Source organism: Diadema setosum, chromosome 22 (assembly GCF_964275005.1).
Source record: "Diadema setosum chromosome 22, eeDiaSeto1, whole genome shotgun sequence".
Classification (NCBI taxonomy): Eukaryota; Metazoa; Echinodermata; class Echinoidea; order Diadematoida; family Diadematidae; genus Diadema; species Diadema setosum.
The window spans coordinates 9,036,144-9,159,520 of record NC_092706.1 but is presented as its reverse complement, the minus strand read 5'-3'; the positions used below and the strand labels follow the sequence as shown (position 1 = coordinate 9,159,520).

Below are 123,377 nucleotides of genomic sequence, written 5' to 3'. Positions count from 1 at the left end.
GCGGCCGCTGGGTCGGCGACCGCCGCGCTAAAATTGTGATTGTTTTACTCACTGTGGAAAAGTCATTCAGCGGCATTTAATGCCTTTCTTTTGGACATATTGAGTAATTCAGACATATCGATCTAAAATTAATGAAAGCTTCAAAGGATCAGAAAAAACAACACATATTGTGCAGTTGTTTGGGTGCACAAAATAAAATAACAGGCAAAAAAACGGAAATGGAAGCTGCACGTCAGTGTGTGAAATTCAGACACTAATATACTGACGCATGATGAATATAATACACACTTAAGTGAAACACAGCGGTATAAAAAATGCACAAATTTTTGAAACAAACTTTGGCCTATGCCTAATAGATTCTCTATTTGATTAGGCTAAATCACTGCATATTCATATTCGTGAAATAAAGTTGTTCATTTTAGAAAACAGGTTCAGATCAAAGATTTTGAGAATCATTGTTAAATGCTTGGTGCAATACTTACAAAAGTTAGAATACACTTCCTGGCTACTACATTCTATATGACAAACATTTTAAAGCCTATCACTACAGCCAAATGTATGTTTCAAGATGTGTAAAAAAAAAAATCTTATATTGTAAATTTTTACTTCTTCACTAAGCGTTCAGCATTAAATTGACCATATTCAATTTGGGCCTGGAACTCTGAATTTGAATTAATTTTTGATAAAGTGATACTTATAGATATTAAACTGCCATGAATGGTGGCAAACATCCGCTTCATAAGCATAATTCATATTAAGAAAGTTTGATTTGAAAATCACTTTTGTAGATTATAATTTTAGGCGTTTAATAGCGCGATGTTAAATGCAAGGTTACTTAGACCTTAAACAGTAGAATATTTGGTTGTTGACATCAGGCGACGTAAATTAACTTCTTAAGTTTGTACGGCTTAGAAACGCCTAGATTTGCCTTCAGTTTGGTTTACTTAGACTTGCCGGAAGTTAGTGACAACCGAAAATGATATAGGATGTAGCTAACGTTCCTTAGAGGGTTCTAGGTAGAAGTCAATAGGTCTAGACGGGTCTTAGAGATCTAGTCTGGACTGTTGCCTAGAATTCTAGACAAGATCTAAAAAAACGTTAGACAGACTTTACCCCACTGGTCCGAGAAAAGGCAAAAGCCTAAAAAGGTTTAAGTTAACTGATCTTATTAGTTGCTTTGATAGCGCCATATCTACTATCTAGCTCAAAACTGATTCATTATTTGTATTTAATTATATCAGTTAACTGCTCAACAGTCTAGGCTTGCTATCTAGACGTCTGTCTGCGCCTAGCCATAGTTCTCCCCAGGTGTTTTTTATCCTCTTACACAAATGTGAATAGATCTAATGTTAAGGGGCTTACACGCGAGTACCCAGGTCATCGCAAAAGAAATAGAGTCTAACGTGTTACAATAACGATTCCACTCACGGATCGTACCGATATTTACCTTGAAGTTCAAGTTTTGGCTACAGCCGTATATGCCATCTACCCATTCGCTCATAGCCGGTATAAGTTGTTTAATTTTATTAATTAGCTAACGAAAAAAAAAAAACAAAAGTAGACGTTAGAGTTGTTACAAATCCAGATGCGTCGATCGCTGCCAGCGCCAGAGATAGCTAGCTGGCCGGCTGGCGCCGGCCGGGTGGTAAAAGCACTGGCTGCCGCTGGCACCCATGCCACGCACGCACGGCGCTTGCCGACCCGGCCTGGTTGGCCCCCAGTAATGGCGTCGCCTTAAGAGGGCGCACTTCCATGAACAGTCACTTGAATCGGTCTATAGTAGACCAGCCAAACCTCAAAAAAGGCTCTAGATAAGGATTCGACGGCATTTTTTGTTAATGCTCCGTTCTCATACTGAAAGTCTTGCAAAAATACTAAGGAATGGCGTACGGCCGGATGTCACGCGCGTTTTTGCCGAAAAATGTCATTTTTAGCACAAAATTCAGAAGCATGTCAAAAATCACGATTTTTATTTTTTGCTTGCATTCAATTGATATTTGAAAGATCATGAGTTTCAATTGTCCCTTTTAATGAAATTGCAATTTAAATGTGTTTCCTTAGCAATTTAAAAAGTCATTTTGTACAGCCATATATGGGGCTCTCAAATGTTTGGGTGTTGTTTTCTCGAAATAATATTCACAGATTACTTAACGTTCTGCAAAGTTTGCTTTTCCAAGCTAATTAGATGATCTTCCAAAATTAAATTAATTTTTATAAAACTACAAGTGCTTCTTTAATTGAATGTGTCAATATTATTTCTAGTTTTCTTGAAAAAATCTTTACTTTTAATCAAAACTCTGAACTTGCAGGAACTCAGAAAATGCATTTTCCGAGCATTTTCCAGTAGCCCCGCGCAGCTTGTGTGCGCGCGAATACTTAATACGTGTGCGTACGTCTACCCCTACGATCTAGCTACACATACAGGTAAAATCTCTCGCGCGATCAATCTTTCGAGCTGGATGTTTCGGTCGTTGAGTTGGAAACGTGGTGACTGGAAAAGGGACTATTTCCTTCGAATGTAAGTAACTTAGTAAATAAATACATAGTTCCTTATTGCACTGCATAACGGAACTTAAAAATCTGTTTTGATCTATTAGTTAGATATACAACTTTGATCTGAGACTTGGTTAATATCAAGGTTCAAGTAGTACTACGTTAGGCCGATGTCTTTAATTACTGTATTTCGCACCGATCCCGTGGGCGCGGGCATGCCTACCAACCCCTGGGCCGCCACCCGACCGTGCCGGCGGTGCTTGTTAGTGGAACAGCGATTATTCCGTAAAGCACGTCTTGACACGGTGCGAAAAGAGGCCTAACAAACATTAGGTCTACGTCTAGATTTAGGTGTCTTGTTAGTTCGATCTAGGTTTGTAATCTATGGCCTCATCACATGCAGTTGGACTGAATCCTCGTCTACTGTTAGGTCTAAATCTATCTAACGGTAATACACTCTCTCTAACTGTTAATACTAACGTTAGTGTTAGACATTCTAGCCAGTAGGGGTAGTGTTACTCTATTAAACGACGAACGTTGGTGTTAGTGCTAGAATGTACGGCTACGCCTGTTACTGTAGTATTATGCCAAAACAATTCAACCGGGCTAGGCCCTATGATACTAGTAGTATAATCACAATGAACTTAACACCTAACGTTAGCACATTAGCAGTTGTATAACGTGGACAGTACAGATCCACTACTACTAACGTTACTGCGCTGGTTAGATGTATTTCTATTTGTAGGGCTAGAGCCAGGTCCAGGGCAAGGGGCTGTAGACTATACAGAAGATGTAGATGTAGATCTACCAACGTTTAGAGTCTAATAGTAATATACTAGACCTACAATATAAAATCTAGGGCCGGGGTCTGAAGCATAAATAGCTGGCGTCTGGAATTAGGATCTAGGTCTAACCTTAGTCAAGATCTGGGCCACTGATTCTACCTAACGTTAGAGGTTTCTAGTAATCTACTACTCATATCTAGGCAGTTTTGTTGTAAAGACCCAGCTTACTAGGCCTAGCTAGACCTAAGTTTAGGCATCTAGAGGTTCTAAAATTTATGCATAATAATTATACTATATATGTAGGCTAACTTTGATCAAAAAGTTCATGTTAGATCTAACATTAGAAGATCCTAACATTAGCTCTAACGTGAATTATCTAGACTAATATTAGTCTCTAGAGCAGAGGTCTAAGGTTGTTTCCACTCTTTCTGGTATTTGTAGACCTGTGGGTTCAGAAAAAGAGTCTAGCATTTAGGCCTAGGTGTTTTATATAAAAGCGAGTCTACAACCAAGTGATCTTGCCATTCAAATATGCCTGAAAGAGAGAGAGAGAAAGTGTTCAGTCCTGACTGCCAACTTCTCCTAATCTGTGAATCATTTACATGTACTCTTCTATTTTACAAATAGATCTAGTCAAAGAGAAACTATTTAGAAATGTCTTTACTCATAAGTACCAAGTTCTTATGTTAATGTCTCAAAGAATAAAGGTTCATTTGAAAAAAAAAATGTAAATATTACATTTTTAATGGATCATTTATACCGACTCACTGAAACCTAAATATCTTCTTCTTTTTAAACTTTTTAAAAAGCTAAAAAAAATATCATCTTAATGAAAAATATATATTTTTAGTAATAATTGATTTGCATGGGGAACAAAGAAAATTATGTCAATGTCAAGATGCCTTTTCAAGACAATCAAATTTCAAATTGATTTTATTTTTTGTTCACTATTAGCTTATAATGCTTTGCTTTAAAGATGAAAAAAAAAACATTATTTGAGTCATGTTGATTTCTGTTTTCAGCTAGATGTACCAACAAGTGGACAGACTGAGTCTTGTCTTCAAACTTCACCAAAGAGAGAGACATATGCCTATCCTGACTTGCCAAAATCTAATTGTAAAGACTGAGCTCTTTCTACCTGCAACAAAGTGCAGAACAACCAGAAGGTAAGAAACGGTAAATGTCTTAAATAGCGGTCTAATTTGAAATATCTTTTAAATACTAACTTACTAAGTGTTTGATTATCAAATGTATCACTTCAGTGCCCAGTTGAAAATAATGCCAAATCTAAATACATTGAGTATCAAATATTCCTATTCCATTTGAATAAATTGTAACAAGCATGTTTTCACTTTGACAGTTGCATTACAATGCAGTGTACAAATACTTTGCAAACAAAGAGAGGAGAATAATCTTATACATGTGTATCTCCACTTATATAATAAGGGGAGCAAATGTATGATCGGATGTGTATTCTTGTTTTCTTGTAAATTCATTGCATGTTCTATTGTAGAGGATCATATGAAAGAACGGTATTCTATCTACTGAAGATGAGATCATATAAAAATCAAACATAAATGTAATCAAGTAAGATATTATATGTAATGAAATATTTCTCAACCATGTCAATTGGCACAAGTGTTTAATGTGTGCACAAATGAACATACGTCTGTAGTCACAGATCAATTAACTTTCCATTGTTATTATGTTGCGTTAAGTATGACGTAAGGGTGATATGCTGTGATGTATTCTTTATTTTTATCAAGGTGTCACCAACAAATGGACATGCTGAGTTTGAGATCACATCCACTAGAGTGAGGGGGAGATAGAAAGATGTCTTGACTGCGATGTGAATGCCCTTTCCAGCTCAGAAGTAAGTGTCATCGATTTGAAATTAGGAATATCATCTCATGAATACAAATCGATTTATGCAAGGAAATCATATCCTAATCCACATACAAATGAGAGCATGATACAATCAAATATTTGTGTACATGAATTACAGGTGTCAAGATGACTTCTATCCTACATAATTCATTTTCAGTAAGATATGGCTTTAGAGCATCAAAGATGATAATAACAATGACATGATTTTTGTATTACATGTAAGACAAATTAATGTTGACAGTGACCTGAAGATCTAAAATCTCATACTAAGGGATTCATGAGATCGTGATGATTAATTCTAATTCATGATGAATGTGTTTGTTTATGTTGCAGTATGATTATCCTGTTTCACTCATAAAAATGATAACTTATTTAAGTTTTTGTTAATTGTATTTTCGACCAGAATTAGCACAAAGTGGACAAAATGGACCCTGCAAACCACAGCCAACTACGGACAAGAGAGAGAGAGAAAAAAAAGAAAGAGAGAGATGTCCTGACTACCAACTTCTAATCTGTGCATCCTGCACTCTATTTTGAAAGGAAATGTGGGAGGTAAGCAATAATACATGTACATGTAAAATGTAAACCCCAAATATGTTGGAATATTTTGTCAAGCCTTTGACATCTTGACCAAATTTTTGACTGTCGATCGTTCATTGGGCAGAAAATTAACGCATGTTTTGCTAAATGAATGCAGTACTGCATATGCATGTAGTCAATCACTCCAACAACGAAGATTTACATGAATTAACGCTGATTATTTTTTTTAGCCTCTGTCAAAGATGGTTGCAGGAGTTTTTATGTTGTTGCAGTCATCATTCACACGCACATCTATCCTATTCTCATCTTGCAATAACTTAACATTTACTCAGCAGATCATCTTCAACTTTGGTTTTATACAGAAGAGATGATTTCCTGCTGAGCCTTGTACAAGTAGCATTTTAGTTATTGTTGTGATTTTACTGCTGATTGTAAATTACAGGGAAACCCTGATTTTTATTGACTGTAAAGCATTGCTACCATGACATTATATTTACCTTCGGATGGCAAAGTTACCATAACCTCTAAGCAATTTGACTTTGATTAGTTATGAGGGTATTGATGTGAAAGGTCACAGGGACATTATATGCACGAAAGTGTTGAATGTATCCAGTTGCAGTATCAGGCAAGCACTACCTTGAAATTCTTCTGAATGGAATAAAAAGCTTAATGGAAAGAATTGGATATATGGATCATGAAAGTTTCCTACATTTTATATTTCATCGTGTACTCACGGTTAAATTGCTACAATTAGGATCTACTGTATAAAATAATATTATTATACTTTACAGTTTCAAGGAAACACTACATATAGAGGAAATCAAGTAACCGTATGTCTTTATTAGCCTATATGTCACTGTGTCTTCACCAAAGATTAAAATGCCCATGTCACTTTCCTCATCAAGTAAAGACAGATACACCATTCTTTCTCTCTCTCTCTCTGTCTCTCTCCAGAAACAACCCTGCCAGGCTATCCGGTCCGCATCCAGATTCCGTATGAAGGATGTCATCAGAACCTGAACTTACATGTGGAATGCATCCATCTAAACTTCTCAAATATAATCACAATGTGCTTTCAGAACTATTATAGAAGTTGAATATATAAAAGACATGTGTATATATTAGACATTTCTACTAATCCAGATTAAATGCTTCTTTTCTAATCTTTTTTTTTCTTTTTTTTCCCTTAGTGATGAAGTAAAGCAAGACCTGATATCAAAATGTGCACAACACTACTTGGCAAAGAGCATTTACAATATGATTTGATGTAGATCTACTTCCAATTTTGATGGCAGCATTAAAGGGATGAGGGATGGCCTACTTTTGGTTGAGATGGGGGCTGAGATGGAGATTTTGTAAAATAATGAGAACCCTGTTATGAAATATTAAAGAGTAAACAATACCAAGAGGAATTCCAAATTTATTTGTTAAAAATTGGTTTTGAAAAGGCTGAGATGTACAAAAACAAAGAGGTCCTAATAAAGGTGGCACCCACTTCTAATTATTATCATTCTGTGTCACTTTTTAAAAAAATTTCTCGGCCGTTTCAAAACCAAGAACTTTAATCAAACAAACTTCAAATTACTCTAAGAATTTGATGCTCTTTCATATTTCATAAGCTGTTTTTATTTGCTTGCAAAAAGTTAAAGTCTGAATCTCCATCTCAACCAAAACTATACCATGCCTTTGAGACTCACAGTTACAAGCCGCATACTAGTAGTTCATGGAAATTGATCCTGTTATTTCCTTTGAAGCCCAAACGCCAACATTTTAATCCTGTCAGATTGGAATGTCTTTTGTTTTTGTTTTTATGGGGGGGGGGGAGGGGCAACAAAAGGGAAGTGAACTTTGCTTTTCGTCATCAGATGGAGGAAAATATGTGACATGTTAGAAAAAAAAAGAAAACTGCACGTTGAAGTGCTTAAAAAGAGAAAATTTCACAAAGTACATGTAACAGTTGGTGAATCTGAAGGGAAATAGCATAGAGCATATTTTTTCTTTTCTAGTTTAAGATATAAAAGAATAGTATGTAGCTTAAAGGAACGAACATAAGTAAAATGTTTCAATCCAAACGCCAAGTACAAGAAGTAGTGAAAAGAAAATGTACTGGTCAAGATGTATGTTTTGCCAGGTTTTCTTTCACATGTGCCATAATTGTCATGATGTTGGTAATACTGTAATATATGTTAGCTATTCAGGGCCCCAGCAATGTATTCTGGAAAGTATTAGAGGGAAATACCGGTACCATGCATTTTGGAGAGGTGATTTTTTTTTTTTTTTCTTCATTGAGAGACGAGTATTCAGTACAGATACCTTATCACACTGGTCTGCAGAACACAAAAATAATACACCACTTGTGTCAGACTAAAAGTAGATTTTTAAAAATTTGGCAGTCACCATTCTAATTTAGTTGTACATTGACGAAAGTTCAATGCAACAGCGTACAGTCATAATTAGCTAGGATATGTAACCACAAATTTTTAAAAAGATAGAGATATTGAAATATTGCTTAAAGAGAACATTTTGTTTTTCTAACTGGTGTAACGTTTGTGATGCTGGACACATTATAGTATATGTCACATTAAAAAAAATTGAGGCTGTCAATGCAGTTAATGTAGTCAGCGCAATTTGTATTGTTTTTCAAACTCTTTTGATGTATATCACAGAGATTTGTTCATGAAAGACATTTTCACTGAGGACTCATTCTTTTCTAAAGCTTTTAATCATTTAAGAAGATTGCTTTCAGATGGATTTTTTTGTTTGTTTTTAGATGTCCACAAATGGAGACTGAGGTTCTTTACCTTTCAAAACGAAATACTGTTGAAGAGAAATAATTATATATATTTTGCAGGATTCAAGCATGTTCTTACTGTTTATGGTATTCTAATCAGCATTTTGGTAACCAGCAACATAGATGTCAAGTGCTGCTATAGTAAATGTACGCTAATGGCAAATCATTGCTTTAAAAAAGAGAAATTGCCTCGTTTACTGTTTAATGTATTTCATTCGTGAACGCTGTTTGAGACGGTGGTTGCGGGCGTGTGCACATTGTGTAGTACGTTTTGTTGGTTGACTGGGAATTTAGAGTGTTGGTGATAACTGAAATGATTTTTTTTTCACAAATTTGTGATAATATAGAAAAAAAATCGAATTGCAAACAAACAAGTTGTTACATGTCTGCTCCAAGGACATAGAACTTGGCCAAGGATTAATATAATCTGCAATATAGACTCGATGATATAACCGACTTAATGATGGGAAGGGGAAATAAAGCTGTTATTGCATTGTACGCATTTCACTTCTACTTCCTTTTCGCTTCTTATTTTCTCTTTTGAGGGTGATATTTGCCTTACTTTTTCACACAAATCCGGGATACATAATAACATTTATATGTCGCCGACTAAGTGTGCGTTCCAAACAACGTTCATGTCAACAATCAACCATCATAAAAGAAACATTTAGTATAAGTCTTCTGCGGGAGAATAAATCAAAATAAAATGCAAACACCTCGCCTTAGAACATTACAAAAGTAAAAGTGATTTCGTGCCTATCCCTTGCAGGGCTCCGTTTCAGGGCCTGAGAATGCAAACTATATAGCATTACGAATTCCAAAGCATTCTCGGGGGAAGGAGTGAGTATGCAGGATGGGAGATTTGGTATCGTAATTTTTCCCAGTAACACATGATTTGTTATCACGGTTTCCATGACAACCATTTCCGAACATAGTAAACAATTTTTATATAACTCTTAGGTTTGCATTGTTAAACATAGATTAGTTAGATTGACACATATTTCACACACACACAAAATGTTTCAACACTTTCGTACGTTTTACAATTATGAATATTTGAAATTTTCAAGGAGTGACCTAATGATGATCAGTTGCCATGGTAACAACACTACTGATTTCATTTTTTTTTTTTTGGGGGGGGGGGGGTGGGGAAGAAGCACATTTCAGTCATATCAAGGTGCCACAAAGGGTTTTGCAGTCAGCTATCCAACCTGTCCATTGACTTCGCCAATTATGTAAGATAAATACCTACACGGCATATATATGGGCTTACGCTATACATTCGATTTTTCATTCAAAATGCGCGTCCGGTAAAAATACATCGTCCCATTTAGGATAACATAAAACGAGTTATCTTTCGCTTTATCTTGTAATTTCTTTGCTGCATAAGATATCAGAATATATATCATATTTCGGAAACATAAAAACTTTTGAATAGATTGATTTAGGTAGTTTAAAAAAACTTTGAAATATTGGTAGATTTTACAAAGTACAATTTTGAGTAAATCAAGTTTTTATGTTTCATTGCGCCATATATGTGCGTGTAAAAATTCTACATTCAAATGCATATTAGTCAGGTTCTAAACTTGAAATGGAAGATAACACATTTCTAGTTTGAAAGGTACTTATCAACCATTACTTATTTCGGTAAAAAAATAAAAATCGTGATTTTTTACATTCTTTCAAATTTTGTGCTAAAAAAGGCATTTTTCGGCAAAAACGCGCTTGACATCCGGCCGTACGCTAAACTTGAGTATTTTTGCAAGACTTTCAGCTGGAAAACTTAGCATTAACAAATTTTGCCGTCCAAAGTAAAAAAAATCGTCTTGGCTGGCCTACTATTAGGGTTGATCCACAGGTCTGGAAGTGAAGTGCCAGAGGAGTTAGGAATCTACCTGTTTAACTCAAGATGTCTAAAATGTAAGGGAGGGAAAGAATAAATAGACCCCAAAATGCGCTTTCGACACTTAAGAAGGAACTGCAAACGCATAGATTTTCGTGGTGCATTTATTATTATTTTCGCGTATTTCGCGCTGTACTTTTGTTAACCCGCGAATGATAATTATATATGTATATATATATATATATATATATAAAATTATCATTATATATGAAGAGTTTGTTCGCAAAAACCGATAAGTCCATTTTTGAAGATTTTAAAGTACGGTCTCTGTCACAAAGTACAAAATAATACCTTTTAAAAGATATATTGGTCACTACATGAAAGGTACATTTTTTGAAGACATGGTCAAAAGAAACAAAAATTTTCTTATTATTCTCTTTATTTTTCTTGACCTTTAATCGCACATATCTCAATTTGGCAAATATGGACTTATCGGTTTTTGCAAACGAACTCTTCATATATATATATATATATATATATATATATATATATTTATATATACATATATATACATAATTAATATATTTATATATACATATATATATATACATATATATATATATATATTTATATATACATATATATATATATATTTCGCCGCCTTGCGCGAAAAGTTAATTGCGCGAAAATATCGACATTTAGAGTATAGACCTATTAGAATAAATTGTCTGATTGTAAGAAACAGGAAATTTATTTTGAGAACCCTCAAATGTGAAAGTGCCATCTTTGTCGGATTAAAAGGTCATTGCACTGTGCATTCGAAACAAAAAGTCTCTACGCCTAGTACATCTCTGCCAGCTATCCTTTTCTTTTTAACAATTAATGTAGTTTGTACTGTGCGCTATCAGTAAAGATCATAAAGACTACTTAGAAAGAATATGATTCGGAACTTTTACAAATAATTCTTTTTCGTGTCGATATTTTTCAATTCATTCACATTTTCCCAAGAGTTGCAGGAGCAGCTGTATATCAGCCTGCAGACCGCCATGTGACGGTCCTTTGTGATAACCTGATGCCTTGATATCTTATCATTAAACTTTTGTGTATTGATTAATTTATTGGTTATCAGTTGTCAATTTATTTTTCATGTATTCATCTGTTCACATGATTTATTATCTTTTAATGTCGATTTGTCTACCTATCAACATAATCATCATGCAATACTAATTACTGAGCATGCATCACAAAACCAACAAAAATCGCACTCACTGATTTTGTGTGAGGATCAGAACAGGTACCTAGTCAATGCTGAATTTTTCATTTTTGTTTTCTAAAAGACCCCCTCTGGATCCGCCACTGCAGTGTAAAGTCAAAGAGTAAATCAAAGTTTATCAGACGAAAATCACTTCTGGAATGGCTGAGACATCAAAGAGCAAAGTAAAACCAAGTTATCATGAATAGTGAAGGGTGGGTCCCACCTTTTAATTAGGATCGCTCTGTTTTGGATACCTCAAGTGCCTTTACTAAACCAATCTTAATCAGAGAACGTTGCATTCCTCTTGGAATTACATGCTCTTTCATATTTCATGAAAGGTTTCTCATTATCTCACCAAAGAATGTTAGAAACCTGAAGTAAGGTCTCAACAAAAACGATACGATACCTTTGATTTATAACATTCTTTTCTCTTTATATTTATATTTCATTATTAGGCCCTATATATCAAAATACAAACCTCAATCTCGTCCAGTATTCGCTTCCTGCCGATGTTTGGCTATGAGAATCATTTTTTCTGTTGCTTTGTTGTTTAAATTTTCGTTTGGTCTGGGTCAATAATTCTCCTGCATATAACTGTACCTTGAGTATTCATCTTGAACGTCTTGTCCTGGACAATGTATAGCTGTGGTAATTGCTATTTTCTGTCTTGTGCTCTCTACGTTATTCGTGTTTTCCATTGTTGTTCGACAAAAAAAAAAAAAATGATTTCAAAGAAGCGAGTACTTATTGCTGCCCTCAACGTTACTTCTCTGCACACGTTCGCCCACCGCACCGGGCAGGCTTGTAATGGGTGCATCGTCAGCAGCGGCAGCGGGAGCGCGGCGGGCGATCGCGTAGGGCTGTGCGCGGTGCGGGACGGTACGGTGTTATGGCGTTTAGGAGCTTGTGTAAGTCCGTCGTTTGTAGGTGAACGAAGAACGCTGACCTCGCAGAACTGAACGACTTCAAGTAATCTGAGTGATAACGTTGTTTCCGAAAGATGCAGAGAACACACGTATTGAGGACCTACTTTGCGTCATCGAATGCTGCATTTGTAGATGTGAAACCATGTGGAAGAAGAACATTTTCTGTCTTTGTGGCGAAACCACAGAAACAAGGACAACACAGAACTGAACGCGTGGGACCGTGGGGAAATCTCTCCAATCCTGTAGATGCTGTATCATCGACAGTCACAGGAATAAACGTTAACGTTAGAGCTTGCTTCGGCTGTGATTTAAGACTGCATCAAAATCGAAGGCACTTCAGTACCGGCCAGAATGATGGCGACAGTAGCGCGGGAAAAGTCAAACCGGTTTTTGTGGCGATACCCAATCCAATTAAGGTTATTAGGAACAAAATATTCTTCTGGATGATTCGTTCATATTTTGATCCCGATTTCACGATAGACGAATTCACAAGAGGTGCTTCACAGGTAATTTATGAACCCTTTCCTGTTGGCAGTTAAAAGTTTGGAAAAGTCTCCAATATAATCAGTGTATATGCTATCATTATGACATTAGGATTGTTCCCTAATTTACAGAAAATTTCAGCCCAACCCACCTCCTTTTATTAGAGTTCACAGATTGTAACAGTTGGATGGAGTACTACTAGACTCTACTAGCTTCTTTTCCAACGTTACTAGTCTACCTTAATAACCCCAGCGCGGGGCGCTGTAACTAGTAACTTGGTATGTGTAGTGTGTTGGGGTGACCTCTAGCTAGCCTAGATAGATTCTATCTAGATAGCATATAATTTACAATGTAGCTGTAGTGACGTACAATTATTACATTTGTCTCATTTACATATACATGTAAATTTATAATGTGATTTGGAAACTATAACCAGCAACCCAGCAGGACTCTCTGATCTTAATTTGATAGTATCCATGGCATAACACCTTAAATCCACCCCATCTCCAACCCTTGCCCCATCCATATCCCAGTGTACTAGACTCTAGTCTCTACCCTACAATTTCAGATAGTTTTGTGAATCAATCGTTCTGGGTGTTCAAAAGCAAGGTCCAAGGATCTCGGTCTTACCTTAGTTTCACAGATGCCAAATGATAAAATATTTATTCTTTTACAAATGCATGAGTATTATTTTCCTCTAACAAAATTACAAAATTAATGAAGGACAAGGATCCTGCAAAAGAAGTGCAGAGTGGGCTATTTGGAATTTCACAATTGAAAGCAAGCAGTGATGATACAGAAAGAATCTTCAGACACAGGGGGACAGGTATTGAATTGAAATAGCAATAGATTTGAATTTATAAATAATGTGGAACATTGGTTGCAAAATACATGTACATGTACATGTTACGTTTTCACCAGGATGTAATAAACAGTGATGCCAAACAATACTAACAGTACACTGTAACATTAACACTTCCGGGTTGCTGTTAGTGGTTGGTAGGAAGCCTTGCATTGCTCTTCTTTGCATGCTTAAGATGTGTTTTCATACCTTCCACACCTTTTTTTTTTTTTCCTTTGCATCTTACAATACGAACAAATGGGGTGATGTTCATCATTTTTTTTTTTTTTTTTTTTTTTTTGCATGCGTGTACATGGTGTCTGATTTATTTCTTCTCTATTCAGGCTCTGGTGACAATCTCACAGCAGATAGCAGAGGGAGCTCTGCAAAACCTTGAAGGACTTCTATCTCCAAAGGTGAAAGACCGGGAACTAAAACAGCTTTTAAACAGGCCTGGGGAGAATCCCTTTTTTAAATTTGGGGTTTCCCCACTTACCAGGGGCCAGTACTGATATTAAATGATTTGGTGCAAATTATTTCACAGTTTTTGTGCTTTATTTTGACCCCTTGTCTCAGGGAGGTGGAATAAAGTAGTTCCACCTCCCTGCTTGTCTGATGATTATACAAACGTGCACATATTTTTTTCTATCCTTCATGTTCTATAGTCATCCTCATGTTGTCTTCTCAGTTTTTTTTTTGTATAACTTTTATTTTTTTGGTCATAAATCTGTAAATGTGATTGTCTAGATTGTTGTACCTGTACTTTTCAATGAGTAAATGAATGCACGATAGCAGAAAAAGCAAGCCTGCTGATCATTGACATGGAAACTGCATCCAAATTGTTTAAACAACATCTGTAAGGGTAATTGTGACAACTTTAACAGCTCGGTCTTCTAACTTGGAAGTGGCTGTCCTCAGCATGAAAATCAAACCTTTGTGATTACATAAAGTATCAAATGTATGCAATAATACATGTGGATGCCATCACCCGATTGAGATAATACATTGTATTTAGGAGAGAAATTAGCATGCACATGTTACTTACAAACTGTACATTTTGTGTCTGTCCTGGGAAGGTACGTGTATCTGGTCATGTGGTACATTGCATAAATTTTTGTGTGTAGAGGTATATAAATACAAAATGGGTATGAAGCAATATAAATTGGTATACTCTGGTTGCAATTGCAATGCAAGCGAGGCTGTCAAACAGTTATTTGTATAGTGCAGTAGACTCTTTTCATTAAATGCTATTTCTTTTACTGGTACAATGTATGTCTTTCCTCTGAACAGCTCCTTCGAGAACTGGAGTCAACGTGCCAGAATTTCAGTCTGAAAGAAATGAGTTCCATATCAGTCAACATGGAGGACATCCTCCATAGTTTTCCTCATGACATCACAATCCACTATGACGACAAAGGTGAGATCCCATGTGTCACTCAGCACACTTAAGTGCATGTGCATTGTCTTAGGCGAGTGTATTTTTCTGTTTCCATAGTTGGACCTTAATTTTGTTGTAACCCTTTGCCTGTGTGATACAGATACAGTACTTTAGTTTGTGGTGTTTGAGCTTTATAGGAAGGTACAATATTTTTAAGGCTATGAGCCAAACTGAAGACTCTTGAACCCTCTTCATAATTATGCTTGGGTACCTACACAACTAGCCAAGCATTTTTTTTTTTTTTTTTCAATTGAGCATATACAGTTTTATTGCATTTGATAGTTGTACAACTTAATTTTGTGTGACAGTGTCTCAATCTCACAAATGTAAGTTCAAACTGTAGGATTAAAGGGATCGAGTAGTCTGTATTCACTGGCAGTTAGTTTTTCAGACATTTTGTGGAAATCAGGGAAGTGTGCATGAAGCCCAGTAAGTGTAGAAGTACATAACATTATAATTATTGAAAGTTTTGGTAATGTGGCTGTTGTTAAATTTTGCTACAATGCTGTGACATAGGGGAGATATAATTATTATGTTTTGGATTGAATGCATTTTTCAAGGAGATCATATATTGATCTTGATGTAAACTGTTTATAATGTCAGAGATTTTTTTAATTTGTTTTTTATTCCACATTAAAGAAGGATGAAGGCAAAACTTGTATATATAGCATTTCTTCTATCACACTTGTATGTGAGTGATTTTGAGAGTGATACAGTCAGACCATTAAGTTATGTTACTCCCGCACGCACTGCGCACGGGGCTGCTTCGTGCGGCTGCGTGCGGTTTCGCACGGGTGCGTGCTGCTCCGTACCATTTCATACGGCCTCGTGCGGGTGCGTGCGCTTCTGTACGCCCCCGTGCGACCCCGTGCGACCTCGTGCGCCTCCGTGCGGCTGCGTGCCAGTCAGTGCGCCTCCGTGCGGCTGCGTGCCACCGTCGAGTGCGGACCATCTGGCACGCTACCGTGCGAGGTGTTGGCACGGTACCGTGCGTGGTGCTGGCACGCTACCGTGCGAGTCCGTGCGAATCTAGCATCCTGCTAGTCCCGACACGGGACTCCTATCTTTTTTTTTTCACTCTCTCATACGCCCTCATTGGCGGTATACGAAGGCAGTCTAGGCAGTGGACTAGCATCCTGCGTGCGAATCCATTGGAGGCCGTGCGTGCATGCATTGTAAATAATAATATCCCCTTTGTAAGTGTGTGCTCATGACTATGTGTGCGCCTGCGTGTCCATGTCTGTGGATCCGTGCCCATGCCTGTGTGCCTGCAAGCGATCGCGAGAAGACGAAACGATGTACACACTGTACAATGTTCAATGAAAGCCCTTACAAGTCTGTGCAACTGCGTATTACATGTAAACACTCATGCCTGTCCAAAAATGGACGATTTTCTACATTGCAGAGATCACTTGCAATCTTTCTAAGAATATGGAGTACCATCACCGTGTGTACATGTATCTCTCCTTGCAAAGAAATTAGAAAAATTGTGTGGTTGTATGTGTGTCTTTATCACTCGATAACTTGAACAGTGTAGAAATAATTATGGTAATAATGACAATTAACAACAACAGAGAAAAGCTATTGTATATATAATTACATCAAGGGAACCATTTGTTGTTGATGATGATGATGATGTTGATGATCACTCAAAAGGTAATAATAAATGTACATTGTAGATGTTCCATATTGTTACATTATCAGTATGGTGTATTAGTATTTTTACTATTTTTGCCTCTCTTAAAAAAAAAAACACACACACCCACACATTCTTTGTTCTTTCTGATATTCCCCGAAAGCTTTGAAATATATGTAGAGCTTACACATTGTCGTAAGCAGGAGATTAAAAAAAAAAAAAACATCGTCGCTGCAGGATAGGTCGGTATATTAACAGTTTCCGTCTCGATAGGTTTGTAATCTTGGCAAAATATATTATATACATATACATAGATTAAGAAATATAAACATACATTTATATATATATATATTATATATATATATATATATATACATATACATAAATTAGATATTGATTGAATCGTTTCTTTATTCAAGAAAATGTTTTACATTACACCACCGGTCTAGTTATCCCAAGGTTTCTTTGAAAATGCTGCAAGCATCAAAATATCAAACATCGTAATTTTTATACACAATTTCCCGTGAATGCTAAGCGTATGAGAGAAAGAGATAGAAAAGAACAAAAAACTTCTGCCATATGTCTTGCTTCTCGCTTTATTGCAGCGTATGTCATTGTCGAAGTATAAATGCTATGATAAATGTTGGTAACAACCACATGAGAACTTGCACATTCGATTCCCAACAACCATTAAATCATTGGGGTCCGTAAAAAAGGTTACATAATACATACGAAGCACCTCATTATAATGTATTCGATGGACCGGTGCAGAAAAAACTGGCTGTCTGTAATCGGCCTTTGAACATCTCTATTATGTCATAATCCCCGACTTTTCAGATGGCGGCTACGAGCGCGTCCAGGGATGTTTTTGTATCAACATTCTGACTATTCATGGAGGTACAATGTAACCTGATACTCTGGCCACCTGGTCTATTCAAAGTATTCTTGCGTAATACACGCGCGTAATTATGTTAGGCTGTGTTTCACCATGATGAATATATAGGACCCCATAGTAGCAATAATTATCGGCTCTTGCGTTGTATGAATGCTATACAGGGATCCTCCATTTGGTTCGTTGGTCAAGTACATGTATATAGATTCTTTTAACGATCTTATAAGCAGGCTGTCATTCATAAGTATGACAGAAAAACAATCAACAACTTCAAGCAACATCGAAGTTGAGTTTCGCGAACTAATCTTCCATTTGAGTTGGTTTCTCGGTTTTGTTTCAACAATTTTTATAATGTTGACAAAAGCCTGATGGGATGTTCAATATTCAATTAAATCATTGCACCTTTCTCGCACTCTTTGACAACTAATGATGACTAAACCTGTGAAATCCACGATTTATTTATTTATTTATCTTTTTTTTGTATATAAAGACGTTTTCTTTTTGAATTTATCTATCATGACTGCCTCCAGATTTCGACCATAATTATATGACTTAGGTTTCCATGGGATCAATAAAGGAGATCAACGAGCGCATTTGTAGGTTTCCTGTCGGGTTTAATGTTGCAAAGTTTATGTGCAATCACGATTCACTTACAACCCTATATACACCGTAATGTCGGGATGAGATATTGTTCGCTACACATCAAGTGAGATTAAATCTTACACAGTGTACTGTGATATGATATACATGATAAATGTCATCCGCAAACGGGATAGATTATTGTTTTGTCTATGTGTGTGTGTGTGTGTGTGTGTGTGTGCGTGTGTGTGTGTGTGAGAGAGAGAGAGAGACATGAGAAAGGGTGGATATATATATATATATATATATATATTCACTTACAACTATATGATCTTATAAAACACATGTTCAAGTCAGTTGACGGAACATTTATAAGCTCTTCTGGTCTGCCTATGAAACAACGGAGTCTATGCGATAAGAAGAAAGATTGAGAGATAGAGAGAGAAAAATAAAATAGGCTGGTCTTCTAAATTTTGTTCGATGAATGGTAATCTTAACACACTTTTGCAAACAAAATGAAATATTATACACGGCTAGGTTTGCCTATAATCTGTGTTATGGTGATATCTTATTAGACTATACATAATAATACGGGCAAAGTATCTTGGATAAGTGATCGCCACCATCGATGAGGATATTCAATCTAGACGACTAATTGAAGATGATGAGAATAAAGAAGACATAGTGGATAGCTGGAAAGGAAAGTAATGTGATGCAATGAGATAAAAATGAAGGAGCACGAATCGAGGCAAATGTATTACAAAGGAAGAGAAAATGGCATATTCGAGTGTTCAAAATGGTTTAACATTATGCGAAGATTTCATAGTCATTTTTTTTTCTGTGTGTGTGTGTGTACGTTTGTTTTCTAATTTTACAGTTATGTAATTCAAACTCGTCGACAAAATAAAAGAAAAAAAAAGATAGCGCCATGAATATGTTCATAATTCAATCTCAGTTTCCTCTCACTATATCCTATCACTTCAAAAAAAAAACGCATTCAAATTAGAATGCCCGTAGACAATTCAAATTCGTCTCCATGTGAGAGAGCGTCTTTTCAAACAGGGTCGCAGGTGACCATTCCCGAATTCGACGCAGAAGTTAATTCAATTTAGCAACAACAAAAAATGGCTGGCCATCGCGTATACTCCAGCAGCTGTAGAAGAAGCCGACATGATCATAGAAGTATGACAAGCACAAGCCACACAGGCTTGAAGGCCTAAAATTATTACATCACTTGAGAAAATAAGGAAAAGACAATATCTTTGTTGAAATAAACAACATTTCTCCTGGCATTCTTCAATCTCTCATAACAGACGGCTAATTTTGCTGAATTGTTCTTCTCTTATGTCATGAGTGTAAATCAATATTTGTTTCATTGTTTATACAGTACCAGACAGTACCAGTCATCCCCCGATAAAAGACAAGAAAGAAATGAAGAACTAATCTCATTCAATAAGCATAATGTATAAAGGAAATGAGCATTTGCTGCAATCGTTTATGAATATGAAAATGCTGCAATGTGCATGAGTGCGCGAAGTCTAATGGAATGAAAAAATGTAGTCCTACCTAAATGCATATATATCCTTATATATATATATATATATATATATATATATATATATATATATTTTATATATATATATATATATATTACGCTGGCACGATAAGTGAATAAACCACTTCAATAGCAGCATGAAAACATTTGATTTCATCGATACACATGAGATAAGACAAGAACATTTCATGCTTTTATTGCCCAAAATACCTTGCTCCTAAACAAAGTGTTCAATTGAAGCGATGGGTTATCACAGGTCCATCTCTCACAAAATTGAATCACTCTTCACAAATTTGGAGCGCTTTCTACGAAGGCAAATGCATTCTATGGACCGGTGCAGAAAAAAAGAGACCGTCTGTAATCGGCCTTTGAACTTCTCTATTATGCTCATAATCCCCGACTTTTCTACGAGCGCGTCCAGGAATGTCTTTATATCAACATCCTGTCTATTCAATAAGGTACAATGTAACCTGATACTCTGGCCACCTGGTCTATTCAAAGTATTCTTGCGTAAAACATTCGCATATGTTAGGCTGTGTTTCACCATGATGAATATATAGGACCCCATAAAGGCAATAACCATCGGCTCTTAGTGCATGAATGTTATACAGAATATCCTCTATGCGGTTTGCTGGCCAAGTAGATTATTTGAACGACCTGTAAATGACATAATCAGACTGTCATTCATAGGTATGAGAGAAAGAAAAAAAAACAACTTCAAGCAACATCGAAGTTGAGTTTCGCAGACCAATCTTTCATTTGAGTTAGTTTCTCGGTTTTGTTTCAGCAATTATCCCTTTCATAATGTTGACAAGAGCCTGATGGGATTTTCAATATTCAAATAAATCATTGCATCTTTCTTGCTTTCTTTGACAACTTATGATAACTAAATCTGAAAAAAAAATCCATGCTATTGCGGTACCTGCCATCCACACAGAAGTTTCTTCTTTTTTTTTGTATAAGAAGTTTGCTTTCTGGAATTATCCATTATGTCTGCCTACAGATATGACTTAAGGTTTCCATGGGATAAATAAAAGAGATCAACGAGCACATTTGTGATTCAACAGTAGGGGTTAAATGCTGCCAATTGTATGTACAATGTTCTAATTGACTTAAGACTCTACTGCCAAGAAGTATTGCTCATTACGAATCACATGAAATAAGATTTCACATAGTGATAAGACAGAAGTTATTTTTTATAATATTATTATAATGAAAACTCATCACTAACCGGAAAGACTATTGTTTTGTGGAATTTGTATATTTATGAGGTCTTCCGGTCTTCAGGCGAAACAATGGAATCTATGCGATGAGAAGAAAGATTGAAAGGGAGAGAAAGAGAGAGGGAGAAAAATAGGCTGGTCTTCTAAATGTTGTTTGATGAATGTACATATATTAGATATTGTTGTATAATATATATATATATAATACAGGCAAAGCATCATCGAGAAGTGATCTTCACTAATGATATTATTCAATCAAAGAATTGGATAACTGGAAAGAGATGGAGAGAGATCAAAGAGGGTGGGGGGAGAGAAATGTGATGGTCTTCTAAATTCTTTTTGATGGATGGTAATCCGATCACACTTTAGCAATCGAAATGTAATGTTACATCCGGTCAGGTTTGCCTATCTATGTTATGGCAATATCTTTTGAGATTGTATATACGGGCAAAATATCTGTATACGTTTGTAGGCGGGAATGAAGTGGATAGCCGGAAAGGAAAGTGATGAAATGTAATGGGAAAGAATAAAGGAGCACTAATCGAAGGAATTGTATCATAAAAGAAAAGTAATGGAAACTTGATTATAAATAATGGCACATTATGCAAAGATTTTGCAGTCGTTTTTCTGTATGTTTTTATTTCAATTTCATAGTTAAGTAATTCATAATCGCCAACAAAAAATAGCTTCCTGAAGATGGCCATTCAGGTTTGTTTTCCCTTCGCTATATGCTATCCCTTCAAATGTAGCATGAACACACTTCAATTTATAGTCCATGGGCCAAGACCCGAAAAATGGGTTGTTGGTACCACCTGAGGTGGCAAAACCTTTTTGGTGTCAGTTTGTTTGTCGGGCAGAGATATGCTTATCAAGCTATGATAGCATTTCCAAATGAGTAGCTTAGTCATAAAAAATGATTTTTTTTTAACCAATTTGTTCTCGTTTTTATATCCCTTTACTTCTGAATCGAAACTAACCGCTATAAAAAGAAGAGCATTGTCTTCCGTACGTCCACAGGTGTTCTGTTGTAAACGCGATGCGCTTAGTCTTTATTCAAGGCAGCGAAGGGAATATCCAAAGGGTTATGATGTCCACAGCTGTCACGCGGTGCGCTTAGTCTTTATCTGGACCAATGTACCGTTATCATATCTAAAGTTCCTCATATAAGGGATTATCTGTACTATTTTATACTACCCTCTAAACAAATAAATCAATTTTAAACAAAAATCACTCTGTTTATCTACAATATTATTCATTATAATGTATTGTAGTGTACCGGTCCATTGTTTTTGCATTATCCTTTTTTGTTGGATGAAAATAAAGCGACATCGGCGTGGTGTTAGCGTTTTCACACTAGCGTTTTTGCCGGAAAATGATAGATAATTGCAAAATACGGTAAAATTCAAGAGGAATCTTTTTTTTTTTGGTTGTTGTTGTTGTTGTTGTTTTTAGATAAAAGGATATACACTGTATCATAAGCTTTGGATATTCCCTTCGCCGTCTAGAATAAAGACTAAGCGCACCGCGTTTACAACAGAATACCTGTGCACATCAGAGCTGCATTTTACAGCTCTACGGAACATACAGAAAACAGTACTCCTGTGCTTATTTTTAAGGATGTGCCTCTCTTAATGATTGCGATTGATGTTCAACTATTTTCTTTCACGCAAGCTTGAACAGGAAGAAGCTAAAATTCAGGCAAGGAGACGAGTTTTCTTCCATGAGATACAATCATTAAGACATACATCTATTCCCGAAAGTTGTGTGATTGCTTATGTGCTAAAGAATTGTGTCCATTACATGAATCAGGCACTTTACAAAACGGTTGAAATCTACTGAAAGTCGAACTTGTGTTTTTTTTTTTTTTTCATTTCCATTTAAAGCGGGGATAGACTAGAAATTTGTTTGTCTATACTGACAGGAGACATTACATTCTTCCAGTACATGCTCCGCATTTAAACAGTCACCATATTTTCGTGGTCAGAATCAGATAATGGACAAATGATATATTATAAAAATGAAAATACGAAACTACGAACACGCCATATGTACAAACATTATGAACTTCAATGAATTAAACTTACTTGTGATATTCTGCATAAAAAACAAGCACGCCGATTAAATAATTTAATAGAATTAATAGAACACACAGCAATATCATGCATGGCGGATCAAATCAAGTTCAATTGGTGAGAAAGCTACATGAAGTTAAAAAGTTGACTTCTTTTCGTTTCTCTTTCAATTCATGAAGACAGAATTACATTGTATATCTAATGAAGAGGATTGTCTCTGTTGCGAACGATCGCTATATATAGCACTGTTAGTCGTCTGCGCAAATCCTAATCCCTAAATACTTAAATTTTTGCTTGATAATGTAATAACCCTGATAGCTCTAGAAAACTTGTTGAGGCTAGTAAAGATTGCCGTATGCAATCTTTGTAGAAAGTTTTGACTTAGGCCATCTTTCGAGTATTTTGAGAAATTATATAAAGAAAATTATTTGTTTTGATTATGTCAAGAATTAGTTTGAACTATATGAGAACAAAAAGGCGCGGTTACCCAAACAATGTCGTAGTTCGAAAAGACATGATGGGTAAAGTGAATTCATGACTTGACTAATCCTTACTGAATTGATGATCACTACTGTAAACTATCAGTTATGTCTTGTAGATGATACCTCTGTAATCGTAGTCAAAATTCTTTTGAGCGATGAGACGAAAACCAACAAACAAAATGCCGTGTATCATCGCTCGAGATTCCAAATCAAATTCCGAATCAAATGGAATATCATGTTGTGGGTTAGCAGACTGTGTTACGATTTTTAAATGTTTCGAGCAGTTGTTTAAAAAAAAAAAGAGAAAATGAGGCAAAGTTCAAAAAGTTAGAAAAAAGCACGTAAATGCCGGCGATCATGTTTGATAATCAAAGTAAGAGATTATAATCGGCCGTGCGGATGTATATGATTGCCTTATTTACATGTCTGATTTCTGTAAACTATGTTATATTTAAATGTAAGTTCCCTTTCCTCCTTGATAAAAGTTGTGTTGGGTTTTCGCTATAGGCATTTCTTAGGAAACACTGTAAAAACGACAACAAATGCGTACTATACATCAAGAGATGACCTATACATACATGAAACACAAAAATTTGTATACGTTCTGATATAATGCAACTGCTTGTTTGTTAGTTAGTTAGTTAGTTTGTTTGTTTGTTTTGAATTACCATGGTCTTTGTTGAGGGAAAGATGAAGAAAAGTAGTAGAGTGTATTACTCTCAAATCCGGATAATTGCGATAAGTGTGTATCCCCGCCCTTTCTATACAGGTAAACGATTTAAGCTTGGTATGCTATTATAAAAGCCTGCATGTGTCACGCAGAAGAACTGATTCCGCGATCACTTTTAACCTTTCATAAAATTCACGTTTTAAGATAGTAACGACAGCTTGTAGGAGCTTGTAGGCGTCCCTGACTGTGGTTCTGAAGACAAAAGGGAACTGAAAAATTCTTTTACAAATTAGCAGACATGCCGATCCTCCAACACTGATTCTGCTATCAATGGCGAAGAAAGAATACTGGTTGCGTCTTTATCCACCCCTTGATAGCAGGAAGTTTACCTTTCATTGTTTAAGGCTTCGTTGATGCAGGGTTTACTCGGATACAAGGCGTGAACAGTGTCGTCCGAGTTCTTTCATTTGAAATTCCTCAGAATACGCAATTCAATGGGCAATTAGCGCTGCTACTTCGCAAAGCTGTTAGCCAAATTCTTTGCAGACTTGACCTCTCACATGTCAGCTACACGCAATACACGACAAACAGCTATCATTACAAACATTCTGATTAAAAAACAAAACAAAATGAAGAAGCACACTTTTCAGTAGCGACACAGCTTTCTGTCCCTTTCTCAGATAGGTCCTACCTCTAAAAAAAATACACAGATGACAAGAGTCAGAATATCCTCAAAAGGGAACACGACCTACACTGTATTTGGGCATTAATAATGTTTATCTTCCGATTTCTCTCCATGCCGTCGCGGCCCAAACCATCATAAGAAATAGGGCAATAAGTTTTATTAACCAGGGAAACAATAGTATGCATTACATAAATTTGGCGAATTATCACACGAATTGTCGACTTAATAAAAACGAGAATACATTTAATTGACAACTTATAGGCCCTACTATATCTCCAGAGATGAACTTTAAACAGCAAGGCACATTCCAGGGAAAGAAAGTTATGATTATTTGAATGAATTCATTAATGAGGCCAATTAGTAACCGTTGTAAAAGTACACACTCGCATACAGAGGTTTCAAGTTCGATTATTATGATCATTGTATTAGCTCATAGATAAAGTATTATAAATTCTGCGTGATCGTTCGTTGGAATTATTTTTTTCAGCGCGATTTGTGCGTCACATCAATCACCACTTCATGAAATATGGAGGGCATGTATCAAACGAAACTCGCTGGTCATGCAATCGATAGCCTTGGTCAGCTCACTATTATTGCGTAATTCTAAAGCCCTCACCGCTTGACCGCCGCGCGCACCATGCTTTGTTTTGTCTTCAATGGGGTCAAGAGCATTAACATACACCCTAGAAACGGAGGTGGAGTCTCAATCGGGCAAGAACAATAGGTGCGAAACGCAACGCAAAGGCGAGGGTTCGAAAAAAATGTAACCGAAAAAAAATTGTCTCAGAAAAACTGTGATTTGGGACACTTGTACTCATTTTTACACGCTGAAATTTTCTGTACAAACAGATAAAACATCAAGGAATCAAAATCCGTATAAAAAAAATTTCGACCCGAGCACTGCTTCCCCTTCATTTGCGGCTCATTACGGGAAAACTCGCCGTGCGACTTATGACTCATTTTGTCGGAGCGCCACACACGTGATGCGCTCCGTCGGAATGAGTCAAAAGTCGCAAAAAAATGAGATCGTAGTTATGCCTATATGTGAATTCTACAGACACTAAGCTTTACACTGATATGTAATACAACTCATTTGGACATCCCTATGGATCATAGAAACGAATATCATCTACGCTTATATGATGTCAGTCCATTTTCTAAATAACGGAGAAAATCGCTCTTAAAGTTCGGGCTATGTTCAAGCTAACAACCTGTTTCTTTCACTATAGACGAAACAATACAACAGTCCTGCTTAGCGACGGCGTTTACGCTCAATCGCACGCACTACCGTATACGGCATAGCTTGGATGTGTAAGATAATGACCCAATCGCAGGACAGGTCTATCATTAACTATTCTAACCAATACGGCAGCCCGAATGTAAACTGAAGTGCGTTTGTGTCCGTGCCGCTGCCGCCGCATGAATGAGTCGGTAAGCGTTGTGTGTCGGCTGCGGTGACTTAGTTGCCGCAAGTTTTTAACTCACAAACAATAGGAAACAGTAGAAAGAAAGAAAGAAAGGCACGCAATGCGTATTACAACAAGCGTCTTTTAGCGAGGGCCTTGATCGCTTCCATTCTCCTCCCATATTGTTGTCAATGGAAACTAAAGGAGATTCGTTTAGCAAGTACCAATACCTATAGTCCATGGGCCAAGACCCGAAAAATGGGTTGTTGGTACCACTCGAGGTGGCAAAACCTTTTTGGTGTCATTTTGTTTGTCGGACATAGATACGCTTATCAAGCTATGATAGCATTTCCAAATATAGCTTAGTCATAATAAATGAATTTTTAACCAATTTGGTTTCGTTTTTATATCCCTATACTTCTGAATCGAAACTAACCGCTATACAAAGAAGAGCACTGCCTTCTGTATGTCCATAGGTGTTCTGTTGTAAACGCGATGCGCTTAGTCTTTATTCAAGGCAGCGAAGGGAATATCCAAAGGGTTATGATGTCCACAGCTGTCACGCGGTGCAATGCGCTTAGTCTTTATCTAGAACAATGTACCGTTATCATATCTAAAGTTCCTAATAAAAGGGATTATCTATACTGTTTTTATACCACCCTCTCAACAAATACATCAATTATCCCGTTCCTTCCGCAATTCTCTGAGTGCCTTTTTATGCCCTCAAACGAGATTCTTTTTGCCCGTCGCCAAAGGGGCAGACAGGTTGGTAATCCACCTGTGTGAAGGCAGTCAAGCGGTTCATTGTGTCCCCCTTTCCACGGTCAACTACATGTGCCAGTAAACAATGGAAATATCGATCGGGTGCGAGGTATGAATAGAGCGTGCGCTGATGAGCTCTCAGAATCTTTTGCTCTACACAAAACCAGGTACCTGAATGAGGTGACTGGGGTCAGCGAATCCGCATTTCTAATTGATCTCAGTCTTAACCTCTATGTACATGTTCGTACGAGTTTACAGCAGAACAAGCAAAAAACTAAATTACGAAAAGGTACATAATACTGTAAAACACGCTTTTTCCAAACAGAAGGAGAACAAATCCTGATAGAGTAAACTCCGATCTTTTAATCAAACCCACTTTTCTGAGCATTTTAACACAAAGAAACATGAATTTAGGCCACTGAAACAGGCACCCTTGTCTTCATTTTGGCCGTAGATCAGTTGCTCCCACGGGAACCTGGTAAACCAGGTTCCCGTAAGGAACGGGTTATAAACAAAAATCACTCTGTTCATTTACAACTTTATCAATTATAATGTATTGTAGTGTACCGGTACATTGTTTTTGCATAATATTTCATTGTTTGAATGGAAATAAAGCGACATTGGCATGGTATTAGCGTTTTCACCGTAGCGTTTTCAGCGGAAAATGATAAATAATTGCTTTGTTGTTGTTGTTGTTTTTAGATAAAGGGATATACACTGTTTTATAAGCTTTGGATATTCCCTTCGCCGTCTTGAATATTAGACTAAGCGCCGTGGATATCATAACCCTTGGATATTCCCTTCGCTGCCTTGAATAAAGACTAAGCGCACCGCGTTTACAACAGAACACCTGTGAACATACAGAAGACAGTACTCTTCTTTGTATAGCGGTTGGTCTCGATTCAGAAGTAGAGGGATATAACAACGAGACCAAATTGGTTTAAAATTAGTTTACTATGACTAAGCTACTCATTTGGAAATGCTATCATAGCTTGATAGGCATATCTATGCCCGACAAACAAAATGACACCAAAAAGGTATTGCCACCTCAGATGGTACCAATATCTGGCCTGGCCCATGGACTACTAGAGTGAATAGAACCTGAGAACCCTTTGTAGGCGGGGATTCAAAAGACAGCATCAATAGAGGAAGTTAATGAAGTTAATTAACGATAGTCGTCTTTTCAGATCGTTTTCTTTGCGTGTACTAAAAACCCTCTAATAATGCACATGGTCGTAATGTTGCAGAGCATCAACGACTGCTTTCGTGCCTGCTCTGCTGCAGCTGTATACAGCCGTAACATTCTGAATTCCCGCCATATTAGGCACATTTCCCTTATAGGCGTTGCGTCCACATTATCTATCGCTTTTATCGCGCTTGCCAAAGCTGCACATAATTTATACTATACGTATCAGAAGCAAATGTTGATGTATAGGCCTAACAGCTTCATGTTTTTTTTTTTTTATAATTATGATTGTATCATATTAATTTAAAATTATAGTGCTTCTTATTCTCGGTCACTTTTATGATACCATAGCATATAAAGAACCATTAACTTGTAGCTTAAACCTATTTTTATTTTTGTTTATTATGTTTTTTTTAACAGAACACCACATTTACAGTTGCAATCTTTCTGCATTTGAGAAGTTGAGTATAGACCGATAGTCATATTTACAATTATATTCGGAATTAATGCTTTAAAGGCCGTCGTCGTATCGTTTTGTATTCACAAATCTTATACTGAAATAAGTGATTGCTTGATTACTTTCGGGTAAAGGAACCACCGGAAAAGGAACGCATTTATCTGTTTATTTTTTTTTTCTTAACGAACCTAAGCTAATAGCGAACCATATGAATTGTGTGATCTATGAACCTTCAGAATAATCAATAACCCCCCCCCCCCCAACGAAAGGAAGCATTTCGTAGTGCGTCTCAGTACTCCTGTGTTTGTTTTTAAGGATGTGGCTTCTCTTTATGATTGCGATTGATGTTCAACTATTTCTTTCCCGCAAGCTTGAAAAAGAAGAAGCTAAAATTCTGGCAAGGAGACGAGTTTTCTTCCATAAGATACAATCATTAAGACATACATTTATTCCCAAAAGTTGTGTGATTGCTTATGCGCTAAAGAATTTTGCCCATTATATGTATCAGGCACTAAACAAAACAGTTGAAATCTACTGAAAATTGAACTTCGTTTCCTTTCTTCTTTTTTTTTTTTTTTTTTTTTGGTGTGTAATTTCATTTCCATTTCAAGCGGGAATAGACGACTAGAAATTAGTTTGTCTATACTGGTGGGAGACATTAGTGTTCCAGTACATACTCCGCATTTAAACAGTTGTCATATTTTCGTAGTCATAATCAGATAATGGACACGTGATATATTATAAAAATGAAAATACAAAACAACGAACACGTCATATTGTATTATGTACAAACATTATTAGCTTCAATGAATTATACTTACCTGAAATATTCTGCATAAAAAAAAACACGCGTGCCAATTAAACAATATCAAATCAAACAATATCATAGAATTAATAGAACACACAGCGATATCATGCACGGCAGATCAAATCAAGTTCAGTTGGTGAGAAAGCTCATTAAAGTTATAAAGTTGACTTATTTACGTTTTCCTTTCTATTTATGAAAACAGAATTACATTGTATATCTATTGAAGCGGATTGTCTCTGTTGCAAACTATTGCCAAAGATAGCATTGTTAATCTTCTGAGCAAATCCGAATCCTTAAAGTACTGTAATTTTTGCTTGAATTGATAATGTAATAACCCATATGAATTTATAACGGACTCGCAAATTTAAAGTTTCAAACCGAATACTAAAACATTACATTGTACACGGTCTATTTCAAAAAATCATTTGAATGCGTTGTGTTAGCATTTAATAGCATCAATCTGCCTTTTATTTTCCGTACGTAAAGCGCACAAAAACGTAACCGACATTACCAAATACAGTGGAATGCCTTGTACGGCGTGATATTATCATTAGAAGTATATCCCATTCCTTTTACTTTTCTTTGCTTGAAGCAGTAGTCAAACCATGTGTCATTTTCGAAGCGACATCACTTCGTCGGTGTTTTCACGAAGTGGCACGACCGGCCAAAATCGAGTAAATTTTCGATTTTAAGATTTTTGCATATTATGATAGTAAATACCGAGATCTACAACCTGACAAATTTGTGAACCTCAATCTCAAATAATTACGTAATAATAACGACCGTGTCACTTCGTGAAAACTTCGACTGGTCGGTCTACGATTTTCACGAAGTGGCACGATCGCGGGTTGACGGTGCGTATACGCCGGACGTCATCATAAATCATTCATCTGCCAAACGTCCTCGTACGCGCGCGTCTAAAATGGCTGCGCCCAGAGCAACGGAAGCTAGACAGATGAAATCGGTAAAGTTACATTTCGCTCTGTATTGACACTTTAATTGTTCATTTTTCACATTCTTGAATGTCGATTTATGAATGAGGAATTAGAATATCAAAACAGGGTAAATATGTATTCTTGCAGATCACATTGACTTCGTTTGGCGCTGTCCTAGGTTCGTTATCTACGTGTGCAGTCCCACATCTATTATTCGGTGTAAGTGGAGAATAGGCAGGGAAAGTGATTCGAACTAAAGTCAAATGAACACGTCTCACATTTGCATCGAATCTTAAACGCACTAACTGGTGATATATTGTGAAGTTTTATTGTTTCCTGTATTACGAGCTCAAATACGTAATGCAACGACCTACTTCCCAGGTGGCAGGTAGACTGATTTAACTCTCTTATCTTACTTGATTATGTCTGAATCTTCCAGGAATTTAGATCCATTTAAGGGAGTCTATATCTAGGCCTACAACTTCAACATCTAATTAAGATAGTTAACAGTGTTACAATGTTAATAGTGTTCTTGACCTGTCCAGGTTACCTGTCTAGGTTACTCTAAAAGTGATGTTATTTCACTGACTACCTTTGAATTCTCAATGAAAAAAAAAATGATTTTAGAGTTACTTCTGCTAAAAGTCTAACGTTAAATCAGGGAGGTCCTCTTCCCATCTCCCTGTCTAAATTCAGGCGTTACCAACAACAATGGAGACTTTGATAATGTTGTCGAGAATACCGTAACAGCAAATTTGATTTGGATAGACAACAAGCAAAATGCAACGTTTATGCTCAGCACCTGAATTCATAAATTGTTCTATCATGCTATATTATGAGCCTAAAAGCCTCAATGTGGTCGTAATTGGCCTATACATGGCAAGTACTTTTGCCTTAGTTCTGCAATTTTTCGTTTTGTTTGTTTTGATTTTCTACAATTTATGGTTCTTTGAAACACTAGGGTTTTTTTTTTCGGGGGGGGGGGGGGGTGGAAGCTGGGGATTCGGAGCTGGGCAAATTGTAAAATTAAACCAAAGAGATGTTCATTGTTCATAAACTTCAGATTCTGGTAAGCCGGAGAATATAGACCTGAAAGGGATGGGGGGGGGGGGGCAGTGTGATGTTTTGCAAATCTGTGCATCAATTTTATGATCTTACAGAACTGGTAGTGATGGAGTTTCATGTGACTGACATCTTTCATTCATCTTCCATTACAAACAGATATTGAGGCCTTTGTGTGGACAACCCAACAACTTGCAGACTGGAATGAAATGAGTGCTGTCCTTCGATGATGGGCTACTTTACAGTATTGTACTCCATACCGCATTCCTGCAGATTTCTCCTATCATCTCAAGCTTGAACAAGAACCGTAAGTTACATTGCTATCTGTCAAGGACTTAGAGTAAATTAGACAGACCAGTGTGTAATAGACAGTGCAGGCACACTACTAGTAATAATAATATTCCTAATATGATTTGCCACATACTGAAATAATTGTTTTGTCTTACTCTTTCTTTAATTACAACTGTATTTGTAGTTTTATGAATGTGAAGCACTGACATAACATGGAATCCAACATTTTGACATCTAATTATCTGTAGTCATGTTGCATTTTGGTATAAAGGCAATGTTGTCCCTCAGTCTGATTTTGATGTGGTAGCAGTGTGCATTTCTTCAGTGTCATGTATCTTTCAGGACTGTTGTAACTGTAGTTTTTTTATTGTTAGTTTGATTATTGTTGTTTTTTATTTTTTTATTGGGGGGGGGGGGGCAAGGGAGATGAGGAAGAACAGTTACACACTCTGTACTGATATGAGATACCATCAACTTTGCAAAAGTCAATGGCACATACTGTATGACAAATTCTTGGCAGAGAAGATGAAAATGAACTGTCTCAATATACATTTATAGTTTTACTCATGTCAATGTGTTTTTTTCTTTGTTCACTCAGAAGTCAAATGTCTGAGACATTACTTACATGGAATTGACTGTGTCACTGATTTTCACTTGTGATGTCCTGCTTTCTTTATTCTTTACTTTAGTTCTGCTCCTGATTCTAGTCAACAATATGTTCATTCACCATTTCGTCTGGCGTAGCATCCTCTTCTTACTGCACTCAAAGGTTACATTGTGCACCATGCTAAAGGTGAGCAAGATCAATAAACAGCATAACACCTTTTCATGTAGTATTTGGTTTTATTTGGTCATAGACAATTACTAAGAAAATCCAGTGTCAACGGACAATTAGGTGTAATCCTACTACAGTCTTGTTATGCACATTATCACATTGATTTAAACTTTATGATAAAAAAAAAAGATGTATTAGCACTTTTGAGTAAAACATTACCAAAGTGTTGATATGAAAGGAACATTATAATACCATTATTTTCTTAGGGAAATCGGTGTAGTTTTAGAAATGTGTGAAATTTATTAAGAAGTATATTATGACTGTTGTATCAAATGTCATCATTCTCCTCTGCAATGGAGAAGTAACATTGTCTGTGAAAAACAATTGTTCCTCTTTGCATAGGGAGAGAAGCAGATAACAACTGTCTACTGGAGAAAGCCAAGAGAAACCCGAAACAGCTACAAATGACTAGGGTGGCTGAGCTGAACATCTGCACTAAAATCCAAGCCATGGGATCATTGTGGAAGGAGATCATAGCAATATTTCACCACAATCACAGAGTTGCTCCACACAGCAGCATCAAACTTTTCACAAGAGTGTGTGCTCTATGAATGGACAGGCAGGTTCTAGCAGAACATTATTTCGATGTTCTTTTTGATTTTCTATTTAATGACTTTGGGTTTGTATGTGTGCAGAAATGGGGGGGGGGGTAGTGGTGTCATAAAGTAGGACATCATTTTTAATAATGATAATAATAATAATAATAATAATAATAATAATAATAATAATAATAATAACAATAATAATGATAATGATAATAATCATCATAATCATAATCATAACAATAAAAATAGTAATAATTATAATAATCAACAGTGCTTTCATATATAGCATATGGAAACATTCTGTATTATGCCATTTGTGCTCAAGGATAGAAATGATTGAACAAAAACATACAATTGCAATTACAATGATACCTTTTTTCACGTTTAGACTGTAATGGTAGAGACATTACAAGCAAATGTATGCCATTGTTTTTTTATTCAGGATAACAAATAAGTCACTACCTTTTGAACGAAGGTTTCTCTCTGGTGTATTTTCTATTTAAAGTAGTTCTTTCAAGTAGTGTGGATTCAAAAGTTAATATCAACATTTTGATCTGTGTATGAATTTTGAATGGAAGCTAGTGCAAGCTTCTTAGCACTGGTGAAATTTTTGTTCATTTTTTTTAATTTGGACACTACTCTTGCAGCAGAGTTTGGAATAGCTTGTAATCTCTGTATCTGTTTGACTGACAATCCACAAAGTAATTAATGACAAGATCAACATGTCACATTAAGAAACCATGAAGTACTGTTGTGCGTTTATCAGTAAAGTCTCAAATTTTCGAAATATTGTATGTGAAAGAATCAAGGAGATATTAAGGGACATTAATCCTACATACTGTATCTCTCACTGTCACCTTATTCACTGACATTACTCTTGATAACCATCAATCCACGGGTCTCTCTATACTGCTTTGTCACAATGATGCCATCCTCAATTTCCACTGTATTATGCTTCCCCTCTCTGACTTTAAACAGTGCTTTTCACAACAAAACCATAGCAATGTCAAATACCATATTGATGTCTCTTCTTTTACTTTGTTTATGAACCAGCTCTCCCATCACACTATTCATTTTGTCTCCCTTAGCCCAGCCACCATTAGGCCAAACCCGTGAACAATTTTCAGTATTTTTGAATTATGCCTACCCAGCACCTGTGACACCCACAGCAGACATAAACTAAAGTCAGGACCAAGTCAAGTCAAGTTGTGCAAGTTAGAAAGGTATTAGTAGACTGCAAGAGGGATATAAAAAATCGGATGCTTACATTTCCTCTGCTTGCTCTCTCTCTGCAACTAAAAACTGCCTAATAAACTTTGACAGAAAATGTTTTCTTGGATGATAGATGTACTGCAATACATAGCCATATTATTGCAGTCTGTGTCCACATCAGAAATTATGACCTAGACATCATTATCTATGTCTTCTTATATTGTATATTTTTGTGGGTTTTACTTTTGAAACAATAATGAGTAAATGCAGATCTGATAGCCACTTCTTACTGAGCTTAGATAAGGAACTTTGTATATGGTATCCTCTAGCAGTGAGAGAAAAGAAAGGGAAACATGAGGATTTTTATATCTTGGAAAATAACATGGTATGGTAATGAATAAAATTTCAGGCACATACTGTGCATAATATGAGTGCTTACAAACTTACAAAATGAGGGAAGATAAAGACTGTTTGCAGAAGATTTATAATACACTTTGTGAACTGTCACAGCAATTTACACATCAATTAGATCAGTCACTGTCTACGAGATTGTATTGCCTTTAATATGAAGAAGGTTATCCATACCAAATCAGCTAGTGTCTTTGTAATTATGTACTTGTATTCATATCATCAAATTCTAGTTTGATTATAAAGTCAATGTTTGGTAAACAGCATTTGACCAGGTTGAAGTTAGGTGATGGGATATGGAAGGAGGTGGAACATTTTGGTCATTATTTTGTAAGATTTTGGGGCTTTAAAGGCAAGAGTCAGTCTAGTCTCATACGTCTGAATAACATTTTTGAATCTACCAAAAAAAAAAAAAATGAAATATTGTAGTACCCCGAATGCCATGAAATAAAGATATCATCAAGGTGGATGATACATACAGAGCTTGGTATAAATGTTAGAACATAACAGAAACCTTCGTTACATCTGAAAAATAAATGAAAGATAATGTACTGTACCTAACTTCATTCAAGTTGGAATCTGCATTATATGAGTAGTATGATCCACGTATAGTTTATTGAAAAGCCATATTTAAAACTCGTGTACACACGTGGTAATAAATCTATGAATGAGAAAAGATACCCAAGTAAAGCTCATTTAGTTTTTATGTAATTCAAAAAGTTTTGTAAAGTGTCACGTGTAGGAAATAAATAGAGAGAGGGATTGTGTGTTTGTTTGTGTGTATGTGTGTGTTTGCGTGTGTGTGAGGGAGAGAGAGAAAGAAAGCGAAAGAAAGGGTGGAAAAGAGAGTGAAAGAGAGTATTACCAGCACAGAATTATTTTCTTTGCAAGAATGACACATTCACAAAGCAATAGAGCAAACTGATTACATTTCATATTCGAAAACAACATAGCACGAGATACAGTAATGCTCCGAGGAAGAGAGTGAATCTTGAAAATTATGATTCGAAATAATGTGCAGAAAGACCGATGCAATGAGCTGAGAGCAATGATCAATGTGTAATATAATGAAGAACAACTCAATAATAATGCCTTTCTGCGAATGGATGAGAGATTTAGAAGGGGGAAAGAAAAAAAAAGTATCAAACAAAATCTTGATACCCAATTCATATCACTAGTATACAAAGGAGCATCGCTAATGCGCGCGCTCGATTATGTGCGCGCGCGGCTATGAGAAATGATGAAGATAACCTAACGCGCAGCGCGTGCGCGCCGATGGTGTCACTTCGTGAAAAATGAAATCCGCACCATGCGCGAAGAATCGAAGCGGCACGGCCGACGGTGCCGGTTCGTGAAAATATTGGAAGCGTTGTTTACGTGTTTTTGTGTTTTCACGAACCGGCACAACGGACTTTGCCCGATATTTCAACGAAACTTTTGTTTTTCACGATGAACCAAGAACATGAAACACACGAACAACTCCTAATCTGTCGTGCAGTGTGATATCTAGGTAACTGAACGTGAAATATAGGCGCAATCATGGATTTTGCAAAGGCAAAAACTTCAAACGCGATTATCTCGAAATTTACTTTCGCGGCTCCGGGGCCGGCTGTGCCGGTTCGTGAAAACACCAGCGACTTGGGAATTAGAATGTATGAAGATGATCGTTACTCGTGTATTTCGCGCTATTATTATAGCATTTGCATTTTCCAACTGTTATTGACAGTATTTTGTTACTGTATGCTTACGATTACGAATGTCGGTTATCAATTCAAAAGACTAGTTCATCAATCGAACTATAAAGGTAATAGTTGTGTTGAAAGTAGTTCGGTACAAGTTCAAAACGCAATCGAAGTCATCGTCACAGGGTGAACTAATAGCTCTCTAAAAAACTTGTTTAGGCCGTAAAGATTGGCGTATGCAATCTTTGTAGAAAGTTTTGACTGAGGCCATCTTTTGAGTATTTTGAGAAATTATATGAAGATTTTTTTAAAAATTATGTAAAGAATTAGTTTGATTTTGACTATGAGAATAAAAAGGCGCGGTTACCTCAATCATGTCGTAGTTCGATTAGGCATGATGGGTAAAGTGAATTCATGACTTGTTGAGAGAGAGAGAGAGAGAAGAGAGAGAGAGAGAGAGAGGCCAAGCAAGAGGCAATAGGCTACTTGTACATAATGCCCACCGACAGACACAAACACAGTATATCACAGCTAGTAGACGCTTATAATTGACCATGTCAGTTACGCTGGGGTCGCTCATAACACACAAAGGGCCTCCATGGAACACGTCAATTTCTATATGTGGGACAGTACAATATTTTCGCGATTTCGTGCCGAGTAAAGGAATGATATCCTTATGATTTCAGCTGGCGCGCGCTGCTGACCCATCAAATCATCACGTTACACCTTAGGTATCATTTATAGCTGGATAATAATTTTCCTTTTACATGGTATGCGTTCGTTAGTGCCCTACAATGAAAAAGAAGACTCTTAGGGGAATTTTAGACGAGTATGTGAACCCATTATTTCCGGGACATCGGTAATGAATTAGCCATGCACGAAGTCGATGACCTTTCATGTCTCTTGGAAAATTTAAACAATATTGCATTCAGGTTTTAACCTTAACCTGTCAAATTAAAAAAAAAAAAAAATCATGTGAAAACGTAATTCAGTGATCATGATCTGCGGGGTCAACTCGAGGTCACCCGTGCGAGAACTTGGATATTCTAGACGGGGTTTTTCGGCTTGCCGACTGACTGGCAATAAGCAAGCAAGGGTTTGAAGCTCCTTGGCGCAAGTAACAAGCCTTTCGTATTGTCGGGAATCGTCTCATTTCATGCTTGTGCTGAAACTGTCGGCCGGGGAATGGCGCATGGACTCGCACGCGGTATACACCTGATACACACGTACCGTGTAAGCACTGCGGGAACCAGGGAGGTGAGATGGGATCATGTGGGAACCAAGCACTGGCGGCACGGGGCCGTGCGAAATCGCACCCAAAAGCCGCACGGGTCCGTGCGCCCGACCCGCACGGGACCGTGCGCCAGACCCGCACGGGTTCGTGCGACAGCGTGCGAGGGAGTATGGATCCGCACGCAGGCGTGCGGATCTGCACGGGGGCGTGCAGATCCGCACGGAGGTGCACGACTACGCACGGGCGCGTACAGGGGCGCACGGAGCCATACGCTCCCGTGCGAGATCGCACGAACCTGCACGCAGCCGCACGAAGCGACCCCGTGCGCAGTGCGTGCGGGAGTAACATAACATAATGGTCTGACTGTACATTGTATCTTGACGTGAGGTTGCTGGTAATACCAATATAAACTTTGATGATTTCATTGTGTTGCTGGTTCTGCAGGTGGCAAGTTCTTGTTCATCCTCATGAGGTTCTGGTGCCACTCCATCCAGTCGGGAAGCAGCGATCCGGAGGTCAAAGGTTTCCGCATCGGTAGGCCGCCGCCGGGTGTGTCCCAGGAGCAGTTTGACAGCCTCGGGAGTGTCTACAGCTGCACTTATGAGTGAGTACACTTTAATACACAGTATTGTACATCGAAAGATTGCATCTTCACACGATCTCATTTACATTAATTCTATGCATCTGTCATAATTACTATAGGCCTAGATTGTATGTGTTAAAGAATTTCATACAGGAATATGAAATGGAGGCATTGTGTATTCAGTTTTTCTGTCTGTCCACCTGCCCATCAATCCGTAAACCCCAGATCTCATGGATAAAATTGCATGAGTGAGTACACTTTAATACACATGAGTGAGTACACTTTAATTATGAGTGAGTACACTTTAATACACAGTATTGTACATCGAAAGATTGCATCTTCACACGATCTCATTTACATTAATTCTATGCATCTGTCATAATTACTATAGGACTAGATTGTATGTGTTGGAGAATTTCATACAGGAATATGAAATGGAGGCATTGTGTATTCAGTTTTTCTGTGTGTCCACCTGCCCATCAATCCGTAACCCCCAGATCTCATGGATAAAATTGCATTAAAAGAAAAAGCAGTATGTGTTGTACGTTCTTCATACAGTTGTGCTACAAGATGTACATGTATGAGGTAAAGCTGTACTGATTACATTGCCGGCAAAGCTCTCGAGGTCAAGGGTCGTGGAACTGAAGCAAAAGAATATCGTTTTCATGCTGTAATTTCAGCTTAGAAGGTCCATTGTTGCACATGTAGGATGTGAGGGATAGAAATAAAGCAAACTTTTGTGTGAAATTGCTGAAGTCGAAAAGAGGTCAGAGGTCACTGCTCTTGAAAAGGTCCATTCATGTCAGTGATCAATCACTGATGCTAACGACAAAAATTGAAAAAGATCATATCATTGCCGCTCAGTCTTTGTATACAAAAAACAAGTAATTAAGAAATCATGATTTTTTTTTTTTAACCTGCTGTAGAAAAGCAACTGTGCTAAATCTGTCCAACTTGAGGACAACTTATTGCAAAGGATGTAATTCTGTATTCTCAATATGTCCGACAAGCAAAATCAGTTGGAAGAGAAGAGACATTTTAGGATGGTGTGCAGATGTGCCAGCCATAGAGAGACTTGTGAGGATTACATTGCATCTTTTGTGGTTATACGACAGTAACAAATAATATCACTGATTTTGTGCAACTTGCTGCGAAGTAGGAATATGAAATTTTGTAACTTTCTGATATTCATATCTGAGACACATTTAAGTCTTATAGGTTGTACATGCATGTGCTTTGGGAGGAATGTCATTGTGTTACATGCTCCTTGGTATTGCTTCCAGGTTTCTGCGCGATATCTCACCGGGTGCGAGCTCCCGCTGGATCATCACGTACATGCAGCATGGGAAACTCATCAATACAGAAACCAAAGGACTACCAGACGATGACTGATTGTCTGGATGATGTTAGAATACAGCGCGTCATCTTGGAAATTCTCACATGGTGATCACAAGGAGATGTCTGCATGCATTGCATCGTCACTCATTGAAACATTGCCTTCTGGAAAGCATTGGGGATTCCCCTCGAAACAGTGCGTGTATGTGTTTGTGTGTGTATGTGTGTGTGGGTGTGTCTGCTTGTGTTTATTAGATCTTAAAATCTTTTTGTCAGTATTTTCTTGAGACTTTCATTGTCGAGAGAGGCAAAAGTTCATCTATCATTCAGTTTGAAAAGTCATCAAGAGTAACATTGTATAGTAACACATTAAGTTCTTGCAATGAGAAGCTGAAGTAGTATGTTGAATACACCATGTAGATCATAATGTTGTTTGTTTGTTTGTTTGTTTGCTTTAAAATATTTGTTATCATCTTTTCAGAAGCCTGTGGTCTCAGAGGAGCAAAGGGGTAAATCTTTCAGCTTGGAAGCTGTCGAAGAAAGGTACAGCTGTATTCAAATAATAATCTCGCATAAAGAATAGCATTATGCTGTATACTTGTATTTTTTTGAGACTGAGATAACAAGTTTTGTTTGCACCAAGGGAAAGTGTTACTCCACGCATTTAATGGATACAAACCACCATATCCCTAAACTAGCCTGGAGCTAGCATTCAGTTCTTGAATATACTGTGGCAACACATTGAAACAAACACACACACACACACACACACACACATGCACACACATTCACGCAGACAATCAATTTCTCTCTACCCATCTTGTATCTTTAGAGATCACTGTGCTTCGTTTCTTGATCAACCACTGTAGGGTTCGAAATTTTCCCGTCTTCCATCGATATAAAGATGGCTGTCACTGAGTATAGCTTGCATTTGACTTTGCATTCAGTGTCCACTACTACACGAGGGCAACTTGTGTAATTGTTTCCTTTTTCTTTCTTTCTTTTTTTGTACAAATTGTACCTCAACTGAAGTTTGTAATGTCAAGCAAGGTTAAAAGCCTCTCTGTTGAGCCGTTTTGGCAGATAAAGATTCTATTCTCTCCCAGACAAGAGAAGTGCTAATAATTTGTTGACATATATTTCACCAGAAGGTATTGTGTATTTGGTTTACCCAATCTTGAGTTCAGCATCTTTTTTTGATACACTGGTAAATCCAGGTACAGTATGAATGGACTGGCTATAAAGATTTGTGAACCCCCATTTCATGAGTCATACTGAATTATAATAATAATAATAATAGTGATAATAATAATAATAATAATAATAATAATAATAATAATAATAATAATAATAGTGGCTCCACACTAACTTTTATTTTTGGTGGCCCAAAGGCAAACATCCGACCAAATTCTTCATTTCTGAAATTTTGGTGGCCCGACTTGCGTTTTTGGTGGCCCTGGGCCACCGGGCCACTGTTAGTGTTGAGCCCTGCAATATATACAGTATATATTTTTTTTTTTAACGGACTCTTGGCAGGAAGGAAATGATGAAAGCGACTATCCTCTTTTTCTTGTTTTATGAAAGTAGATGTACAGAGTCACATAGAGGAACAGTAAAATCTTGACAAAGGAGTTGCAAAACAAAATTTTGTCAAAAGGAAGTTATGTTAATCTATTTACACTGCATTATCATTTTTGTTTGCATGCAGTAACAAAGTCATATACAGTACATTGCATATCATGCATACACTATACTCTTGTGCTTCAGAATAACATATCTGTACATGCAAGATTTTTATACTTCACTCGTAGCAAATACAGAATAAAAGGGACAGTATCAATAAAACAAGCAGTGAATTGCAAGATGACATTTTATTATGTCAAGGTCATCAGACATATTAATATTAGTACAGTACATTGTATAAGCAGTGTAGGGTTTAGCCTGTAATCCAGCCTCTCTCAGATACAATGTTATACACTGACTTGAGGTCTGAACTGCTGCTGCTGGCAGGTCAATTGTATGGGGTGTGTTGGAATTGACTTGTTGAGAAGCTACCTCAGTACACCTTTATTCCATTCTCAATTACAGATATTAGCCCGTGCTTTAGGAGGAAGAAGATACAATAACTTGTACAGGTTGATATCCTAGAGTGGAGCATTATACACTCTTTTTGTTTTGTTTTATTATTTTACATGTTTGTTTTGTTTTATTATTATACATAAGCATCGTGGTCTAATACAGTGCACTCTTGTTATAATGAACACGGTTGTAACAGAATACTGGTTACACCGAAGTAAAAATTCACCATTTTCAGCTGTATGTATTTTTATTGTTTATTTGTTGGGTTATAACTAAATTTTGATATAACGAAAGAAAACTGCCGGTCCCGAGGACTTCGTTTTATAACGGAAATCCACTGTATCAGTGATAAAACACCAAAATTCCAGCCTGAAGCGACAACTCCATAAGTGTACTGTTGACTTCATCAATCACTACATGTACATGTATTTGCATTGCCATTTGAATGCATGTAGCCAAGCAGCAGCATGGGCAACTGTCTCCTTTCCTTACAAAATCTTTAGAGTATACTGTATGCCCCTTATATGGGACAAATACTAGATGGAAAATAGAATTGATACAAAATATTATCTTGAGTAACCATTATCATTATTGAATAATAATTATATCATTAGAAATATATAAAAGCGCAAAGTTTCTTGCATTGCCGTGTGCCTTTGCAACATAACAAAACATTTCTGCATAAAATTATAGCCGAGATAATTGGTAAGAGAGTTGCAGCTACACATGGAAGTGCTTTGACTTGCAGTTGCTGGAGGAATTACATTACATTGAGTCAGAATATGACTGGCCATCGTTGAATGTTGAATTTTACAGAATTTGGTTAAAACTGTTTGCGTATGGGCGCTGTAAACTTTCACATCGTATAATACTTGAAATTCATATAATTACTGAACTGTCACTGTCACTGTCGATGCAATCGAACAAAGTATCCACATGTCCAACACGTTCGACAAAATATAAGTGTGTGAACGAGATCATTATACCATGCCTGTGCTGACATACACTGTGAAATGCAAGTGAAGTTATGTCCCGACTTGAGCATTAAAATGACAAATTATGTCATATTGTACATACAATGTATTGTTATGCTTTCTTCTTGTTGGTGACGGGTATTTGCTTAGAGTAAGAATAGCAAACTGATTTGAAATATTGTACCTTGTGAGCCTATGTTGTTTCTGTTGTATTTCTCATCACTTTAGGTTTGGTATTACCGATCCATCCCCACCCATGCACATTTTAAATGATCAACAGGATGACTATAATGTACATTTGACACACGAAGTAAATATGATTAGCAGAATTCCAATTTTCATTTTTTATTTCTTTATTTTTTTAATTTATCCATTACATTGTATTACAGTATTATTATTTTTTTTTTCACCCAAGTAAATATGATCAAACGTACTTCGAGTTTTCCCAATTTAAGTTCCAAAGCCATTTCAGACTTCTTTCACCAGAATAATATCCACAAATGTAGAATCTGACTGGAAAAATTTGGTCGTGAAAGAAGACTTCATGAGGGAATTAGATGTAAGCCTACAAGATAAATTATTCTAACAAATTAGAATTCTTGATCACAATCTGCTTGAACAAAAAGAGAAAGAAAGACGGTTTCATGGCATAAGAGTTCCTGAACCCTGTATCCTTTTCAACAAAAGTACTCTGTCCAATCCACTAATTGATGGACTATGACTCCCCTTCACATGCTTGGAGTGTCGCGTCCTCCTGCAAGCAGGATTTAGAAGAGAGAATCACTTGAAACTCTTGTCCCGCTGAACTCGTCTTGTCTTCCATCTTGACATCGGCGAAGCCAGCCTCTCGCAGTGCCTTCATGTATTCCTCGGGGTCCCACGTGGCGTATTTCATCCAGCCCATCGAGTCCACAGTCTTCAGACCCTCCAGGGACAGGACTGTCACCATTAACCCTCCCGGCTTGAGAACCCGCAAGAGGTCTCTGGCGACTAGGGGAATGTCGGGCCAGAAGTAGTAGCAGTTGGCGTGAAAAATCGAGTCCATGGAATCGTCGCGGTAAGGCAGACTCGCCACGTTTCCTAGGACCAGCTCCACTTTCTCATCTTCTATTTCTTGCGGCAGATTGTTTATGGCTTCAACGACCATGGCAGGAGAAAAATCAACACCATGCACTTTCCCTACGCCTTTAGTAGAATGCGATAGAGGGGAACAGGGAGAAAGAAAGAAAGAAAGAAAGAAAGAAAGAAAGAAAGAAAGAAAAAAAAAGAATACCGTAATCAGTAAAATTTTCATTGTTGACATTTCGTCAAGGGAAAGGTCTGCTCCAGAAATGTTTATTACAAGGTGTTGGCCGTACGTCAGATCAATTAAACCAGTTGTGTCATTTGAATATTTTTTATTCAAGGCTGTTGTATGTAAACACTGCGTGTGTATGCGTGTGTGCGCGCATTTAGTGGTATAAGTTTTCCAGAACTTTTACAATGTACGCCTAAAGAGTATATAAATGCATAAGGTTTTGCATTTTCCAAAGTCAATGGCTTTACAATCGATGCTGTATAATACAGTTTATGGGTCACAGATTTCGAATATCGACAACTCTATTCACTTGCTCAGTGTTTCGACAGAGTTCAATTATAGTTCACTCTGATTGTGATATTTGCGATAAGACAAGTCAATTGTCAACCAGACTCCAATGGGCATGTACTGTAAACATTGTATTCGTAATCATGTTGGTTACACCTAAAAACACATTGGAAATATGATTTTATGGCAGTTTTGATATTCGTGCGGAATTCCGAGCCGAGATGTCAACGTTACAATGTGCAATATCAAATAAAAAAAAAATAATATATATATATATATATATATATATATATATATATAAACCGTTTCGCTATTAGCAGTTCTAAAACCACGTCAGAAACCATGTCTTTCTTCACATCAGGCGATATGTGACATGCACAAGGTATAATGTATTCACATGAGTCCCTCTTTTGGAGGGGGTTGCGATATTTCTTTTGATACCGCTATGTACTACATAATGAATCTTACCATAAACTGTGATAATTAGATTTTAATAATTTATTTTATATAATGGATTAAGAGAGGAGGGTGGGTTGGCTGTCGATATCTTCGAAAGAAATGTGTAGTTTCATATTTTTTGTCACTCTACTATCATTAGTGATGTGCTCTAAGGTAGAGCTAGTGATGTACATGCTTATTTTTTCGTTTGTCTCTGCATTGATGTTTAAAGGTTTCATCCTTGTATTCATTGGCAACGCCAAATGTGCACATTTGCTCCTAAGGAAGGTCACATGTTTAAAATAAATTGAACGTACCGAAGTGTCACCCGCACAGGTTGAACCTATGCATCCCTATGTTCTCATATTTACCTATGGAAAATTGTTTCATACATTATCCCACCTAGTGTCACATTCCATTCGCATTTGCAGTGCCCCAGTACTTCTTAATTGTTCACTTGTTATTCGCATTTCCGAATTCCATGCATTCACGTTGGTGTATTTTTCCTCCCTCTTGCATAAACATGTTTTTCCAATGTCGGCATCAACTGTCCAGGTGCATGTATGTCTCAAAGACAAACATGTTTACGTGTCTTCTACCATTTTGTGTCCAAGTCAACGGCAATATGGCTTGTCCAACATTGCTGTACATTCTGTTACATTTCCCAACGAAAAATAGGATGAATTGCTTTGAGTTTTATCACAATGAATATGAGTAATGCTTTTGTAGATGTTCGGTCATTGGAAGGTGAAAGTTCTGTAACCATTACAAATAATGAGAACGGTGATAATTCTGACATTTTTTTTTTAACCACAGAAACCGATGAATTAAAACTTGATTTTGATCCTAATGATATCCCACCTCACATGTTTTCTACAAGTTACTGCTTAGAAAAAGATGTCATTACATTATCCAATTCGGACCCAAATCAAATCTTTTTTTCTCATTTTAATATTAGGAGTTTAAACCAACATTTTGATCAACTTCGCTTATTCATTGATGAATTACGATTCACATTTGGTGTCATCGGCCTCAGTGAAACATGGTTACAGGAGGTGTCTCCTTCTTCATTGTTTCATATTGATAGATTCAAACTGATTACAAATAATAGACCGTGCAAGAAAGGAGGTGGAGTTGGTTTTTATGTAACAGAAAATTTAAACCATCGGTTATTAGAAGAGTTCAGTTTTATGACAGAATTTTTTGAAAGTATTTTCATTGAGATAAAAGTACCAAATAAAGGAAATGTAATTGTTGGGAGAAATTTATAGGCCACCAAACTCTAATTTTACTGAATTTGGTGAATTAATCCACGGTATTTTGTCGAATAACTATTTCAAGAATAAATTATGTTTTCTTATGGGTGATTTTAATTTAAATCTTTTAAATTATGATAATCATAATTGCCAAGAGTTTCTTAATCAACTGTTGTCTAAGTCTTTTATTCCTCTCATAAGAAGACCTACAAGAATCACCGACCTCTCTTCTACTTTAATAGATAATATATTTGTTAACAAGTCATTTTCTGATATTTCATCTGGTATTGTTGTTACGGGTATCTCTGATCATTTTCCTGTGTATGCACTTATTGGTAGTATCCACCCTCTTGCTGACAGTGTGCAAAAAAAAAAATCCGGTTTTCGTGTTATGTCAGACTCGAACCTGAATAGTTTTAGAGAAAGGTTGAAACTCGTTGATTGGTCGATTGTATATAATAAAAATGACGTAAATCTATCTTTTGATATTTTTATAGATATTTTGATAACTCAGCTTAATATTGCTATCCCTTGTCGTAAATTCTCTAACTCAAATCATAAAAAAGTACCCCGGCAGCCATGGGTTACAAAATCACTTTTAAAATCAATCAATAAGAAAAATAAACTTTATCATAAATATCGCAAAGTACCCACAGTTACAAATAAGTCCAGATATACTCAGTATCGTAATATCCTCACTTCTGCATTACGGTCAGCCAAACGGATGTATTTTATGAATCAATTCGACAAATGTAAATTTGATGTGAAGGGTACGTGGAGGGTGATAAACCGAGCGTTGGAACGTAATACTGATAATAACGTGCCTAGTTATATTCAAGAGGATGATGTTCGTATTGATGACCCCATAGATATAGCTGAAGTTTTCAATGATTTTTTTTGTAAACATTGGGCCAAACCTGGCTGATAAAATTCCTGAAGCACAGCGAGAATTTCACTCTTTCCTGGGTAGTAGGAATATGGAATCCTTATTTTTTGTCCCAATTGTCGAAGATGAAATAATAAAGATTGTTGATAAGTTAAATAACAAAAAAAGTTCAGGTTATGATGGAATCACAAACTTCTTGGTAAAAAATGTGATTCATGAAATAATCTCGCCTCTTACTTATATTTTCAATCAATCCTTATCTACTGGTAAAGTTCCTCAAAAAATGAAAGTAGCCAGAGTTGTTCCCATTTTTAAAAAAGGGCGAAAAGACCTTGTCAATAATTATCGCCCCATTTCTCTTTTAACTTCTTTTTCAAAGATACTCGAAAGACTTGTGTATAAACGCACCCTTAATTTTTTTTCTTCAGGCAAAAATATTTACTGAATCTCAATTTGGATTTCGGAAAAAACATAGTACAACTCACGCATTACTCAAGTTTATTGATAAGATAGCTCATGCTATAGATGATGTTTCTCACACTGTCGGTGTTTTCCTTGACTTCTCCAAGGCGTTTGATACAATAGACCATGACATTTTACTTTATAAGTTAAATCATTACGGAATTCGGGGAAGGGCGCTAGAATGGTTCACTGATTATTTAACGAATAGAAAACAATTTGTAAGTATTCACGGTCACGATTCCCAACCAAAACTGATTTCTTGTGGTGTTCCACAGGGTTCCTTGTTAGGCCCACTTCTCTTTATTTTATATATTAATGATATCCAGAACTCCTCTAAGATTCTCTCCTTCGTTTGCTTTGCAGATGATACAAATTTGTTCTTCTCTCATCAAAATCCCGATGCGCTTATAAACATAATAAATAAAGAACTTGTTTCTGTCCAATCTTGGATTTTTGCGAACAAATTATCCTTAAACATTGATAAAACTCAGTATATGTTATTCAGTAATTCGCTACCTGTGTTACCTCTCTCTGTCAAGATAAACAACATTGATCTGTCACAGGTCAACAATACAAAATTTTTGGGTCTTTATATCGATAGTGATTTATCTTGGAGAACCCATGTTAATTATGTAAGCAGAATTATTGCTAGAAATACCGGGGTTCTTAACAAACTTAGCAATTATTTTCCAAGTAATATTCTACAGAGCATATATTCAACTTTGATATCTCCCTATCTCAACTATGGGATTCTGGCGTGGGGAAATGCTTCTAAAAACCTTATCGATTCGTTATTTCTTGTACAAAAACGAGCTGTTAGAATTGTTAACCACACTGGATATTTATCCCACACGAACGAACTTTTTGTAAGTAATAAAATTTTGAAAATTCCCGAGTTATTTTATTACAACGTCGGCCTGTTTATGTTTCAATTTTCAACTGGCCAATTACCAGACGTATTTTCCCAAATGTTTACAAGAAATCATACAGTTCATGATTATCCAACTCGTCAACGTTAATACGCATATCACCTTCCACGTACCCGAACAATTTTCGCAAAAAAAAAACATTATGTTCGCTGGGCCCAAATATTGGAACGAACTCCCTATGGAACTTGTAAGTTGTACCACTGTAACCTCATTCAAACGAAAACTGAAGCAATATTTTTTAGCAGCTACATTGTACGGCATGCATAGTGTATAGTTCTTGTTGCTCTTTACATGTTACCCCTTGTCTATCCCACCTTAGTCCGGCGGGATCCTAACCATGAACACTATTTTTGAACAGTCTGCCTGTTGCGCTGTTCATGCACCTATTGTTCCACTCGGTTATCGAAACTCTCGCGCGTGACAGCTGTCGGTTACTATGGTCACACGGAATGCTTGGTTTTAGGACCCATGCTGGAATGTTACTTCTGAGCTTTCGGTATTGTTTACAATCACGACAAATCTCATTATCCCACCTTCTACTTATGTATTTATGACATACAGTTACGCCATTTTCTATACTCTGCAACACACCCCTTGAATCTCTGCAGTTGTTGTTCACTGCTGCAACATGTGACCTTTCTGTTTTCTGTATTTTTATTTAGTGACATATATTTAATTGGATTTTTTGTTTTGTTTGTTCTAATCGGTTTCCCCAGATATAGTTGGTCTTAAAAAAACATCCGTACTTTAAACTTCCCCTAATCTGATTACTCACGGGACCTGCGGCTGTACAAGCTAATGCTTTTACGCAGGCCCCATCATATTTTTTTTCACATTATGACCACAGTGTAATTAGCATGCATACAGACCTCGTGTTTATACCAAATCAAACTTCTGTACATTCTGATGAAGTCTCATCTGAATTATGTTTTGTATAATTTTCGTATTCATATACTTTATTGTGATATATGTGAGAAATATGAAAATAAATTGAAATGAAATGAAAAATATCACATCGGCAAACAAATCTGAATCGGCAATTTCCACCGTATGTTGTCTGAAATCTCGCTCACCCTTTTCCACGTACTCTGCCGCTTTTTTCAAGCCGATTCCTGGTCCAAATCCAAGTTCCAAAACATGATGGTCTGGCTTGATGTTGCAGAGAGCTGCAGCTTCTTCTTCCAAATATGCATTCTTCGGAAGCATAAATCTCTGTAATTGGAAAAGGAAAAAGAAAGAAAGAAAGAAAACACACACACACATTGGATGTGTTTCAGTTCCTGCGCAAAAATGTTTTAAAAGCAAAAGCAAACAATAGCTTGGAGCGTTTCAAATTAGGCTATTACCGGTAGGGTCCTAATCAAAACGTTCTCTGCTGCCCAGAAAGGTAAAATCCATAATATTGACATAAAGAAGAATGGAAAAATACAAACAAACTTTAAACTTTAGAGCAGCCTTACAGTCGTCAGCAAAAACAATTCCTTCTGATTTTCAAATTCCATGTGAATAGTCTGACGCAAATTTACTCGTACACTATTTTCGTTCCTACATTAAATTTTATATTAAATGACGATGAATTGATAATAATAAATCAAAATAAATCTCAATGACTTATCAGGACAAACCGACCGAGAGTGAAAACATGGGATTCAAAAGAGCGAAGCAAGGGGCTTTGGGGTGGGGGAGGGTGTAGATACGGTATATTAGGTCTGTATTCCGGCTACTTATATAGCTAGTGGCTCGAGAGAAACATCAGAAATATTGAATGTTTGCAAAAGTGAAGTTCTGAAAAACAGTTTATGGACCTACACGTTCAAGACCATGTGGCAACAGAGTGTAGACAGAAAAATCCGTCTGTCCGGAGGAATCTTTGTTTTATCATTTTATTTATTTATTTATTTTTTTTTTTACTCCATTCCGCGAAGCCAGACGTATCTCCGCGGAACATATGAGGGGGAGGGGGGGGGGGGAAACATAATTATAGGCCTATAAACCCGCGAAAAGATCGATCTTCCGGTCATTTGAATTGCGTTTAGACTTCAAAACTACAAAATCACATGTTAGATATCTTGTGTTTCAGCTCCATGGCAAAGGGGATGGTTAGTAACTGATCAGTGGGAATCAGTGGGAATGCTGGGGGGTGATTGTTCCAATCCTTGTGGGATTCATTTAAGAGTACATTATATATCTATTGTTGTGTGAAAATCATTTGCTTCAGAATGATCTCATATTCAAGTAATGTGCAGTTTAATGTTTTCAGGTTAGCATGCCTGTACAGTGACGGGACGATCGCCCTGTCACTGTACAGGCATGCTAACCTGAAGCAAATAATTTTCACACAATAGATATATAATGTACTCTTAAATGAATCCCACAAGGATTGGAACAATCATCCCCCAGCATTCCCACTGATTCCCACTGATCAGTTACTAGCCATCCCATTTAAAAATGGTAAATTTGGCATTGATTTATTGAGAGGGCTATGCACACTCTTGGTGGAACATCCCTAATTTTGTATCAGAGAAGGGTGTGTGGGTTTTCACTTTGTATAAGTCCATGGAAGGGGATCTAAAGGGGGGGGGGGTGTGGGAGGGGGTATCCCCCTCCCACACGAGGGAGATTTTGAATTTTCAGACCTGAAATTCAGCGATCTGGTGCACACTTTTGGTGAAATTTAAAAAAAAAAAAGTATGGAAAATAGATATTCATAGAAATGTGAATGATCATTAAATCTGGGTATAATCAGCTCTTGTTCCGCGTGTGCATCATCACTGTGTGATAACTATAATTACATGGAATGTGATGAGGTATCAGACAAGTGCGTAAGTCATCTATACAGGAGACTAAGCGGGGGAAGGATGTGATGGGTCTGGAGGATGTATTCCCCTCCTACATGAGTGAGCTTTTGCATCTTTATGACTGCAATTCAAACATCTGGAATGTCTAGCTCACACTTTTGGTGAAATATGTAATGTAATGTAGCCATAATCAATGCATGGGGTTGAGGTTAATATAGCAAGGGGGAGGGTTTTGGAAGGGGGTGTCCCCAAACCCCTCCCATTCGAGAGAGCCTTTGTGTTTTAAGGATTGAAATGAAAATGATATTGTCTATAGACAATTACAGTCATTTATCTATGATGGAATAGTTGAAAAACTGTCAAACAAAGAAGCATAAGCCTACTAAATGTAGTGGGGGAATAAAGGTAAACTGAAAGAGGATATCCCCTTCCCACATGACGGAAATTTAGAATCTATTTGAATTGAAGTGACAGATCTGATGCGTACTTTTTGGTGAAATATTCCGAAAGTGTCAATCTCAAAAGTCTACTAAGTGTATGGAAGTTGGCCTAACGGGGGAGGGTGTGGGAGGGGGTATCCCTCCCAAGCTAGGGACATTTTCTATTTTCAAAATTTAAATTAAACAATCTGGTGCACTTCTGGTGAAATATCTGGACAGTTTCTATCAAAAACAAGCAAGAAAATTTTCCGCATCGTGGGGATTTTTTGTTTTGTGTTGTTTGTTTGTTTGCTGTTGTTGTTGTTGTTTTTTTTTTTTGGGGGGGGGGTGGGGAGGGTAGGGGTACAGTGATGTGTTTGCATAGCCCCCCCCCCCCAATATTTTTATTCCACGCAGGATTGACGCCATCTAATACTCCTGTGGCATTTTTACAATCCAGTTGACATTATGATCTCGTAAACACATTTTTGATGGAATTTGGGAAATTACGTATCCCCGAAGTGTACTGTGGTATACTAAGCGTTGGAGGGGAACTAAGCGGGGAAATGATTAGGGCCTAAATGAAAGGAGGATATATTCCCACACGAGGGAACATTTTTTGAAGTGAAATGACAGATCTTTTGATGAAATAATCATTTGGAATTGATGTCAATCTAAAGATATGTACCGGTACTAAATCTATGGGAAAAAGATAAGAAAGGGGGATGGTGTGGGAGGGGTATCCCCCTCCCACGTGAGAGAGGTATATTGTATTTTCAAAATTGAACTGCGACAATTTCTTGCACAGTTTCCATTGGTTTTGGTAAAATATTTGGACAGTTTTCCATACAAAAAAGCAAGAAAATCTAAGACATATCCCGAAAATTATTGGGAGGGGGGGGGGGGGTATTGCAACTGCCCCGCACCCGTGGAGCTAGCTTTTGCATTACTCTATAATAGAAAGGGGAATATCGTGGGAGGGGGTATTTCCCTCCAACACGACGCAGATATTTTCAGAATTGACCGGTGCACACTTTGGATGAAAGACTCCTGGAACAGTTTCAAATAAAAAAAAAAAAAATCACATCTTGGAAATCACTGTGTGTGGGGTGCAAAATGATATGTGTGCTCCCCCTAAATGAGGGAACTTCTGCATTTTTAGAATTGAAATTCAGCAATCTACTGAGCCCTCCGTGCAGGTAGCATTTGAAACATTATTCAATAAAAAATAGGAAAAGTAAACATCCCGGGACAATGGGAATGCTTAAATAGTGTTATCTGCACTATAAGCTTGCACTTCAGCAAGCTTGATGGGGACACACCTCCCACACTGCGGAGATTTTGCATTTTCAGAAGTGATGTTCAGCGATTTGATGCACACTTTGGGTGGGATATTTGGACAATTTTCTATTTAAAAAAGCAATTTCCCTGTTTAAAAAAAATAAATAAAAGTTGGGGGTGCAGAAGCACCCCCAACTTTCATTTTACATAGGGGTGCTATGCCGGCGCCCCCTGCTCCAAAAGGTCAGGGATGCTGCAGCACCCCCAGCACCCCCGGCTCCCAGGGGCTTGTTCAGAGAGGCCGTATACATTAAATGTCAACCGTAATTCATGTCTTTCTTCGATCTGCATGCGCGTTTACAAGATGCAGGTCTCGCGATCGCGATCCTGTTGCCCCCATTGACGCTGTACGACTGATAATACACCGTGAAAACGATCACGTGGGACTGCGACTCTCTGAACATAGTGACGGTCGAACTCGGTCGGCCTCGGGCAATTCCACATGTCGGCTTCTACGCAAAACTTGTGGCCAAGCATATTATTGATTCGTTTTAAGTTACAATCATTCTGCTTCCCGGCCATTTCTGGCTGTCAGTATGTGTACTAAATACATACTTGGAAGCTTTACCCAAGCAAGTAGGGTTGGGGTAGCCCTGGAGACCGCGCCGCCAGGCGCGGTCCTGGCGGCTTCCCAGCAGTTTCGCTTATGTGAGTAACGAATAGCTCCCCTATTGCGCTTGTGCAAGTGATTGTGAATTCTGTGAACATCGCATCGGTGAGCTGCTTATAAGACATCATTTTGTGCATCGGAAGCAATGAAATGCATCAAACAGTCGCCGATGATAGTCATTTAGGTTTCATCGACCCATGTAAATATTCCTAGTAGTTTCTGTCGAAAAATTAAGGAAATATAGCGCCGCAAAGGCACCCGTTTGTTCAACATGAAGATCTGAATGGGAGCACGGCGCAGCCGCCGTGGCGGCTGTCGCAGTTAGGGTTGGGGGTACCACGTATCGTCACCCTAAGGATCTGTATAGCTTGTTTATTCTAAAAATATAATACAAATCCGCCTAATTCTTACCTCAAATATGCCATAAATACTGCAGTTTTGAATGTCGTGACCGTCTCGTTGATTATGAATCTCCGTTTTAAAATACCGCAATTTTAGTGCGTGCGTTCCGTTTTCTTCGCGCAGCTAAAAAGGGAACCTTGCGATCGGCACCCCCTCTCCTCCATAGGTATACACGTGAATTTCACAGCATAGGTAATACACGTGAATTTCACAGGCCATAGGTAATACACGTGAATTTCACAGCCATGCGTCGTTACTGATCGGATGTGTAATTTTTAGCTTGGTTTGTTTGAGTTTGAGTTTCGTTTCTTCGTTTTTATTGTTTTTATAGCTAATGACACTTAATCCCGCGCGTACTTTTTCGTTCTATACGCAAACAGCCATGATACGCAGGGTGTCGATGGGAAGGTGCCCTGCCGATAGGTGGTGCCCCAACCAAGTGTAGTAGGCCACACACACATTGATGCACCACCCTATACAGTACGTGACAATATACCAAATCATTCAGTGTATATACGCTAGCTTTGCAATAATACTGTGTATACAAAATGCTCATACACTGTAGACAAGTCAAAAGTTGAAGAGCAACACTCACAGTAGAGTTCAAGCCGCACAGAGTAACTGATGATCTTCGCCCTGACAATACATACCTTCACCAGCCATCCGACAATACCTCTTTGCGGTTGCCTGAGGTTTCTAGCAAGTGAATCTACGAGGGACATTTTTGACTACTGAACAACATGTGATAACTCCAGTTTTAGTTGTACATGTACCAAGTACCTCAATCTGCACACGAACTCGTATAATGTTACACGTTGGAGTTTGTTGTGCTGTGATTGTTGTGAGTGTTATATGATATTGTTCTTCCTGTATTTCGTTCCTCCCCTCCTTTTTTTTCTGCTTGTGTTTACCAGATCTTAAAATCTTTTTGTCAGTATTTTCTTGAGACTTTCATTGTCGAGAGAGGCAAAAGTTCATCTATCATTCAGTTTGAAAAGTCATCAAGAGTAACATTGTATAGTAACACATTAAGTTCTTGCAATGAGAAGCTGAAGTAGTATGTTGAATACACCATGTAGATCATAATGTTGTTTGTTTGTTTGTTTGTTTGCTTTAAAATATTTGTTATCATCTTTTCAGAAGCCTGTGGTCTCAGAGGAGCAAATGGGTAAATCTTTCAGCTTGGAAGCTGTCGAAGAAAGGTATTCAAATAATAATCTCGCATAAAGAATATATGCTGTATACTTGTATTTTTTTGAGACTGAGATAACAAGTTTTGTTTGCACCAAGGGAAAGTGTTACTCCACGCACTTAATGGATACAAACCACCATATCCCTAAACTAGCCTGGAGCTAGCATTCAGTTCTTGAATATACTGTGGCAACACATTGAAACAAACACACACACACACACACATGCACACACATTCACGCAGACAATCAATTTCTCTCTACCCATCTTGCATCTTTAGAGATCACTGTGCTTCGTTTCTTGATCAACCACTGTAGGGTTCGAAATTTTCCCGTCTTCCATCGATATAAAGATGGCTACCACTGAGTATAGCTTGCATTTGACTTTGCATTCAGTGTCCACTACTACACGAGGGCAACTTGTGTAATTGTTTTCTTTTTCTTTCTTTCTTTTTTTGTACAAATTGTACCTCAACTGAAGTTTGTAACGTCAAGCAAGGTTAAAAGCCTCTCTGTTGAGCCGTTTTGGCAGATAAAGATTCTATTCTCTCCCAGACAAAAGAAGTGCTAATAATTTGTTGACATATATTTCACCAGAAGGTATTATTTGGTTTACCCAATCTTGAGTTCAGCATCTTTTTTTGATACACTGGTAAATCCAGGTACAGTATGAATGGACTGGCTATAAAGATTTGTGAACCCCCATTTCATGAGTCATACTGAATTATAATAATAATAATAATAATAATAATAATAATAATAATAATAATAATAATAATAATAATAATAATAATAATAATAATAATAATTATTATTATTATTATTATTATTATTATTATTATTATTATTATTTGATTATTATTATTATTATTATAATAATTTCACCTGTTAGATGAGTATATATATAAATATATATACATATATCAGGGCTCCACACTAACTTTTATTTTTGGGGGCCCAAAGGCAAACATCCGACCAAATTCTTCATTTCCGAAATTTTGGTGGCCCGACTTGAGTTTTTGGTGGCCCTGGGCCACCGGGCCACTGTTAGTGTTGAGCCCTGCAATATATACAGTATATATATACAATGTATATATATATATATATATATATATATATATATATATATATATATATATATTATATATATATATATATATTTTTTTTTTAACGGACTCTTGGCAGGAAGGAAATGATGAAAGCGACTATCCTCTTTTTCTTGTTTTATGAAAGTAGATGTTTGACAGAGTCACATAGAGGAACAGTAAAATCTTGACAAAGGAGTTGCAAAACAAAATTTTGTCAAAAGGAAGTTATGTTAATCTATTTACACTGCATTATCATTTTTCTTTGCATGCAGTAACAAAGTCATATACAGTACATTGCATATCATGCATACACTATACTCTTGTGCTTCAGAATAACATATCTGTACATGCAAGATTTTTATACTTCACTCGTAGCAAATACAGAATAAAAGGGACAGTATCAATAAAACAAGCAGTGAATTGCAAGATGACATTTTATTATGTCAAGGTCATCAGACATATTAATATTAGTACAGTACATTGTATAAGCAGTGTAGGGTTTAGCCTGTAATCCAGCCTCTCTCAGATACAATGTTATACACTGACTTGAGGTCTGAACTGCTGCTGCTGGCAGGTCAATTGTATGGGGTGTGTTGGAATTGACTTGTTGAGAAGCTACCTCAGTACACCTTTATTCCATTCTCAATTACAGATATTAGCCCGTGCTTTAGGAGGAAGAAGATACAACGTGTACAATAACTTGTACAGGTTGATATCCTAGAGTGGAGCATTATACACTCTTTTTGTTTTGTTTTATTATTTTACATGTTTGTTTTGTTTTATTATTATACATAAGCATCGTGGTCTAATACAGTGCACTCTTGTTATAATGAACACGGTTGTAACAGAATACCGGTTACACCGAAGTAAAAATTCACCATTTTCAGCTGTATGTATTTTTATTGTTTATTTGTTGGGTTATAACTAAATTTTGATATAACGAAAGAAAACTGCCGGTCCCGAGGACTTCGTTTTATAACGGAAATCCACTGTATCAGTGATAAAACACCAAAATTCCAGCCTGAAGCGACAACTCCATAAGTGTACTGTTGACTTCATCAATCACTACATGTACATGTATTTGCATTGCCATTTGAATGCATGTAGCCAAGCAGCAGCATGGGCAACTGTCTCCTTTCCTTACAAAATCTTTAGAGTATACTGTATGCCCCTTATATGGGACAAATACTAGATGGAAAATAGAATTGATACAAAATATCATCTTGACTAACCATTATCATCATTGAATAATAATGTATATCATTAGAAATATATAAAAGCGCAAAGTTTCTTGCATTGCCGTGTGCCTTTGCAACATAACAAAACATTTCTGCGTAAAATTATAGCCGAGATAATTGGTAAGAGAGTTGCAGCTACACATGGAAGTGCTTTGACTTGCAGTTGCTGGAGGAATTACATTACATTGAGTCAGAATATGACTGGCCATCATTGAATGTTGAATTTTACGGAATTTGGTTAAAACTGTTTGCGTATGGGCGCTGTAAACTTTCACACCGTATAATACTTGAAATTCATATACAGTAATTACTGAACTGTCACTGTCACTGTCGATGCAATCGAACAAAGTATCCACATGTCCAACACGTTCGACAAAATATAAGTGTGTGAACGAGATCATTATACCATGCCTGTGCTGACATACACTGTGAAATGCAAGTGAAGTTATGTCCCGACTTGAGCATTAAAATGACAAATTATGTCATATTGTACATACAATGTATTATTATGCTTTCTTCTTGTTGATGACGAGTATGTGCTTAGAGTAAGAATAGCAAACTGATTTGAAATATTGTGCCTTGTGAGCCTATGTTGTTTCTGTTGTACTTCTCATCACTTTAGGTTTGGTATTACCGATCCATCCCCACCCATGCACATTTTAAATGATCAACAGGATGACTATGTATAATGTACATTTGACACACGAAGTAAATATGATTAGTAGAATTCAAACTGTTATTTATTTATTTATTTATTTATTTATTTATTTATTTATTTATTTATTCATTTATTTATTTATTTATTTATCGATTACATTGTATTACAGTATTATTTTTTTTTCACCCAAATAAATATGATCAACGTACTTCAAGTTTTCCCAGTTTAAGTTCCAAAGCCATTTCAGACTTCTTTCACCAGAATAATATCCACAAATGTAGAATCTGACTGGAAAAATTTGGTCGTGAAAGAAGACTTCATGAGGGAATTAGATGTAAGCCTACAAGATAAATTATTCTTACAATGATCACCATCTGCTTGAACAAAAAGAGAAAGAAAGACGGTTCCATGGCATAAGAGTTCCTGAACCTTGTATCCTTTTCAACAAAAGAACTCTTTCCAATCCACTAATTGATGGACTATGACTCCCCTTCACATGCTTGGAGTGGTACATCGCGTCCTCCTGCCATGGGCGTAAATCCCGGGGGGGGGGGGGATGGGGGGATATATCCCCAAGTACCAAGTGCCAAGTACCATTATATCCCCCCCCCCCGAAAAAAAAAAAAAGCTCAAGCGCGCGAAACCGAGCGCTTTAAAAGTTCAAAGTTCCTTATATTTATCAAAGAGTGTGCAGCAGATCTTTCAATTACAAAAGCTCCCTCATATGCAGAGGCGTCGATGGAGGGGGAGGGGAATGGTTCCCCCATAAAAGTATTGGGGACAAACAGATCATTTTGCTCCTCCTCGTAACTCCCGGGATGTGGAAATGTTCTTACTTTTTTTGATAGAAGACTGTCTAAATATTTCACCCAAAAATGGCTGAATTTCAATTCTGAAAATACAAAATCTCCCTCGCGTATAAGAGGGGGATAGGCCTCACCCCTCCCATATACCCTCCCCTAGTCTGGTTTCCAGACCCTTTGCCAACTGGACTCCGCGGCGACGAAGTCGCCGCCTTTGCCGCAGGCAAAGGCGCCTCTGCGCGAGAAAATCAACTTAAACTATACTAGTTTTCAACGTTGAGGGCGTCAATATCATGGATAGCGAAATAGTATGGTCAGAGGGTCTGGAAGCCAGACTAACCCTCCCCGTTCAATCATTTCTACTTAATACACTTTAGATTGACAGATTTCAAAATGTTTCATCCAAAGTGTGCACCAGGTCTGTTACTTCAGTTTAAAGAAATGAAAATGTTCCTTGGGTGGGAGGAGATATCTAGATACGATGGAGGGGGAGGGGAATGGTTCCCCCATAAAAGTATTGGGGACAAACAGATCATTTTGCTCCTCCTCGTAACTCCCGGGATGTGGAAATGTTCTTACTTTTTTTGATAGAAGACTGTCTAAATATTTCACCCCAAAATGGCTGAATTTCAATTCTGAAAATACAAAATCTCCCTCGCGTATAAGAGGGGGATAGGCCTCACCCCTCCCATATACCCTCCCCTAGTCTGGTTTCCAGACCCTTTGCCAACTGGACTCCGCGGCGACGAAGTCGCCGCCCCGCGACGAAGTCGCCGCCTTTGCCGCAGGCAAAGGCGCCTCTGCGCGAGAAAATCAACTTAAACTATACTAGTTTTCAACGTTGAGGGCGTCAATATCATGGATAGCGAAATAGTATGGTCAGAGGGTCTGGAAGCCAGACTAACTCTCCCCGTTCAATCATTTCTACTTAATACACTTTAGATTGACAGATTTCAAAATGTTTCATCCAAAGTGTGCACCAGGTCTGTTACTTCAGTTTAAAGAAATGAAAATGTTCCTTGGGTGGGAGGAGATATCTAGATACTTTCAATTAACGGAGGATCCCCCCCCCCCTAAAAAATAGTATACACTTCTGGGATTGAAATTTCAACAGATTACATCATAAATGTGTTTACGAGATATTAATTTGTTGCTGCCAGTAATTGCCAGCAGTTGCGCCCGGTGCGCCCCCATCCCTTAATTTCCCAAGCGAAAAAATTAAAGCTACAAACGGCAGTTTTTGGACTGTAAAATGTCAAAATTTTCAAGCTCGCTCACTTCGCTCGCTCGCATTGAATCGTCATGCCATTCTCCTGTTGTTGCTGCCGGGTAATTGCCAGCAGTTGCGCCCGGTGCGCCCCCTCCCTTAATTTTCAAAGCGAACAAATATAGCTACAAACGGCAATTTTGGGACTGTAAGATGTCAAAATTTTCAAGCTCGCTCGCATCAGGGAGGTGGGAAGAGAAACACCTCCCTGCTCGCATTTAATCGTTATGTCATTCTCCTGATGTTGCTGCCAGTAATTGCCAGCAGTTGCGCCCGGTGCGCCCCCACCCCCCCCTTAATTTCCTAAGTGAAAAAGGTACAGCTACAAACGGCAGTTTGGGGACTGTACATGGACTGTAAAATGTCAAAATTTTCAAGCTCGCTCGCTCGCATTTAAGCGTCATGCCATTCTCCTGATGTTGCTACCGCGTAATTACCAGCAGTTGCGCCCGGTGGGCCCCCCTTATTTTTCAAAGCGAAAAAAATATAGCTACAAACGGCAGTTTTTGGACTGTGAAATGTCAAAATTTTCAAGTTCGCTTGCATTTAATCGTTATGTCATTCTCCTGATGTTGCTGCCAGTAATTGTCAGGAGTTGCGCCCGGTGCGCCCCACCCCCCTTAATTTCCTAAGCGAAAATTATAGCTACCAACTGCCGTTTTGTGACTGTACAATGTCAAAATTTTCAAGCTCGCTTGCTTCGCTCGCTCGCATTTAATCGCTATGCTATTCTCCTGATGTTGCTGCCGGGTAATTGCCAGCAGTTGCGCCCGGTGCCCCCCCCCCCCCCCCTTAATTTTCAAAGCGAAAAAATGTAGCTACAAACAGCAGTTTTGGGACTGTAAAATGTCAAAATTTTCAAGCTCGTTCGCTTCGCTCGCTCGCATTTAACCGTTATGTCATTCTCTTGATGTTGCTACCAGTATCAAATTGCCATGCAGCAAATGCACTCGGTGCGCCCCCCTTAATTTCCAAAGCGAAAAAAAAAAAAATATAGCTACAAACGGCCGCTTTTGGACTGCACAATGTCAAAATTCATGATCGCGTTCATGATCTTCAGTGTAAGAATTAAGACAAGAAGTTTCTCTAAATGATACCATTTTATAGGCAAAATTGTTCAATAATAATCTACATAAAATGTACTGCTACCTTAAACATGTTGGACTGTTTCAAGTCGATAGAAAACGAAAAAAAAAAATGAATCAAATTGCACCATTTACAACATCAATGTGCGAAAAGTTCTCACTGTGGGAGGGGGAAACCCACGCCCACACCCTCCCCCTTGCTCGCATCTCTCCCTCGCATCTATACCGCTCCCCGATCAAATCCTGGCTACGCCGGTGATAGGCCCCACTATTTAGTAAGCCTTCACAGTGATGTCGCACAGGCCAGAGAGGTGACGTGGTGCACAGGCGGAGCAAGAGCTGAAATACCACGATGTAGTCATTCAATTATCTATGAATATTTCTTTTTCTTACTTGTTTTTATGGGGAAAAAATCCCAAATTTCATCAAAAGTGTGCACCAGATCGCTGAATTTGAGGTCTGAAAATGCCAAATTTTCCTCGTGTGGGAGGGGGATACCCCCTCCCACACCCTCCCCCAGGCCGCTCCGCTCCCTCGCACAGATATTCAAACTCAAAAGTCCCTCCCCTACCCCCCATCATTAAAACGGAACGATGCCCCTGTGATGAGTGCTTCACCGTGACTTACTTAAATCAAGAAAATTGAAGAATACAATTAATAGTTACAGGAAAATATCTAAAATACGTTATTCAAGAAATGGATATCCTTATTAGCATGTTATTGAATTTATTTGGGCATTATTCAGGGCTGCGCTACGTTTTTGAAGGGGGGGGGGCAAAATCGCCTGTCAGTCAAGAAGAAAGAACATGAAAAAACAAGAGAAACAACAACAAAAACGTCTTCATACTTTCAAGGTTTGATTTTCCGCCGAAAGTCGGCTGACAAGAAAAAACAAACAAACAAGCAAAAACAGAACAAAAATTCGTCATATTTTTGCTGCCACTTCCCTCCCACTTTGCATGGAAAAGAGTGGGACATTTGATCCCTGTAAAGTGTGTGTGTGTGGGGGGGGCAAGCTCCCCCCCCCCCCCCCCCCCCCCGCCCCGCGACGAAGTCGCCGCCTTTGCCGCAGGCGAGAAAATCAACTTAAACTATACTAGTTTTCAACGTTGAGGGCGTCAATATCATGGATAGCGAAATAGTATGGTCAGAGGGTCTGGAAGCCAGACTAGTAATCGTGGTGATGGTGACTATCGCCAATCATCCCCCCCCCCCCCCCACTCCTCAGTACGGATTTACGCCGTTGCCTCCTGCAAGCAGGATTAGAAGAGAGAATCACTTGAAACTCTTGTCCCGCTGAACTCGTCTTGTCTTTCATCTTGACATCGGTGAAGCCAGCCTCTCGCAGTGCCTTTATGTATTCCTCGGGGTCCCACGCGGCGTATTTCATCCAGCCCATCGAGTCCACTGTCTTCAGTCTCTCCAGAGGCAGGGCTGTCACCATTAACCCTCCCGGCTGCGTATTTTTTATTTACACGCAAGCCTGTGGCTTTTCGCAATTAAATTCAATGAAACAGCTAGTAATACGTCTATGCTTACTCCGCTCGGGTTCGTTGCGAAGAGTTGTGCGAGTGCCTCTGCTCGCAACGATTCGATTCGTGCATGTTCATCAGTGAGTGTGTGCACGGGCTGTGAAAGTTTTGCCTGCCGTGGTAGACCCTCATCGAATAGTACACTATGTGTAAATTAATAAGTATGTAAACGAGTGCGAAAAACAAAACAATGCAAAACAAAAAATCTGACAAGGAGGAGAGGGGGGAGAGAGAGAATCATATTCACAGGAAAGAGATAAAAAAGCAATGAATATTTATATAATATTGACTGGCCTCGAGGGAGATACCAGAAAATATTGCCCAAACTGAAAGAATATTGCCCGAGTCGAAGACGAGGGCAATATTCTTTCAGTGCGGGCAATATTTATCTGGTATCTCCCTCAAGGCCAGTCAATATCATAATTATTACCTATCCCCTAGGTAAATTAAGAAAATATGTGAATACAGCTATACACTATGATATAGATCAAGCCACATTTGACTACCTGTAGATCATCACCAACATGTCGAATAATTGAATTTAATTGAAATTGTTCATCAATGTATATCATACAACTCCAACTTCAAAGATACATATGTAGTTGTAACAGGCGAACTGCAAACATCTAAACGCTTTTACACTTTATTTTTGCTTCTGTTTCAATTTGGAGAGTTGTAATAACTGATGGTCACTGTGCAGTTAGTCATTGTTTGACGCGTCGTGCTGCTGGAACTAGTGGAAGTGGTCGACCTTGTATGAGTTGATTTATCGGCGTTCTTCTGCGGTACGTGTAATCGACACGCAGCGACGTCCTTGAATGTTTTCTCTTCGTGGTCGATCGGAATGTTTACATGAGGTGGGAAGAGAAGGAGTGGAATATCTCTTCCCACCTCCCTGTTTTACAGTGCACTCCCGTTTTAACGAACACGCGGTTATAACAAAATTCTGGTTATAACGAAGTAAAAATTGGGGCTGCTATGTCATCCACTCTATGTATTTCTATCGTTTATTTGTTCGGTTATAACAAAATTCCGATATGACGAAAGAATAACTGCCGGTACCGAGGATTTCGTTATAACGGGAGCCCACTGTATATGTAAAACCCCGGATGCTCGTAATATGCTCTAATATCGCCCGCTGAACTCCCGACCCTGCAAAATAACAACTGTAATTGCCTCGCAAAACTACCTCGTATAGGTAATAATCTGTGATATCTCATCAGTCATGCGCAACAGTGATCAATGTTATTGCGGGTTCCATATGGAAGACCGGATGCACAACTGTATTGGTGTAGGCTACCTATATAAAATGATGGGGATGTATTTATTTCTCAGCCCCCAACCCCCTCTGTTATATTTGTTGCTATTAAAGGCCCCTAAATTTATCTTCAGACTGATGGTATATTATTTTGTTTCTCAAACCTGCCCCTCTTTTCTTCATACTAGTTTCAAAGACTCACTGTGCATATGCATTTTCCGACCTCTCTCGACCCCTTCCTTTTTCAAATGCATGACACGTGTATTTCTTCCCTTCCTCGATCACTGCTTGAATTATCATACAATTCATTTGTTTCTTACGACTTTCTCTGCCTCTTCCCTCCTCTCTTTCTCATTTCAAAACTTTACAATGTTTGTTAACAAGACTACTTTCTACTTTCTACATTGATCAGTTTGTCTAGAAACACTGTACAGTCACGTGTACAGTATATAGTATTAGTATGAAGGAAAATTACACCACTACTGCATGAATTCATTATCACTTTATTCACTTCTTTTTGTTCAAACACTTTTTTTCATGAAGGTTTATACAGAGATAACCTGATCCTCCAATATCCAAGAAGTATTATAATACAAACTAGAACTATCACTCAATGTGATTTATACCCCTACTAACAAAGTAACTGACATTTGCCATATCTCACGTCAAGTGCTCAAAACCTGAGTGAGTACAGTAAATAAATCAACAATTTCTATGATTTTCATTAGAAATACTGTTACCATAGCAACACAATGTTTGACATTAAGAAAAAATAAAGTTTGCCCAGCTAAATATCATAACTGTTACCGCGATGTGCCAAATCTCAAGTCAAATGCTCAAAACTGAGGGAGTTAAGTGAATTCATGATGTCATTGTATTATGATTTTCATTCAAAATAAAATTAGGCTGTCACCATATTGTGTCGAGCCCACTAATGTCAATAATATTCGACCACTAGTGTGGCTGTCGTATCTTTACGCATTTACACTCCCAATACAATGTGCCATAATTCAGTCAGATCATTCTGATTGTCTTTATTCCGAGTGGTTCCCAATCGACGTTTTCTCTTATTCTTTTCTTTAATCTGTACACGTAATCTCAGTTTTATATTCGAATGTACTCACTGTATGTATGTTCCATTCTCTTGCAAAACAAAAAAGAAATGACTGCATTTTATTTTTGTAACATATGATCGATGCAGAAAATTCCGGATAAATTCATTTGAATTTGGATCGTGTAATGTCATAACAACCACTAACAGGAAGCTTTAGATTTTAGACGCGCGGACGTTCAAAGGGGGGGAAAAAAAAAACATGGTCTGAGCGTGCGCAGAAGCGCACGCTCAGAACATGTTTTTTTTTTTTTTTCCCCTTGAACGTCCGCGCGTCTAAAATCTAAAGCTCCCTAATGTCATAAGATGACGACGACAAATGTCATAACGACCACTAATGTACGTCGACGACAATGTCATAATGACCACTGTAATGTCATGACACGTCTACGATAAATGTCAAGATCGGATTAACACGTCGACGACAAATGTCAAAATCGGATTAACCACAAATGTCATAACACGTCAACGACAAATATCAAAATTTCCATTTTTACTGCAAATGTCATCACGTTGACGACAAATTTCATAACGACTACTAATGTCATAACACGTCGACGACAAAAGTCGTAACATCGGACAAATATCAAAGTCTGATTATCCACAAATGTTATAACACGTCGATGACAAGTGTTAAAATCGAACTAACCACAAATTTCATAACGCGTCGACCATGAATGTCAAATTTTCCAAATTTATCACAAATTTCAGAATGCGTCACAGGGGCGGATCACGGAATTCCGTAAAGGGGAGGCGCCTTTACAAAAGTAAAGACTGCAGCACCCCTCCATTTTTCTTTTTTTTTTTTTCGTTTAAACAAATTAAATAAGAAGAACATAATTAGGGGGATGGAGTTGCGCCAGCCTTTCATTTTGAAAAGGTGTCTCCCCTTTACGGAATTCCCTGATCCGCCCATGAAATGCAAGCAATGAGTTTTGACATTTGTGGATGACGTAATAGCGGATCGAGACGGGTGCATCTCCCTCTGGTGCCCCTTTCTGTTTTTGTTAAAACAACAGAAATGAAAAGAAAAAAATAGGGGGTTGCGCCAGCTTGTAGTTTTGAAAAGTCGCCTCCCTGTAATGCAAGCATCGGGTTTTACCATTAACCTGTGGCTGAAGCAGTCGCGGGGGCGCGGCGCCCCTCCCCGTCTCTATTTTTGTTAAAAAAAAAAAAAAATACAATTCAAAAAGGGAGGAGGTTGCATCAACCTTTGATTTTGTTAAGGTGCCTCCCCTTTACAGAATTCCTGGATCCTCCCCTGTGATGCATTAGGTCCTATGACATTTGTGGTCGACGCGTTATGAAATTTGTGGTTAATTCGATTTTAACATTATGTCATCGACGTGTTATGACATTTGCAGTAAAAACAGAAATTTTGACATTATGTCGTCGACGTGTTATGAGATTAGTGGTTATGACATTTGTCGTCGACGTCTTATGACATTATTGGTCATTATGAAATTTGTCGTCGACGTGTTATGACATTAGTGGTCGTTATGACATTTGTCATTGACGTGTTATGACATTTACAGTAAAAAAAAAGAAGAAATTTTCACATTTATTTTGTCGTCGACGTGTTATGAGTTTAGTGGTTATGACATTTGTCGTCGACGTCTTATGACATTATCGGTCATTATGAAATTTGTCGTCGACGTGTTATGACATTAGTGGTCGTTATGACATTTGTCATTGACGTGTTATGACATTTACAGTAAAAAAAAAGAAGAAATTTTCACATTTATTTTGTCGTCGACGTGTTATGAGTTTAGTGGTTATGACATTTGTCGTCGACGTCTTATGACATTATCGGTCATTATGAAATTTGTCGTCGACGTGTTATGACATTAGTGGTCGTTATGACATTTGTCATTGACGTGTTATGACATTTACAGTAAAAAAAAGAAATTTTCACATTTATTTTGTCGTCGACGTGTTATGAGTTTAGTGGTTATGACATCTGTCGTCGACGTCTTATGACATTATCGGTCATTATGAAATTTGTCGTCGACGTGTTATGGCATATTTAGTGGTCGTTATGACATGTCGTCGACATGTTATGATATTTGCAGTAAAAACTGAAATTTTGACATTTGCCGTCGACGTGTTATGACATTTGTGGTTAATCCGATTTTGATATTTGTCGTCGACATGTTATGACATTAGTGGTCGCTATGAATTTGTCGTCGACGTTATTGGTCGTTATGATATTTCTCGTCGACGTGTTATGACATTAGTGATCATTATGAAATTTGTCGTCGACGTGTTATGGCATTAGTGGTCGTTATGACATTTGTCTTCGACGTGTTATGAGATTATGGTTATGACATTATTGTCGTCGACGTCTTATGACATTTGCAGCAAAAATGGAAATTTTGACATTTGTCGTCGACGTTATGACATTGGTCGCTATGACATTTGTCGTCGACGTGTTATGACATTAGTGGTCATCATGAGATTTGTCGTCGACGTGTTATGACATTAAAGTGGTCATTGTGACATTGTTTTTGTCGTTGACGTGTCATGGCATTAGTGGTCGTTATGACATTTGTCGTCGTCTTATGACATTAGTGGTTGTTATGACATTACACGATCTAAATTGAAATGAATTTATCCGGAATTTTCTGCATCGATCATATGTTACAAAAATGAAATACAGTCATTTCTTTTTGTTTTGCAAGAGAATGGAACATACAGTGTGTCTTTTCGAATATAAAACTGAGATTGCGTGTATACAGATTAAAGAAAAGAGTAAGAGAACACGTCGATTGGGAACCACTCGGAATAAAGAAAATGATCTGACTGAATTATGGCACATTGTAGTGGGAGTGTAAATGTTTAAAGATACGACAGCCACATTAGCGGTCGAATATCATTGACATTAGTGGACTCGACACAATATGGTGACAGCATAATTTTATTTTGAATGAAAATCATACAATGACATCGTGAATTCCCCTATATATTCCCTCAGTTTTGAGCATTTGACTTGAGATTTGGCACATGTGACAGTTATGATGTAGCTGGGCAAACTTCATTTTTTTCTTAATGTCAAACATTGTGTTGCTATGGTAACAGTATTTCTAATGAAAGTCATAGAAATTGTTGATTTATTTACTGTACTCACTCAGGTTTTGAGCACTTGACGTGAGATATGGTAAATGTCATACGTGGGGGGGGGGGGTATAAATCACATTGAGTTATAGTTCTAGTTTGTATTACAATACTTCTTGGATATTGGAGGATCAGGTTATCTCTGTATAAACCTTCATGAAAAAAAAGTGTTTGAACAAAAAGAAGTGAATAAAGTGATAATGAATTCATGCAGTAGTGGTGTAATTTTCCTTCATACTAATACTATATACTGTACACGTGACTGTACAGTGTTTCTAGACAAACTGATCAATGTAGAAAGTAGAAAGTAGTCTTGTTAACAAACATTGTAAAGTTTTGAAATGAGAAAGAGAGGAGGGAAGAGGCAGAGAAAGTCGTAAGAAACAAATAAATTGTATGATAATAAGAAATACACGTGTCATGCATTTGAAAAAGGAAGGGGTCGAGAGAGGTCGGAAAATGCATATGCACAGTGAGTCTTTGAAACTAGTATGAAGAAAAGAGGGGCAGGTTTGAGAAACAAAATAATATACCATCAGTCTGAAGATAAATTTAGGGGCCTTTAATAGCAACAAATATAACAGAGGGGGTTGGGGGCTGAGAAATAAATACATCCCCATCATTTTATATAGGTAGCCTACACCAATACAGTTGTGCATCCGGTCTTCCATATGGAACCCGCAATAACATTGATCACTGTTGCGCATGACTGATGAGATATCACAGAATATTCATTGCTTTTTTATCTCTTTCCTGTGAATTATGATTCTCTCTCTCCCCCCTCTCCTCCTTGTCAGATTTTTTGTTTTGCATTGTTTTGTTTTTCGCACTCGTTTACATACTTATTAATTTACACATAGTGTACTATTCGATGAGGGTCTACCACGGCAGGCAAAACTTTCACAGCCCGTGCACACACTCACTGATGAACATGCACGAATCGAATCGTTGCGAGCGGAGGCCACAGAACTCTTGGCGGAGGCACGAGCGGAGTAAGCATAGACGCATTACTAGCGGTTTCATTGAATTTAATTGCGAAAAGCCACAGGCTTGCGTGTAAATAAAAAATACGCCCCCGCTTGAGAACCCGCAAGAGGTCTCTGGCGACTAGGGGAATGTCGGGCCAGAAGTAGTAGCAGTTGGAGTGAAAAATCGAGTCCATGGAATCGTCGCGGTAAGGCAGACTCGCCACGTTTCCTAGGACCAGCTCCACTTTCTCATCTTCTATTTCTTGCGGCAGATTGTTTATGGCTTCAACGACCATGGCAGGAGAAAAATCAACGCCATGAACTTTCCCTACGCCTTTAGTAGAATGCGATAGAGGGGAGCAGGGAGAGAGAAAGAAAGAAAGAAAAAATAAGAATACCGTAATCAGTAAAATGTTCATTGTTGACATTTCGGCAAGGGAAAGGTCTGCTCCAGAAATGTTTATTACAAGGTGTTGGCCGTACGTCAGATCAATTAAACCAGTTGTGTCATTTGTATATTTTTTTTTCAAGGCTGTTGTATGTAAACACTGCGTGTGTATGCGTGTGTGTGCGCATTTAGTGGTATAAGTTTTCCAAAACTTTTACAATGTACGCCTAAAGAGTATATAAATGCATAAGGTTTTGCGTTTTCCATCCATCATAACCATGAACTTATAGAAGACCAGCCACTTGTTCTGTATAAGTCAATGGCTTAACAATCGATGCCGTATAATACAGTTTATGGGTCACGGCTTTCGAATATCGACAACTCTATTCACTTGCTCAGTGTTTCGACAGAGTTCAATATAGTTCACTCTGATTGTGATATTTGCGATAAGACAAGTCAATTGTCAACCAGACTCTAATGGGCATGTAAACATTGTATTCGTCATCATGTTGGTTATACACCTAAAACACATTGGAAATTTGATTTTATGGCAGTTTTGATATTCGTGCGGAATTCCGAGCCGATATGTCAACGTTACAATGTGCAATATCAAAAAAAAATAAATAATAATAATAAAAAAAATATATATATATATATGTAGTGTTTGTTCGCAAAAACCGATAAGTCCATATTTGTCAAATGGAGATATTTGCGATTAAAGATCAAGAAAAATAAAGAGAATAATAAGAAAATGTGTGCTTCTTTTGACCATAACTTCAAAAATGTACCTTTATACGTAATGACCAAAATATCATTTAAAAGGTATTATTTTGTACTTTATGACAGAGCCCGTACTTCAAAATCTTCAAAAATGGACTTATCGGTTTTTGCAAACAAACTCTTCATATATATATATATATATATATATATATATATATATATATATATATATATATATATGTTAAACCGTTTCGCTATTAGCAGTTCTAAAACCACGTCAGAAACCATGTCTTTCTTCACATCAGGCGATATCACATCGGCAAACAAATCTGAATCGGCAATTTCCACCGTATGTTGTCTGAAATCTCGCTCACCCTTTTCCACGTACTCTGCCGCTTTTTTCAAGCCGATTCCTGGTCCAAATCCAAGTTCCAAAACATGATGGTCTGGCTTGATGTTGCAGAGAGCTGCAGCTTCTTTTTCCAAATACGCATTCTTCGGAAGCATAAATCTCTGCAATTGGAAAAGGAAAAAGAAAGAAAGAAAGAAAACACACACACACATTGGATGTGTTTCAGTTCCTGCGCAAAAATGTTGTAAAAGCAAAAGCAAACAATAGCTTGGAGCGTTTCAAATTAGGCTATTACCGGTAGGGTCCTTTTCAAAACGTTCTCTGCTGCCCAGAAAGGTAAAATCCATAAAAGTGACAAGAAGAAGAATGGAAAAATACAAACAATAATAAACTTTAGAGCAGCCTTACAGTCGTCAGCAAAAACAATTCCTTCTGATTTTCAAATTTCATGTGAATAGTCTGACGCAAATTTACTCGTACACCATTTTCGTTCCTACATTAAATTTTATATTAAATGACGATGAATTGATAATAATAAATCAAAATAAATCTCAATGACTTATCAGGACAAACGGACCGGGAGTGAAAACATGGGATTCAAAAGAACGAAGCAAGGGGCTTTGAGGTGGGGGAGGGTGTACCGCGGATGTCCCCGCCCCCACTCCCCCCCCCCCACCCGACCCGAGCCTTTTACTTATCACTTTGGAATAATCTAGAAATTGTGCAATTTGACGCACACTATAGGCTACATCATGATACAATCTAATATCTCATCTAGCTATTCGTTATGGAAGCCTGGCCCGCGGCAATTAAGACATCATTTTGAGAAATTTTAGCCCAAATTTTGGTGAAGGGTGAATGAGCTAGTATAGAATGTATTAAGGCTTATGACTGACATAATTCAGTTGATGGCAGAATTTTTTAGAAACCTCTTTGTCCAATAGTCTATTAGTTGTAATTTTAGATATGATTAGGCCTACAAACATGTAGCCAACATATGTTATGGTATATTATATATATATATATATATATATATATATATATATATATATATATATATATATATGTATATATATATATATATATATATATATATATATATATATATATATATATATATTGAACTTCCTGCTGCGTTTTTCACGATAACTTTTTTTCCTTTTTCTTGCTATGGGAGGTATGAGAAAATTTATGGTTCTTAATACTGCTGGGGGAGGGGTGAGCGTGAGATATGGTATATTAGGTCTGTATTCCGGCTACTTATATAGCTAGTGGCTCGAGAGAAACATCAGAAATATTGAATGTTTGCAAAAGTAAAGTTCTGAAAAAAAAAACAAAAAACAAAAAAAAACAGTTTATGGACCTACACGTTCAAGACCTTTGGGGCAACAGAGTGCAGACAGAAAAATCCGTCTGTCCGGAGGAATCTTTGTTTTATGATTTTTTTGTTTTAATTTTTTTACTCCAATCCGTGAAGCCAGACGTATCTCCGCGGAACATACGGGGGGGGGGGGGGGACATTATTATTATAGGCCTACCCGCGAAAAGATCGATATCTATGTTCCAGTCATTTGAATTGGCTAATTGAATAACGGCCCACTAACGATCGCCCCGTCACTGTACAGGCATGCTAACCTGAAAACATTAAACTTCACATTACTTGAATATGAGATCATTCTGAAGCAAATAATTTTCACACAGCAATAGATATATAATGTACAGTGTACTCTTAAATAAATCCCACAAGGATTGGAACAATCATCCCCCAGCATTCCCACTGATTCCCACTGATCAGTTACTAGCCATCCCCTTTAAAAATATTTGGCATTGATTTATTGAGAGGGCTATGCACACTCTTGGTGGAATATCCCTAATTTTGTATCAGAGAAGTGAGTGGGTCTTCAATTTGTATAAGTCCATGGAAGGGGATCTAAAGGGGGAGGGTGTGGGAAGGGGTATCCCCCTCCCACACGAGGGAGATTTTGAATTTTCAGACCTGAAATTCAGCGATCTGGCGCACACTTTTGGTGAAATTTTTAAAAAAGTATGGAAATATAGATATTCACAGAAATATGAATGATCATTAAATCTGGGTATAATCAGCTCTTGTTCCGCGTGTGCATCATCACTGTGTGATAACTATATTACATGGAAGTTGATGAGGCAGGGATGGGAGGGGTAGCCGGGGCCTCCCACACGACGAAGCTTTTGCATTTTTAGAATTGAAATACAATGTAGAACGATGTCACACTCTTAGTACGATATCCTGAAATTTGTATCAGACAAGTGTAGTAAGTCATCTATGTAGGGAGACCAAGCGGGGGAAGGATGTGATGGGAGGATGTATCCCCTCCTACATTAGTTAGCTTTTGCATCTTTATGACTGCAATTCAAAGATCTGGAGTTTCTGGCGCACACTTTTCGTGGAATATGTAATGAAATGTAGCCGTAATCAATGCATGGGGTTGAGGCTAATATAGCAAGGGTGAGGGTTTTGGAAGGGGGTGTCCCCTTACCCCTCCTATTCGAGAGAGCCTTTGTGTTTTAAGGATTGAAATGAAAATAATTGTCTATACACAATTACAGTCATTTATTCATGATGGAAATAGCTGAAAAACTGTCAAACAAAGAAGCATAAGCCTACTAAATGTAGTGGGGGAATAAAGGTAAACCGAAAGATACCCCCTTCCCACATGAAGGAAATTTGGAATTTATTTGAATTGAAGTGACAAATCTGATGCGTACTTTTTGGTGAAATATTCCGAAAGTGTCAATCTCAAAAGTCTACTAAGTGTATGGAAGTTGGCCTAACGGGGGAGGGTGTGGGAGGGGGTATCCCTCCAAAGCTAGGGACATATTCTATTTTCAGAATTGAAATTAAACAATCTGGTGCACTTTTGGTGAAATATCTGGACAGTTTCTATCAAAAACAAGCAAGAAAATTTTCCGCATCGTGGGGATTTTTGTTTTGTGTTGTTTGTTTGTTTGTTGTTGTTGTTGGTTTTTTTTTTCGGGGGGGGGGGGGATGGGGATACAGTGATGTGTTTGCATAGCCCCCCACCCAATATTTTCCATATTCCATGCAGGATTGACGCCAATTAATACTCCTGTGGCATTTTTACAATCCAGTTGACATTATGATCTCGTAAACACATTTTTGATGGAATTTGGGAAATTACCAATCCCCGAAGTGTACTGTGGTATACTAAGCGTTGGAGGGGAACTAAGCGGGAAATGGTTAGGGCCTAAATGAAAGGAGGATATATTCCCACACGAGGGAACTTTCGCATTTTTTAAAGTGAAATGACAGATCTTTTGATGAAATAATCATTTGGAATTGATGTCAATCTAAAGATATGTACTAAATCTATGGGAAAGTAAGAAAGGAGGATGGTGTGGGAGGGGTATCCCCCTCCCACCTGAGAGAGGTACAATGTATATTGTATTTTCAAAATTGAACTGCGACAATTTCTTGCAGTTTCCATTGGTTTCGGTAAAATATTTCGACAGTTTTCCATTGAAAAAGCAAGAAAATCTCAGACATCCCAAAAATTATTAGGAGGGGGGGGGGGGGGGAGGGGGGTATTGCAACTGCCCCGCACCCGTGCATTATACGAGGGAGCTAGCTTTTGCATTACTCTAGAATAGAAAGGGGAATATCGTGGGAGGGGGTATTTCCCTCCAACACGACGCAGATATTTTCAGAATTGACTGGTGCATACTTTGTGTGAAAGGTTGGGACAGTTTCAAATAAGAAAAAAAAATCACATCTTGGAAATTACTGTGTGTATGTGGGGGGGGGGGTGCAAAATGATATGTTTGCTCCCCCTAAATGAGGGAACTTCTGCATTTTTAGAATTGAAATTCAGCAATCTACTGAGCCCTCCGTGCAGGTAGCATATTTGAAACATTTTTCAATAAAAAATAGGAAAAGTAAACATCCCGCGCCAATTTGGTCCGAATGCTTAAATAGTGCTATCAGCACTTATAAGCTTGCACTTATAAGGCTGAGGGGGACACACCTCCCACACTGCGGAGATTTTGCATTTTCAGAAGTGAAGTTCAGCGACTTGATGCACACTTTGGGTGGGATATTTGGACAATTTTCTATTAAAAAAAGCAATTTCCCTGTAAAAAAAAAATAAATAAAAGTTGGGGGTGCAGAAGTACCCCAACTTTCATTTGTCATAGTATAGGGGTGATATGCCCCCCTGCTCCAAAAGGTCAGGGATGCTGCAGCACCCCCAGCACCCCCGGCTCCCAGGGGCTTGTAAAAGGCCGTATACCAGTACATTAAATGTCAACCGTAATTAATGTCTTTCTTCGATCTGCACGCGCGTTTACAAGATGCAGGTCTTGCGATCGCGATCCTGTTGCTAGTCCAGTCAAAATATGGAATGACCCAAAACAAATTGCAACAGAAACCATTCCACTTGCATTTAACCTGGAAGAGCTATCAAAACAACAGATTAAAAGTTCCCTAAAATTCGAGTGGTGGATCAATGCCTAATTTGCATAAATTCAAAATGGCCGCCATAAAACCTATTTATGCTTATATCTTGGGACACAGAACCCATAGAAAGTCAGTTTTTGTGTCTAAACCTATGTTTTTTAGGTCAAGGAGTACAATTATGACATCAGTAATAACTTCAAAGTTTTTTTTTGTACATAATTTGCATAAATTTGCATATAAATGCATTCAAAATGGCCGCCATAATGGCCTTTTAATATCTCCGTACATAAAACCTGTAGAAAGTAAATTTTGGTGTCTATATTTATGTTTTTCATGTCAATAAACACAATCATGATGTCAGTTGTAACTCAAAAAGCATTCCTACATACATAATTTGCATATATGCGTATTATGCAAAATGGCTGCCAAATGGCTTGCACATGCCCCTATCTCTGATTATTTCATCCGTAAGTGGTTCCCTTTGTGTCTCTTATCTTCACTGCCAGGAATACTTGCTGGAGTACCTACATTCAATAGTAAATCAATGAAAACCTGCATAAATATACATATAAATATAATTATTCAAATCACTAATATGAATACATTTCTACTTTTAGGATATACATATACATGCAGCCAGCACAATGTTGATTGTGATGCCTGTATTCAAGGGCAAAGAACATTTACATTTCACAATCTTAATGAACATCCTTACACCTAGTTGCATGAATTTCCATGAATTTACAAGTACTTTAAGGCCTACTTTACCACCCATGATTTCCTCAAATAATAAGCCTCTGGACAATAATCAATGTAAACAGTATTGAACAGAATCGCTTTTCATTTAACTTTAACTTCAATTTAGCTTCCAAGTGTGCCCAATAGGTACAGAAAGATTGAAATCTTTGAATTGTTTAATACATATTTGTAACTACAAAATACTTTCTTTTTTTTTTTTTGCAAGAAGGAAAGTACATCAATTCATTATGAGCATGTTTATCTATGAGTCTATATACAAAAGTTACATGAGTTTGGTATACAATGTTGTAGATATTTTGGTCATATTTTGGTGCCTTGGTCACTCAGTTTAATGACTTTCTGAACAAGAGACCCATGGGTTCAGAGCTCACCTGAGTATCTCAAGTTTACCTTCCATGCAGTCTTGCAGGCTGTTACCTAGACCGAACACATCAAAGCTGGAAGCCTTTAGAGATCTCCAGGGCCCAGGGAGACATGACATCCATATGTTTTTATTCCATGACACTGGCAAAAACACCTGCCACGTCTGTAGAAAATGTGATCATGCGTGTTTCCAAAAAGAAGATCAAAACTTACAACCGGTCCCTAATGAATTAGGTATGGCAGCGACCAAACCGGGGCACTCCTGGATCTGCCATGACACATTTGAAAGTACCTTCTACAGTATAGGGTCCCTGTAATCATGGCCTTTATCCTTTTCCCCATTTCTGATTCTAGAGGGAAAAATGCTTTCAAAGATTCCCTAATTTGAAGGATTTTGGGCATCTTGGAGTCAACATGGGGTTCATGGTACTCCTGTGACTAAAATGATATGATATTCTATCACCTGCAAAATTCGGTAGAAAAAAAAAATGACCACACTTTTCGTGAAGATGAAAGTGTGAAAATTGGTCCCTAATTTAGTACAGGCCCAAAGGGGATCACCCCTGAATCTGTCATAAACAATCTTACGAGTCCATTCACTGATGTATTTACTCAAAGCACTTCTGCTTTTATAGAAGTAGATACTCCAACGCTATATCTTTCAGTGGTTGATGGGCTGCTTTCAGACTGTTTTTTCAAGATTTCCCGGTCTCCCTCCAGAGTTTGTAGTTATCCCGCTCTAGATGGCTCTCTCTCTCTCTCTCTCTCTCTCTCTCTCAAGATTTTTTATTTTTTTTTTTGCACATGTCACAATTCAACACCCAAGAGTCATACGGCCCATGAGCTTGACACTACACAAATAAGGCCCATGAGTCTGACACTAGGCAATAAAAAAGAGCCCACGAGTCCGACACAACGCAAACAAGGCTCTTAAGTTTGACACAGAATTATTAAAGCAAAGAAGACCAAAGACCATTTTTTCAATGCTGACCTCATTGACTTGTGGGAAAACCCCAAATATTTAAAGCAGGAGAACAGATACAGGGATGATCCCCTTCGGATCCGAACCAAATTAGGATCATCTTCACAATTTTTTTTTTTTTTTTTTTTTTTTTTTTTTTTTTGCTGAGGGTACTTTGAAGTGTTTCATGGCAGATTCAGGGGTGTCCCCTTTAGGCCGCAGCCAGGAATAGTTTATTGAGGACCAGGTTTAAGTTTTGATCTTCTTTTTGGAAACACGCATGATCACATTTTTATACAACTTTGGCAAGTGTTTTCGCCAGTGTCATAGAATAAAAACATATGGATGCCATGTCTCCCTGGGCCCTGAAGGTCTCCAAAGGCTTCCAACTTTGGTGTGTTCTCCCTAGGTAACAGTCTGCAAGACTGCATGGAAGGTAAACCTGAGATAATGGGGAGCTCTGAACCCATGGGTTTCTTGTTCAGAAAGTCATTGAGTGACAAGGCACCAAAATATGACAAAAACAATTTCCACACCAAACTCATGTAACTTTTGTTTATCAACTCATAGATAAATATTCTCATAATGAATTATTGATGTACTCTCCCTCCTCAAACAATGTCAAAAAAAATATTGCATGTATGCATTAAACATGAAGGCAAATTCTCACATTGTATGCAAATATGAGATGTTTGGAGTTAAAGTTAAGTGACAATTGGTTCTGTTTGATATTGTTTACATTGATGAACGCTCAGAGGCTTTATTTTAGGAAGTTATGGGTGGTACAGTACTTGCAAATTCATGCAACTATATAGGTATATAAGATAATCATTAAGGTTGTCAAATATAAATGTCCTTTGCCCAACATTGTATGTATATGTATGATAAAGGAAGTGTATTCATATTAGTGATTTGAATAATCATATGATCTGATTCTGATTTTATTTCTGAATTTCTTTTTCATACATAAATGAAGTACAAAGTGAATTAAATAAACAAATTGAGCACAGTATAAATTGAATCTGACAATTAAAGCAAATACATGATTAATTCAAATATTCAACTTTTTTTCCCTGATACAATTCAAAATGAAAATAAACTATTTTGTGCACACATTTATGCATACATAAGTTACAGTATATCTCTAGCTCAAAGACAAATCAGGCAATTCTTGATGTACAGAAATTCAGGAGACAATAGTCATAAGCAAGCGCTTGACGAGGACAATGGCCTCAGAAATGATTGTCTAAACAATACAACATTGTAAGAATATAAGTCACTACTCACTGAGTGGCGATAAGGAGAAAGGGAGGGAAGAATGAGGGTAAAAAGTGCAGTAATTATATGTATATTTATGCAGATTTTCATTGACTTACTCCTGAATGTTTAAGGTACTGCAGCAATTACTCCTAGCAGTGAAGATAAGAGACACAAAGAGACCCACTTACAGATGAAATAATCGGGCATGTACAAGCCATATGGCAGCCATTTTGCATATAATAATATGCATATCTATGCAAATTATGTATGTAGGAATGCTTTTTGAGTTACAACTGACATCATGATTGTGTTTATTGACGTGAAAAACATAGACATGGATGCCAAAATTTACTTTCTACAGGTTTTATGTACGGAGATATTAAAAGGCCATTATGGCGGCCATTTTGAATGCATTTATATGCAAATTTATGCAAATTATGTACAAAGAAATACTTTTGAGTTATTACTGATGTCATAATTGTACTCCTTGACCTAAAAAACATAGGTTTAGACACAAGAATTGACTTTCTATGGGTTCTATGTCCCAAGATATAAGCATAAATAGGTTTTATGGCGGCCATTTTGAATTTATGCAAATTAGGCATTGATCCACCACTCGAATCTTAGGGAACTTTTAATATGTTGTTTTGATAGCTCTTGAAGGTTAAATGCAAGTGGAATGGTTTCTGTTGCAATTTGTTTTGGGTTGACCCCCCTTTTTTCATATTTTGACTGGACTATACCCCATTGACGCTGTACGACTGATAATTACACCGTGAAAACGATCACGTGGGACTGCGACTCTCTGAAAATAGTGACGGTTGAACTCGGTCGACCTCGGGCAATTCCACATGTCGGCTTCTACGCAAAACTTGTGGCCAAGCATATTGATATAATATATATATATATTTTTATTACAATCATTCCGCTTCCCGGCCATTTCTGGTTGTCAGTATGTGTACTTGGAAGCATTTTAAACCTATAGTTACCCAAGCAAGTACAGGATAGGCCACACCAGCAATCAGCATTGATGCACAACAATACTAATATACCAAATCAGTGTGCGCTAGCTTTGCAATAATACAAGTGTATACTAATGCTCATACACTGTGTAGACACCGTAAGTCAAAAGTTGAAGAGCAACACTCATATCACAGTAGAGTTCAAGCCGCACAGAGTAACTGATGATCTTCGCCCTGACAATACATACCTTCACCAGCCATCCGACAATACCTCTTTGCGGTTGCCTGAGGTTTCTAGCAAGTGAATCTACGAAGGACATTTTGACTGCTGAACAACATGTACCCCAGTTTTAGTTGTACATGTACCAAGTACCTCAATCTGCACACGAACTCGTATAATGTTAGACTTTGGAGTTTGTGCCCTGTGAGTGTTGTTCTTCCTGTATTTCGTTTCCCACCTTTCTTTTAATCTATTTTTTTTATACAAAAATCTTATTATATGCACTTAGGTAAGGGGAAGAGAGGTGTGGCAGTTCACAGAGCAAGAACGAGCTGTGGAAGAGTGGCAGTAGGGCATGACTGCACCAGCACTGAGCTGGGTGAGACAGTGGGAGGTCCCAGTCAGGTTTCAGACCACAGAGCCGGAGACCCTCAGCATGCTCTACATGCTGTGTTTGAGCGGAAGGAGCCGATTGCTTGGCCACCGGCGAGAAGTGATAAGTGGGAGCTTTTTGACATCAAGCTTGCGGGAGTTTTGAAAGTGGAATTGGCTGGGAGTGTTGAAAAGAAGATGCGTATGTTTGAGGGGTTGTGTTATGGGGCTTGTGCAGAAGAGTTTGGGATAAAGCCTGTGGGTAGTGGAGGTGGGGGGAATGTACACTCTGTAGAGGGGGATTTTGGAAAATCAGGGTCGAGGAGACAGCGGTTGATGGCCCAATTGAGGGCGGAGAAGAAGAGCTTGCGGCGTAGGTGGAGGCAGGCTGACGGAGAAAGGGCTAGTCTGAAGGGTCTGTATGAGGACCTGAAGAAGAGGTATGCGGATGTTAGGAGGGCCGAATATCAGTGTAGGAAGCGGAGGAGGAGGAGGAGGGAGAGGAGGGAGTTCTATAAGAATCCGCACAGGTTCACGAAGAGGTTGTTTGAGGAAGGGGTTTCAGGAAGTTTGGAGGTGTCGAAGGAAGAGCTCGAGAGGCATCTGAAGGCCACATACTGTGATGGGAGGAGAGAGGAGCCTTTTACTGGGGTGGCAGGGCTATTGAGGCCACAGGAGCCAGAGGTCAGTTTTGACTTGAGTGAGTTGAAGTTGTGGGAGGTTGAAGCCGTGGTTAAAAAGGCCCGAGCTGGCAGTGCAGCTGGGCAGAATGGCTTGTCCTACAAGCTGTTCAAGTACTGTCCTCGTGTCCGAAGGGTGCTGTGGCGGATCCTAAGGGTGCTATGGCGGGAGCGGATTGTTCCAGTCAGCTGGTGTGTGGCAGAAGGGGTATATATCCCAAAGGAGAGGGATGCCAAAGGCATTGGGCAGTTTAGACCGATTTCGCTTCTCAACGTGGATGGTAAGATCCTCTTTAGTGTCTTAGCGAGGCGGTTGTCAGCATTTGTCATGAAGAACAAGTTTGTGGACACCTCTATACAGAAGGCAGGGATACCAGGTTTCCCTGGGTGCACGGAGCATGTCCAGATGATTTGGGAGTCAATCCAGAGGTGCAAACGTGAGAAGGAGGATGTGGATGTCATCTGGTTGGATCTTGCAAATGCATATGGATCAGTTCCGCACAGGTATCTCAGCTTTGCTCTTGAGTTTTTCTGGGTCCCTAGGGTGATCCGGGAGATGGTGCAGAGCTACTACAGCCAGTTCAGGATGAGATTCACGACCCAGACTTACACAACAGAATGGCAAGCGCTAGAGATTGGCATCCCCATGGGGTGTCCAGTCTCGCCGCTGCTGTTTGTCCTTGGGATGGAAGTGTTAACCCGGTGTGTGGCCCCGAGAATTGAGGGGTTGATGCTGGCTGCAGATGTGGTTGTGCCGTCGATTAGGGCTTTCATGGATGATCTCACAATCGTGTCTGGCAACGAGACCCAGGTCAAAGATGGCCTCCATAGGTTAGAGGAGTTGGTGGCCTGGACACGGATGAAGTTCAAGGCCAAGAAGAGCCGCTCAGTGTCAGTGCGGAAGGGGAAGGTGGTCGCAAGGAGTTTTCAGATTGGGGGAGAAGATATCCCTCAGGTCACTGAGCAGGGGGTAAAGAGCCTTGGGCGGTGGTATGAGGGCAAGTTGAATGACAGGCACCGAGGAGTTCAGATCTATGAGAAAGTGGTGGAGTGGTTGAAGAGGGTGGACAGGACACTCATCCCTGGGAATGCGAAGGTGTGGTGCTGCCAGTTTGGCTTGCTACCACGGATCATGTGGCAACTGCAGGTGTACGAGGTGGCAGTGTCCAGGGTTGAGAGGATGCAGCAGAAGATGAACTCGTACTACCGGAAGTGGTTAGGCGTTCCAAGAATGCTTACAGATCTGGCATTCTTTTGCAGATCAGGCAGGTTGCAATTGCCTATGACGTCAGTGGTGGAGGAGTTTAAAGATGGCAAGGTTAGGCTAGTGATGATGATGAGGGAGTCAAAGGACCAGGTAATAGCAGGAGTTAGGCCACCGATCCGCACAGGGAGGAAGTGGAGGGCGGAGGAGGCTGCGGACGAGGCAGTGGCAATGGCAAAGTGGAAGGAGATGCAGGGTGCGGTTCAGGTGGGTCGGAAAGGGGTCGGGTTTCATCAGGGTGTTAGATGGTACAGCAAGCAAGGCAGGAAGGGTAGGAGGGAGTTGGTGGTGGAGGCGGTTAAGGAGAAGGAGGAGGAGTACCGCTTTGCCAAGGCTGTACAGCAGGGAGTGCAGGGAGCATGGACCCGATGGGAAGGGGTGGAGCAGAGGAAGGTGTCATGGAATGACCTTTGGTCAATGTCCTCTGGAGCTGTGCGCTTCATGATCAGTTCCACCTTTGATGTTTTGCCGTCTCCAGTAAATCTTCAGAGATGGGGCATTGTGGAGGATGGTGGATGCAGGGTCTGCAACAGGGCGAAGGGCTCACTAGAGCACATTTTGTCAGCATGTGGAGGTCTATTACAGGCCTATACATGGAGGCATAACCAAGTGTTGAAGGAGATGGCGGAGGTGGCGAGGGTGGCAGTGGAGGGAAGGAAGAAGAATGGGCCTCCTAGGGTGAGGGGAATCCGGTTTGTGAAGGAGGGTGTGAGATGCAGTGTGAGAAGGAAGGGTCAGAGGGATGATGGTGGGGGAATCTTAGCAGCGGGGATGATTGGGAGGTGCGGGTGGATGAGGGAAACCGTACAGTGCCAGAGGAGGTGGTAGTAACTGCCCTTCGGCCGGACATGGTGCTGGTAGCTAGGTCTGTGCACAGGTTAGCAATGGTGGAGCTGACTGTGCCATGGGAGACAAGGATGGATGAGGCAAGGGAAAGAAAGTTGGATAGGTATGCTGAGTTGAGGGAGGAGTGTGAGAAAAGGGGGTGGAGAGCGGAGGTGCATACTGTAGAGGTGGGGTGCAGGGGATATGCTGGTCGATCGGTAAGGAGGTGGGTCAGAGGGATGGGAATAGGTGGTAGGGACGGGGAAAGGTGGATCAGGAGAATTTGTGGGGCAGCAGAGACAGGATCTGCATGGATAGTAGGGAAGGCTTGGGGGGTGGTGGGAATAGGGGGGTGTAAAGAGAGTGTTTCGGGAGTGAGGAGAGGTGGTTGATGCCAAGCTTTTTTTTTTTTTTTTTTTTCTTTTCTTTTCTTTTCTTTTCTTTGAAATGCCATGGGGGTGCTGTCAAGGGGATCCCAACGCAGCACCGGCCAGCCAGGGGGAGGTGTACAGCACTTAAATGGCCGAAACACTGGTGATCCCTGGTGTGCTGCTGACGACCCGTGGCATTTGCGGAATTAACATCTTTCCGTTTATTATCTTCCTACTGGTTGAGGTGGGGATTCATGTTTTGAACATTCCTAAGTGAGATAATGAGAAACCTCTTATGAAATATGAAAGAGCAAGTAATTTTAAGAAGGATTCAACGTTTATTTGATGAAAATTGGTTTTCATATGGCTGAGATATCCCCCCAAAAAAGTGATAATAATAAAAGGCGACAGGCCACGCCTTTTATTAGGATCTCTTTATTCACCTTGTTTTTGGATATATCAGCCATATTTCAAAAATGATTTTCATCAAACAAACTTTGATACCCCTTAGAATTGTATATTCTTTGACATCTCATAGAGTGGTTTCTGAATATCTCACAAAACGTTAAAACCTAAATCCTCACCTCAACCAGAACTGTACACACCCTTTAACAGCGAAATATTGACGCAGAAGACGTATTGAAAATCTCTCCCAGCTTGATTGTATTAAAGAAGTTTGTTTCTCTGCTGTGACATAGGCCTACCATTACCGACTAAACCACAGGAATAAAAGATATTAAATGATAAAACAAAACAATACAAAACAAAACAAAACATTAAGTCCTATACACTGTATATTACCACTAGAATGTATAATTTTTTCATCTTCTCGTTCTTAGGGGCGTTGCGAGAGATGTGCAACTATATAGTTATTGCAAATCCCCCAAATCGAATTGCAGACCTGCCAAGTCTCACCCTCTCAGCATAAAGTCATTTTCTCATGCCTCCCAGGAAAAAAGAAAAAAGAAATAAAGAAATACAACAAAACACAAAGCAAAACAAGTTTAATGTAGATCGACGGAAAGCCTGTTAGTGCTAAACTAAGTAAGGTTACTTTCTTTTCTTATTTTCTTTTTATTCGCTATAGTAGGCCTATATCAAAGGCCTAGCTACTTCAGGGCCCACATGGATCGCAGTGGCGGATCAAAGGAAGGTGGGCGGGGGGGGGGGGGGGGAGGGCACCGGGCATGCCCCCTTATTATATTTGCGCCAGAAAATTGAGAAATTTGCGCCACCCCCCCCCCCCCCCCCCCCGTAGAATTCGATCCTGGATCCGCCACTGAGTGGACGTAACACGTTGATAGCTTTACTATAAAGAACCAATCCAAAAGGGTCCAAAAAAAAAAAAAAAGAAAAAAGTGCCATCTACGACGTAATGTCAGTCATAAATCTATACATTCTAAAAACACATTCACCCCCCGGCTTTGTCCAAAATTTTGGCGAAAGCTGCTCAAAATATCTTTCAAGAGTAACCATCATCCATCAAACGGATGAGAGATATTCAAGAAGTAAAAGTCTATATGCACCAAACCCCAAAATTAATGATAACGTGGGAGGATTGGAGAAAAACCGTATCCAATTTGGCTTTGATTATTATGGGTATCCCTCCACCCCCCCCCCCCCCCCCCCCCCCCGGGCGGGAGTAGCTAGTTGTTGGGACGGGCCGGCCATGGTGGGATGGGGGGGGGGGGCGGGGGCGCGCGGGGGGAGGGTTGTTTTCTCCTCAACGCCGCGTGGAAAGGCGAAGGCCCAGGGGCGAATGAAGGTACCGGTATGTATGTCAACAACATTTTGTTTATTTATCTGGAATAGTATAGTGACGACGGGCCATATTCGCTATGCCCCAAATATCGACGTAGATTTAGTTTTTAGATATAAATTTCTTCCTAAATAAACGTCCACAGTTCAGAGTGGCGATGCTATCCTTGGCCTATGTTGTTTTTGGGTAGCCGTTTTGTGTAGTCCCGTACATTGATTTAAATGTGTGTTCATCAGTTTGTACGCCTAACTGCGGTTGGTGCGACAAGAGTCCAGACCATGACCATCGTATCGACCACACGCAAAGGCCGAAGACGAAGCGCAGAGCTCCCACTAACCTAACCAAGGAGGTATGAGAGAACTCAGTAACTGCACACAACCCTGTCGCTGTACGCAAAATACGATCATACGTCATGATTGCCCCTGTCCTGATCCGAGATCGATTAGAAATTTAGCGCAGTTGTCATTTTCCATTTTAGATTCTTAACTGTAGTGTTAGGGCCTATATGGCTAGGCGAAAAAGAGGGGACATGATTGATGTGTACAAGTATCTACATGGACACTATCACACAAAGGTTGACATGTTCTCTCATAATAGTAATGGATGAACACGTGGTCATTCCATGAAACTGGGAAAGCGGTTTGCAAGGTTAGATGTCAGAAAGTATTTCTTTGCTAACAGAGTTGTTGGTATGTGGAACTCTCTCCCAGAAGAAGTGGTCTCTGCTTGTTCCATAAATGCCTTTAAGAATAGGCTAGACAAGCACTGGAAAGATGTTGTGTTTGCTTATGACTGATTATAGTCATTACATGTATGTGTATTGGTACATAATGCTCTTGGTCTCCAGTAGCTGTCAACTCCTGCCATAGGCCATTTTTGGTAATAACACAAATACGCAATAGAAGTTGAGCTGTTAATTGTATTAGAAGGGTAACAGCGCCGGACAATTGCTTGATTGGAAAGAGAGCATCAAGAGATAACTCTACCTGATCGATGAACAGGCTCTGTCCTACACCATCGTTCCGGAAAACTAAAAGTAAAAGTAAGTAAAGTATAAAGTTCAAACTAATGAAAGACATGCATTGCCACATTATACGGCGGTATTAATTCCTTCCGCTTATCCCCAGTGGCCCAGACCCAACCAGTTGATATCAGTAAAAAATTGGAATGGTCTAGGTCTACAAGTACATGTTAATGGAGTGACTTTGCAATTTTCTTCCTCATTTGCTTCATGCTTGATTCCTCGCACCACAGACAGTCCCACCTATAAAAAGTCTCATTTTATAGACCATTATTAAGTTCAGGGTTTTGAATATTTTTGACCTCCACCATTAAGACCATGCACCACAGCACAGCTCACAGAGGGCAGGCACTGCAATTGGCCATCTTTCATAATTTATTATTCTATTATTAGTTTGATTGGTGAGTTCAAATGTGACCGTGCACCACAAAACAAACAAAAAGGTGAAATGGGTCAACTATGTCAATCTTGAGTTTTTCATATTTTCTGAAAGAGCTATCTTTCTTCTACATTATTCTTTAGTTTTGGATCGTAACATGAATGGGAATTTTTTTTTTTTCAGCAGTTTTTCTACAACTCCTTTTTGGGGGAGAGAGTATAGAATCTTCAGGTAGGCCCCTTTTTATTTCTTGAAGTCCTTTGTACACTCTTCACTTTCAAGTCTAAGAAGTTTTGAAAGGATATTGCTACTGCTTTATAAATTGGCATTAATCATGGACAGAATGTGTTGATACAACATGCTCAATTTCTTAATCTAATAATCCCTTCATTGTTGTTGCTCCGGTGGTTGACATCCTGTATTTGGTCCCTTTCATCGCACAGCTAGCGCGGTTTGGTGAAAGATTAAGTGCTTGAAAAGACCCTCTACTTCAGAGCCTCTTTTCTCAATTCACACTTTTCCAGAGTGTGTGCTTTCTTTCCAGTATTTAGGTAGGTTAGGGGAGTCCATTTGAATTGAGTTATACATCATTTTAAGCCAAAGAGTCTGCTATTTCAGAATCTGCCCTTAACTAAATATCCATGTCTGGTGGCTTTTTGTTGATTTTGTGATGCAGGGTCACAAATATCAATAATTGATTACATTTATGACAGTGCAGTGTACACAATCGACACCATGTCCTCACAAGATACAGAGTTGTTCTTTGACAGTCTGATAATAATATGGAAAAAGTACTGCTGACAAGAATGTCTCTATCTCCTCATTTGATTCAATGCACATTGGTCTGTCCTCATTAATTGATTAACTAACACAGTGAGTTAGTTTGAAGGTGTGACATTTAGAGTACTCTGCAGTTAGTTTACCACAGTAAGATATTAGGTCAGGCATGGTCTTTTCAAGTGTTATTTCAAAATGTCCATTTTTCTTGTCTCACAGGAAAGAAGCATGATGTTCAGGAGATGGCATGTATAATTCAAGTTGAGCACTGATCATGAGATCGTTCAGTGATGGCATTCTACATCAAGCCTCCGGGGGGAAAAAGCTCGCTGGAAAAGATGCGACTGTACACCTCCAGACGGATGAGCTTTCTTGGGGAAGTGCTCTCGTGTGCAGATGCAAAGGATTTCCAACTTCTCCTGGAGAAAGGATCAACTGCCATCGACTCAGACTGTCTCATTGAGGGATCTCGAAAGGACCGCACATCTCATTTCCTGCTCAGGCAAGTAATGCAGCAGAAAGTCAGGATGTAGAAAACACCACTAGAGAGTAAAAGAGAATGAGTAAGAAATGGTGGACTTAAATTGGGAGGAGGAATATAAGAGGAGAGCATTTTTGCGTATCAGGGCAATTACCCCCCGAGGGCAATTACCCCCTGGCTAAATTCTGGTTAGTGGTAAGGTTAGAGTAAAGATTAGGGTTAGGTTTAGGGTTAGGATTAGGTTCAGGATTAGGATTAGGATTAGGGCCAGGGGAAGGGTCCGGGGTAATTGCCCTGGGAGTAATTGCCCTAGACCCCATTTTTGGAATGCAGATCACTTTCAGTTCATTTGTTTTTGTTTTTGTTTTTAAATCACTATGATGCAACCTAATTAACCTGTGGACACATAGAACAGGAAATCCTTAGTCTAGTCTTACAGTACCTAGTACCTACGAACACCCATGGGCTAAATGCTGTGCCTCATCAATGTCCTTTGTAAACTTGGTGTTGAAGGAAATATGTTTTAACTTGTACTGGGCAGATCTATGGTACATAATTGTGATGACAAGACCCTTTATTATGACATGTTGTAATGCTTTCAGTGAGAATGAAAGTCATCATCGAGTTCAGTATGATATTCTCTGCATGTGCTTGATCCCTTGAAAATCTAGGGTAAAGGGTGTAATCCAGTAGCTGAAATGTCATTCTTCATACAAAATTTGAGTATATGTGAACTTTTGTGAATGTAATGTGTTGTGCTCTCCATGTAGGTTGATCTGTAGCTGTGATGCAGAAGCCTCCTCGTTCTTCATTAGATCTGAAACTGAACTCTTCTGCCATCGATTTGCCAGCATGAATTCAGCCGAACTCACCACTCTACTCAGCTCCACTTACCGCTTCTTGTCCAAAATCAAGACACAACAGGCATGCCGTGACACCACATCTCCGAGCAAGGGCAGGGCTGAAACATCAGTGGCAGTGTCTGTCACCTCTATGGCCCACAGGAAGTACTCTGATGCCCTGAATAACCTCCATGATGTTCTCGGCAGAACGCTTAAAGCCAAGGGGTCCTGGCGTGATGTGATTCAGTGCTATATGGAATACTCACGCGACACCTTTGGCATCCCGTTTCAGCATGCCGCATGCCTCGTGGCATCTCGCCAGGTCAGGCTAGAGCGGGGCACTGCCCTCGTCCCCTTTTCCAATCTCCACATTGTCATGGCAACCTTGTTCGAGGACATCGTGAGGAAGGGCGTGGCTATCGCTAGTATCCATTCCCAGGAGCACCTCCTGGACGATGACCGCATGCAGAGCTTGTACAGAGATGTCAGAGCTAGGTTCTTCAGGATGCCGATGGGGACTGGAAGCGGTCTGCCCACTTCATCCCAAGGCAGCATCCAAGGAAGCCAGTTGGACAGTCTCCATCATTTCTTTCCCCCCTGCATGAGGCATCTACACAGAATGCTGAGGAAGAAACATCGCCTCCGCCACTTTTCTCGGGTAAAGTGATAACATACATACATGTACATCAGAAGAAATCTGTAACTTGCTGCTTCTCCATTTAAATTGGCCACCTCTAAAGAACTGACGTTAATTGTTGTTTGATGTTCTATACTTAGTAAAAGTGCTATGAGCTTTAAAAGTCTAGAGAACGAAGATATGTGGAAATGTGGCCACAATAGTTGCTAGTGTTTGATCTCCTTTGCTCTTCCTTGCACTAGTTGAACGTTTGAAAGTAATAATTGATTGTGTGTAAATGTATGTGTGTTTTATGTTATTAGATGAGAATTAATGAGACAAACACATCTAGCTTTTATATTGTTTACAACCTTACAGTATAATGTCACAGTGCATTGTTTCCCATGCATTTCTATTCATTACCACATCATGAATATGGATGTTGCTTTGTGATATAATGTAATAGCTTAGTACAACTTCTAGTGCTGTAGTGTTTCCCACAAAGTCAAACACTGAGATGAAATTGTTGAGTACATGATGTATTGTGCAATGAAACTTCTTTTGTCTTTTTTGCTCAGCTTGTTACGTGCATGTTAAATGTAAATATATGAGTATGCCACTGTACTGTGGACACTAACTTTGGGGACACTGTCATAATCTTGATATTTTTCCAGGGCTTCAGTAAAATTTGTTTTCTTGTTTCAATGTGTGTATTTTTTATCCCCCATGTAGGTCCAGTACACACTTTTCCTCAAAGAAATTGGACTTCCTGTTGATGATGCCATCCAGCTCTGGAAGTCAGAATATAGCCAGCCATCCGGTTGCCATGGTAGTACAGGAGGATGCCAGCACTCCTGGGCCAGAGACTGGAAGAGGTACACCTACAACATCAGGCACCTGTACGGTCTTGAGGGGTCAAGGACAAACTACAGAGCTCACAGCTGCAGATCTATTCAGGTATGGGGCTCTTGTTGGACGTGTGTGAGTGAACACAGTTTCAAAATGTGAAATATAAAAGAATTTAAGTAAACAAAGATATTTGATGCTCACCCACCATATTCCCTGTAACCTGCATACATTGTATATTGGTACCTTTTGTTGGACAGACAACTACAGCCAAACCTGTCAAGAATGACCACTCTTGGGAAACATGTAATGTAGTCAGTATAAGTTGTTACGGACAAGTTCATTGTTGTAGCCTTTGTGATAAGAGACGATTTTGCTGTCCCATATGATTACACCTAGATATTAGATTTATACAATGTATACACTGCAATGTAGATTGTGTAATAGCTAATGGCCGTACTATTGCAAAAATCCCCTGTTGCTTTAGCTGTAAGCAAGTTTTGCTGACAGTTTATTTTGTTCAATGCAAATTCCAACAATGCTCTAGTAAGCTGGATGCGCTGCTTTTATACACTGCTCCACAGTCATGTGAACCTTTCGATAGTCTAGTTAAAACCAAATCTGTGATTGTAAGTTGCATTAGGCAGAGAGTTGCTGTGCACATGTTCCAAGGTACAGTGTACAAGTTTTCTTTGGAGGGATATCCATATGGACATGAAGTGGTCGTTGATAGACAGGTGATTACTACAGCAGGTTTGACTGTATTTGTGTATGAACAGGTAAGCCATTAGGTGTAATCTGTCCTATGCCTGTCCTTTCCTCTTTTGAATGAAAATTAATGAGAAAAAAGTAAGGAAGAGCTGAACTGTAGTGTGATGACTGCAACTTTACAAATCTCTCATGAACTCTTGACTTGTAGATACTCAGATTTGTTTATTTGTGATTGTAATATTATTTTAGAGTTCAAGTAACACCAATCTGGCTCCTTTGTCTGTGCACATTGCTATATTCCTTTGACAGGGGATGCAACTTGGTTTCGGGGAGGAAGGAGGATGCCCACTGAAACATTTCGACGATGCCAGCATCCAGCAGATCTTGGACTTGGAGGATCTGGCTGGGTCGCAGAGGGACCAGGTCCTTCATGAAAGAAAGAGGGGATGCTTCCAAAGAGCTTGCGGCAAGATCCTCCATCACAGAATGGATAGGGCAAGCGAGAGATGCAGTGATGTGGAGGATGGCGAATGTAAGCAAAAGAGGGTTTCACTGGAGACGTGTTCCCCTCATGGTTCTTGTGGGGATGGAATCTGCTCAAGTAGCGATCTTCCTGGCGTGGGAATCCCCCGTGAGGTTTACACAAGTGCGATAAAAGTCGACGGTTGTCATACTCGCGCAACAACTGGAGAAAAGATTGGACATCAGTGTCCGTGCAGTGTAGGAAGGAATATTCCCTGTGAGTGTTTGAAAGATGGCAAGCACAATGTCATTGAACTGCGTGACAGAAGCTTAATATATGAGGAACTATGCAATGAAAAGCTTACTTCAGACAGGATCTCTATGTTGCATGACAAACATTCGGCAAGTGTTAGGATCTGTCTTGAGAGCAGAAATTGCCGGTCACTGTCCACCCTGAGTGGCAACAACAACAACAACAAAAAGAATTGTGAAGCAGCTGACCACATACTGAAGAGGGAATGTTCAGTTTCAAATCAAGAATGCACAAAATTCCTACGATTAGATGTACACCGTGTACCTCGGGTCAAAAAGGTTGAGGAAGGGACCCTCGCATCCAGCGTAAAACCAACGATACAACAGCACGACTCTTTAATGACAAAAGAGCGGCACAAGTTGATGACTGAGGGAACAGATGAGTCAAAAGAGAAAGTGCATCCATACTCTGAGAGGCAAGCTAGGTCACCCAGGAATCAGGAACCCTCTTCACAGTTTGCCTCTGAAGACAATAGAAGCGGTGCCCTGCCAGCATGCAGTAAATCCCACGTCAGTCTTGATGGAGTTGTGAGGGCAGGAAGAGATAGGACAGAGACATGCGATCATGAAACGGAAGTTTCAATGCCAGAAGAAGGGGGCACAGTGGCAGCTCGCTTGGACAGGTGTGAAAGCAACCTCCCGTTAAATGCTGGAGGGTGCAGTGAGCACTGCTCTTCAACCTGTTGTGACAGGGCTAGTGCCCCGCCCATTTTTAAAGAGGGCAGATGGGATGAAGTGAACCCGACCATCATAAGGCCTTCTGACTTTTACTTTAGCCTCATCAAGATGACAAATGGCATAACGTGATCTCTAATCTAATATGAACCTTGCCTTTAGCTGTCTATACAGTACTTACTATAGATGCTTTCTTTAATTACCATATACGTGTGTACAGTGTACTCCCGTTCTAACGATCACGGTTATAACAAATTCTTGTTGCAAAGAAGTGAAATTCAGGTCCCAAAATTCTTATGTATATCTCTTTGTATACATTACTGTTCGATTATGATGAAATTTCAGTGTAACAAAAGAGAACTGTTGGTCCTGAGGACTTCATTTAACAAGAGTCCACTGTATCGGGTGTATTGATGTCCTATTTCCAGAGGTCAGAAGAACACATTCTTTGCTAATGAAACATGTATGCTCTGTGAGACAGTATGCTAATTTCCTATGCTCACATTTTTATTTTTTTTTAAATGAAAATTATGAGGTAATGAAAAGTTGTTATGTCACTCAGTGTTTCACCGTATTTTTACTACATTGCCCTCCTGGTAGAGCAAACTTGGTTATAATGAACTTCAGGTATCAAAGAAAAAATTCAGGTGCCCAAATTATTATCTATACATCATTGTATACTTTCTTGTTGCAAAAATGAAATGTTGATATTTGATTTGATATATTCTCTATAAGCCATTTTTTCAAGTGCATCCATTTTCTGCAATTTCATTGAATTTTGCAAAATAACAATAATATGAATATTTTCAACAATTGATATCATTTTCATCAATATACAATACATCTGTGATGTAAACTTACATCAAAGCACATGCCGAAGACCACTAGAATTACGCCATTTTCCTGTGAAGAAATAGGAGTTTTGTTCCCTGGGCGTAGTGATGCAGGACTTGTGTGACCACTTTGGCTTTTGTGAGGTCGTCTGTGATGCAGAATTTCTCCTTATTGAGCTTTTTTTTTGTGCATATTTTTTCATGATTTCCACCTTCTCTCTGTAGGACAAGACTTTCACCAATATGTGCCTTGGCTTCTCTCCTCTCTTTCCATTGCAATGGGCGCGCTCCACCTTGACATTCATGTCGAAGTGCTGCTTGACGATTCTCTCGACGATGTCGATGCAGTCTTCGCGCTCATCTTTGGCAGCCTCCTCTATCCCGATGATCCTGAAGTTGTTGCGACGTGAAAACCGCTTGGCCTTGTTTGCTTCTGCGTTGTGTCTTGCAATTTCTCCTTTCATTTTTTCCTTGTCAGTCTCCATTTTCTCCAATTTCTTTTCCAGGGTAATGTTTTTCTTTTCCTGGTCGTCCACGCACTGGCCTTTCAAAGTCGATGACTCGCTTTATACCCTCTTTATGCTTTCGAGAAGTGAGTCTACTACTCTCTTGATCATTTGCTCAAAGTTGCGTGATGCCTCTTTAAAATATGCAGCAAGTACAGTATTGCAGCGGTGAGCACGGCATCGGGGCCAATGGGTTCCGACCCGGCAGCTTTGGGTGCAGACAGGGGTGGCGCCAATTGGTGGTGGTGAAGTTTGTGTCTTCCATATTGCTGTCGTTGCTAATGTCATCTTTTTTTTGCTCCGTTTACCAGGTTGTCTCTTGGGTCTGCAGCTCATATTCAGTGTAGGTTGTATGCTGCAGATTCAGGTGTAAAAATTGTCTTGGAGCTCATCAAGGATAGTGGCGTATACTGCCCAAAACTTCTTATCTGATGCAGAGAAGATCATATAACATGTTGACCTCATGCGACACCATTTTTTTTTTTTTTTTAATAAACTGCTAATCCCTAACACTTTGTTATAATGGGAGTCACCTGTATATGACTGATTATACAACAATGGTCTATTTTATAATTACATTGTATATCACATTTTTTAACTTCACACACAATATAATGCTCTAATTGTTGTCTTTTTTAAATCCCATTTAAGAACCCTGTCTTGCCACTAGTTTCCTTGAAACCATAAGTGATAGCAATGTTTCAATGAGATCAAGAAATTGCAACTCTTCAAAATTACCACTTTAATACCTGACTTCTTATCAAGAAGGTTATTTACTGTAACTTATTTTACATCTTTGTTGCATAGTTCGATTTGACGAGAATTGGTCTTCACATTTGATTTAGTCATAATATAAAACCAAACACTATCTTCAAAAGCAGACAAATGAGGCCCAATCCTAGTATGCCAGTATCAATGTCCTTTATGAATGTTGAGGGGCTACAAGGGCACATATTTTCTGGCAGGTTTTTAGCAATTGCAATGTATCTTTTTATTTCCGGAAATTTGATTTAAATTAGACCTTTTTGAATGTAACAAGGGCTGTGATTCTTCTTTTTTTTCCATTTGTCGTTGTGATCTTGCATGCTGTCTTCTGTGCATTATATTTTTGTAAGTTCTATTCACTCACCTGCCTGTAATATTATGTAATGAAATACTACTTTGTGACCTACATGAATTTTATATGCTGATTATGCCACACAATTGTTTGATCACGGTTCGTTCACTACCCCCAAATCATCGCATGAACAATGTCAGAAAACGTTTCATTAATCTAATCAGGGCACGGCACATTCATCGACAGCTTTGTGTATCAAACATCGAGTCTCCCATATACGGCCAAATCCCTTATCCGGATTAGCACCGGTCCCGACATATCCGGATAGGAGAGGTCGGACTGTATTGATCTCCTTCTGGGGTGCTTTCGTATCTTAAAACCAGTCCGCTGTGCTAACTTTAATAACAACAGCAACCTTCTACCGCGTCATACGTAAGGCGTGGTACAGAAGTCGTTGATGTCTGAAACAGTACTGTGAGAGATACTTGCTAAAGCTTGAGCTGACATTTTGAAATAATGGATATTGCCAATGTAGATGATAGATTTGACCAGGCTTTGGAAGTGAGCAAAAGAATGAAGCGCTGAATGAAATAAAATTGTTTCACTTCCGTATTTACTGTCTTCTCATACGTGTCTCTGAAATGAGGGCAGAAACTTGTCATTTACATGAATCTACCCTTGGTTGTTTACCGACATCTGTCCTTAGGCTTTCAGTTACAGGATATCATCGATTAACATTTGTATTTCCTTGGCAAACCGTCATATGAAAATACACAAAATGATACTGATGAATTTTTCTGATCCTTTGCACATGTGCCAAATAAACATTAAAGATAATTACATCTTAAACTATCGACTTGGCTCACTGCTGTCCAAGGATAACGATGTTTTCAAGAACATTTGAAGCATGTGTACGTGTGTTTAAAGGGTAGATTTTTATTTTTTTTTAATCTATCATATGTATATATGCATGAATGTTCTGTCGATACATTCAGGTTTGTTTGTTTGTCTGTTTTTTTTTTATTTTTTTTTTTAGAGTTTAATATTGCTTGGAGAGAGATGAGGGATGGAAAGTTTGCCATCTTTTTTTTGTTTGTTTGTTTGTTTGTTTGATATGATGTCATTTGTAGTGTTTCAAAGTATATATGTGTACTCTCCTCAGAACAAAGAAGTAACTAAAAAGTTTCAAAAAGGCTTCCAATTTGTGACACATTTGTACTCTCTATCACATCCATTAAATAGATCCGGCACATTTCAACAGACAGACATACCAAAAGATATACAGGCAAGCAAACGGTCAAGCAAATGCAGAGGTACCAACGTCAGAAAATGGTAAACGAAATAACAACATCAAAAACGCATACACCAACACACAATCAACCCTCTTGGAAACACCACCTCAGAACGCCATTTCAATTGTACACAATACTTTGAATATCAAAGTACCAGTGGTACAAGCTCAACAAAAGCTGGTCTTCGGAATTCCCGAAAACATAGTTTGTCAGGTGCTGGATCTTTGGAAATTATGCCTTACAATAACATGGTAATGAACTTTAGACACCTTTCATCAAATAATAATTATTTGCTAAAAGATACCGTTACCAAATTAAGAGAACCAAAGAGTGATGTCATAGCCATTCATCGCTATGGAAACTGGTTCTAAACAGCCTCACCTGACCCGAGTGTTTATGCGCGTACCTAGTTTCAGCCCAAGCTATATGTATGACAAAAGACTGTAAGTACACATGTAATCTGTGTTACACGGTTATTATGATCCCATTCAAGTAAGGACAAAGAGACTTTGGTTGTGATGCTAGGTGTGACAGCCGCTCTTGATGGTTTGAGGTTGAAAGCGACATTATAGAACGCGAGTCTCTGGGAATGTTTTGCGTTGTTTCCGAGATACCATGGCTGTCAAAGTCACACTCGTAGTATTTTCCAAGTTTAATACAGTGCACTTCTGTTACAACGAACACGGCCATAACGAAATTCCGGTTACAACGAAGTACAAATTCAGGCCACAACATTCTTATCCACACTATGTATTTTTATTGTTTATTTGTTCGGCTATAACGAAATTTCGATATAACAGAAGAAAATTTCCTGTCCCGACGACTTCGTTATAACGGGATTCCTCTGTAGGGGCCTAAATGTAGCGGTTAAAGGCCATTTATCTCTTCACGTCTGACTGTATTCTCATCATTTAACGAGGAATAATGTTTTAGATTATGTAGAACGTGAATCAACAACTAATTAGTCTGGAAAACGGTGTTGGTTGATATGATGAGACGTTTTTCCCTTTTTATTGAAGGTCATTAAAGTGGCGTACACATTAGCAGCTATTGCTGATAAATCAATAATAACGATAGCACTTCTATATCGAAATTAACCTATTAACCAAGGGAAAAAAGCCCAAACGATTTTGCACTCCATAGTAAATGATTATAGCCCAGAGAAGACTCGATCAATGCAACAGTAAATGGAATTCTGTAGCACTTAGCATACACAAGTGTAAATAGAAATAATTTATGCAAAAAAAAGTAGAGAAGTTCCATGTTAGGTGTTTGTTTTTTGTTTTTTGTTTTTTCAAATTCGATTTAAAAATTGCGGCATTGTCTTGCATCATCTGGCACACTGTGAGATAGAGTATATTGTATGACAGGTATAATGAATGCACAGTAGGCAAAATCATCACATTTGTATTGGCATGTCAGAAATACATAAAGTTTATATATATATATATATATATATATATATATATATATATATATATATATATATATTTCATTCACATTATTTAATGCTTCGTGTGCATTGAGTGCCAAACGGCACAGACGCACTGCCGAAAGTCTCTGACACAGAAAAGGTTTAAGTTGTTAAAATCTGTAGACCGGGTACAAATAATATCACATAAAAAACTTACAATAGGTCTATACTAAAGTTATAACTTTCACTTAATAAATTGGCATGATTTTACATTATTCTCAATAGTAGAGGAGAAAGGAGGAAGAAAAATCTGGAAAGATTGTTCTTCTCTTTTTTATGTGTCTCGAAATGACTATAGTAAACCAACTATATTTATTTTTGTTGTACCAGCGAGTGTCTTCGCTGCGCCCGTTAATTTGGGCACGATGCACAATGTGTTCTACTCTGCAGTGTAGGACGCTCTAAATCCCGTTCTGGTCACTGAGCTGTCTGTGTGGAAGTGAACGGTCATGGCGTTTCCGGTAGAAGTTATGGGCTCGGGGATCACGTCCCCGCACACCTTACCGAGAGAAGTTGCAGCTGTAGAATCCCCATCGTGGATCTGCAGATGCATGGTTTGAAAAGGGAGATTGTTGAAATAATTTTAATGACATATCTGTACACGGATGCAGTGGCGGATTCAGAAGGGGCGCACCGGGTGCGCGCCCCTTCTTTATTTTTATTTTTGTGTGTGTGTGTGTGGTTAAAACAAAAGAAATAAAAAGAAAAAATGGAAGGGGGGGGGGGAGGCATGTGCCCCCTTTAATTTTGTAAAGGCGACTCCACTTTACGGAATTCATGGATCCGCCCCTGCGGATGTCGTATATTTATCGACTATATTGATTATAAATATTGCCCTTACTTTTCTGTGATTTTAATGACAGAAAAAGAAAAACAGCAGCAGATGAAAGACAAAACAGGCGATGTTCTTATAAAGGCGCAGTTGAGGCATTGTCTTCGAAAGTGATTTTGTTTGTTTGTTTTGTCCTGTGTCGATTTTAATTGGATCTATATCGGATTGTTAGGAAACCTTGAGAATTTTACTGAATACTGAAACTGATGTTGATCATGCAACGTAAGAAAATTTGCAAAGTACGCCTGGGCCATTAGATAATGGACCACCATTATACCGTTGCAGTTTAGGCATTTCATCCATGTTCATAATTCTGCGGTGTAGTTCCTTTGCGTGGTGTGTCTCCAATGATCGGTCGAAATAATAATTTTAAAAAAATCAGTGAAACATACAAAAGTTAAAGAATAGAGCGCAAAAGTAAAACTGCAACAGATAAAAGCAGTCTATCTTTCCATTTATATTATATATGTATTTTTTTTTTCATTTTATTTTTTATTTTTCCAGTCTCATTTTTCTCAGATGTGATACGTCTTACCATAAGACGTAATCATACTGGGGCAGAAGAAGATCTAATAATCATGCATCAGTTCTACTGTACACAGTGTCGTGTAAAGTAACACACTTATGTCTCTTTATCAATACAAATAGCGCCATCTCTTGAGCTAACAAGGCTAGAGAGCATTCGTGTGGTTACCTCGACGTAGTCGTACTCGCACTCAGTGTGCCGTTCGAGATCCATGGAGAGAAAACTGATCGTTATTTTTGTTCCCGGGGTCGTGGTTATGGTGGAGGAGCAATCATAGTTGTTCTCATATTTGAAGGGGTATTCTGGTGACATGAAGTACCCTCTTTCGCTGGTGAAATTGCTGTCACAATCTGATAACGGACACGAACACAATTAATTATTGATACGATAACTCCGAAGAGTTTTGTTTGTATTGCTTTTCTTTTATCAATACTTTTTTTGTGTCTAGGTTTTCGTGTTTTGCTTTTTATTTCCTTTGAATTGACTGAAGGACATAATGTGCAGAGCGGAGAGTGGATTTTTTTTTTTTTATTTACGAAAGTCGGCGTATTGTACTCAAAAGATATTAAACTTGACAATAGAATAGCAAAAGGTGTAGAGTTCGTATTCAAGACTATGTGTATACAGTGTTGTATCTAAAACTTTTCAAAGAAAAAAAAAATCATTAATAATGTAGCATGCAAAAATTTTGGATCAGTATACTTTCGTGTTCATAATTTTCTCATCACAATACAAGCTGCCCTGCGTTGTATACATGTAATATTCATCTGTTTATCCTGAAATTAACATTATCTTTTTTGTTAAGTATTAGTAATAGTTTTATTTTTACCACAAATGTTGTCATTGCGATTTTGATAAATTTAGTCAGCAGTTATGTTCTATGTATTTAGGCCTACTTTTGTTATACATACAATTGAAAACGAAGAGTTTGATCGAAAAACGACGTAATTCCAATCGTGTTAGATTCAGATATTTGCGATTAAAGCTGCTAAAAACTAAGCAAATAATGAGAAAACAGGGGATATCTTACTTATAACTGCAAGAATACTCCTTGTTACGAGACTAGTGAGGCATCACTGAAAAGGTTCATCTCATTTTGCTCTCTTTGATCATGCATTTTAAAAATGTTTACTAATGGTGCTTGAACCGTTTTGAGATCAAACTTTTTTGAATAAGTATACATGTACTCAATTATTTTGCATCTGCCTTAAACAGCATCACATGACATTAAATCTGGAATCGTTTGTGGGACCAATCTCTTGCGAGTATCTGCAATTGTACACGTATCATGAAGTCTTGCACGGAGCTTTATACTCACTTCCCACTTCCCACATGTCGTAGTTGACGAAGAAGCCGACAACATCTATGGAAAAGTCGGTCACAAATCGCATGAAGAGGCTGCTGCCTGTGCTCTGAACAATACCAGGACTATCTGTTCCGCACCAAGTGCCCATGAGAGAGGCGGACGAGCTGTTGCCGTCGTAAATCTGTAGAGGAAGAAAGGAGATATAGATAGAGATAAAAGAGATAGAGATAAAATATAAAAAATAGAGTGATAGAGATAGAGATAGAGATAGACATGATAGAGATAGAGATAGAGATAAGATAGAGATAGAGAATAGATAGAGATAGAGAAAGAAGAGAGATAGAAATAGAGATAGAGATAGAGATAGAGATAGAAATAGAGATAGAGATAGAGATAGAAATAGAGATAGAGATAGAGATAGAGATAGAGATAGAAATAGAGATAGAGATAGAAATAGAGATAGAGATAGAGATAGAAACAGAGATAGAGATAGAGATAGAAATAGAGATAGAGATAGAGATAGAGATAGAGAATAGATAGAGATAGAGGCGGAGATAGAGAATGGGTAGAGATAGAGAAAGAAGAGAGATAGAGAAAGGGAGAAAGTGGGATAGAGAAAAAGGGAAAGAAAGGGAGAGAGGATTATGTTGAAGAGGGTTGAAGAAACGAATGAGAGAGATAGGATAAGGGGAAGCGAGGAGAGAGAGATGGAAAGAGAGAGATTATGAAATAGACAGATAGGAAAAAAGAGAGTGAGGTATAGATTGAGAAGTGGTAGAAGCAGAAAAAAAAATACACAAAGAGGAAGGATATCATCGACGATAAACAGTGGAGTGCAGGGCGGGAACAAAACAGTGGAGTGCAGGGCGGGAACAAAAGCATCAATTTTAACGATTAAAATGCGAATGATCAGAAAACTCGTGTTTTGTTTTGTTTTGTTTTTTGTATAATATGTAACCAACTTGTATAGAATAACTGCTCCCCGACCTCTTCCCCAAAAGAAATGATGTGTTCGTTACACCTAAGATTTCGCAAAATGGTAAGTCTTATCTTTTTCAGTCACATCCGTTGGTTTTGGTAACCACCTGGCTTGCGATTTACGATGATACAGTAAACTGTTATGCAAAAGAGTAAAGGTATTCAGCCGTGTGAGTGAATATTACCATCATAACCATAATTGTTGTCACTATTTTTATGATGATGATGTTCGTCACACTATTATTATCGTTATGATTAAATATTAGGTGCATGCGCAATGGCTCCTTGATGTGCATTGTACACAAAACAAGCACCCCCCCCCCGTTAATTTGAAGGTTTTATTACGTGTATAGACATGATGCAAGCGTGCGCTCTGTACACATTATATTAAGTAATGATATGCTTATAACAACAATGTAAGTAAACGTGAGTTTCACTGTACTATCATCATGCAAACATGCAGATTATAATGATTTTATTATGATTTGTATGATCTGGTGCAATCACCTCAACGAGTGCGCCTTCGTTCGTGTTTTCTTCTCACACACCTATAGACATACATATAGTGAAAAATGAACGCTAGTTCTTCGTTATGATGCAATCTTTTGACGTGTACAGACGCCATTAGAGAAAAAAACCCAAAATACCAAACAAAATGAAATGAAACGAACAAACACAAACCGGAGATATAGTGGTGCCACATTATAGCATACTTACGGAGACAAAATCATAATCGCAAGCGGCCTGAGCCTCCAACCCAAAGTCGTTGAAAGTTAGCGCCACAACGTTAGGGGAAGTAGTCGTAAAGAGATATTCACAATCCAAATTATTTTCGTACCCAAGGGGATACCCCGGGCTGTAGAACCGGCCAGAACCGTCGCTGAATTCCACGTTGCAAACTGTCATTGATAATGGAGAATAGCGAACAAGCCCGCATAACAATTTCAAATATATTATACATCTGATTTTTCTTCAGGTCGTAGGTAGGCTCTATGCGGATCGTGTTATGTGTACTTTGTCGTGATCTTTAATACTACAATAACATAACCAAGCTATAAAATGAAAACAAAGAAATTCAAATTCCGATTTAGAAAATTAAGTCCATTCGTTCAAACTGCGTCAAATACGATGATGTTCAGTGGCAAGCCATTATCATGACTTTTTTTTTTTTGGAGGGGGGGGGGGGGAGTTTCTCGGACCAGGTATCTTTGTTTTGCAAGTCAATGCAGTGAAATTACAACGGAAGGAGAATTAGAAAAAAAGCACGAAACAAGAAATGATGATACTATAACTAAATGATCAAAAGGAACAACAACAACAACGACAATAACAACAGCAACAACAATAACAAAAAAAAAATAAAGCGTCTTGCTTTCGGCACCCTCCGATGTAGAGGGACAAAACAATAATTAGCACTGCCTTGATCAGAGTGCGTGTAATGCCAACAAAAGATACCATGGGACTTAGTTCTAGAGATTGATGTAATTACGTGGATCGGGAAGAGAATCGGGGTCCCGCGTCGGTGGAATATTCCCGCTACCTCCTCCAGTTCCCTGCCCAATATAGAGGAGCAGATTTGGCGAGCCCTCCTTGGCGTCCTGGACAGCGCCCTCTATAGCCCGCTCTTGGAGTTCCACCTTGACCTGGCCAGGAGTCAGGGTAGGATTCATGTCACGCAGAATAGCGGCGGCTCCTATTAGTAACAATCACACATAAAGACTTAAAAATAGTCTTCCGACTTTAGGTCCTAACCACACATAAGCGAAGACCGAGCGCCGACTATGGTAGTATTCTACAACCGCTAAACTTACTGGTCGGCAATTGGTTGTCAAAGATCAGGGTTTGTTTTTGTTTGTTTGTTTGTTTGTTTGTTTGTTTGTTTTTTGCAGATTGTTACCTGTCGGTGACGGTCGGTGACGTGCTGCATCGAAAACTTCTTTGCCGACCAAACTGATCGGCTTTTTTTTTTTAATCTTAAATATTGGTTAAGAGATGGTCGGCAACCAGTAAATTGCCGACTGGTCGCCAACCCCTTTGCGACTGGTCGTCAGTGATTTCTACTCCTTGGCATGAAGATTTTCTTTCGCCATCCAATATCCGACAATTGCCGACCAATTGAAAGTAGGATACTTTCGACAACCGACCATTAGCCAAGTGATTACTTGCAAGATTACATGTATAATTGTACTGCTAAATAAATGAATGAATGAATAAATGAATAAACAAATAATATAAAATAAAATCGAGAGCACTGTAGAACGTCTTTGTCCACGTGACTCGTCTGCATGTCTTGTATTGTAAATGTTTGTACTTCTGAGCTGAGAGTAGTCTTATACTTTTGCAACACTGGAGCAGTTATTGTTGTCCAGCCCTAAACAAAAATAGCGTCGCCTTCAGATCTTGTGACGTTCTTAGCATTGAGCAGAGCCTGCACTCACCAGCAACATGAGGACAAGCCATGGAGGTCCCGCTGAGCGTGTCCCACTCGTCCGTTCCGTCAATCCAGGTCGAGGTGATCAGTACTCCTGGAGCGAAGATGTCAACGCATTCGCCGTAGTTGGAGAAGCTCGCGCGGACGTCCGCGCTGTCGGTAGCACCCACGGAAATGGACTGGACGGTGTGTGAAAGGAAATAGCGTCACAGAGCAGAGGGTCACGTCCTCGGTGTTATAATGGCAGAACTTGGATTATTTCCTTTTTGTCTAGATAATTTTCCTTACAACCCGGAAGGGTTTCATTCTCTTTACCGTGAGTAATTACTCACGTGAAATATGATAATAACATAAAATTAAATGAAAGAACATAAATATTGTCATAGAATGAAACAAAACGAACACTTCCCTGGGCCAGAAATGTAACAAAAAAAAAAAAGGACAACACAAAACAAATATAGATATTGTCATAGAATGAAACAAAACGAACACTTCCCTCGGCCAGAAATACAACAAAACAAACAAAAACAAATATTACCTTTATTTACCCAGGTATTCCTCATCCATCATTATGATTTCACCGAACTAAGCATTTTTCTTCTTTTTTTGTGTGTGTTTTTACTAAGATTTTCCTGTATTTCAGGTTCTCTTCCATGTCACCTCAAGGTGAACTGTTAGACACTCGACTGCTTTGCAGTCGGAAACTATTCCGCTGCACAAGCAAGCTCAGAAGATATTGATTTCTTCCTGTCTATGAGCATTGCGCATTTGATATTTACTAATTAATTGATTTATTCCTGTATTAATTTCTTTTTTGTTACTTTCTTTCCATTGATTAATTCATATCTATTTATTTGTGAGTGTATAGTGATATACATATATTATGTATCTAATCTTTAATCAGTTTATCTATTTGTTTATTCATTTATTCATTTGTTCATGTATTCAATTATTTGTCTTGAGTTGATATCCGGAAGACGTACAGTAGTGGCTCTCGCAGGTGATTTCAGACATGATTCGAAGTTGTTGTTTCCGGCGCTGACCACGACGGTCACTCCGGCATTGTACATGGCGTCGATGGCGTCGTCCATGGCTTGGCTGCCGGCAATGCCCAGCGACATCGAGACAACGGCAGGGTGCACATGATTGTTTGCCACCCACTCGCATCCTATGATGAAGAAAGCATGCTATGTGTATATGAATATGACATGTGTCTATTGACTGGTGTAGTGTTCTGTAACTGTTACGTTCAGACGGTTAACCTTTAATAGACTAGATGATCATGACAGATTTCGTGACGAAATGACCGATTCCGTAACGAAATCGACAGGTCGACACTTGGCGCCCCATAGAACTTATCCTCAGGTTAGCGACTATCGAGGTTAAACATCACCGTCTGAACATGACTACTGCCTAACTTGTTGAAACAGACAAACAAGTATATTTAGCAGATACGAAATAGCGGGGTTTACAAACTATTATTTTGTAGTATTTCTTCGAATTAAAACAGAGGGCGTCCTGCTGTTGGTAAACGCAAGGTAAACGAAACAGTAACGCTATCTAAAATTGTGTTCTCTACGACTAATATCTTCATGAACAAGATGCTGCTGTCCAACAGATAGTTAAAAGAATTTATAGCCTTATTTCGCTTATATTCGTTTATCTATTTCATATGCTTTGACCACTATCATCGATTCTAGTTTTTAAAGTTCTCGGACTCCACAAGAATCTGGAATTACCCAGTGTATTATCATAAAATATTGCAAACGTATTTAGACCTCTCCATGTCGGCTGATCTGGACTGGAGCCAGATCACAAGGTATGACAAAACCAACATGAAACTCAAAATCAAAACGTAAGATTCGTATACATACCATCGATCATACCAGATGTCGTTCCTCCACCGAAGCAGTTCAGGACGCGAACTGCGATGAGATTGACTTCTTTTGCCACACCAAACTCAGTCCCGCCCACCGTTCCCGCGCAGTGAGTCCCGTGGCCGTTACAGTCCTGTCCCTGTAAAAGTAAAGACAAAGGGAAATATCAGCGTGATAAGATGGCCTAAGCCGATAATGACCTCCTGTATTCTCTCTCGCCACGAGGGGAGAAAAATCTTCATTAACCAAACAAACAAACAAACTATATAAATCGAGCGCAAAGATGTCTGCATAATTTTTGTCATTTACCTACTGTCTATTCTGCATAGCTGCACTAACAAGTCAACATTAAAAATTTACTATGATATTTACAGGACTTGACATTGCAGAGAGCATGTTGTTCGGATAACTGGACTTTATTGCTTGCACGTTCTTTTCCTTTTGTAAAGAACCCCGGAAAGCAAACAAAATGATAGCAATACCAATCATGAGTTTGATAATTTTGATCAAAACTAAGGGCCTGCTAAAAGAATCACTATTAATCATTCTCCAGTGCTCTCGCTTTGGCTCCCTTTGTGTAATGATATATATGTATCAACTCACCCTGCAACACGAGGACAAAGGTACATACTATAATCAGGGAGGTTTAAGAGATGGAGTTCCAACTGGCTGTAATAATTCAAACAGTTAAACAAGAATATACATTCTTATCCCACAAGGCAATCTGATAAATTTCATCTACAAAATCCTAAAACGGTGATGGCTCTGAAATCTATCAGACACACTGGACCTGATATTTGGAACTCTCTTCCTTCAGAAATTCGAATTTTAAAGTCTATGTATTCTTTCAAGAAAGCTGTAAAGACAATGCTGCTTTCTGGATATCAGTGATCTTATAATGTCATTGCAATTGTATCGTATGTGAAATTCTCTTGTTGAATTATCGCCGTTCAGAAGTTATTGCGTAATGTTATGTAACCGACCATGACCTGTAAGTGTTCACCTGTACCTCGGTGAGAAAATACTTTGCTATGCTTTACTATTCAGTGAACCAGGTGATCTAACTTTGTGTATAGTGAAAGCAGACAGACCTCTCCTCTCTCCTTTCTCCTATCCTATCTCTATGCAAGTCATCCCTCCCCTTATTTTCCTATATGTTATGTATTATGTACGAGGGCTGTATGCATATCAAGCAATGCTTAAGCTGTAGCCCTTCTGCGTTATTCATTGCATCACTGATATGTTCTGTTGTACATTGTAAAGGCAACGAAGAAACTGTATTTCTGTACATTCTAAAGGTAATGAAGAAACTTACCTTGTTAGCACTTAATGTTTATGTATATCCATTTATGTGTATGGTACAAACAGTGTATATGATATATGTGTATGTAACTGCATAAGCAATGATATAATGCAGGAACCAATAAATCAAATCAAATCAAAACAGTTGTCAGTTTTCTATTGATGTTCAAAAGAATTCCACAGGTGCATTTGTGCCTTTGATGCCGGGTTTGATGCCGCCGTCTTGCTGAGCAATCTGAAGATTCATTTTGAGCATTGACATTAATGTTGGCTATATTTTGCTTGTTTCATTAAATGAAATGAAATCTCACTCAATGATGAAGCATATAAAACAAAAGTCGATTCCGTCCAGAAATATGTGCAAAAGTGTAAATCAGAGCTGTATCATGTGAAAGTGTTTAAAACTGTACCCTCCTGGAAAGCCGGTTTTATCAATTTTCCACTTAATTCCGACAAATGAAACTAAATGGTATAATATTATTTAAAGATAGATATATCAGATTAGCGGCCGGGCATGGCCAGTCGAGCAATTTTCATTTTTATTTCATCATTTTTTTGCGCAATTTCTATTCGCGCATCCCCGTGTCTTTTTTAAGTAGGGATGGCGAAAAGTAATTACCATCACAAAGACATATCTTCCCTAGAAAGTAGCTGGTGATTATGCAATTGACAATTATTGTCAATTGTATTCCTATCTGCGCGGCAGATCCAGTTTGGCACATGCTTCAAATATTTTCCAGTGGCGGCATTAAACATGGGTTCAAAGGAATTAAGACAGTTGTGACTCCATTCTCTTGAACCTCCTTGATAGAATCAACAAAACTGCAAATAAATTAATAAGAAACATCCCCATGAAATCAGGGGTGGGACATAAATCACGCTCGGCATTAAGATTACATGAATAATTATGATTTTTCATCTTCAAAAACATAGAAATAAATATGAAACTAAAATGAAAAAAAGGATAACGATCCTGCACAGTCCTGAGTATCATTTTGTCAAAACACTACAAGGAATATAGATAGTGTCTCCTCTCCCCTCCCCCCTCTCTCTATTCTTGTTTCTCCGACTACTCTTATCTTCCCCCTCTCCAGCTCTCTGTACGTGCTTAAAGTGATCTTCTACTAGTATATCATACAAAATAATTTAATGCTAGCGTACAACGTAGTATAGATTAGCAAAGACATAATAATCATGCAAAAATATTGATGAACTGGCATTGACCGAGTGAAAAAAAAAGAGTGTAGGTAAATAAACTATTATCCACACCGTATTAAATGCATGACTTAAATACCATACATCCTTCATGTCCTTTGAAATCACAAGGGTATACCTGACGATAAATATAAACAATGCATATAAACAATGGCCTCGGGAAGAGTTTGACCAACATTGATAAAAAAACAAAACAAAATAAAACACAAAAGTCCTTACATCGGACCCTAGGGCATCATAGCCGATGCTTGCTCGACCACCAAAGTCCACGTGCGCGGTGTTGATCCCGGTATCGATGACGTAGACGTTGGAACTATTTCCAGTACCGATGGGCTCGTACTTGTCGTCGAGGGGCAGGCTGATCTGGTCCACGCGGTCGAGACCCCAGGACGGGATGTAATCCGCCGTCACCACCCCGTCTTCCTCGATGTACTCCACTGCTTCAGATGCCCGGAGCTTTTAATACATTTAAACAAACATGGGCCCCATTTCATAAACTGTTCGCAAAATTACGCAGGACTTTACGCACGACTTTGATATGGCAAGCCAAGTGGATTTCCTAATCATTGTTAATTTCAACAACTGTTTAAAGTTGAAATTTGCGGATGATAGTGATTATGCTTACGTGTTGACACACGTTTAGTATTTTTGCCTCAATGTAAATTGAAATGTTGACATACCGTTGTACTTTGCTAAAACGTAAGGCCTAAATGGACACACCCATTGGCGCTTCATATTCCAGTCGTTCGTAAAGTTGTGCGTAACTTTACCAACAGCTTTATAAAACACAGCCATAGATTAATATAATGTGATTTATCGTGTCTCGTTGTTGTTGTCTAAAGTGTATACCTCATTATCAATGCACCCTTTGTTTTGTCGGCAAAAGGTCTTATCTCCTATCACCCTAATCTTGAAATAGTAGTGATTATAGAAATCGTGAAGATATAGGCGGTTATGATAGTTAATGATGACAATTTTTTTATGATAACTATAATGGAAGCAATAACATTTATAATAGTAGTATTAATAATGGTATACGATAATGATAATAGTTATACGAACAGATATTATCTCTCCAGTGTCAGACCGGTTTCGTCATAGTTGAGATGTACCAACGTTATCAACTGTTCTCATATTATTTACACCTGGCACAGGCGGAGCAGTCACGGTGCTAAGATGAAACTTTGAGTCCAACGATCATAGGTTAATGTTGATATTACAGCAAGAATTGCTTTACATTTTTCCTCTATCTCTCTCAACGATAATAGATTGTATCGAAATTTCGTTGATTGGACTTAACTGGGAAGGGCAAACTCTGTTTTCCAGAGATAATGACACTGTAATGGTCTCGTGATATGAAAATATTTGTTATGGTACGTCCATTCTGTCCTACTTTGGTAAAAGGAAGCAAGTGACATACCATGCGAATTTGAGTTATTGATGTTTTCATAATTCACACGATGAGCTCTTCTTCCAGGCCAAATTTCATGAAGAAACACTCATCCTACTAAGAGATATGTTAGATAAGACATTATGATAGTCCATTGACGTCAGTGTAAATGATGGACACATTTTGCTCTTTTACGAGAAAAGTCACTTTTGTCACTTGCTTCCTTTTGCCAAAGTAGGGCAGCATTATGCATCGAACTAATATTCCACCTTTACTCGTGCTAGGAAAAAAAAATATATATAATTAGAACCAACACTATTGTGTTGCGTTATTAATTACATCATGGTGTGAGATCAAGTTATGGGTTTATCGCACTATGCCAGGTAATCTTTTGGAATCTTTGGTTTAGAGTATAGGACCATAATGACCAAATCTTAATAAAACACAAACGCACACTCACACTGTGTGAGCGCACATATATGGCTTCTGTAGAATGATATCACGAGGCAATGCTTATTAGCACATTATTGTGACCGTGCATCACAAGGCGAACAAAAAGTCGCACCCTTTGATTTTACGTGAGAACTCAACAAAGGTGAAGCGGATCGACCAAGTCAATATTGCGGTTTTCAGATTTTCTGAAAGGGCTACCCTTCTTCTACTTTATTCTTGAGTTTGGGATCATGAAATTAATGGGAAAGTGCAAATGGGAAAGTGCATTTTCAACAGTTTTTCTACAACCCCCTTTTTGTATAGAGTAGTGAGATCAGGTATGTCTTAGAGGTCCCTTTTCATTTCTTGATAAAACCTTTGCACACTCTTCACTCTCAAGTCTAGTATCTTTTGAAGGGATAACGCTACTGCTTGAAAGTTGACATTAAACATGGACAGAATGTGTTGATAGAACATCTTTAATTTGAGCCTAATCTGATAATCTCTTCATTGTTGTTGCCCTGGTAGTTTACACCCTGTTTTTTTTCTTTTTTGTCCCATTCGTCGCACAGTTAGCACGGTTTGGTGAAGGGGATGGTTAGTAACTGATCAGTGGGAATGCTGGGGGATGATCGTTCCAATCCTTGTGGGATTCATTTAAGAGTAACACATATCTATTGTTGTGTGAAAATTATTTGCTTCTGAATGGTCTCAAATTCAAGTAATGTGCAGTTTAATCGCCCCGTCACTGTACAGTCATGCTAACCTGGAAACATTCAACTGCACATTACATGCATTACTTGAATATGAGACCATTCTGAAGCATATACTTTTCACACAACGATAGATACATAATGTACTCTTAAATGAATCCCACAAGGATTGGAACAATCATCCCCCATCACAGCATTCCCACTGATTCCCCTGATCAGTTACTAGCCATCCCCTTTAAGCGCTTGATTAGACACTGTACTTCAGAGCGTCTTTTCTCGGTTCACACTTTTTCAGAGTGTGTGCTTTCGTTCCAATATCTAATTAGGTTAAGAGAGTCCATTTCAATTGAGCTATACATTGTTTTAAAGCTTAGAATCTGCCCTTAACTACACATCCATGTCTTGCGACTTGTTGTTGGTTTTGCGATGCAGGGTCACAATTAATGGTGTCAATAAGCACAGTAACAAAGACTCGGCAGTGAAATGCACTGCGTATTAAAATCAAAAGCATGATAATACTCTGGACATCACTGGCACGTTGTCTCGATACTTTTCATCGCTATACAAAATCGGTTTCGTGACATCTGCTCCTGCGACAATATTGTTCCCATGACATATCTGCACTCTAAGCCGAACATAATTTTTTACCCACAACACAACCCGTACCCTAATCCTAATCCTCACATCAAATTTAACCTAAAACCTTATCGCAACCTTAATCCTGATCCTACGTCCTTCGAGAAAATAAGACCACAGCCATGACAGCAATTTGTCGCACGAGCAAACTGTCGTGTCACCATACAAATGAAGTAACCGAGAATAAGCCGGTTTATTGATACCTATTAGACATGTTAGAAAAGAAAAATGCTTACGAAATCGAGCATTTCATCGGAGAGTTGTGCAGCAAATCCGGAGAACACTTTCGTGTACTTGTAAAACACTTCGCTGTCTCGGAGATTGGAGATTATTTTCTCTCTGTCCCAACCGGGCTAAAGATGGGATGTAAGTGAAAGGAGTATAATAAAAAAAAAAAAAAAATGGGGAGAGATAGCTGACACAGACGTAGATTACACAACAACTAACTCGCAACGGTAGCAAATGCTAGAATATTATGATAATGATTATGCAAAATAGATCGATTCGGAAACACACGTGGCCCGAATTCACAACGGTGGTTTCGCTCGAAACCATGGTTTCAACTTGCGATTCACAAAGGTGGTTTCGGCAGAAACCACGGTTTCTCCGCAGTCTTTCTACGTCACGATTTTGAGTCAACTGTTTGGGGTGGTCTGAAACAGGGGACTCAACTGAAACCGTTTTTTTTTTTGTTTTTTTTTAGTCCACCGTTTGTGAATCAGACTCGAAACAACGGTTTCTAAAAACCATGGTTTCCAGAAACCGTGGTTTCATTTGAAACCACCTTTGTGAATTTGGGCCAAGGAATTTCAACATAATATAATTTCAACGTGTACTACTAGTACTTAAGCCTCATTGCAGTGCTCTTGAATATCATGTCAACATGCGGTTACATTGATTTCTATTCAAATTTCGACGGACCAACAATTAGATTGAAATTTTCAGGGTTCATTGCATGAGCATATCCACGTATACAGCTCATTAACAAATAAAATATCATGAACATGCTTGAAAGCATTAATAGGAATAACACATCTAATGATGGAAAAGACAGAAACAAAATCTCAACATCTTGCCTTTCTTTTTCTCCCTCTCAGTCTTTCCAAAAGCATGTTTTAGAGTTGAAAATTGAAATTTTGTGAAGGGATGCAACAGCAGCTAATGTGAAATTGCTGTATACAGCAACATACATCATGTCTTTCATAGTGATATTCCTTGTTGGCCAGTTGCTTAACTGAGAGATGCGACGACCGTAATCGTTGGAATAAAGTACAGACCGTTTCGTTGAAACCCTAACGTTGAAATTATCCAAGTGAACATCTGTGAATATCTATGAATATCTGTGAATATCACCTACCTTTAGCTTGACAATGTAGCGACCTGGGATTCGTTCATCCTGGCTGAAGAGTGGCGCCGGTTTGGCGGAGGCTGCGGCCACGAGAAGGAGTGCAATCAGGATCTGCTTCATTGTTCTATGATAACGGCAGAAGGAATGCAGGGATAAAAAGATAGATAGATAGATAGATAGATAGATAGATAGATAAATAAATGAATAAATAGATAGATTGACAGATTGATAAACATGATTAATATGATGATGCCTAAATAACAATGATAATAACAATAATAATAATATTAATGGTGATAATAACTTATTATTATTATTAGTATTGTTATTATTATTATTATTATTATTATTGTTATTATTATTATTATTATTATTATTATTATTATTATTATTATTGTCATTATTGTTATTGTCATTATTATTATTATTATTATTATCATCATCATCATTTTCATTACCATCATGACCATCACTATCTATGTTGCAATTATCGATGCTAATGATATCATCATCTTATCAATGAAACAAGAAAAATTCATTTGCTCTTTGCACGACAAAAAATATTTACTTTTCAAAAAAAAAAATTGTTGAGGGAGAGACGTGACGTGTTTGCGCCTTATGGGTAAAGTTTGTTAGTCGTTTCCTGCCTTTTCTAACAAACAACATTTGTAGAAGCAAAATTATCAGAAGCAGAATTATTTCATTTTACTTTTAAGTAACATCATAAGGAGATACTGTATCAAAATCATTGTCGCTTGCAAAATATGATATCCATTATTTTCCCATCCTGAACATTGATATGTCGTAGGCATATCATTAATAAGTTTTGTAAGAAGAAAATGATAATCAGACATACAGTATGCTCGCCTAACTTAATAAAAAATCATTTACTCTCTTTCTCCAACTGAGGCTACGGTTGCATTTATTTTATTATTTTATTTCATTCATAGCATTTAATATATTATTGCACAGTGTCCAAATAAGATAATTACAGAATGTAGATACAAGTAAGATATGGGCTAAATATTGAAAAATCTTATCATTTTTGCCTGTCGGGTGAGAAGATTTTCTTCTTCTTTTTTTACCAGCAACAACCAAAACGACAACAGCAAACTTCGAAATTCCGTATGGTACCAAAGTATACAAAAACGAAAGAAATCCAGACCCAAGACAAGTAGAAAACAGCCTATCATAATCGTAAAATTCCCTGTCGAGATATTTAAAAGTTATACCCATTATTTACGAATATCAAGAGCTGAGGTTCTTAGCAAGATTTGACATTCATGAGAGTCTCTAACTTAGCAAAAGTGATAGATGATATATCGCTGAATTGATAATTTGTATTTCTCTCCTTTCAAGAAATTTCACTGAAAAACAACAACGAAAAAAAAAAAGCAAATACTTGAATCTCTTTCCGGGTACTCACATTTCTTGTCTCCCAGCTTCTTCCTTGAATGTACAATCTGGCTATTGGTATCATTGCTGAACGTTGACGACACAGATGAGTTGAGTAAATATTGTCAATCATTGGCCAATTCCAACCATTGACCTTTGTAGAAGTATCTAGATATATCATTGGCCAGTTCACACTGTGCAAACGATAGAAGCCGCCTCGCTGCCGTTGGTACCTCCAGGCACCATCTATGGGGTTTTGCACGCAGCATTTCCCTGCGGAGGCTGTTCCCAAAGAGCTCCGCACACAAACGTATGGTGGGCGATACGTATAAGATGGCGGCGCGGAGGTTTTGAAGTGATAGGCCTACATGAGATATCCAGATAGCCTACTTCAGATAGAGATCAGTGGTTTCCTCTCTAAATGCCGATTGTTTAATCCATGGTGCCTAAAATTGTACACCTTTGACTGCTTTCTACAGTGGGCACGAGACTTGATCAAAAGTTTAAAATAATTATTATCAAGACCTGTATGTTGGTGTGTGTGTGTGTGTGTGTGTGTGTATGTGTGTGTTTGTTTGTGTGTGGGAGAGAAAAGGATACTAGTGACTACTGGGTGTGAGTATGACAGCCCCCCCCCCTCAAAAAAAAAAAAAAAAATGGTGCTGCAGATGTATTACATGAATGAGAAATACAACAATCATTTGGGGATAAAAAAAAAATAATGATATTAAAAGACGGACGTGAAAATAAAGGAAGTGCCATGTAAAACGGCACATTCTTCGTATATCAAATCATAAAGATATCAGGTAGAAACAGGAACTGTAGGCTTACAGTCGGCATTAACTGATTCAGTATCTGAAGGGCGCACAAATTTATAAAGAACGATAGATTTATAGCTGGAATGGAATATGGCAGGTGCATGAAGATATGATTCAATAAGAGATTCATATTTCTATTTTGATAGAGAATATAACGTGGCAAGGGGAGGGATTCTATATTATGCATATACTCACAGAGAGAACAAGAATAGGGAGATTGAGAGAGGGGAAGAGAGATAAAACAGATAAATGCATCGGTTTCAGGTGTTAGTATGTCTTAAGACGCACGTAATGTTTTAGAGTGTAAGGACTTTACCGGGTCAAATTGTCACGATTTCACAACAAACTAGATGAATGAATGAATGAATGAATGAATGAATGAATGAATGAATGAATGAATGAATGAATGATTCAATCAATCAATCAACCAACCAACCTATCTATCAATCAATCATTCAATCAATCAAACAAAGAAAGAAACAAATAAACAAACACGCAAACCAGAACAAAATAAACCAGCGAATAGCCAAAGGAAAAACAAATTGTCGTTGGCTTTACGAACGTAATGGAAAAACAAATTGTCGTTGGCTTCACGAACGTAATGGAAAAACAAATTGTCGTTGGCTTTACGAACGTAATGGCCCGAATTCACGGAGGTGGTACAATTAGAAGCCATGGTTTAAACCATGGACAAAAACCATGGAGTGCCAAGTGTCGCATGGAATATTTTCGTTACGAAATCAGTCATTTCGTCGATGAAATGATTATTTTGTGACGAAATGACAACATTTTGTAACTAAATGAACATTTCGTCCACGAAATTTCGTTAACGAACGGTCATTTTGTCGACGAAATTACCAATTTCGTACCGAAATATTCCGTGCGACACTTTTTCACTATATCCTAATTGTTTAATTTCCATATCACCGACACTCTATCTATCACAAAAAAATATCAGGTCACAAAAACACAGAATTCCAGTAGTGGGGAATGTTAAAAATGGCCCAAATCCTGCTATTTGTGGCATTACGAGGCAGCGGATAATGTTCCTATTCGCCACTTCGTAATAACGTGGCACGCGAACGGTAACGCACAGGGCCATAATGAATGGCAGTCATACCGCTGTTCCGTCATCTAAAGGCCTGCACTGAAACAGCGACTACATAGAACGGTATGAATCCGTCACGTTATTGGTAACTTTTTAGTAACGTTGCACGCCGCTGCTCGGGAGCCATTGCGTGAAATATGAGGGGGATATTAATAATAATTATTAATAATAAAAAGTGTCGCACGGAATATTTTGGTACGAAATTGGTCATTTCGTCGATGAAATGATTATTTTGTAACGAAATGACAACATTTTGTAACTAAATTAACTTTTCGTCCACGAAATTTCATTAACGAGCGGTCATTTTGTAATAGCGTAAAGGCTGAAGCACTCAGTGAGCACTCTCGCGATATCAGATTCTCTCTTGTTTCTAAATGACTAAAACATGAAAGGACAAGGATCTCTTTCAGGCGTTATATAAAACAAATAATAAATGTTTTTCATTCGTGCAATGGACAAAATATTTCATTCGGTGAAAGATGAAAAGTTCGATCCATTCAACTCGGCTGCGCCTCGTTGAATGGATCATTTCATCTTTCACCTCATGAAATATTCTGTCCATTGCACTCATAAACATTCATTATTTGTATATTATAGTGTTCTGGAACCTCTTAGCATCCTTCTTTCCATCATTGACACCAACAACCAGCGATGTTGGTCTACTCTACCAAAGTTAATGACCGCCTCCACAATACTCCATTTAGATTAGGAAATGCAATTATTCTTTCACGAGAGATAAGAAAAAAATAACTATACAAAGGTTAAAATCCACATTTACGTGCGTTAATTGGTATAAATGGTGTGGCTGACGTGTAACAGCAAACACAAGTAACCAAGAAGATAATATCAATATTTACTCGTGGTACAAAAATGTTGATTGGTATGCCCCTTGTTTGAGGACACTTGCAGTGTTAATTAATAGACACATTTTTCGATACTGTAGTTATAAATTTCTTTCCATATCAAATGGGGGGAGGGGGTGACTTAAAATACTGTCATAAAAATGGCTTGAAATCAGAGCTTGATTTGGTTTTGCTTTTGCTTTTACGACAAAGGGAAGTACATAAAATTTCTCTGGTCATTTGCAAAGAAGAGGAAAATAACGTTAGATTATTGGGAATAAGAACATACTGAATGCGTTTACGCACTGTTGACTTTAAAAAAATTAATAATACATGTGGAAGAGCAATAACATATACTTTTTTTTACAATAAAACACTTTTGCAATTCAATAAAGCACACTTCTGGTTTACCGAGATCGGATCTTTGGGTATTTGTGAAGACAATATACGAACTTTTCATTTCTTTTCATTGTAAATGGCAGTGCCAACGATCAGTAATAGCCCGTAAGGATTCTATTTCCAAAATGATTCTTACCAAGAGAAAATACCATTTAGGCTTGTTTTTTAACGTACGGATTAATTTGTGATTATTGCCTGACAAGACAATACAACAGTCGCAAACTCACACGCATTTACACAGGCACACACACACACACACACACACACAAACATACATAATATAAACGCCTATGCACTAACGCGGACAATCTGTATAGCGCCGACACAAATAAATAGTCAATAGATCATCAAGTATGTCAACAGGATTGCGTTTTATTATTATTTCTTTAAAAAAGGAACAGCAGTGAAAAGCGTTTGTGTACGTGACACATTACTTTTTGAAATAAATGTTGCAATTACTGTTATGTGTACACTGAGATGAGAGACGGCTGGGAATTATACACTTGCGGTTAGCATGGTCAGTGATAATTATTATGATCAGTTCATGTTATAAAATGGGCTTTGAGAATCTCTGCAATCTGATTGGTCAATTGTCATGCATTGATTTTTACTGATCCACACTGAGCCATGTGTCCGCTTAAATCCGAACGCATGGCCATGCGTCCGGTAAAATCCGAACCCACGCATGGCTCAAGTCTTGTACAGCGTTGTAGGTGTACCGGGCACATAATGGAGAAAAATAAAATGGTTGTTAATGGGCCCATTTTACAACACAAATGATGCACAGGCCTATTTCGTGGATCAATGAGAATTGGATGCTCTCGTTTAACTTTGGAACGGTCTACAACCCACTCGCCGCGCTCGTGGATTTAAACGGGTCCAAAGTTAAATTCGCGCATCCTATTCTCACCGATTCACCCGGACCTGTGCATTATTATAATTATACTGGCCACCAAGCAGAGCCGGCATGGTGCACGCTAATACCATACTTTGGATTCGCATTGATTAGTAAGAAAAAATGTATGAACCTTTTCCTTCTCCTTTGTACTGTCCTTGTTCTTCTTGTACTTTATGGTTTGTAATGTCATTAACTTTGGGCTCTCGTCCTTGTACCATGGACCTATACTACACATTATGGACTATGAACGCATGTTTTTCTTTGATCCCATCATCACCGCCGCCATCTGATTATGTGCATCTTAATGTAATGAGCACATTCAGATGTTTGGACAATGACGATAGAGTAATCGTTCATTGTCAATAGCAAAAGAAACATTCCCCTCATTTCGGTGTTATTTGGCTGAGGTCCCTTTTCAGACTCAACTTCCTTTGCGTAAACACCAATTACGTGGAACAGCAAAGAAATCATTTGCAAAATTAGAAAATCTATTGAAGGGAGATGTGACAAAATAAAGTCGTCGAGTAAAACAATATTTCAAGAATCGTTAAAAAGAGTTTTAAAAAATCATAAAAGTTTACAAAAAATAAGCATGATATCGCACAATGACCAACATAAATATAACAAAAAATCTCTCTATATACCCATAGACAGGGCAATTCAGTGTGTTGCATACCAAGGATTGAGTAAAAGGCCCTTCGCATTTTATTTTTTTTTCTTCTATGATTCGAATGCGAAACATCTCGATTTGTACATAAGGTTACTGCAGACTCTTTCAACGGCATAATACCAAATAGCATGATGATGGTGATAATAAAGATTTCAAGTCTTAACCAAAACTTATCCAGTCTCTTTGGTGGAACTGCTTCAATCATCTGTTTACTAAAAACGATGTTTTAAAGCAATAAGCAATTAAATCAATGTTTAGACATGCTATTTTGCTTACTAGGCGTTCTATTATAGGAGATCAGTTCATCCGGAAAAGAGAAAAATGGTTATGCGTATTCCAATCAATCAATTAATCAATCAATATATATATATATATATATATATATATATATATATATATATATATACATATATATATATATATATATATATATATATTACGAGAGTAACACACGTAATCATTCCGTATACCAGATGTTTGTTAATCCGAAGATTATTATTATTATTATTTTTTTTTTTTGTTGCTTCATTCCGAAAATGCCAAAGCGTATAACTATTCCGTAATGGTAGTGATATGTTCGTCTGGAAATGAAATAAGGTTCGTTATTCCAAAGATTCCTTACTCAAAAAATGTAAAAAAAAAGGTCGAAATTATGTACTTTATTTCGTTTTCATATAAGTGAGCCTCGGAATAACGGATCTTACTTCATTATGGATGAACGAATCATCAGAATATCGAACTGTCACCATTAAATCTTATATCATTACATCACAATACGCAACATTCGTGATCAAAATGTGCACAGTTTTCTAGTCATTTTTTTTTCATATGAATTAAACCGAGAACACAAAGCTATTAACGCTTGGATGAATGCCTCAAACAAAACAGTTTGTCAAAACACAAGGGAAATTTAAATTTTTAATCGTAATTTGGCTCCAGACGTTGCAACCACTGTTCATTCGAGTGATATCTAAATCCTACGTGAGCTCGTGTGTGAATGACATAATCATGCAAGTGAATTGCAGTAAGGTTTGGGCATTTATACTTTGTTTTTGTTTTGTTTTTTTTTCACAAATGTGGACGTGTAAACTAAAAATCGATCCAATATCAGCTTTAATTCGATATGCTTGTAGTCTAATCTCTGCAAAACAGAGGTTAAAGGGATGGTACAGTTTCAGTTGAGATGAGGCTCGAGGTTTCCAACATATTTTGATGATGATTTTATTTTTCGAGAAAATTAGAAACCTCTTACGTGATATATGAAAGAATGCGTAACTCTAAGGGGAATTCGTGTTTTGATGGAAATTGGTTTTGAAGTGGCTTTATATATATATATATATATATATATATATATATATACATACATATGTATATATGTAAAACCAGAGAGATCCTAATCAAAGATGGGACCCAAGTTTTGTTAGGGTCGCTTCGTTTACTTTGTTTTTGGATATTTCAGCCATTTCAAAACGGATGTTCATAAAAAAGATAAACATTGAATTCCTCTTAGAATTGTATGCTTCTTAAAATCTCATAAAGTGGTTTCTAAGCATCTCGCAAAAAGTTAAATGCGAAATTCTCACCTCCATCAATACTATACCATCCCTTCGTTTACCTTTAAGTTTTGAGGGTTACTGAATCTCCGAAGATCGGGAAATTGCTGACCTTGGTCCTCCGGAAAAAGTCCGCCACCGCAGTTCTAAATCTCGGATGACGAAGAGTGTAGACAATGGGATTGATGCAGCAGTTGAAGAAGGCGACGGTGATCAGGACTCGATTGAGAGGACTCCGTAAGTAAGTCTTCGGGATGATGCCGAAGTTGGTCGCCAAGAAGGCCAGCTGCTGCGGGGCCCAACAGGCGACGTAAATCAAAACAATGGTGAGAGTGAGCTTGAGGATGCGGTTCCTGGCGACGTTGTGAAAGGACGCCGACGTCGCACTGTCGCCACCGTCCGACTTGAAGCGCGAGGCCTCTCGACGGAGCGAGCGGGCGATGGCGAGCTGACTGGAGAGCATGATGGTGGTCGGGATGGCAACCCGGATGCAGAAGGTGTACAGGGCGAATACGATGAGGAAGCCCGACGACGGAATCACCACGGTGCACACGCCCTTTGCTCCATCCACTATATTCAGGACGAGATTTGGGCTCATCAGAATAGCCGAACCAATCCAGAGGCAGACGATGATGACGGAGACGCGTCTGCCCGTGACAGTCTTCTTGAAGCGAATCGGGTAGACCACTGCGAAGAAGCGGTCGACGGAGACGGCCAGAAGACTGTAGATCGATGCGCTCACCGACGTCCACATCAGGTAATCACCTCGCACTATTTTACAGTAGAGGGAGCCAGCCCATGTGTACGGAACGCGACTTATGGCAGGGATGGGAATCAAGAACAGTGAAGTCAGAAAGTCCGCCACTGCCAAGTTCCCCACGAGTAAATCCGTGGAACGACTCTGCATGCGACCACGGAATGTGACAATGATCACCAGCAGGTTCCCGAGTATTCCTACAATCGACGTCATCAGCTCGCACACCACGAACCAAGACCACGTAATCGCGTTCCACGACCACGCTGAGGATGAAATAACGGCAGACTGAGTAACATTGAGGCCTTCGTCGTTACCATTCGAAAGACCGTAGTCGACCACGAGTAGAGCTTCTGTATGCGTACTGTCGAGAGCCATATCGCGTGTGTAATCTTTGCTCTGCCGCACGACCTGACGACTTGAGTATTAACAGAAAGGCAATTTATTGAATAAGTACAACTAATTCAATAATCAATGTGATCAAATCATTATATATGAATGCCTTTAAGAGTTGACTATAAGAATAAAAAGAAATGCAATTTTTTGAATAAATACAATTAATTCAATAATCAATTTGACCACTTAATTAAATGAATACCTTTACCTGACGAGTTTACTACGAATAAAAAGAAATGCAATTCAATGAATAAGTAGAATTAATTTAATCAATTCTAAAACTACTTTCTTTGCACGTTCATAAGTATGATATGTGTAGTATCGTTCGATTAAACAGAGAAGTTTCCTCCCACCATTCAGGAATTAAAAGTCATGACGAACGGAAGGGAAAAAAAAAAAGCGAGAGATTAGAAGTTAATCATAACAACAATTTATTTCAGCATCTTTATGGAATGACATTTTAGCTCTTACCTTAAGTTCCAAAGCGTTTTGCAAGTTTTTTTCTGTTTTTCACATCATGTACGATATCACATAAATCATGGATTTGATTGCTATCTCTGTAATAGCCCTGTGCACACTGGGGATGTAAGGTGTCCCCCTTTAATAAATAAGAATTTCTTAACTAAACAAAATCAAGTGAACCAAAAACTCTTTATAATTACTGGAGACATGGTAGAAACATGAAACTATAATAAGCTTTGGTCAATAAAATACATGCCTTTTCTTTATCACCAACTAAATCCACGGTATAGATTTCTTTTAAAATTTTGTTGGTACTGTATTAAGTCACCTCTGTGAATGTGCAAAGCGATAAAATAAATGGCTATAATATTGTTCTCAGATTCTAAAGTGCTCCTTTCCCCAGAATAAACCTTCAGAGAAAACTGAACAATTCAACTTCTAGAAACAGTATTTTGAAATTGTCTCTTTAAAGGAAGAAAAAGAATTTCCCAAGGAATGAGAAATCAGTGTTGCTTTTAAAGCAGTGATCAATAAGAACAAAGAACAAGAAAAAATAATGTATCGCGTTGTCCTAAAGTGCGACGGAGGCTCTAATTTTTAAGAGACTCCTAAAATTAACAACTACCAAACACAAAGTTAAGTTTCATGAATTCTGCTTGACCGAATATTCTACGGAACAATCATTAGAGTTTGTAAATCAAATTTCTCATCAATTGAGTCGAATACCCCAAGTAATGTTATTACCTCAGCAAGGATATAGGATGATAGCAGATAGAAAATTTCCTCGAAAACAAGATGGTGCTCCAGTGATGATCATGTGAACGTACCTGTAACGACTGTTGTCTAGGACCTCCCATGATGGTTGCATATTTATGTGATTCTCATCTCTTTTTTTCCCCTCGAGTTACGCAAAGCGTAATAAGATATCATTTTCATAATTTCAGGTCGACTGCATCAACTTTCCCTCTACCGTCTCCCTTTGTTGCTGTGTAAATGATACACGTATAAGGTTTACCTTGATCACATGACGCTATTTGAACTCCATCCCTGCCTGGTATTGATTTCATAGTGAATAGGTGGGAATATCTTTGATTTTCCCAAGGTGCGGGAGTGATCCTAAACCACAAGAAACGTCAATATGATTTCTTTCTTTTATACAGCTTGATGGCGAAAGAAAAAGAAAAATACTAAAGAGGGGAAAAATCAGCATGCTCGATGGATCGCGCTGCGCCTCGCTAATCGATGGGGGAACAAAAGAATGCTAGAAACGAAAAGAAAGGGTGATTCTCTCTGATTAATATCCGCACGAGGTCACGTCAGAAATCTTAGTGAGCGGTCAATTCATTGCGAGTCAAAGTGCAATTGTAAGATCTGTTTGTGCCATTTTGAAGCTTTGACTTCTCTCAAAATAGTGATATAATGATAGACAAATACCGTATTGCAATATCGATTTCACCTCTTTTGATTCATGCGATATATTTCTCTTAAAATGCCATACAAAAGGTAAATTTCACAGAAAAAACCCCCGCATCAGTATACGACTCATTTCAACAGCTAGCAATAATTAAAAAAAGAAACACACACACGCACACACACACACACACACACACACACACACAAGATGAAAAGAATTAGAATGGCCTCGGTAATTCGGAAGTTCTTATTCTGGAGTTGCCCAACTTCTTCTTCTTAACTACTGGCAATAGCGTCTATTGTCTGTCCAAAAAATGTGAAATTCATCGTTGAATAGTCTGACATTATGATTAATGCAATTATTTTGTATTGAATCAAATCA

At 38.4% G+C, this 123,377-nt stretch overlaps 7 protein-coding genes and 2 long non-coding RNA genes across 10 annotated transcripts; 5 read left to right on the top strand and 4 right to left on the bottom strand.

Moving 5' to 3' along the window:
* Window positions 1-2,492: 2,492 nt before the first annotated feature.
* Window positions 2,493-7,511, top strand: LOC140245449 (uncharacterized). Its single transcript, XR_011902336.1, has 5 exons — window positions 2,493-2,518; window positions 4,305-4,444; window positions 5,045-5,151; window positions 5,569-5,717; window positions 6,660-7,511. It is a non-coding gene; the product is annotated as an uncharacterized lncRNA (long non-coding RNA).
* Window positions 7,512-12,488: 4,977 nt separating this feature from the next.
* On the top strand, window positions 12,489-55,212 carry LOC140245376 (m-AAA protease-interacting protein 1, mitochondrial-like). 2 transcript variants are annotated; one of them, XR_011902329.1, is made up of 7 exons: window positions 12,489-13,026; window positions 14,189-14,260; window positions 15,135-15,261; window positions 38,344-38,503; window positions 39,766-40,013; window positions 40,299-40,360; window positions 55,199-55,212. XR_011902329.1 is itself a non-coding variant. In XM_072324951.1 (5 exons), the coding sequence occupies exons 1-5, from the start codon at window positions 12,595-12,597 to the stop codon at window positions 39,872-39,874; spliced, it is 900 nt and encodes a 299-aa protein (XP_072181052.1). In that variant the 5' UTR covers window positions 12,489-12,594; the 3' UTR covers window positions 39,875-40,046. The 2 variants fall into 2 exon arrangements, 1 of the variants encoding a protein (XP_072181052.1); XM_072324951.1 differs by lacking the exons at window positions 40,299-40,360; window positions 55,199-55,212 and having other exon boundaries at window positions 39,766-40,046.
* Window positions 31,831-33,438, top strand: LOC140245634 (uncharacterized). Its single transcript, XR_011902349.1, has 3 exons — window positions 31,831-31,999; window positions 32,673-32,776; window positions 33,161-33,438. It is a non-coding gene; the product is annotated as an uncharacterized lncRNA (long non-coding RNA).
* LOC140245626 (phosphoethanolamine N-methyltransferase 2-like) lies at window positions 43,586-62,769 on the bottom strand. The gene is made up of 3 exons (XM_072325189.1): window positions 62,605-62,769; window positions 49,500-49,638; window positions 43,586-44,055 (listed from the first exon to the last, which is right to left on the bottom strand). The coding sequence occupies exons 1-3, from the start codon at window positions 62,767-62,769 to the stop codon at window positions 43,586-43,588; spliced, it is 774 nt and encodes a 257-aa protein (XP_072181290.1).
* A 6,123-nt stretch (window positions 62,770-68,892) lies between these two features.
* On the bottom strand, window positions 68,893-79,846 carry LOC140245625 (demethylmenaquinone methyltransferase-like). Its single transcript, XM_072325188.1, has 4 exons — window positions 79,775-79,846; window positions 70,791-70,929; window positions 69,412-69,642; window positions 68,893-68,900 (listed from the first exon to the last, which is right to left on the bottom strand). Exons 1-4 carry the CDS (start codon window positions 79,844-79,846, stop codon window positions 68,893-68,895), a joined length of 450 nt encoding a protein of 149 aa, XP_072181289.1.
* A 179-nt stretch (window positions 79,847-80,025) lies between these two features.
* LOC140245624 (uncharacterized) lies at window positions 80,026-82,890 on the top strand. Its single transcript, XM_072325187.1, has one exon. The coding sequence runs from the start codon at window positions 80,026-80,028 to the stop codon at window positions 82,888-82,890; it is 2,865 nt and encodes a 954-aa protein (XP_072181288.1).
* Window positions 82,891-85,999: 3,109 nt separating this feature from the next.
* Window positions 86,000-92,430, top strand: LOC140245349 (DNA primase large subunit-like). Its single transcript, XM_072324926.1, has 5 exons — window positions 86,000-86,059; window positions 87,414-87,696; window positions 88,446-89,175; window positions 89,866-90,090; window positions 91,000-92,430. The coding sequence occupies exons 2-5, from the start codon at window positions 87,485-87,487 to the stop codon at window positions 92,269-92,271; spliced, it is 2,439 nt and encodes an 812-aa protein (XP_072181027.1). The 5' UTR covers window positions 86,000-86,059; window positions 87,414-87,484; the 3' UTR covers window positions 92,272-92,430.
* Window positions 92,431-97,680: 5,250 nt separating this feature from the next.
* LOC140245623 (extracellular serine proteinase-like) lies at window positions 97,681-112,407 on the bottom strand. The gene is made up of 11 exons (XM_072325186.1): window positions 112,297-112,407; window positions 111,176-111,292; window positions 107,988-108,224; window positions 105,249-105,390; window positions 104,358-104,542; window positions 103,382-103,553; window positions 102,433-102,636; window positions 101,661-101,842; window positions 99,978-100,146; window positions 98,828-99,009; window positions 97,681-97,842 (listed from the first exon to the last, which is right to left on the bottom strand). The coding sequence occupies exons 1-11, from the start codon at window positions 112,405-112,407 to the stop codon at window positions 97,681-97,683; spliced, it is 1,863 nt and encodes a 620-aa protein (XP_072181287.1).
* A 7,627-nt stretch (window positions 112,408-120,034) lies between these two features.
* Window positions 120,035-121,102, bottom strand: LOC140245622 (galanin receptor 2a-like). The gene has a single exon (XM_072325185.1). The coding sequence runs from the start codon at window positions 121,100-121,102 to the stop codon at window positions 120,035-120,037; it is 1,068 nt and encodes a 355-aa protein (XP_072181286.1).
* Between the last annotated feature and the right edge of the window lie 2,275 nt (window positions 121,103-123,377).

Excerpts from the sequence above, each read along its gene's own strand:
- LOC140245376 (XM_072324951.1), top strand. The coding sequence starts at position 12,595 with ATGCAGAGAACACACGTATTGAGGACCTACTTTGCGTCATCGAATGCT. Across the intron at positions 15,262-38,343 it reads AATCCACTATGACGACAAAG|GTGGCAAGTTCTTGTTCATC; the intron begins GTGAGATCCCAT and ends CTGGTTCTGCAG. Across the intron at positions 38,504-39,765 it reads GTCTACAGCTGCACTTATGA|GTTTCTGCGCGATATCTCAC; the intron begins GTGAGTACACTT and ends TATTGCTTCCAG.
- LOC140245626 (XM_072325189.1), bottom strand. The coding sequence starts at position 62,769 with ATGGTGACAGCCCTGCCTCTGGAGAGACTGAAGACAGTGGACTCGATG. Across the intron at positions 49,639-62,604 it reads CAGCGGGACAAGAGTTTCAA|AGATTTATGCTTCCGAAGAA; the intron begins GTGATTCTCTCT and ends TTCCAATTACAG. Across the intron at positions 44,056-49,499 it reads GGCAGAGTACGTGGAAAAGG|GCGTAGGGAAAGTGCATGGT; the intron begins GTGAGCGAGATT and ends ATTCTACTAAAG.
- LOC140245625 (XM_072325188.1), bottom strand. The coding sequence starts at position 79,846 with ATGTCCTTCGTAGATTCACTTGCTAGAAACCTCAGGCAACCGCAAAGA. Across the intron at positions 70,930-79,774 it reads TTGTCGGATGGCTGGTGAAG|AGATTTATGCTTCCGAAGAA; the intron begins GTATGTATTGTC and ends TTCCAATTGCAG. Across the intron at positions 69,643-70,790 it reads GGCAGAGTACGTGGAAAAGG|GCGTAGGGAAAGTTCATGGC; the intron begins GTGAGCGAGATT and ends ATTCTACTAAAG.
- LOC140245624 (XM_072325187.1), top strand. The coding sequence starts at position 80,026 with ATGCACTTAGGTAAGGGGAAGAGAGGTGTGGCAGTTCACAGAGCAAGA.
- LOC140245349 (XM_072324926.1), top strand. The coding sequence starts at position 87,485 with ATGGCATTCTACATCAAGCCTCCGGGGGGAAAAAGCTCGCTGGAAAAG. Across the intron at positions 89,176-89,865 it reads GCCTCCGCCACTTTTCTCGG|GTCCAGTACACACTTTTCCT; the intron begins GTAAAGTGATAA and ends TCCCCCATGTAG. Across the intron at positions 90,091-90,999 it reads ACAGCTGCAGATCTATTCAG|GGGATGCAACTTGGTTTCGG; the intron begins GTATGGGGCTCT and ends TTCCTTTGACAG.
- LOC140245623 (XM_072325186.1), bottom strand. The coding sequence starts at position 112,407 with ATGAAGCAGATCCTGATTGCACTCCTTCTCGTGGCCGCAGCCTCCGCC. Across the intron at positions 100,147-101,660 it reads GCGATTATGATTTTGTCTCC|ATTTACGACGGCAACAGCTC; the intron begins GTAAGTATGCTA and ends CTTCCTCTACAG. Across the intron at positions 99,010-99,977 it reads CGACATGTGGGAAGTGGGAA|ATTGTGACAGCAATTTCACC; the intron begins GTGAGTATAAAG and ends GTCCGTTATCAG.
- LOC140245622 (XM_072325185.1), bottom strand. The coding sequence starts at position 121,102 with ATGGCTCTCGACAGTACGCATACAGAAGCTCTACTCGTGGTCGACTAC.